A 115,247-nucleotide genomic window follows, 5' to 3' on the forward strand; every position below is an offset into this window, starting at 1 on the left:
AGTTAGGACAATGAAAATTTATATTAATGAATGTATAGAATTTTGATGATTAAATCTAACTTTAGTTTTTGTTCTTGACTAGTGTTTATCCTATTGAGCGTGATTACATGTTGTGAATTGGTCACTCGTAATATAACCCTAAATAATTATACCATAAGCGACCGTACCTCAATTAGTTAATGAATCTATAGAATAAAATAAGATAAAAATTAGGTGGATCATACCAATTCTTCTCTTCGAATCATTATTAAATTAACAAGTTCATAGGTATTTATTATTTTATTAAATTAATATCTTGCACGACCATTGTAGTTGTTAGTTTAGAGGAAATAATATTAATATGTTATGATTATTGGATATTAATAGTATTTATATGAATAATTGGTAAGCACAAGGAAATTAGATTTAGAGTTAATTAAAAAAAGAACATAAATGATTGAATGAATAAACTCATATGCCTTATATTCTACTCCTATAAATTTAACTAAAATGTGTGCTATGTTTGTTTTTGTCTTGAGATTTGGTGATAATTGTTTTAACTTTTAATTATGTTAATTAATTTTGCATCCCTTAAATTCAAACAATTGAAGAAATAAATTCTTAGTAATTGGGAACAATATCTATGGGATGATGATTTCGAGAACTTATTTTAAAACCTTATATTACTTTTTGACATATACACTTGCCCACCAAACAATGGTAATTGTTTCTCCAGATAATGACAATTATAGAAAGACATTATCATGTACTAACTTTCAAGCTTTGCCTAAAACGTGTTGGTGGTCTTTTCTCCAGAGACTTCTCTCAATACTTCATCACCTAGCAATAACAATATTATACTATGTCTTTTTCATTATCATATTATTCTATGAAAATGTAAGCTTGGTTAAGAATTTTGATTCTCTTTCTTACACCAACTCATATTCTTGTTGCGTAAGGAAAGTCAACATCTTCATCTGCCACGGATTAAGATTATTTTTCCCAGTAAATTTCTTAACATCAAATTTTGCAAATGGCATAACTTAAATACCCGTTTGTTGTGACAAATCATATTTGATGTAGAAGTTCATTATGTGAAAACTAAAGAAGAATCTCTTTAATAAGAAAAGAATAAAATTACAAAGAAGAATTATATGTGAATTATCATCTCACAGAGATTATTTCTAATTACTAAGATTATTGTGATTTAATTGTTTGAACTTAAATAGTGTCTAATAAAAAAAAAGAGAAAGTAATCAAAAGGTAAAGAAAACAAAACAACTTCTAACAAGAAATTGTTCTAGAGAAACCTAGGGCTTGTACTTTTAACTTTGCACCTCTTTATATTTATTTTTAGTTTAATTCAAATATTGGTTTCTCCAAAATCACCAACCTATCGTATTAATACAATTAACACTAATGATCATATAATGTTAGCAATATTTTTCCTAAGTTATTACACCAAAAAATATGGACTTATCACAACCTTAACCCAATGTTACTTTTTTTTAAGATAGTTAGTCTGTGATTGCAAAAAAAAATAAAAAATGATGATGATAGTGATGATTTAAAGAGTGATTCTAATTTTCTTATAAATGTACCAATGAAACAAAGGATGAAAGTTTTTTACTATAAGCATGACTCACGAGAACATGGTCAAGATAGAAGAAAGGATGGAGATTATGATGAGATATGATGAAGCGCACAATTAGTAACACTGAAGATGAAAACGTTGAATTAAGATATGAAGTTAGACGTCAAAAAGTATGAAACAAAATATGAGACTTGTTTGAAGAATTTAGTATTCTCTTCTAAAGATGATGAAAAAAAATTACTTGACATTAATATGAAATTATCACTGTAATGATAGGAATGAAATCAAAAATAAATTTTTGTATAAAGATTAATATATATATATATATATATATATATATATATATATAAAGACTAAATTACAAAAAAATCTTGTATAGGGACTAAAAGATAATTTAAACTTGTCATGATAAATAAACATTTGTTACATAGGAGAAAGAGCTAACGTCATTTTAATGTACAATATGACAGGGACAAAATTAAAAAATTTTATACAAGGATTAATATACATATTTTTTTATTTATAAAAAATAAATTAAAAAATCTTATTTAAGGACTAAAAGATCATTTATCTCTTTTAAACTTTTAAACCTAGACCTGCAAGATGACCATAGTTCGAATCCTAACTCTTTGAAAATTCCCACATCCCCTTCCCCTTTCTTCCCATGATAAAAAAAAAATTCATTTCCTTAATTGTAAAATTAATTCTTCTTTTTTTAATTAAAATATTTTAATAGAAATAATTTAGATTAATCTAAGTTATTTCAATAAAGTAACAATTTTTTTAATTAACTTGTAGTCAAGTGTTGGAATAGCCTTTATAATCTTTGTTTAAGAATAAATAAATAATTGTTTATACTAACAAATAATATATTATAGTAATATTTATAATTTTATGGTATATAACAATACTTTTACCAACAAAGTTATTTGTTAGTATAATATATCATATTTTTAAGTATATACTTTCCATGTTTATATCAATAATTTATTTATTTTTACATAAAAATTATATTAACAAACACTATCTTAATGTTGAAAAGAAATTATTTATTAGTAAATGAGATATTTTTAATGATTGTAATACTTCAAAAATATTTTCATCGTCAGAGTGCTGTACATTAACCACGATTGATTAACAGAGTGAAGTAAACATCTCGATATGCTATGTAATATAAGCGATTGTGTTGCAAATGACCTTTTAAAAAATATACACATCGGATTAGATTAGCAATTCTATAATTAGTAAAAAAAAAACCCTCTCAAATCTCACATGAGAGTTTGGGAATATAAATGAATCTTATATATATATATATATATATATATATATATATATATATATATATATATATCCACGTATACACGTACAACTGCAAACATCAAAAGATTCCATGAACACACGAAGAAAAGGAAAGTATTTTGACAGCAGTGGATGGTAAAAATAATGTGAGAAGCGAGGTGATGTGTGGTTCTTAGTGTAGTTGAGTTAGAAAATGTAGGTATGTTTAAAATGAAAAATATTATAATTGTGTATCTGTATCCATCATTTTCCGATTGCCCATCATGTCACTTGTGTAGAAATAGAAGAAACTAGAGACGTAGATGTGATTTGTTTTGTTGCATAGGATAATAGAAATACGAAAATCTATATAGCATAAAAAAGTTGTGGCTGCGGTTTACCTATCAATTCATTGTATCCCCACTCAGTTAGCCAATCCGATTCACTTGTTCTTCCTTCACTCTCTCTCTCTCTCTCTCTCTCTCTCTCTCTCTCTCTCTCTCTCTCTTTCTTTCTCTCTCTATACTTGGACCTTCTCTCAGTGTCCCTTCTCTGTGGTTGCAACTTGGGTGAAAGGACTGAAATACGAATTTTCTGGAAAAAGAAATCCCCCACAAAAGAAATGCTAAAGTGTGGGAGCAAGGAGCATTAAAAAGATAAGTGCCAAACCTCAAAGTTGTCAACTCAAATATCAAATTGTGCTTTTACCTCTTTATGGCTTAAAATTTCCCTCAGAAAACCAAACCAAAAGGAATAAAAAAAGGGAGAGAGAGAAAGGGAAAAAAAACTAGTTAGCATTTTTTGTTGTTCTTCTTCAGCTTCAGTACTGAAAAGAAAGTAAGGAAAGAGATCTGGTATATGGTTAACAGAGAAGTTGTATGTGTGAATATAGTTAAGGTTGTGGTGTTTGTGAACCTTTGTGGCGATGTCAAGTGGTGGATGCAGCATTGTGTGGTTCAGAAGGGATCTGAGGGTGGAGGATAACCCTGCACTGGCTGCAGGAGTTAGAGCAGGAGCTGTGGTTGCTGTTTTCATTTGGGCTCCTGAAGAAGAGGGTCAATACTACCCTGGTAGGGTATCTAGGTGGTGGCTCAAACACAGTTTGGCTCAACTTGATTCCTCTTTGAGAAGCCTTGGCATTCCTCTTATCACCAAACGTTCTACTGACAGTGTTTCTTCTCTATTGGAGGTTGTCAAGTCCACTGGAGCTACCCAACTCTTTTTCAACCATTTATATGGTTAGTTTTTATTCCTTTAGTTTATGTCTGATTCTAGTGCTTGCTGTTCGGTTCAGCTTCTTTCCCTTTTCTTCTATATGGTAAAATACCATGCTACTTTGTTTTGTTTTATGTAATTCTTCTATTGATGTTTGTAGATATTATACCAAGGTTTTGGGTAGGTTTCATTTTTAAGGACTACACGCACAACACCATTGTAGATTGTAGGATCCTTGATTGTAGTAAACTTTTATTTGTTATATTTTAGTAGTTTGATTATGGTTTCTTCTTTTTCTTTAGTTTGTGTCATGGTTGTTTCTGATCACTTCTATGTTTCCTTTCTCATAATTTCTTAAGTGAAGTTTGACTCTTGTTTCTTGGTTGCAAAGTCTTGGAGGAAAAACGGTGTTTTAATGTTTACATGTGATTGTGTGTGACAGATCCATTGTCACTTGTGAGGGATCACAGAGCAAAGGAGGTTCTGGCTGCTCAAGGCATTACCGTACGTTCCTTCAACTCGGATTTATTATATGAACCATGGGATGTGAATGATGCACATGGCCAGCCGTTCACAACTTTTTCTGCTTTTTGGGAAAGATGCCTTAGCATGCCTTATGACCCACAAGCACCTCTTCTCCCACCTAAAAGGATTATTCCAGGTCTACTTTTGTTTATTTATTAATTTATTTTTCCTTGGTCTCACATTCCTTTTAATTTTATTGATGATATTTTAATATTAATTAGTCGCCAGTTGCACGACTCGTTTACCTTTTCTGTTTCTAGTTTGAAGTCGGCACAAAAGATCCAAATTGGGAAAAGAATGCAAAAAGTTGCGAAAGTAAATTGATTATTTAATCAGATGCGGTTGATTTAAAAATTTATAGATCATTTTGCCTCATTATCTAATGAGCATTCAATGTGGTTGACCAACTATTATAAAAAACAAAAAATAAAAGATTCAACAAATGTTCTATGGACTTTTTACAGCTGGCTTCTCGTTCAAATTGGGCAAGTCTACAACTTTTGTAATTCCTTACGTTGATATAGAAGCGTTATTTTTGGTTCCTAATTTATGCGAAGGGTTCCTTCAAATATTTATTTATCCAATAGAAAGAAATGAATGAAACGGTGCTTTAATTCAGGGAATAATGTCAGAATGCTTTGTGAGATTGATAGATTAAATTAATGTAAAAAAAAAATCTATGGTTTGGAAGACTGAGGTTACACTTTACATTATTTAGGAACTGAATCCTCTCCAAAAATCAGTCAAGTACTAAAGAAATGACACATAAGTGTTACTTGTATAAACTCTACAAGTATGTTATGTGGCATTACATTAGTACATGCTTTTGTTCTTTGTGGCATTATTTTTCATTAATCAACACTTGACTTTAACGTAAACATTTCTTACCTTCTTTCAGGTGACGTATCAAGGTGCCCTTGTGATACATTGGTGTTTGAAGATGAATCAGAGAAGGCAAGCAATGCACTTCTTTCTAGAGCATGGTCACCTGGGTGGAGCAATGCTGACAAGGCTTTGACAGCATTTATAAATGGTCCACTGATTGAGTACTCAAAGAATCGCAGAAAGGCTGATAGTGCCACAACCTCTTTTCTCTCACCACATTTGCATTTTGGTGAGGTGAGTGTGAAGAAGACTTTCCACCTTGTCCGAATTAAGCAAGTGTTTTGGGCCAATGAAGGGAACAAGGCTGGTGAAGAAAGTGTGAACTTGTTTCTCAAGTCTATTGGTCTTAGAGAGTATTCAAGGTACATTAGTTTCAACCACCCTTATAGTCATGAAAGGCCTCTTCTAGGCCACCTTAAGTTTTTCCCTTGGGTGGTAAATGAAGGGTATTTTAAGGCTTGGAGACAAGGGAGAACAGGGTACCCTTTGGTGGATGCTGGAATGAGAGAGTTGTGGGCCACTGGTTGGTTGCATGATAGGATACGTGTTGTAGTTTCAAGTTTCTTTGTTAAGGTTCTGCAGCTTCCTTGGAGATGGGGAATGAAGTATTTCTGGGATACCCTTTTGGATGCTGATCTTGAGAGTGATGCTCTTGGTTGGCAGTACATATCTGGTACTCTACCTGATGGTCGTGAATTTGACCGAATAGATAATCCACAGGTGCAGTTGCTTTTGTGTATATAAACTGCATAATCTTGCTTAATGTTGACAATTTTGTGTTTGATCATCTGTTTACATGTTTTTCTTTTCTGTTTCTTTTATTGGAAAGGAAAGCCATGTATGATTGCAACTTGCATAAACCTGTTATGATTACTCGTGTGGTTTGTGTAATTTGTGCAGTCATAGACTCTTCTGTCCACCATTGAGTTTTTCCACAAAATAAAACACAAGTATTCCCATCCTCTTCTCTGAACTGCCTCAAATATTGCTATGTGTATACATAGCATACAAGCCAGTGTTTGTGCTTCTATTCACATTCCTTGTTTCAATACCAATTTAAAAGAAGCTAAAATGGCAGTTCCGGTGTGGCTTTTATGTTTCTGTCCACGTAGGAGCTTCAATAGTCTGGACTGACGACTCTTTTAAAACATTTCACAGTGCTTGAAAGTTAAAATTCTCAGGACATACAAGGGAACATTCTGGCTTTTTATGCTTCATCTGAACTTTACCCTATTGAAAATTTGAGAGCGCCATTCTTATTACCTGTGAATTTGGTCAAATATATTATGATCAATCATAACTATTTTGAGTTGTGTCTTTTACAAATTTGATCTTGTTTAGATTGGTATCTTTGTTCCTCCAAATTAAGGGGTAATTGTTATTGACGTTTTATGCTACTGTCAGCAGTTTGAATGATTAATGATGATAAACATATGTAACAAATGCACTCATTTGACCTCTGTATTGTCTAGTTTGAGGGCTACAAATTTGATCCAAATGGAGAATATGTTCGACGCTGGCTTCCTGAACTTGCCAGATTACCGACAGAATGGATACACCATCCATGGAATGCACCTGAGTCTGTTCTCCAAGCTGCTGGAATTGAACTTGGGTCAAATTACCCTCTTCCCATTGTAGGAATAGATGCAGCAAAAACAAGACTGCAAGAAGCACTTATACAAATGTGGCAACAAGAAGCAGCATCAAGGGCTGCAATGGAAAATGGAACAGAAGAAGGGCTTGGAGACTCATCTGAATCAACCCCTATTGCTTTTCCTCAAGACATACAAATGGAAGAAAGACCTGAACCTGTTAGGAACAACCCGCCTCATGGTACTCGGCGCTACGAGGATCAGATGGTTCCAAGTATCACTTCTTCTCATGTGAGAGTGGAAGAGGAAGAAACATCTTCTGATCTTCGAAACTCGGCAGCAGACAGCAGAGCTGAAGTGCCAATAAATGTAAACACACATCAAAATGCAAGAGAGACAGTTAACCAAGGAGTGTTGCAGATGCAGACTGTAAATAGAAACACGCGAATACAGAGTAATACTACAATGTGGCTGAGAAATGCAGCTGAAGATTCCACAGCAGAATCTTCAAGTAGTACTAGGAGAGAAAGGGATGGTGGTGTAGTTCCTGTATGGTCTCCACCAGCTTCTAACTTCTCGGAGCAATTTGTAGATGATGAAAATGGTATAGGAGCCAGTTCTTCTTTCTTGCAGAGGCAGCATCCTCAGTCTCACCAATTGATGAATTGGACACGGCTACCTCAAACTGGGTGAGATTTCCCAAAGCATTGAAAAATATTAATAACATAAGCGAAATGCTAGTAACATACTCTTTTGACATACTTTTTAACACTCTTTATGATTGATCAATATTCTAAGAAGCAAAAACACTCAGCTTTTAAATGATAACTTTTGAAAAATTATTTTACTTTTAATAAATTGACCAATAACAAGTAGTGTAAGAGTTTTTTTAAAAGCGTGTATTACTAGTGTTCCTCATGATATAAATATACTTTGTGCTTCATGCTCAACAATTTCTTTACACCTTCACAGAATCACAAGTTCATATTCAATTATTTTTGGACTTTGAAACATAGTATGGCTGACCTGCTTCTGTTCATATTCCAGTTTTTTCTTCTGTTTTTTCCTTCCCTTGCTTGCTTTTTGGTGTTTTCACTCCTGATTATCCTCTTCACGATAATTGGATAAACTCTAGCATTTTATAAGATCTACAATTGATTAGTGCTTATTTTAAAAGACCCATCCTCTCCTTTTAAAAATGTGTTTTATGTTAACTTTATATTAATTTTATACTATGCATAATAGCCATGTAACCATGCTGTGTTTTATGATGTCTATGTAAAGAGTGTACTCCAATATTTTCATGTATCTATAATTTATCAGGAAAATCATCTAATGAATAAGAATGTTGTGGATGATATTGTTTCGAATCTGATGTTATATGATCTCCTCTTTGTCTTGTTACCTTATTACAATTAATATTTTAATTGCAGGTAATTCACATTTAGAACATGCTGATTAATAGCAGGGAGATGGAAAATGCACTGTGCCCTCTTCTTTTGAGAAAAATGGGATGGCGAACCTGGCATTGGACATACATGTGTTCATTTTTTACATCCTTAAACCTCTGTCTTGACATATGATTAACGGCTGACATCAAATGTGCATGAACATTTCAGTTCATACGGGTAGTTTCATCTTCTGCAGTGCCTTTTGCTTTCTTGTACAAAATGTGTAGGCCTACTGTATAGTATATTGTGTTGTGAAGGAGAAAGAGCCACTATTGGACCTTTGGTCCTCTATTAAACTCAGGTTTGTGCTTATCATGTAAGGAAGTTATTTACATTTACTATCCTGTGCATTTCTTTTGACTACTGTAAAGTGCACTCATCTCTGTGCTCAAATTTCTTTTGACCCTGGTTGTTTGATTTTAGAAAAGGTTTACTCTTTTCACTTATATGTATAAAATTGTTACTTTATTTTCATTCTATTTCCTGTTTTAAAAAAATTGGGTACAAAAAGAACGAAAATAACTATTTGTTATACAAATCTTTAAATATTTGAAAATAAGAAGCAAGATGAAAATAAAATAATGCTTTTGTAATTAAAAGTGAAAATAAAAAATAAAAACAGAAAAATGTTTTATAAACCTAAACAGTCCCTAAATGATAGTGCCAAAACACGTTTTTCGTGTATTTTTGTAATTTTCATTCCAGAAGATTCCTATGGCTGAGTGAGGAGGTGCAAATAGTTGCATCATGTTAGTAACTTAATCTGAAATTGCTTTGCTTTAGCCATCATAACTGCCATAACAAGTGCATACTTGGACCTGTTACAAGATCAGGTCCAACATTAAATATTCCTATGCTGGACCAGATTTTTGTATTTTTGGATAATTACAGATCCCCAAAGAGATTGATCAAGTTAATGGGAGTTTATGGTTTGAACTTTGAAGAATTAGGAAGGTAAATGATTATGATTGCACAGGTGAAATGGTTCGGGTTTATCTGGTTTGGGTACTTCTAGGAATTTGTCAAGCGTACCCAAATGTTTCTGTAATATACACATACCATAGCAGGGCCTTAACTCCTTTCAGGATTCACGAAAGCTTCGGTAATTGGCCTGCAGAGTCATTTTATTGATTTAGTTTTTAGAACTTCGAAATTGCACATTAATATACTGTCTTCTAGCATGTTTGGATCAACTTTTTCCAAAGGGGATAATAGATTATGTATCTAAAGTTTGATTATATTTTAAAATTTGTCTTATAAAACTGAGAAAAAATGAAGAGCTTGCTATACTTTGCATCAGTTGATGAATAATAAATTGACAGTGTGAAAATCAATATTACATGTCTCTAATTTTTCAAAATAATTACTCTTTTTAAGAGTTTACAATTATTTTAAAATCTCATGTGTCTCAGTAATCCAAGCTACGAAATCTAACCTTCCACCAGAGATTTCATTTCAAACCCCTGTCGTCGTCCTCTCCTATGTAATTTTTTTTTAAATCATTTTTGTAAAAAAAAATAACTCATTCACTAAGACACGTGAGTTATTTGAAGTGTATTTTAAAAAATTTTATGGCAATAAATGATTAGTTAATAATTTATAGTAATTGTCTTGATAATACAAGTTTTATAATAAATAAAAGTATAAAAATTAATAATTAATGCATGCTAAACTATAGTTGAGTGATATTTTTAGCTTAGAGAGGTAATCGAGTCAACTTTGACCCATTTTTAAGAGGTCATTTTGATTAGGAGTTGTCAAATTACGTTATCATTTCTTAAAGAAATTTACTTTAACTAAATTGTTTGAAAAGACAACAATGCATGTGAAGCATGCTTATGACATTAAAATTTGATGTTTTGCTTTATATAATGAGAACCTCTAATCATAAACTTTTTTTTTCATAGATTTATTTTAATTTAATATCTTTTTCTTTAGGCTTCAACCCCATTGTTAACTTTTAAAAAAATGATGTTAACAATCAACATTATATAGCAAAAGGAATGCAAATGTTGAAAGAATATGGATAAAACTAAACCCCCCCAATCCCCATCCAAATTGACAGAAAAGTAAACAAAGTTCCAAACAGAAAATGAAGAATGATATTAAAAAAGAGAAATGAAAAAATGCAGAATGATTGTCTATTTGTGAGCAATGTATGTTTAGCTTTCTTTCTATGAGAAAAATGCAGCATCAAACCTGGCTTTGTCTAGTTATATGCCTCATTAGCCATCTCATTCTATTGCAAAGAAAGAATCTACCCAGGCCTACCCTTTGTCTCACTTGAAGGTCTTGATAAACGTGACTAAATTAAATCCACACCAGTTAAATTAGTTTTTATAATATAAATCATTTTTAAAAAATAAAATAATTAGTCAATAAATAATTATTTGTTATTTTTTGTGCTAAAGTGACAAAATTAACTTTAATGATGATTCTAACTCCTTGAACATAACTCTGTATTAATTATACAAATTTGCTCATCTTTTATAAATGCACTATACATGAACCTATGATATAATTTAAATGATTTAAAACAAGCTTCTTGTGGTATGCAGTGTGGAAGAAACCTTTTTATTTAAGCAAATAAAACAAATAAAAAAAGTCCGGTTATCTCTCAACCATTATCTTTTCTTCTTCCAATAACACTCCTTATTCTTTCTCATATGTTGCCTTCATTTTTGTCTCAATTTTGTACTTCATTTTCTATATTTTAAGTCATTTGTTTAATACATTTAGCAGTTATTTGAGAAGAAAATTTTGGAGAAGAGAAAACAGAAAGATAAATTTTATATTTAAAATAATATTTTTAAATAAAAAATATAAATTAATATATCAACATAAGTTTAATATTTAATAATATATTTGTCATTATAAATATATATATATATAATTTTAATTTAAAATTAAAAAAATATGTTCTCACATCTTGTTACTTTCAAAAACTTCTTCCAAAGCAAAGTTTAAAGAAACTTATGAAACATGTGTGCTCATTTTTTTAAGCTATCAATGTAATTTTGGATAATTATTTTAAGAGTTAAGAATAATACTCTAAAGAATAAGAAGACTTACTCTTTATTTAAAAAATATTATTTAGATTTTTGAGATATACTTGCAACTTAAAAAATAAAATAAAAATTTTTCTTAACATATTTTTATTTGAGAAAAATTTATCTTAGACTTATCAATATAAATCTAAGAATTTCATCTTTAAATATTTTCTAAACTCTTGTTGAAAGTTTGCTATCTCCCTTTAGTTCTATAATAGTTTTAAGAATGATTTAGTTAGTTCTTTATTAGTATAAGTAGATAATAATTATAGTGACAATTTTTTATAATTATTTTTTATATTATTATCGTCTTTGCTGTTTGTTTGGAAAAACGAATCTTTATGTTATTTTATGATAACTTCAAAATTATTGTCATGTAGATTTTTGTTCAATAACGTTGTTATATTCGTGAAATATAAAAGAAACAATTATATTTTTATCATCTTGAATGTTATTCATTTTTAAATGTAAGAAACTCAGACTTTTATCTCCAAAATTGAACATGATACGAGAATGATTATCTCTAAATTATATTTTTGAAAAAACAATCATATTAAAAATTCTATAGTCATTGGTGGGATGACAATTTAGGGGCACCTATCATATCGAATGCACAAAGGATCGTTAATAAGATGAAATTATCCTCAATTTTATGAAATGTTATCATACAACTTGACTTGAGAGATGCTTGTTAGATGGAGCTAGGAGACCAAACACACGAGAAGAGAATTATTAACAAATGCAGCCACATCAAACTTTGATTCCATCATGTCTCATCCACATTTAAAATATTTTGGTAAACTATTATTTCATTTTTATCAATATGTGTTTTATTTTAATAATTGTGAATTTTAAAAAATATTATTTAATTATTTAAATTTCTTAATTTTATAACTATGAACTACTTGTGTATTACCTACTTCTTTTGTAGATTCTGTTATGATTACATGCTTTTATCAAGTTTATGTGAATCGCTCTATATATTTGTTTTAAGACATCAAATAATTGAGTTGCAAATAATTGAGAGGTACGTTCTTTCTTAGGAAAATGTTTCATTAGTAGGCCTTCATTTTCTTAATTGCTTCTTTTTGCTTTATGTTATCCTTCTTCTACAATTTTAAAGAGTTGGTATTGTTATTTTGGAGATATACGGATAATTTAATATTGAAATGATTTAGGATATTCCAATAGGTTAGTATTGAAATAATGTAGAGTTAGAATTGATATTGTGTCTTTGACCGATGATGAATTATAAATAATTTAATAGGTTTTTTTTTTTATTTTAGGATGTTGATATTATAGGAAAATGTTTGGCAAAGTTTTCATTAATTTAAATTATCACTTATTAAAAATTTATTTTATTGAAAATATTTGCATTAATTAAGTCTATCAAATTAATTAATATTTTTTCATCTTAACTTGTACATTGGTTATGGATCCAATTATACATTGTCACAATGTTTTTTATTTCATGAGTTGTAATCTCATCACGGTTTAGAGTATGAGTTCTATTAGTATAGATAAACGATCAAACATTTGTACACACTACACAGTGCGACAAGGATTAAAATTTTCCAAACAAAAGGAAAAAGATAAAATTCTAAGCCTTGGGACTCCAAAAATTGAGTAAAGTTTAAGGAGTTGTTTGAATAGAATAAGATACATTCTCAAATCTGACAAATCACAGGTTCAGACATTTCTGTCTCCTTGAAGTGAGATAATGTAAATTTTGTATAAGCATTCTTTAAATCCTAAGAACTTCCCTATTTTAAAATATGATATCATTCCCTTTCCTAAAATTCTTGTGCCACGAAAAGAATCAATTAAAATAAAATTTTGTTTATGGCACTGACATGCAAAAGGTGATTCTAAAACAATAATAATGATGAAAAAGCAAGTGAATAAGGTTGGCGAATGCAAAGAAACAATATTTTAAACTTAAAACAGGGTGAATGAAAGGAAAGAAGAATCATGTATATTCTTTTTAGTAGGTTTAGATATATTTTGGTTATTATGTTTTTGTGAAATTTTACATTTTGTCCTTCAAAAAATTTTATTTTTTAAACTCAATTTTACAATTCTAGTCATGAGATAAATAATTAAAATATATGTAATGTTCTGTACTGTGTGTGAATCATTTTTGTTGCATCACATCATTACTAACAACTTAAAGTAAATAATTTTAAAATTAAAGTTAAAAGAAATTTTTCAAAAAACTATAATTAAAATCTTTAAAAAAATATAGAAACTGAAAAATGAAATATATTTAAGTCGTCATCCTATTGATAAATGGGGTACGGTATTTTAAGAGTTTTAAATATTTTTTAAAAAAATTAAGAAAGCATCTTAAGAAATATTTTTAATAAAATTAGGTTAGTCGAGGTTTTATATAAATCCTAGAAAATAAAAGAGTATTATATAATAAGTGCAGTTAAAACAGAAGAAAAATTAGAGTAATTTATTAAAAATTAATAAATCTTATATGTTTTCAAATTTGTTCAAAGAAAGCTTATACGATTTAATTATTTATCAAATAAATTTCAATTTATAAACTTAATTGTACAATTTTACTTAACATATTATACATCATTAAAATAAATATGCAACAAGTTATACAATCAATGGGTCAAAAGTTAGGACCAATTCAAATTCTTGGACAATGATCCTATTTTCTATGCATAAAATGAAAAATCAAGTCAATTAGTCCGTGAAGGCACAAACAAAATCAGGTCATTTCCGATTAAACTACTTTTAAATTTGATTATAATTTGTTAGCCAAATCAGCAATATACTATTTAGTACTGTTGGTTTGCAAAGAAAAATAGAAATTATAGTAAAAACAGTTGATATTTATTACTAATTAAATATAAAAATTCTTTTAGTATGAATTTGTATTCGTACACAGAAATCATCGTAACGAAATAGAAGGTCCATGGCGTGCAACCGCAAACTTCATTTGCAACTGAAATTTCAATTACTCAAATGAAATAACTTAGTTACGTAAAATTGGCGTTATAATATTGTATTTGTTATCTTTATAAAATGTGAGACGCGGATATTGACAAAATAATCATAATCATATATCGTCAGAGAGCACTATAACATTTTAAGAATAAACTTGTACTTCCACGTCACGCCAATTAAAGATAAGAAATTAAGATCAATGTATAATAAATGTTCAGTTAATCTTTTCAAATATAAATAAATTTAAACGTAAAAGCTTAATTTCATCATTTAAATTAATTGAAGGAACCTTCAATTTTGATGGATTTAACATTGATCATTTAAGAACAAGTCGTAGTTATTTTACCTATTACTTATCTAAATCTAATTTTCAAAATCCTAATTTAAATGAATACCGATTGTTATTCTTTTGAAAAAATATATCTTGTCTCCATCCACGACTTTCATGCGTATTCTGATTATATTATTTAAAGGAATTATTAACAATTATTTTAAAGCTATTTTTATGAATGAAAAATTATATTTTATTTCTAGTTTTACTTCAACTTTTAATATAATGATGTGTTCTAAATAGTCAATTAATATAATACTAAAAACTAATTCAAGGAGAAATTGGAAAAAAAAATTAATAAATGAGGTAACCAAGTTAAGCTCAAAGTTATATTTTGAAAAGAAAATATCAAAATTATTTAGTATATATTCATAAACTGATGTAATATTATACAAAATTGTAAAAAATAAATTTTTTATTAGATTGAATTAAATTTATATCTTAATATAAAAATATCTAAGTTAATCCAAGTTAAACTTACTTATACACATATATGAAATTAACATATTACCCATACTAATATAATAATAGATTAATGAAATTACATACCTATTTGTTTTATTCAGGATTATATTATAATTTTTTTATTATCTTAATAAATTTATAAGTTTATTAATTTTGGATCAATTTAAATTTTTTCTTGCGTGTCTAATATTTTCTTTAATTACATTTTATTTTGTGCTTTATGTTGAAAGGTAAGTTTTAATAAATATGTGTAAAAAATTAAATATGATTTATTTATTGTTTTTTAAATAAACAAAACAAAAACTCAATTGATTCAATGCACTTTAGATTGAATCAAATTTAAAATATAAATAAAATTAATTGAAGGATAAATCACAAAAACGATGAGATTAAATCGAATAATTTTTTTTTTCTTAAAGTTAATTTTCGAACCACGAAGATCCTTATTGTCTAATGTCTATGAAATTAATCTATATTTCTAAAATTTATTCAGAGGATCAATTTGTCAATTGAATAAGCTTAGTTTTTATTTTTTGGCATTGTTTTTATATATCTTAAATTAATGCAATTTCTTTGATACTCCGTCCATCCAACAACCACTCTAGAAAACTACCTGAAAATTTCTTTCTTTTATATTTACTTCATAAAATTAATTTCCTTAAATATACAATAAATTCTTAAAATATTCTTCAAAGGTATATGATTCAAGTATTTTCAATTTTGGTGCTTTAAAAATTCTTTATTAATTAACTACTTTGTAAAAAAGATTATTTATTTTAATCATTTTCATTCTTTTATAATCATTTCATACTAAAAAACTAAAATAAATTATAAAATCAAGGACTAACAAATAATCTTTCAAATTTTATGAATCAGAATACGTAACTTATATATTTTGAAAACTAAATTAAGAATTTATTTTAAAAAATAACATTTGGTCAAAAAAAATAAAAGAAAAGCAGTAGAAAAGAGACAGTAAAACAGTGTAAAACAAAAGAACCTAGGAACATCAAAGTTAAAGCGCAAAGAAGTCTCTGCCTTGTGTTGTGGCACCCACTTTTACTTTCTTTTTAATTTTTCTATGCACACATATACACTTTTGGTATGTCCCACGTTTGGTATGTCCCACGTTTACCTGAAACGGGTGAACAATGTCAAAACAGAGAAACACAAGTACAAAAACACAAGCATCCTTCGATTCCCTCTTTTCTCAATTTTCATTAATCATCACTTGTTTTTCACACACAACATTTTGTTTTCAAATGTTGCGTGTCACCTTTCCCCTTCCCCTGCTTCTTCATTATAATTTCCTGATATAATAAAGAATGGGAAGAAACAGTAAAGGGGAAGAAAAAGAGCATGAACTATCCAACCCAACAAGATCAAGTTGAATCATTTGTCATTTTTGATTGGACCCGTATCGTGACACTCATTTAATACCAAGTTTGCGTATCCCTTGTTTTTGGCTTTTGCTTTATGGGGTTTTGGGGTTGTTTTTTTTATCACAGAGTTCATGATTCTGGACAAAGCCTGTGATTTTGGGAAGTGGGTTTCTTTCACCTAAGTGGTTTATGCTGAGAATTAGTTGGAAAAGTATTGTCGAACAGGTTGCTCAACCTTGTTTTTATCATGGATAAATTATGCTGCTTTAAGTCTTCTTTCTCTCAGGTAAGGATGTAACATCACCTCTGGTTGTCTTCTTTTCTCATGCTTTTACATGAAGAGTATGTTTCAAAAGCTTAATTAAGGGCTTGTGTCATAATTTTATTCATGAAATTTATTAGAATAAGATAGCTTATTCTGATAAGCAAGACTCAAAAGCTTATTAAAATAAGGTAAAATGAACTTATAGGAGTCATAAGCTAATTTTATAAGTTGTCCATGATATAACCAAAATGTTTTATTTTTCTGTCTATTGAGCTTGAAGGGGGTTCAATTTTATGCGGCGGGGTGTGTTTCTGTTCTATATGATTTTCTTGAATATTCCGTGTGTAGTTTTATCTTGGTCACCATTATCATTATCTAGGGAAGGGGACACGGTTTAATGTACTGCACTTGATTGGTTAGTAATTTTAATTTGTTTGCAGAATGCTAATTTTGTCTTGATCATAGCATTTTCTGGATTTTTCAAATCTTTTGCAAGGCGAATTAGACTGTTTAAATTATGACTAACCATACAATTTACCTATTAGTGTTCTAAGATCTACCATCATGAAGTTCATAAGTTGCCAGTGTGAAACTTCAGCTAAATATGAATCAAATAAAACATTTTGGTCATCTTTGACCATCTAGATGACTCCTTGAACTCTGAAGGTTCTGTTTGTTTGAAAGAGGATTGTTATTGAATGTGGGATTATGACTTTTCTTCGCTTCCATGTGTTACCACAAACTGTTAAATATTTCCTTTTACATTGTTTTGGTTGCTTTATAGCTTGTAGCTGCACGTTCTTCATCCAGCACTGGTAAGGGGAAAAATCATGAAGGGTCAATAAAGTATGGCTTCACCTTAGTGAAAGGAAGAGCTAATCATCCAATGGAGGATTACCATGTTGCCAAGTTTAAGCAGATACAGGAGAAAGAATTGGGTTTATTTGCTATTTATGACGGCCACCTGGGAGATCGTGTGCCTGCGTACTTACAAAAACATTTGATTTCTAACATTCTAAAGGAGGTGTTTACTCTTACAGTTGTAAAAATTATAAACCTTATTGCTAGTTTGATAAGAATTCTGGTTTGAAAGGTTCCATTCTTATACTTTATTATTTTTATGGTAGGAAGAATTTTGGGATAACCCTGCTGCATCTATATCAAAAGCATATCTGAGCACAGATCAGGAAATTCTTTCACATAGTTTTGATTTGGGGCATGGTGGATCAACAGCTGTAACTGCAATATTAATCAACGGGCAAAGATTATGGATAGCTAATGTCGGAGATTCACGGGCAGTTGTTTCAAGAAAAGGTCAAGCAGTGCAAATGACTACAGAACATGAACCCAACAGGGAACGAGGCAGCATTGAGAATAAAGGCGGTTTTGTCTCCTATGTGCCAGGTATATTAAAGCTTCCGTTATTCCAGTTTCTAGTCAGTATACTTTCAGGTTATGTAGTTCTGGCAAAGTAGGCTTACCAACTAGGTCTATTCAATTCTGCCGGATAAAATATAGTGCTTAGGTTTTTAATTTTGAGTCTGAATTAAATTTGCAGGCTAAGCCCTCAAAAGCTAAAAAAAAATAGGGCTTTGTGAGGTGGCTGACCCTGTTCAAGCTCGCTACTTGTTACGACCCAATAAGACAAAGCAAATTAAATGATGCATCTGTTTAACTAAATTGTATGAGCTTGCACAAGCAATATTCTACTTATGGTTGGGATGCTGTACTGAGAAATAGTTTGGTTGTTCCTGTATTTGATATGCTTTTACATAATGAATTAGAAAGTACTTGTATGAATTCATGTGCTTATTTAATAAACCATAACTAAATTCAAATGTAGAAATTTCATGTCATGTTTAATGCATTACTGACTGATTTTGTAGTGTGGTTTTGTCTTTGCTTGGAAAAAAAGTTTTACCTACATCATGAGCCATGATGACACTTAGATTTTGTCTTTTAGCGTGAACATACATGCTATGGTTGTCAGCAGTTCATAAAATTAAGGTCCAGCATCAAACATCTTCTCTCCATTTCACCAAAACCATATGTTTCTACAAATTCATGTGATATTTGTCAGCGGAAAGAAACTGCAGTCATATGCTAATGATTTCAACCATAATTATTTGCTCCAGTTGTAAGTGATGATGAAACAATTTATACATTTTATTGTGTTAGTATGAGTGATATTATTTAATAACACTAAAAATTGAGCACTGTATTTGTATAGATGCTAACAATAGTACTAGTGATATCCAATGCATCTCAGGTGATGTGCCAAGAGTAAATGGGCAACTAGCTGTTTCTCGTGCATTTGGAGACAAGAGCCTCAAGTCACATTTGCGATCAGACCCCGATGTACAAAGTACTGATGTAGATGTTGATATTGATATTCTAATCCTTGCAAGTGATGGACTTTGGAAGGTGAATCTTTATACTCAAACATTTGTTGCCCAAGAAAAATTTTAAACATATATGGTTACAACTTACAATTAGGGAAAACATTTTTTCCCGTGCATTTGCTTAATCAGGTAATGCCTAATCAAGAGGCAGTCGATATTGCTAGAAGGATTAGAGACCCATTGAAAGCAGCTAAGCAATTAACAGCTGAAGCATTAAAAAGAGACAGTAAAGATGATATATCTTGCGTTGTGGTCAGATTTAGGTGTTGATATTTTTTAAACCATGTTCCTTACTGATTGCAGTTGAAAGCAACAATAAGGATATGTCTCAAAATGGCATAGCAATTTGTGGTCTACAACAAACAACTATAGTACATACTTGGATTAGTTCTAACTGAATTCATTTAGGTAATGTGTCAAAGAAATAGAAAAGGATTTGTGTCAACTTTTGAAATTTGTTTGTAGACTAGATTTTGTTTGATTTGTTTCTTTTAAGTGTGACTGTTTGGAATATGTTGTTTGTTGTGTGGTTTTTATTGTGCATAAGACAAAAGGAAACTAAATGTAGATGGAGAATATAAGTAGTGGTTGGAGAATTGTGATTGATCCAATGGTGATTATACCAATCCACGTTTGTATTTAAATTTATCATGCATTTTCCCCTCTGGTTTATTGATGAAATATGAAAGAGTCCCATGAGAGATCTGGGATTGACAGGGATATATCACTTATTGAAACCCGACCAGCAAATCATGAACAGAATATCCAAGTGAGCGCAGGTGTTAACTATATAACTAAATGAGATTGAATTTAGTAGGAGTTAGCTTCTCACAAAATATTAAATTGTGATTCAAATTTTTGTTAAAAAACCTATCTATATTTAATGTCTGATTATGTCTTAAATATTATTATTTTGTTATACAAATATTTATAAGAAAAATAATACTATAAGTCGACTTGTAGCATAATTGAATGGATGAGGCTTCGTGAATATTTTCAGACAATAAGATTTTGCACCCGCTGTATTTATGCTGTAAGTCTGTAACTTATAGCTTTATTCAATTAACTCCTAGTTGTAACTTAAAACATATTTGTTACAAGCATTATTTACAATTTTATGCACCTCATTAAAACAGAAGAGGGGTTTATATGTTAATAGCCTATTAATGGTTGGCTCGCAATTATCAATTTATAGTTTAAAATTTCTTTCATTAAAGGAAATCTTTGCATTATAAATTATAAAGGTAAGTATAATCATAGTGTGTTTCGTCTCGATAAGGGTAAGAGTCGTATGACAGAAAAATGAACTATTTTGAGCAATCTTTCCTCCTACATGAAATTCATTTATTGAGAATATATAAAATAAAGGATTGGCAAGTAATAAGTTTTCAAAATTATTCCTTTTATTTCATTTTTATAAATGTTTTTATTTAAAAGATTTTAAATAGATACACATGCACAAATGAACAAAAACTTCATTTTAACATCCCATCATCTTCTATCATTTCTTTCTCCTTCATAATAACACTTATTTTCAAGTTATTTTTATGCTTGTAGGCACACGGCTTTCGATTATTTTATTTTTGTATTATTCCATTTTTACGAATTATTTAAAGTATTTCAAATTTTGAAGATTTAAACAACTAAACAAAAGAAACAAAGAATTACATTATTATCTTTTTTTTCTTTTTTATCAAATATTAATTCATTAATATCATTGCATAAGAACATATTATTTTATAAAATCAATATTTTTATCTTTAAACTAGTATTTTACCTACGCGATGCACAGAATTTTGATGAGAAAATAATAATTATTGATGGTAAAACAATTTGTTAAAAATAGACATGTGTAATTACATATCATTAATTTATATCAATAAATTAAACATTATAAAATTTTATCTAAAACTTTGCTGTAAACAACATTTGCAGTTATATTTAAAATTACTTTAAAAATATCTTCTTGTGAGGTTGTTAAAGAAAATAAATTAGTTCAAAAAATTATTATTATCCATGCAAAATAATGACTAATTCAATAGTAATATAACTCACATGGATATTGAACAAAATCATCTCAACACAAACAATATTGTGTTTATCATTATATGTAGTTATACTTCACTTGCGAATTACTCTTCTCTTAATTTTTCATGTTGATTTAAGAGGAGTAATATCAGAAACCTTATCCGAATTAGGAGCCATCTTTTCATGATCAACGAAGTACCAAAATTACCTATCAAATTAACTTTAAATTATTAAAATTTTAAAGGACAATGAGAAACGTAACCAATTTTTAGTGTTTAAGAAAAAAAAATTAAGCAAATTGGTACTATAAAATATATGATGAAATAAGAGGATAGAATCATTACCTCCTTTGGATATTATTATGATTCCAAAATAGAATTCGAGCTAATTGGTAAAAATAAGCAAATAGAAACAAAATGAGAGATAGAAAAAGTATAAAATTCTATAAAAATAGTTGAGCAAACCTCTTAGACTCACTGGAAAGCTGTGAGGAAGGTTTGCAGTAATTATCCACCAAATACTTATACTATCCCGTATAAATATTGATCCTTTAATAGCAAATCATGCAAACTAAATTCTTAGTTAGGAATTATTATAGAAAATATTTTTAAAATATAGTAAATATTATTATTCTTGTTTAAGATATTCTTTTTTGATTTAATTTTATTTTTCATTTTATGTCTGATTATGCACTGTTAGAGTAATTATAAAAAAATAATTTAATTCTTTATAAAATTATGAAAGATTACAATATTATAATTAAGTTAAAATATTTAAATATTGTTCTTATATTTTTTTTTATTAATTTTAATCATTATGGGTGTTATTAGTGTGAGTATGACCATCATTTTATAGCAGAATATATGAATATAGTTATTAAAGGAAGTATAGAGTATACTATAATAATAATTTCTTTATTATTCTTGTTTAATAAAAAATATGATTTAATATTTAATTTAAATTATTTATTGTTATGAGAAAGTTTTCAAAAAAAATTATAAGGTATACTATAATAATTAATAAATATTATTATTAGTCTTGTTTAAGGTATTCTGTTACACACTTTTAGAGTAATTATAGAAAAAAAATTCTTATGTTAAGCTTAATCAGGAAGTACTTAATATAAAATATGATTTAAGATTTAGTTAAAATTATTTGTTATTTTTCATTTAAATTATTTTATTGTATTAATATTTTTTTATTATTAGAAAGTTTTTAAAAAGACTTATAAAGTATATTATAATAATTAATAAATATTATTATTCTTATTTAAAATATTTTATTTTATAACAATTTTATTTTTGATTATATACTGTTAGAGTAAACTCTAAATTTTAAACTTTTTCGTGTCAACATGATTAAGAATCATATAATATAAAATATAATTTAATATTTAGTTTAAATTATTTATTTTTAATTTAAATTATTTTATTATATCTCTAATTTAAATTTTTATTATTATTAGAAATTTTTTAAGAAAAAAATATTAAATATTACTATATGAATATAGTTATCAGAGTATACTATAATAATAATTTTATATTATTATTCTTGTTTAATATAAAATATAATTTAATATTTAATTTAAATTATTTATTTTTTATTTTAACTATTTTATTGTATCTCTAATTAAAATTATTTTTATCACTAGAAAGTTTTCATAAAAAAAATTAAATATTATTCCATTATTTCTCTAAACAATTATTTTACATTCTTATAGAGTATACTATAGTAATAATTTTATATTATTATTCTTATTTAATATAAAATATGATTTAAGTTTTAGTTCAAATTATTTATTATTTTTTATTTAAATTATTTATTGCATACTAATTATTACTCTATAATTTTGTTAGATAATTATTTTTTATTTTATTATATTTTTGAATAAAAAAAATTTTATTATTAAAAAGTTTTCAATTAGTAATTAAAAAATTAATATAATTAAACTAATTTACTTATTTACTATTAAAAAATTAAAATTAAAAAATATTAAAAAATTTATTATTTTTTAAATTCTTAAAAAATCTTTCTTATGCCACGTGTATAGAGGTGGGTTAGGTTTGTTATATTATATAGATATAGATGTAACAAAACGTGCTAACTAAGTTCTTAGCTAAAAATGACTATAAAAAATATTTTTAAAATTATGAACAAATATGTTTAAAATATAATAGATATTATTATTCTTGTTTAAGATATTCTATTTTAATTTAATTTAATTTCTAATTTTATGTTTGATTATATATTATTAGACTAATTATAAGAAAATGATTCAATTTTTTTAAAAATTATAAAAAATATTCTTTCGTGTCAAGCCTGATTAAGAAACCTATAATATAAAATATGATTTAATATTTAGTTTAAATTATTTATTTTTTTATTTAAATTATTTTATTTTATCTCTAATTTAATAATAATCTTATAATATTATTTTTATATAATATATTTTATGATTTAATATTTATTTTAAATATTTATTATTATAAAATAAATTTATTTAGTTTCTGATTATGTACTGTTAAAGTAATTATAAAAAAAATTCTCATATCAAATCTGATTAAAAAACATATAATATAAAATATAATTTAATATTTAGTTTATATTATTTTTTTATTTAAATTTATTTATTTTATCTCTAATTTAATAATAATTTTATATTATTATTCTTGTTTAATATGTTATATGATTTAATATTTAGTTTAAATTTTTTATTATTATTAAAAAAATTTAAAAAGAATCATGGATATACTATAATAATTAATAAATATTATTTTTTTAAAAAATATTTTATTTTAATTTAATTTTAGTTGTAATTTTATTTTTTATTATGCACTGTTAGAGTAATTATAGAAAAAAAATTCTCTCATAATAATATAAAATATAATTTAATATTTAATTTAAATTACTTTTTATTTTATTGTATCTCTATATTGAAGATTTTTTTATTATTAGAAAGTTTTGAATTAGTAATTAGAAAAATTAATGTAATGAAACTAATTTATTCATTTATTACTAATACAGTTAAAAATAAAGAATATTATAAAATTTATTATTTTTATTATTTTAAAAATTCTTAAAAAAACCTCTTTCTACGTATAGAAGTGGATTAGGTTTAGTATATTATATAGATTTATTTCACAAAATTATTTATAATATTATAAAAAACTTATATTAAACTCAATTTTTAAGATTTAAAAAATTACTAAAAAAGATAATTTTTTTATTAAACATAAATAATTATTATCTTGAGAATATAAAATTATAATAAATATTATATTTTTAATAAAAAGTATAATATTTGTAAGTGTTTAAACTCAATTCTAAAAAATTTAACAAAAATGTGTCAATAAAATTATATATATATATATATATATATATATATATATATATATTAACTCTAAACGATGAAGTTTAAATTTAAGTATAATATATTTAAACAAATATTTAATAATAAAAGTTTAACTTTGACGAATTATAAGTATATTTTCTACTAAAGTATACACTTTAACATAAAACAATAAATTAGATTCAAAACCAAAAAAAAGAAAAAAAAAACTCAATATAAAATACCAATGAAAATAATTGAACGTATTATATTTATCAATTATATTATTTAAATGTGAAATGGTTTATTTTATATTTTAATTACATTTGATAACACAAGTTTATAGTTTTATTTTTAATAAACCAGTAGAGATGTTCAATAAAAAAATAAAAGAGAGTTTTTAGTAAATGAGAAGCTACTCAAGTATTGAAAATAAAATTTTAATAATTTTTATTTTTATCTTAATATTTTAAATAATTTACACTCATATGAAATAATATTAACTCATTTTTTAAAAATATTAATTGTATTTTAATTAATTATAGGAGTAATTATGTTCAACCATTCTTATTTAATTAAATAGATATTAATATTAAATGGAAGTTTTATACGTCGCTGCTTTATTCGTAAAAGAAAAACATTTTCCTATATTGATTAGAAGAAGCTAGAAGCAACAGATGCGATGCGAATGCAGCCACCGGGTCATGGAGAATGCTAACAAATTCCATTGAAAAAGAGACGACAGTAATTGTCCAAATCACATATGTGATCCTTATTCAATCAACATTTTTCTCATTAAAATCCATTTCTTTCCGCGCCTCCACCGTTTCATGCCCTCTCATGTCGTTTTTCTATTTCCCCGCTCTCCTTCGACAATCACACCCCTCCCCGCGCAGCCGCAAAAACGACAACTCCGTTCGCCTCATAAACGGCACTATTATTTCTCGTAACTAAATTCAAATTGAAATCGTAGTTAAATAGCCGATTCTTCTATCTCCTTTCCATTTTACTCTTATTTTGTTTCTTTGGAGTTTCTAGAAGCTTGTTCGTTTGTTTGTTTGTTGCTCCGTCTGCAACTATCTGTCATGACACAGTGCTTATTCAGCTTAACCGAAACCAGAAACCGGTGCTACCGGTCATTGTTCTCAGGTTCGGGGCTCCGTTCCACAATCGCTGACTTAAAGGACGGGACCGTAATGCATTGCTGGGTGCCGAAGACCCGAACCGAGTCGAAGCCGAACCTTCTTCTGATCCACGGGCTCGGAGCGAATGCGCTGTGGCAATGGGGGGACTTCATACAGCACGTGACGCCGTTGTTTAACGTGTACGTGCCGGACCTGGTTTTCTTCGGAGGATCGTACACTCAGCGAGGGGAACGGAGCGAGAGGTTTCAGGCGGAATGCGTGATGCGGGTGATGGAAGCGAACATGGTGAGGCGAGTGAGTTTAGTGGGGTTGAGCTATGGTGGGTTCGTGGGGTACAGTATGGCGGCTATGTATGGTGATATGGTGGAGAGGGTGGTGGTGTGTGGGTCAGGGGTGTGTATGGAAGAGAAGGATATTAAGGAAGGGCTGTTCCCTGTCACGGATTTGGATGAAGCTGCTAACATTTTGGTGCCCCAAACGCCTCATAGGCTGAAGCAGCTTGTGGGCTACACCTTTTTCAATCCCCCTCCGTTGCGCTGGTTGCCCTCTTGCTTCCTCCTTGATTTCATTGAGGTATTTATTTATTCATTCTTCTATTTATACTGTGCTGTTATATGCTTGGTGTATTTTACAAAAATACTGGAATGCATTTAAGCCTAAAAGGTGACATATTTTTATTATATTTAATTTGTGTTTAGGTTATTTTAGAAAATTAACTAAACTGTAATTTTGGCCAATTTAGTATTTTGGTTATGATCCTTTTAGTGTGATTTTTCGTTACTTTGTTTAGTTCTTAAACTGGATATGGATAACCTATTGTATTAACCTTGGGGTTGTTTGTTTATCTGTAATAAGTTGACTTGATTCTTCTTTCGGAGATTAATTCCTTTTGATACCTAGGTAGTATTTGGTAGAGGCATATAAGATATTTGTTTGGTATGTCTCCAAATGATTATAACAAAATAGAATATAAAGTTAAAAATGTGATATATTTTTAATCATGGGACAAAAAATTACTGGGTTTCTTAGTTATATTTTGGCTGGTTCGTGTGCCATATGCTTCATAAGATGGTTAGACCCACGACTAAACTGAATTTTTCTCTCTCGTCACTTCTTAAAGGAGTTAAGTACTTAGGGGTCTTTAGGTGAGTATTTATAAATTTGATCTGAACGAATTTAATTTTGTAAAATTTTTAGTTAAAAATGAATTTAAAGTGACGTGGTTTATGTTTAAAAAGTTTTATTTTAAAATTATGTTTGTTTATAAATCAATAATAACCAAATATCAAAATTTTTTGGGTTAAATTACATTACAATTAAATAAATGAGTTTAAGTGAGAATTTAATGCTAAACTAAACATATCAATTTGGTTTAAGGGTACTTGACTAATTTAGTTAATTTATTGAAGTCAAAGATCACCTAGTGGGATTGTTGTTGCTACTTCGTTTCTGTTCTTAAACTGGATTTGGATAACCTTGTGGTTATCTAGTTTTTGGCTGTGACAAATGGACGTGATTTTTTTTCCATTGTTACTTGGCCTTCCGTGAAACAATTGGATTGGTCTAACAATGAGACCTCAAGCGTGTTTATAGGAGAAAAAGAAGAGTCTGGTGTGTATGTAGTAATGTGCAATGGTTGAATTAGATGATGTTTCAGCAGCCATTTTAACTAACTAGAATGTTGTATACATGAATATGTAAAGGAGCCAGAGTGGGCTAAAATTGGTGAATTTGGGTAGGCTATGTGCAGGGACTATGAACAAGAAAAGAGAGAATTGATCAAAGCCATTGCAAAGGACCGAAAACTTTCTGACATCCCCAAGATATCTCAGGTTCATTTAAACTTACCTCTTAGTTGGATAATCTATTGCAACTGTGTAATTCTTATATTAAAAGGATTTGTGTCATTTTCCATGCAGCCTACATTAATCATGTGGGGAGAACATGATCAAATATTTCCTTTAGAACTCGGCCACAGATTGAAAAGGTTAGTAACTCTCTTATGATTTTCTCTTTTTGCGCCCCTTTTTGGTTAACTGTATATCATATCTTTTTTAATCTTTTGAAAATAAGATTCTGGAAGGAATTACATCCAAAAATTAAATTTTGGAATCAAGAGGAGGTGTATCTGTTGTCATTTTTGAGTGTTTATTTTTATTCCCATTTAAAATATTTTGTCTAAAATATAACTTTTTTCTCTCTTATAACTATATTAATAATAAAATATTTTACATATTTTTTCAATACATACGAGAGTGACAATAAATACTCTCAAAAAAGGTGGTATCACCGCCTCTTATTGTACTTGTTACCATCATTTTCAACTTCAGAACTCATTGGATTTGTGTCATAGGCATTTAGGGGACAATGCTCAACTAGTGGTCATTAAGAATGCTGGGCATGCTTTCAATGTGGAGAAGACCAAGGAGTTCTGTGCGATCTTGAAGTCCTTTCTTGTGGATTTTCAGCTACCAGCAGAGAGCTCACCTTCTAAGTGGCAAAACCTCAACTGAGTTCAAACACAGAACATGAAAGAAAATCTACTCTGATGTCAGAAGAAACAGGTACCCGGGAAAATGAGTGATTTTGTTTTAACACATTCTTTTTCCATCTGTCTCCAAAGCAGAGGCTTATTCAAATAGTTCAATGCAAAGATGTTCATAAATAAACTTTGATCTCTTATATGTTGAATAAAAGCATCATCATGATTTTTTGTGTGCTTAATAGAGCCAGATATATTGAAAGTGCAATGAAATTAAAGAGATATATTAGGATATAGAGGAAGTTTTCAAGCATCGCTAATTTTTACTCAGGTTTCTATCATTTGTAACTAGATGAATTACATCATGCGAATATCAACGTGTCAATCAGATACGACAACAGATTATCACAATCTAGTTAATGCTAGAACTTCTGAAAAATAATTATGCATCCAGTACATGAACATGACATCTGATTCTCAAAGTGGACCAAGCAGAATTTGTATTCATTCCAATTCCAAGAATAATTTTTGAACTGATGGTCAACGATTGACTTTCAAGTAAACCTATAAGTCAAGAAATTACATATCGACGCTTGAGTTTGCTACATTTAGACCATAAAAAGTTGGATGATGTAATTCGTATTTGAAAATAAAGATGGGATTACTTGATTCAGAAATATAATTGACATTCACTAGGCCTCGCCATGCCTATCAAGCGTGTGAAGATGATCTTTATTCTTGAAATGAAATTAATTATTACCTTTAGTCTTAAATATAATATTTTATTTTTGGAAATTGGTTATGATTCTTTTTATAATTTTTTTATAAATTATTTGCTCACAAAATATCTTTAATGGAGACAAAGTAATTAATTAGATGAAATAGAGTAAATAATGGGTCTCAATAATCAACTGATCTACCCAGTTGTCAAAGAGAAAAATTAATTGAGGTAATCGTAATGTTTAGAACTTCACATGAACAGGTATTACTAGCCATAATCTTCAATATGGCTTGTTGCAATTTCTTATAGTCTGGATTCCATAGAAGCCTTACTTCGAATCGATGGATCATTTTTTTTGGTCTGAGCATGGGTGGATCATTTTTTTAGTATTCCTTTTTTCTATGAAAATCTTTTAGAACAAAGAAAATAAAAAATAAGGTAGTATTTTTTGTAATTTTAAAAATATATTTTCTCAAATCAATGGACTCCTGATTTTTTTTTCTTGTTTGGTGTGATGTGATGAGAAATAACAAGAAAATCTTCGGATAGAATTCACTAAAATTTTCAGTTTCTGAAAAATTCAGTTCCACTTTGCAAAGAAAATGGCGAGAGAGAGAGAGAGAGAGCATTCTTTTAAACTGCCCATCATCTTACTCATTTTTAGTATAGCTTTCTCTTCCCAAATTCAGAAAGAAAGAGCTATATTAGGCATTAGCAGTTACTTCATGGAACTACTTACATAGATTCACTGTTTTAGCGATTTTACTGTTAAACATAGGTGTTCTACTCTTTATTAACTCACATATTGCTGGTTACAATTGCTAATATAGGTTTCTTTGACCACTGAGAAAACCATTTTATGTAATAATGGGGGTTTGATGATAATATCTTCTGGGGATCTTTCTTCTTTACACGACAAAGACTAGGACATTTTAAAGATATCTCTTTTGTCTTGATGATCCTATATCAACATTGATCATAAGTTTAAAGCTTCAATTTTTTTTATAGTAAATGTTAAATGATTTAAGTGAAGAATACTTGGTTGTACAAGAATGATAATTTGAATTAAAACCTCACATGGTCATGTAAAATAAGGTTCAAAATTGAAATAGTCGCCATAATTTAAATTCTCTAAAATACAAAAGTTGAAAGCTTGAAAATTGATGATAGTTATAAAACTTGTTCAAAATGTTCAATATGTATTTGGAGTATAGATCCTTTGCAGTCGGAGGAAAAAAAAAAGATGAATATCTATCAATTTTTTTTAAAATTTAAAACTTAATAAAATATATAAAAAATGAACTATTGGATAATGAATGCAGGAATGAATATGAAAAATTTAATTGCAGAGGATCCAATGGTATTAAAGGAGGCCTCAGAAGGATTTTGTTTTTGTTGAAGGCTAAGATAGATTTAAACCAATCCAAATTGCTTAGGTCATTAAGAAACAAAAAGCTACCTAGCCCATATAGTATTGATTATGTCTTTCAATTTTAGAGCCCATTAACTATGTTTTTATCCATTCACTTTCTGTTTCTGTTGACAAAGAAAAAACAAACGATAACTTTCTCTGTTTCTTATTTATTTATTTTTAAGAAAATGACTTCTTAAAAGTTTTAAATAATATTAATTATTATTATTTAATTATTTCTCTATTTTTACTTAATTTTTAAATACTTTACTTTATATATTTATTATAAATAAAAATATCAATAAATTTCATTAAAAACTAATTTTTTAACATAAAAAATATTAATTATATTTTTAAAATTTAATTAAAATACCGACAATGTAACAAATTTTATATTTCAACTCAGTAATGAATCGACGTATCAACATAAATTATGAATTTTAATAAAAAATAGTATAAAATTATATTTATAGTATATTTTAATTGATTAATTATATAAAAAAAGTTATATTGACGGTATATTAAAATTATATATTTTTTAATTTGTATATATCTTCTTATGTAGACAAATAAAACACCAAAAAAATTAAATACTAGATGAGATACTATAAAAAAAAAAGTATCAGTAAAAGAAATAATTGATATGAACTTAATTTTTTAAATAACAACATTTTAAGATGAATTAAAAAAACGAAAAATAGCATACTAGATTTGCACAACAGTTTTGCTGCTTCTAACTTTATGTAGTTTTCAGCCAATAATTTCGAAAAGCTGACAACGTGGAGTTGGCAAGATTTTTATTATTATTCCGACAGGTTACAATCGTTGGCGATGTCATGTTTCAACCAATTGAATAATTGCACACCTAAATGTAAGCGATTCAATCATTCTAGAAGGAGGATTATTATTTGAAATTTTGTTCTAAAAATATAATAAATATTTTTTAATTAAATATTATTATTATTATTATTATTATTTCAGCTTTTAGAATTAATAATATCTTTTATTATTAGTTTAGTAATCTTTCTAATTTACAATTATTTTATTTTTTAAATATATATAATTTAATAATTAAATAAAATTTTATATTTTTAAATGATTTTATATTGATATGATGAAAATTTTAAATAATTTTAAAAAATATTTTAATTTAATTCTTCAACCACAAAATTATTCTAAAATGATTGAAATTTAATAATTTAAAAATATAATTTATTTTAAAATAATACTTTTATTTTATAGTGTAAAATTTAATTATTAATAATCAATAACATAAAAAAGAAAGTAATGTCAAAGAACAATGAATTCAAACTAATGTTATCTAAATAATTGATTATATGATAACTATATATTATTATAAAATTACATAATTTAATATATTAAAAAAATGTAACATTAAAAAATAATGTATTCAAATTAATACTTTTAAACATTTGATTATATGATAATTATATATTATTGTGAGAACCACATAATTTAAAATCAATAGGAATAATAATTTCATAATGGTGAGATCAAAGCTAGATATTACATAACAGAATAAAATCTAAAAGTTACTATTAGAGTATTGGTTGTAAATTTATGATTATCTGTGAAGGATTGATTTTTTATTAAAGTTTTTTCCATGAACTCTAAGAATTTTAAGGATTAAAGTTAGTTAATAATTAATATTATATGATGTATTATTATTGTTTTAAAACTTTCAACATTTTGACTAGTTTCAAATTTATTGTTGAGGTTCACTTAACTCTTTAAGCTTCTTGATTTACTTCCTTCGTCCTCACTAAAATTTTGCTCATATGACTTTTGATGCTTCTATGCAATTTTACAATTGTCATGATATTTGTATCGTGAAACTCAATTGTTGTAGTCATTACATGATCAAACTTGATTGGCATAGTTCAAAGAATTTTTTTTCACCAACTTACTTTCAGTAATCTCATATCTTTATACCTTCATCTTATTGACAAGATTTGTAACACTATAAAATTATTATTCAACACTTTTTGAGTTAGACATCTCATATTTTTTGTATTCTCTATACAAAGATTATAATTTAAATTTTTGGGCTTTCTCCACTTCAATATATGATAACTTCAAAATGTTTTATTCTTCTTTAGCAATTTTAACATTTGTTAATTTGGCAAAAATTGAGTAATCTATACATTGGTAAATTTAGAAAAACACCAATTAATCTTTCCTTTGAGTTGCATCATCGACTCTTATTATTAACTCAGTTCAATAAAGTTTCAAATATTGTAAACTTTTAAATGAGTAAATATTAAAAGTTTTCAATAATTATAATTAAATTTTTTATCAAATTTAGACCGACCATCCAATATTAAAATTAGTTGACATCTTTCACTCTTAATTTTAAGTTGAATCTAAGATATATTTGTTTTTTAGTCTGATGACACTTTCTCATGTTTACAATATCCAATCAAGATCTAACAAGCTTTGATACTAATTTAATGATATTCAAGCACTATTATGACAAACTCATACACCACAAAAGAGTTTTACTCTAAGACTTTGGCCTTTTACAAGCTTTACAATGAAATATAATAATAATTTTAGAAATAAATTGATAAATAAAATATAAATATTGGATTTCATAACTTGATAGCCACCATTTCTATTTGTGACTTTAACTTAATCTAATATATTAATTACAAAAACTGCAAAAATAGCTGTAAACTTTCTTGATTGTGAATCTTTATTTTTATATTTATAAAATTTATTTTAATATTTTATATAAAATTTTAAATTTCCTACCAATATCTTTGTCTATATAAAATTTATAATATTTAATATATTATTTATGTTATTTTAAAATAAATTAATTTTAAAATTATTATAATTTTATTATTTTGATATATATTATTTGTAGTTATAGAGTTATTTTAAAATAACTTTTTAAAAATTAAATAGTTTAAATAATTATATTCTTCTTATTATTAATATTATTATATGATAAAATAAAATTTTTATGTATTGCATAAATTATAAACTAGTAACTATAAATAATTCTAAATTTATGTAAATCACTGCCCTCTGTACATGTTTCTCCATTGTCATGATAAGATTTCGTAAATTATTTTTTTTATTAAAATAAATAAACTCTAGACATTCTAAGATCCTTTTTATACTTATTCTTATTGAGTAAAAAAATAGATAAACAAACACATTTGATTGCATTAATAATAAAAGTTGACGACAATCGAGGAGTTAAAGATAAAAATGTATTTATTAATTAAATATTCATTTATTAAATTTTAAAATTAATAATTTTATATGTTTGACTTTTAAAATAAATTACAAAATTTTCTTGTCCTACATATCACAACTCGCTGACAAATGATAAGAGGTCACAAAATGAATTACTCAAGGCTGAATTTACTTCCTATATGGGTTTTAAAATATAAACTCAAGTGCAAGGTAAACATATATTTTAAACTTAAATAGAATTAGTCAATAAAAAATTAGTTGAGAAAATATTTAAATAAAATAGGCCAAAAAATTTCAAAGTCAATAAGTTAAACTTAAAGTTTAAAATTTAAATTCTATATTTCAATAAATTAATTGGATTATCACATTTATCGATCAATAAATGATACATGTTGACAAAAAAAATTAATTAGATTAAAATTATTTTATCCATTGATAATTATTTAAAATTTTATATATAAATTTAAAGGCTATTGAATATTTTAAATGTTATGAAAAGTTTAATTTTAATATATCTGTTGATATAAATGTTTCTACACTATCAATAAATTAAAATTTATGATGAATAATTTTTTAAAATTAATAATTATAAAAATTAAAAATTTTCATTAATATAATAATACACCATATAAAAAATATTTATACTATTAATTAGTGCATCTGAAAAACTTTTAGTAAATCCCTTATTATTAATAGATAGCATCCATATGCAATTAATTAATAAAAATAATGTATATGTCACCTTTATTTAATAAATCACGTTTGTTATTCACTAAAACCTATATTAATTTTATTTAGTACTAAAAATTATGCATTACTACCTCCTATTCTTTCTATTATCCAATTAAAATTATAATACACAGGCTAACGAATGTATTCATTATCTTTGTTTTATATCAAAATTATTGTCAACTTTCTAAAATGATATCTACAATTTTTTTTCTTCACAACTGAGTAAAATATTGGAGAATTAAGTAGAAATAAGGAGATACTTTAAACATAAAAAAAAATATTTTTAAACTTATAAATAAACAGTAAAGTAAAAATATTTTTTAAAAAATAGATAAATGAAAAGAAACAAAAAATATGATGATATTTTTCATATGATTATTTAAAAAAATAAAATACAATAAATAATAAAATTATTTATTGTAAATTTATAAACATATATAAAAATATAAATATAGGGCTCAGCTGTCCCCTTTAATTAATGTATTTTGAGACGAGTTGTTGGTCGTTGTTAATTAATTAATAATTAATGATATTTTTGGAGTTACAGCAATAAGTCTTCAATTGAATGAATGGATGGAGGTTAGAGGGTCCTAAGAACATAAATCCCAAATTAATAAATATTTTTAAATAATTACGTTTATACTCTAATACTCTTAATAAGAGTATTTTAATAAAAAAAAATGTTATAATAAAATTCAATAATTTTTAGAAATATGTGTGTTATCTTAAATGATAGATGGTTTGTAGGAAATGACAGATAATTTAAAAGAAAATAGTAATAACATAATTTTTAAAAAATTTTCTTAATTATCTCAATTAAAATGACATAAGAACTTATTCATTTTTCTTCTATTTTTTATACTCAATTTATTTATTTCATATTTTTTTTCCTCGTACAAATATAGTGACTCTAGTGATAAAGATCAGTCTCATACTTAAAATGAGTAATGAGAAAAAAGAAATTTGAGTTTATTTTTTTATTGTGAAATGAAAATTTCTTGTAGAATATAACTGCAAAGATTTTTATAAAAAATATTTATGTACTGTCATTTAGTGTTTTTTATAATTCTAAAATTTCTTATTTAAGTTTATTTCGTTTTACATCAAGAGTGTCCTTCAATTGACAGTTGAAGACTTTTCTTTTGAAGCGAAAAGATTGCTAAAACGGGTATAGACTCTTTCAATAATTTTTTTTTTCATATATTACTGCTAAATTATTTTATCAAATTATCATAAGAAAAAAAAAGTGAGTATTTAATAGACTTTTTTCTATCACACTCGCACATAAATGCATTTCATATTTGTTATATATCTTTTTAGAAATGATCAATTTCTTTTTCAGAACTTTGAAAAACTTGTACAAAAGTATTTTTCTTAACATCTACATAGTTTCAAAATTTTCTTATTATGATTTTCTCCACCTAATAATTTACTTAGCAAGTTAGGAAGAAAAGAAAAAAGAATAAATAAAAATGTATATTTATTGAATTCTCACCGTATATTTTTCTGGTCAATATTCGTTGACTACTTGATTCATTTTCGGTGCAAAGCTAAATCCAATTATAAAATTAAGACTTTTTTTCAAAAAAAATAAATAAATTGAATATGCAAAATTTTTAACCAGAGTTTTCAATGTAATATGAGAGTCTAATATCTAACATCAATTTAATACGTAGTATACAGTATATAATAATAATACTATTGTATGTAGAATTCACCATGTGTCATTTCTACAGATGTTGTTTCCTCTCTTTTATAAAATTATTTTCACATATTTATTAGAATCCTAGTTAATAATCCGTTAAATTCACGGGTATATATATAATTTAATAATTAAAAAATAAACATTTATCTTTTTCAAATAAGTATATATAAAAGCATGTGTAATAAAATTATTTTTAATTATATTTTTTTTAAAAATAATTTAATTTAATTTTATAATACAAATATTATCATCAAAATAATAAATATTTAACAAATTAAATAATTTTAAAATATAATTTATTTAAAATAATATTTTTATCATATAATGTAAATTTTTTAGAAAATATTTATTATTAATATATATTAATAATTATAAATTTAAGAGATAATTCTCTTAAAAGTAAAATATAAATTAAAAAATAGAAAATAAATAAGATCATATGGTAAAACTTATATGTAAATATATTTGTATTTTTAAAATAGCTTCTAAAAAGGATTGAACAATTTATATGTATAATTTTATGTTAAAAATATGTAATCGTAAAAAAGTACACATATTTTATATACTGCAACGGAGAGAAGAGTAAAATAGTTTTACATATTAATATTAAAAATAAATATGTTATAATTAAATTTAAAAAATAGTATTTGATAATAATACAAATTTAGAGAAAAATTGACGAAAGTTATATACTTAGCAATTTCTAGCCGAGAAAGGTTTTTTTTTTTTTTTTTGTATAAAACTAAATGTGCATAAATACTGAGAATATTGATTGAGAATAATGTTGATAAAAAATTGAATATTATAAATTTTATAAATATAAATAGATATTTGCAAGAAATTTAAAATTTTATATGTTAATCATTTTTTATAAATATAAGCATATGTACAAAATCATTTAAAACTTCATATAATATAATATGAAAATTTTTATAAGGATAAAACATAAGTATTCATGAAAAATAAAAAATTATACAAGATAATAAAAAATTTAAGTAAAAATTTTTATTTAAAATTTTAAATAAAATTAATAAAAAACAAGTAATTAAAAAGTAAATAAATAAATAAAGTGTACTTCATTTATTTTTTAGTCAATTTTAAATAAAAAAAATACACATGACTAATTGTCAAAGAAAGCAACCTTCTCGATCGTCTCATTTCTTAGATAGAGTATTCTTTTTTTTAATATAAAAGTTGATTAAATTTATTCCAAATATAAACAAGTAGAAAAAAAATAGAAATGCAACTAAATCAATATTAATTATTCAACTAATATAAAATAAGGTTGGGATTTCATTAGAGTTTTCAATAAAGATTATTAGTAATATTAAAAGTCATATTTTTAATAAAATGTTATATGACTAAATTTTTATTTTGGTTCTCAAAATTGTAAGCATTAAATATTTTAGTCTCTGAAATTTTAAAAATATTACATTATTTTTTACTTTTATTTTTGTCAGACATTTAAGTCCTTCCATCAAAACACTACTAATAAACAGTAATAACGTACTGAAATGTTATATTAAATGACATGTATGTTATATATATATATATATATATATATTAGTCATTAAAATTATCACTCATCAAGTATTTTAGTTTCTAAAATTGTCATTGACAAACATTTTAGTCCTAGTTCTTAAAATATTCCATTTACCCATCCTTCTTTTTCATTCTCCATCACTAAAAACTACCATTGACGAACAACATTTACGTTCTTTGTTGGTGGCAAAGGCATTGTTTAAGGTGCTATTAGGACAAAATTCAACCTTAGTTTTGATTAAGGGGTGGAAAGTGATCTTGAATTTGACTATTCTAAGTTGTACTTCTATTTGTCTCAAATGGTGGCGGTACAAAATCATGATTTTACTTTGTACGTTATCGATTAATCCTCATGCAACCGTCGCTTTCATGAGTACTTTAATTCAAAATATTGAAGATATACATTTTTTTTCATATTTCTTAAACTTTGATGTTGATGTTGTCACGCTGTTGCCTATCATTAGACTCCATGAGCTTGAAAATTACTATCAAACAATAGTTTGGGGAGGGAGGGAGGGGGAGTTGAAGGGATAGAGAGACCAAGTTTTAGAACAAATATAAACTTGGGTTGCCAATAAAAAACGCAGATGGTGACTGACGATAATAGTTTTTGGTGATGGAGAATAAAGATAAAGAAGAAGAAAAATGATGAATAAATGAAATGTTTTAAGAACTAGAGATTAAAATATTTGTCGATGACAATTTTGAAAACTAAAATGTCTGTCAGTGACAATTTCAAGAATTAAACTGAATTAAAAACATGTATCATAACATTTTTACTATATAATTAATCATACTTGTTATTTAATGTGATATGTCAAAATTCTGTTAGTGTTTAAGTTTATAAACTTAAAACTCAACAAATAACATTATATTTTAAAAATGTTAAGAATTAAAAATATATAACACTTACTATTTTAAGGACCACAACAAGGATTTAGTCAATATTTTACGTTAATGATTTAGTCAATATTTTTAAACAACAGTTAATTAAAAAATTATTAATTATATAAATTACTATAAAAATATCTTTCTTTGATAAAATATCCTTATTACAAAAGAGTTAAGATATAATAATTGTGAATCCATTTAAGTGTTTACGTAAGATACCAATAAATGAGGTATTATTAATAATAAAATTAATTAATTTTCTTAGATTTTAAAATCATAAACATTTTAAGACAAACTTAAAAATTTAAAGAAGCCGTATCCAAAAAAGGTATCTATATGTAGAACATACACAAAGAGAGATATAATATGAGATGGAGAAAATATTAATCATCTTAATCTATGCCTATTTTAGCAGAGAGAATAAAAAAAGATGAATAGGGATATGAGAAGCAAAGGGAAACTGATTTATTTGGAAATTAATTTAAGAAACGAATATCATTATTTATCTTACATTTTAAGTTTTAGCATAATTAATTGTATTACTATTACAAAATTCTAAGGTCTTGAAAATTTGAGATTAGATCCTTCCTTTTGTGGCCTGTCAAACCAGCGTTCCATTCAGCATCGTCATTGTCTACCATTTTCTCAACGCATCCGCAGAAATTGAATCATATGCATTGCGTTTCTAAATTTTCCTTTCAAGTAATTCCAGAGAGCACACATTTCTCCTAAATAATCATTCTTTTATTCAGATATCAATGAGTCAGATTTCCCTAATCAGTTATGTTCAAGAATAGAATTTTTTAAAGTACTCTCATATATTCTAGCAATAAAATAAATTTAAAATATTCAATAAAATATGTTTAGTTTTCTTTACAGAATATTCACACATATACTTTAGAAAAATTATAAAAGTAGAATAATACCTGTTAATACCAAAAATTGTGTAAAATTTATATAAATAACACGACATCTTAATTTTTACAACATTAAAATATTAATTTTTACTGATATAATAATTAATAATTAAATAATAATATAATTTTTGTACATTATCAATATATTTTAATTAAATTCTTATAAATTTGATCGGATTTTGAAATTTATCAACAATATTGTTGTTGGCGAATCCTCTTTTCTTATTATTCATGAGAACTCAGAAATAAAAAAAATGCTAGAAAATTTTAGCCTTTTGGAGAAAAATAATTTTATAGAATATGTACTGTTTTATGCATGGTGTACATGTGTGTGGTATATATATAGGTTGGCTAAATTATTGGAATAGCACACGTAGTTCCGTGACCTAACAGGTGGAAAGACACTGTGTTGGTTGTGCTTGTCTTCTCTTTCTCTTCTCTTTCTGATTCCTAACAATAACTACCTCTTATTCACTTTTGTTTTTCTTTCCATTCTCATTCATTTCATATACGACATCACATGCCAACACACAATACAACCACAACCTTAACCTCCCCAATTTCACTTATTTCTCTTACGCTCTATACTTTAGTTCTTTTTCATCTCAAAGCATAGATACTGTCCCATAGAGTTATTATTTGTTTACGGAGATGACACGGTTCTTTTTTTAAAAAGGTTCGACTTTTTCTGCATCAATGCTCGCAATTCCCGCCGCAATTTACGTGGGGCAGTGTCTGTTTGAGTTTTGCTTTAGAATTACGAGGCATTTGTGTCACCCTTTTGGCTCATTTAACAATCATTGATGTCTTCTGTTTGTTTTGTCATTTTTGTTTAAGATCATTGAATGCATAGTACATTTCTCAAGAGTGTGTTGTGTCCATGTTGAATTCTAGAGATGGTTTTTTGTGAAGTAATTTGATTGTGATATTTTAATTTGGAATTTGTTGGTGGGGTGTTAATGGGGGTTGGTCCTTGAATTTTCTTGATGAATATTCGGGATATTTGCTTATTTGATCATTGATCTTCAACTGGGTAGGTATATTTCAAGAGAAAAAAGAAGAAAATACAATTGGGGGAGATTTGAGGAGGATCATTACAACTCTGGCCAACTCTTTAGAGATATATTCACAAACCGGAAGAGACTTTGGTCTTTTGATTTCCGGTTTACATTTTTGTTCAGAGAGGGTCTTATCTCTTGTCGTGCTCCTTCCCATTGATTATGGCTAACATCTGATCCAAAGTGATAATTGCTGAGTTAGTAGAGATGTGAGTGGCAATAGGATTGCTTACAAAGTGCAAAGGATTCAAAAGGGGCAAAGAAGGTTGGACTGAAAGGATTTGGAACAAGCTTCATCTTCTGTGATGGCTATGGTTAGGTGCTTCTCTCTTTTACATGTAAGGAAGGAGAAAAACAAGGTAAATGTCAATTGGGTATTGCGTATGTCTTATTTTGTTTTGTGGGGTTTCTGGAAACCATGTCATTAACTTGTTTTAGTCTCAATGTTGCATGTTTCTTCAGGGGAATGAGAAGTCTTCAAAAAAGGACTTCAACATTCTACTTGCCAAACTACAAGCTTCAAGATTATCATCAGCGACACGTGATTTAGATTCAAGCACTTTTGATGTTGCAGTAGGCAATGGTATCCAGGAAAATCAAAGGCTCAATGCAAAGGTTGTGAGTCTTGAGAGTCCTGTGAAGACTGAAGTAGAGGAAGCTTATAAAGGGAAAGATGAGAAAGACGATTTGCCTTTGATCAAGAGGGAACTCTCTGATTTTGATCTCCAATGCCATGAAGCTGTTGCAAGCAAAGAAAGATATGATGCAACAGATAAAAAGGTAAAGTATCCCAATTTGTGTGGAACCCAAGCCAACAATGAATTGGAAGACAAAAGTGATAGATACAGCCAAAAGAGTGTTGAGACAACCCAGAGTGGACATGTCAGTGATCCTGGGATTGGCAAGGCTGATTTCTGGGCCTCTCCAAAGCTCAAGAGATACTGCTCTGATCTAGCAAAAATGAATTTGCCTAAACAGATAACTTATCACTTTCTTCCTTCAAAGTCACAGTCTTTTGAGGATTTTAAGGGTTTTTCAGCAATGGATAATCTTGAAAGCTCCATGTCTGTAATGAGTCACTACAGTGCTGATAAAGTGGTTTTGAGAAGGCATTCTTTAAGTCGATTACTCCCTTCAGGAAGTAAAAATTTGTGGTGGAAGATGATCCTTTGGAGTCACAGGAATATACATAGAACACTCTCTAGCAAATCAACACTAGTTCCTGCTGCTAGTCCTGCCTTAATTAGTCAATGTGGGTACTCTTCAGACACTCTTGAACCAAAACAAGGCAAGGAATTGAGATATGTGAAATCTTCTGAATCAATTACAATAGAATCCTTTAACAAAAGCAGCGTTAGCAAAAATATTGATACGCAAAGGGGGAGCGAGGTTCAAAATGAAAATTCTGGTTTCTGTCCCCAAAACCAATTGATTGCTTTCTCAACAGACTCATCCTCTTTTGCCAGAGTGGATGCATGGGTGAAAAATCTTGAAATTCAGCAACCACTTCCTGAAGATGATTTTGATGATGGCAATGCCAGAAGCATTGTCTTTCCACCTTCTCCTGATGCCCGTAGATCAATGACAAGAACCAGATCTCAGTTGACTAATCAAGATGCCAATCTTTCAAAGGATATTTTGAATGCAAATAGTGTAGTCCAGGCTCTGAATCCAGCTTCAACTATTGCTCACATATCAAGTATTGGTATAAAAACCATCCCTGCAATTTCACACTTATCCAATCTACGCTCTGTCAACTTGTCAAACAATGTCATAGGTATAACTTGGAAAGTATAATATAGCTCTGAATGCAACACCAAATAATCACTAATTTTATTGATTGATTCACTTCCCCATTCATCTGCAGTTCACATATCCACAGGATTTCTTCCAAAGGGTATCCAAACACTTAATGTGTCAAGAAACAAGATCAGCACCCTTGAGGGTCTCAGAGAATTGACCCGGCTGCGAGTACTAGACCTAAGTTACAATCGCATCTCAAGAATTGGACAAGGTTAGTATCTATTTCAAATATGTTTGCCTTCCTTAAAGTGTTTTCTACATGACACTTATTCACTATGTGATTCGTCAGGGTTGTCAAGTTGTACACTCATCAAAGAGCTATATCTTGTGGGGAACAAAATAAGTGATGTTGAGGGGCTACACAGGCTATTGAAGCTAACAGTTCTAGACCTGAGCTTCAACAAGATCACAACAACAAAAGCATTAGGCCAGCTTGTGGCTAATTATAACTCACTTCAGGCCCTTAATCTACTTGGAAATCCCATTCAAAGCAACATCAGTGATGACCAGCTAAGCAAAGCAGTTTGTGGCCTTCTTCCAAAACTGGTGTACCTGAATAAGCAACCTCTTAAGGCTCAGAGGGTGCGTGAAATATTCAGCGATAGTGTTGCCCGAGCCGCCCTTGGCAACGGCAAGTGGAGCTCGGAGAGAAGGTCATTAAGAAGAGTTGGCCATGGAGGATCAAGTTTGTCCAGAGGGTCTAAAAGAAGTGCAAGTGTTTCCCAGAAAATTGTGAACCGGACAAGGAAGTGAAATCCAAGTCATATAGTTGCCTGTAAAATGATAACTCATTTGAGAACAATTTCAGCTGGCTCTTCACAATATTTCATTTATGAATACCAGAGGAAACTGTGCTCTAGGGAGTTGTCTCTTGATTTGTTTGTTTGATATATAAAATCATTCGTGTGCATTCATTTCATAGCTTAAACATTTGAATAGTTGGTTCATGATATAGTATCAAAGCCTCTCTATAACCATGTGGTTGCTTCAAGCCAAAGGGCTCTAGCATGAGGTCGTGTTTTAGATATAAAAACCAATTATTTGCTTTGGAATGTTTGATTCGTGACATTGTTAAGTGTTGAAGTAATGGGTCTTTCTTCAACTTAGTGTATGGACTTCAAATGATCATGAGTTTCATATATTCTATGACATTATTCAAATTGGTTTTGCCTTTGCTGTGCAAGACAATAATTGGCCGACCCAATTGCTGCTTTAATCACAATAACAGTTATCATTCTTAAATTATCTGAATAACAAGTCATCTGATCAATTCAAAGGTGACGCGATGAAGTTCGGCTCAGATGCTATAAAGTAAAATGAAAAATCCCATCCGAAGTCCAATATCACTGGTAATATTTAGATGAATTTATCAGCAAACAGATACATAATAGGTGTTTACTGCTTAGAATAAGAATATGGTAAATATATAATTTGATCCCTAAACATAGCATTTTGTTAATCTTTAATCACTAAAAGTTTTGCTATGTACAATTTAATCTTTAAATGTGTTAACTAAAACACACTTTAGTAATTTTCTCACAAAAAAATTAAGTAATATAGGAGTAAAATATAAATATAAGCAAAGTTAATTCATTCAAGGACCAAATTATACATAGCAATACATTCAGGAACCAATTGGTTTCTTAAAAGATTAAAAAATGAGTAAATTAATACATTCAAGAACTAAATAAAAGGCAAAATGAAACTTTTAAGAATTAAAAGTAAATAAAGTATCAATTTCAAAAATATTTGCCACTCTTCGAAAGGATCTTCTTTCAATTGCACTATAAAATATTTGAATTAGATTTGGAATTTTCACGGCTGTTGGTAAATGGAATACTTCTCTAGTGCCCGAGATTTTCAAAATTCAACTCTTACAAAATTCTGTGTGTGTGTTTAACTGAATGAAAGGAAACAGAGTTTAATGAAATTTGTTAAAATAGAATGAATTGATTGAAACACAATAGAATAAAAAAATTATTCCACTACTTTATATATATTATCATCGTTTTAGGATCATTAATATTCCTTAACCCTTATTTTAATACCCATTTTACAGTGAATTGAATCACTCATCTTTCCCTTTTGTAGCTCAAAACATGCGTCAAGAACCTTGAAATATCATGACCAAAAAAGAGAAAAAAAACCATTGAAATACATTTATAGTGCACAGCTAGTGCGAATTGGAAGCAGAAAACAAAATCTGATAGATCCCATATTAGTTTCTTTTTACTTTCAATTATGATGTTTTATAATTATAATTTCATTTCACACAAATGATAGTGTTGAAGAAAAAAAAGCAGGCAGAAGGTGTATGCCATGTTATTTGTAGTTGTTTGCTGATTTATCTGGTAATTAATGTACACATGCAAACTTAAGCCATTTCTTGCAGATTTTCCAAGTTAACCATTCCTTGAAAACTTATATATAAAAGGTTTAATTACATTACTAGTTTGTAAAGTTTGAATTGTGTATGATTTTAATTTTTAAAGTTTTTTAATTAATTAGATCTTTCTATTTTTAAAAATTATGTAATTTTTGTTCCAATTTGTATATTTAAAATCCTCAAAATTTTAGAAAATTTGTAATAAAATTGAAACATAACATTTTTTTAAAAGTATAGAAACAAGAATTTTAGTAAAATCTTGAAAAAATCAGAAAAAAATATCACTCATTAATATAGAAGTATAGTAAATATTTAAAAAAAATAAATTTCAGATACTTAAAATCAACCTTACAACTTATGTTAACAAAATCATTAAAAATATTGATGCTTAAGGCATAATTAATTGTACTTTAAATCACACTTTCGTGCTGCATATAACTTAAATATACTCTATGCATTAAAATTATACTCATATTAAGATAACCTATATATACTCAATGTGTACCAATACCTTACATATACTAAATACAGTTACATTTAACATAATAAAATGTTCATGAACATTTCGCCGATTAAACCCAACTTAAGGTTGCTGAAGCCAAGACTTATATGGAAGTCTAAACTTACATAAACAGTAAGGTTTCATTCGACAGAATAGTTCAAATATTTTATTTTATTTTTATTTACTTCAAATTTTAAGGGAAGATTGACAAAGTGTAAAATAAAAGTAGGTTTTAGCAAAAAGTAAGGTTAGAAAAAGCTTTCCGACCTGCCGGATTCGAACCAGCGACCTAAGGATATCTGTTCGAATTTTATCCAACTACAGTCCTCCGCTCTACCAACTGAGCTAAGGTCGGTTACATAATGGTGCAGAGCTAAAACATATTTAACATTGTGTTCAACATCTTACTTTTCTGTTTAATAAGATCATAATTCATATGTAGTGGGTAATTCTTCTCATTAAGATGAACTTATTTATTATAAAAAATATATATAAGGGTGCTAGTTAAGTAATTAAAAAAAGTGTTAAAAAAATATAAGGGTGCTAGTTAACTAATTAAAAAAAGTGTTAAAAAAAAATAAAAATACATTACTTTTATGATTTTTAATATATCTTATCACATTTTTAATAAAACTATGTTTATTAGTTTCTTTTAAAGTAAGACTCTTATTATAATAGAGAGTACGCAACTGTCCATAAAAAAAAAAAAAATCATTTTAGTAACAAAAAAAAATCATAGATATATCAAATCTTAAAATTATAAATATGTATTTTAGTTATTAAAAATCACAAATGTAACTTATGTTACTTTTTTAAGAATTAATGTGTGGTGTTGAAAAGAACCAATAGGGCTTGTAATTGTGATTTTTAGAGATTAATGTAAGATATTTATACTATCACAAGTTAATGTATTTTACGTCAAATTTATTAGGATGAATTTATACATGTATTTTTTATTATAAATATAAATGTATTCTTTTTTAAGTTAATAATTAAAATAGAAATAAAAATACTAAAAAATAATAATAAAATTAACAGCATTAGATATTTACTTAATTATTTTATAACTTTCTCATACTATGGTAAAATAATGGGGAAAGGGGGATGCGCTATGCTTTTCATTTTCTAAACTTCTATTTTTTTTCAATTATTTAAATTTATTCTATAATTATAGTTTGTGAAGCTAATAAAATGGATAAACTCAAATCTTCTTGATAAAATGTAGAAAAAACTTTAAATTTTAAATTTGAATTAAATTTAAAATTTTAAGTCTCTAGTTATGTAAGCTAAACCTGTGAAAAAAATATGAAACCTCTGGAGTTACGGCATATTTTTATCAGCCTTTTTGGACTTTTTTTTTATCCAGTCTATTAAAGTTTGTTGCTCATAATGGATCGACCAGAATGACCCAATAGCCCATTTTATCAGTGCTAATAGTTTGTATAATTTTTTTAATAAATCATTAAATATTTCAATATATTAAGAGTTAAAGTTTTATGGGAATAATAATGGTTGATATTGTTGCATTTGTTAAGTGTTTTAAAAAAACGATTTTTTGGTGAAGAAATATATATGTATTCCAACATCATTTAGTGTGTGTTTGAATTATTTTTTTTAATAAAATATTTTGATATAAAATTAATTTTATGTTTAGATGTATCAAATGAAAAATAATTTTAAGATAATTTATTTTGTTTAAATTTTATTAATTAATTATTTTATAGTAAAATTATAAAAAATAAATATAAAAAATATTTATTGTAATTAATTTTATATTTAAAATAGTTTATTGTTAAGGATAAAATAAAAATCAATAATTAACTAATTTTTTTTATTATCTTTAAATTATAATCTCTAAAATCTTACTTATTAAAAAATATATTTTTTCTTTGTCATAAAATTCATCTAAAGTTATAAACTAAGGTTTAAATAGTATTTATTATTTTTATATTTATTTATAAGTTAGTTCCTGAATATATAAAAATTATAAATAAATTTTTATACATATATTTATTTTTTATTTAGTCTTTGTCGTTATGTTTAAATTAAATAATCTTATAAATAAGAGGCTAATTAAGAATAAATGTACATATAAATATTAATTTACAAATTTTTTATACGTATTGACTTACAAATACAAAGGTTAAGTATAAAAATAAAAATACTATTTAAATTTTTTAAAAATTATTATGAAACATTGATAGAAAATGTTGATTTACATCTATGGCCAAAGTAATGTTAGGTTTTACCTTACTTTCTTAACTTTTCTCTACTGGATAAAATCTCTTTCTCTCTTGCTAATTATACCATGAAATTCATAGTTGTTGCTTACTTAGATATTTATATCATCTTATGTTATCTTATTCAAAAGCACCCTCTATAGCATTGACATATTCTTCTTTTCTTAAGTAGATCTCATTCTTTCAATTATGTTCAACACAAAAAATTAACAAATACAAATTCATACGAGAACTAAGATTTTGATAAATTATAATTAAATTATGATAATTTGCGTCATGCTTGTCGTTTCATTGTGCAGTGTACGTGTACTCTATGAATTACAAAGATTGTAGTTTAAAATGACAAATTACAAGAAATTATGCCATGAGATTTAAGAGAGAGTACTTCAAATTATGAAAATGGAAGTTGCTCAGCAAATAGAGCTGTCCCTTTGCAAGACAATTCATGATTTCTAGCTCGATTTCATTGATGGCATCAAAGACATCCTTAATAATGGAAAGTTAATATATTTTTTGGACTATGAGTAAATTGAAAATAAATTTATATGTAAAGACTGATGTAAAAAAATTTTATATGCAAAGATCAACTTATAAATATAAGTCAAGTATATAGAAACGAAAATATTATTTAAATTAAATTTATTTAACTTGGTTTAGTTTAAACATAATAGTAGGAAGTAAATAACAAAAAAAATAAAAAATAAAATATATATATATATATATATATATATATATATATATAAAGATTAATTTACAAATTTTTTATGTACAAGAATTAACTTATAAATGTGAATAAATTATAAAGACAAAAATACTATTTAAACTGTAAACTAATTTTTGCCAATATTACCAAACAAGAGAGAACAAGGTTACAGACAATTATTTTATAAAAATGGATTAGCTTTTATTCTACAAATTTTTATTCTACATATTTAGCACAATATCTCTATTTGTCATGAAACTACTTTACCATATTATAATTTAAAATTACGTCAAATAAAGACCGAAATTATAACATAATTCATCCCATGTAATTCTGAACTTTGTTTAAGGAAGACGGAAGATATATTTTGTTTATAGATAGAAGATGATATATTACTTCGAAAATTATGGAAGAAAAATTGTTTCAAGACCCTTATTTATCTTTGACTAAATTCCAAAGACAAACAGAAAAACAGTCGCAGCAAATGCCACTAGCTACTATTTATTCCAAATTATCAATGACTGCATCCATCCAGAAGTCTTGTACATTCAGCAATGAACGGATGAAGAATATGATTTTGATTTCATATTATAAACACCGACAAACTTTGAAGTACAGTTTTGCCAAGCTTATACAAGAGACATCCAAGAACCTATAAAATGACAGGAGAAAAATTTATTCTATAATATAAGGGGGAATCAACCACTGGGCATTTTATACACCATAATAGTGAATTATTCTATCACCATCTTCCCAATTCTAATATTGTTTTTGAATAAACTCTAATGAGACGTCACATGGAAAAGTAAACCTACCAGTATACTTTCTCATCTGCTCTGTGGCTTGTTTGGTAATTACATGGCCCTATGTACACCTTACGGCTACATAGATGAAGTGGTGGTATCATTCACAACAAGGATACACTGTTTCCTCTATATTGTTTTTCATTGGCTTCCTTTTTGTCCAAAATTTTCAGTCTCCACTTTGTATGGTGGAGCTTTATGCTAATAAATGAACATATGGAATTGAATATATGTATATTATAGTCTAATTTCTTCAGGCTTTCAATTAATTAGCTTGCTTGTCTCTTAAAGAAAGGTTTCTGGCAGATCAGAAGTCTCTGATCGCTGTCACTTTCGATTTCTATAACTCGTGCATCCCATTTCAGCTGTGTTGTTAGAGCTCTAGCTGATTCTATTAAAGGTACGGCATCGCGAATTATAACCCAACCCTGCACACATGACCAATGTCACCATGTCAGCATATCATAAGTCCTTGCATGTAACTCAAAAGGGCATTAAACACTCAGGATTTTTAACCTTTTCCTTTTATCAAAGTATATAAAATTAGCTAGCAAGGCAATACAAATCAAACTTTCACACAATAGAAGGGCTCCCCAATTCATACACATTTTACAGATCAACCCACATAACACATTATTGAGCAAACCTTTAGCTATTTAGGTTCAATAGAAATTAAATGTCCACTTTCACAAAGATGTAGAAGGTTAATGGGAAAAAGTTTGACCCAATTTGCCAGCATTAAACAGGTCACAAAATTGTCATTGAACGAGTAAAAAATGGACATAGATAACTTTTTATGCAATGCACAAATATATGCATATTCAGGGACATTGTCTACTGCTGAGAGTGAAAAGGCTGCAACTTTACTATCCTATCTCGTTGATAGACTCAAATCCAGTTATGCTCAACCTGTTTTGTTGCTTCATGCTAGTATATCGTTATGCCATCATAACAACACACCCTCAATCACAAAAAGTCACTTATCTAAGGAAACAAGGTGAAATATAAATAAAGGGAAAGGACCACGAATAAAGCCCACAATATTAAGTTCACATACCTCTGGCCGAAGTATCCTGTCAATTTCAATGAACAGATCAAGCGTGGTGCATCTGTGTTGCTCAGTTTCAAGGGATAAAAGTCCTGCTGCATGCACCAAGTCATAGGTTCTAGGGTATGTAGGAAAGGCCTCGCACCTAGAAGCCACCAAAAATCATAATTGTAAGAAAACTATAAAATGTGTAGGACCTAGCAACTATTCTTTACAAATTATTATTCTTAAGCCAGAGGAAATTGGAAAAGTAAAGGTTAAATCATAGTGTTTTAATTATTTGTCAGCTATGATAAACAGTGCTCTTTCTTACGGCAAATAATTTCATGTTTTCAAATTTCAATAGTTCTAGAGTTACTTAACAAAACAACTGCAACCCTTCATATGGTAACTGATAATTGGGGAATCTGTAATTATGTTGTAAAACTTCAGCATACGTATAAGCTTCTGCCTTTATCAGTTTACAATTTTATTACAATGAAGTTTTTATTTATTTATTTATTTATTTCAGATGTTTGATTCTTTCTACATCTACCAGAACTCGAAAACCGAGTGTGTTCACAAAGTGTTAATGTTAAAATGTGGAAGAAAAAAAGAAGAATCTAGCTTGTTCCAGAGAATTCTTATCAAGCTAAGCAAACAAATTGATGGAAGCAGATAAGTATGACACGTTGAACTAAGAACAAGAGAAAGGAGAGAAAAATACCAATCATGCAAAATGCCAACAAAACCTCGGTCCTGGATCAAGGGAAGGTAGTTAGGTCCACTTATTGGGACAACATTCATGACCCAAACAGACTTTCTAGCTTGTAACAACGCAGAATTAAAGCCACCAAAATGGGCATTCATGTCTAGCACATTTCTGAACATGTTGTAAGGTGGTGAAGGGTCCTCATCACCAGGCCTTTTTGGATGATCAGAAAATATTAAAGGTGACAGAAGCGACCAATAATTTTGAACCACTGTTTTCCAGCTGTCAGAGTCCTCAGCAAATTCATCAGACTGTAAGCCTAGCACATTTAAATATGGAGAGACTAAGTAAACCAACTAAATAGGATATTTGATTCAATAAGACAGTACAATTACAATGCAATCACTTCCATGAAGAGCTTTATCAGTCAGTTTTCAAGAACATAACAATTACCATAGATTGCTAACTCATTCTTGTTCAAGTTAGCCCGAGAAGGCCATCTTTCCCTTTTTTCAATCGGAACCCAACGGCTGCTCTGTATTCCTCCTATGCAGTTTTGCAGTTCTCGATAATGTGGAGACTCCAAATCAAGACCTCTACCACATAAAGAAGGAGAACCTGGCTTTCTGCAGTAAAAATAGCAATGTTAAGAATGAGGCCACATTAATTTTAGAGTGGTGAACAGATACATAAACATGGTATAGAATCTATGAACTACAAATCTGTTTCCCAGGTTATACAAAAGTGAAACAATTTCTCACAAGTAAATATATGGCAGAGTTACCTTGTAGTATAGCAACTTTTTTTACTAGTTTTCTTCCATACAACAGTTTCATCTTGCTGTGACAACATTTCCCAGCAAAGATTTTCTGTGAAATCCTGTACAAACTTCCACCTTTTCTGATTCTCTTTGTTACGAGCATTTGTAAGCGGTGATGTCCAGACAAAGTATCCGCCCGGTTTTAGAAGTCTATCAGCTTCAATCAAGAGAATACCATCTATATGATGTAATATAAACATTAATAAGAACACAATATGCTAAAATATTTCAGGTTATAGCTCTACATAAATATAAACATTAATAAAAAAATACAAATAAATTAAAATTATGGTTCTACAACCAGATCAAAATTTTCAGCTTTTAGTTCCGACATGAAAAAGAAGGGGAATTAACAAAAAGAATAAAGGCATTTGAAGGATTAGCTTCAATGCCTTCGTGCAGAATTTCAAAAATAGACCCCCGTTTGTTGGATATTTCAGCAAGTATGGCAATTAACAATAAAGGGTGTCTACTTATTTTTCTTTTAATATTTGAACATTAACAACTAGAACAATGAGCAATTTTCTCTATGAACATGGCTCCCTCTATACCATAAGAAAAAGAGATAATAATTACAACCTAGACTTAGGCAGTTAAGGGATTAATTAGTCATTTAAAGTTGGAAGGCTGCCGAAAGCAAAATATTAACTCATGTAACTATGGGAAAATCCCCGCAACAAAGAGATAAATATGAATATTTTTCCCAAAGAGATGTTTAGCCCTCATGTTTTAACGTTGACAGAATACCAATGGTGTATAATGGATTCTTTTCCTATAAAGCATACATCAAAGAACCAAGGAATGGATTCTTTTCATACTTGATGCAACTAATTTATTCTTCCAATGGTGTATAATGTACGACGAATCATCTAAATAATCCAGGAAATAAATGTTTTTGTCGAATAAGTACAAAATATGACAGAATCATAGAACCGTGTTGACCCAACGGAAAGTTAAAAAATACCTTTCTGGTCCCATTCGATGCCACATCTTGCGCAATGTAACATATCAAAGGATAGAGATGGATATGGCAACTGTTTTGAAGTGAAAGAAGCAATCATAGCTGGAAGACCCCTCTCGAGAGAGAGCTGAACTTGACTGCCAGAAGGCTCGTAGTTTGCAATGCACATAGTTAAAAGCTGACTGTGGAAGAGGTGTGCTCCAAAGCTACCATAGCCACAACCTATGTCTAGTATGGTTCGAACCTGCAAATTTTAGTATGCCAACATTCTCAATCAAATAAGATTTCAGACAAGGAATGTCAAAGTCAGATTTTAAGAACTCAGTTCAGATCCAATGCGACCAAAACAAACAATTCTAGAAGGTACAAGCTTAGAACAGTTATGACATATAGAAGGATACTGTTTTATACACACTGAATAGTTGAATACTCATTCGATCATTTCATCAAGATAGTTTATATTTAAATATTATAATATTGGTATTAGAGTCAACTTAAAGTCAAAGGAGATACCAACTCCTTTATAATAAAATAGATGCCATTAAGTATGCCGAATTCTACAGTGATCATGTACCAAATCAGTGAATGTAAGTATAATGGACAAGGGCCACCAAAAAAAAAATCAAGCAAAAAACACTCCATGTGCCAATTTCAAGAGAGATCACAAATGTATATTTACCCCAGCTTGTATGAAGTAAGACTCATTTCTAAGCCCAATCATTTCTGCAATTTGATGTGAGTAGTCTTCAACACCATCAAACATAAGAGAGGCTGAACGAAATGAAATTTGCTCTTCATCCAGCATCATCATCCTGTAATTAATAACAAATAAAAACATTAGGAAGAAAAAGATAAAACTGAAAGTGTTGCAGAAAGTATGTCACATACCTCTTGGTTAAGCTACCAGAAGAAAGAACCTCCTGTGCAGTGATTTTCACATTAGCAACCCAAATAACATCTTTTCCAGTAGGCCACCTGAGAGGAATTTTGTAATTCACAGGTGGGAGAACTATACAATTTTGCCTTGGTTCATGGCCGCATTGTCGGTCAAATTCATTGCCATCAGAATATCCCAAAGCTACATTCTCAGAAACATTAAAGCAAGGAACAAAGTTTTCCAACTCCGGAGAACAGAATTCCAACTCTTTAGCCCTCAAGGGACCGCGAGAAATCTCACCAATATCCAACAAATCTGACACAAGCTTCTCTTGGAGTCTTCTATAACCATGGTAAATGTGACCTCTTGATGAGGATGAAATTGACAAGGTCCACCAAAAGGATCCAGTAAGAGCAAGAACAACTATAAACACTAAACTAAACTTCAAAGAAAGCAACATCAACTTAAGCCGGCTCCGCGGGGTGCCAGCAATGAAGGGATCAGAAGCAAAACCATTCTCAGTTATGCCATTGCCAAATTTAGAATCAGAATTATTTGCAAAAAGCAACCTCAAAGGAAACCTCAAAGCAAAAGGGCTATGATCTGAAGAACCCCTCTTATCCAAATCTTCCTTTTCTGTTTTATCTTTAGATTGGGAGTCCCACAAGTCATAGCTACTGTCAGGGACCCTAACCCCAGACACACCTCTTTGCAGAGGCCTAGACATTCTCTGACCAACCACAACAGTTGAAGTTGCTCAAACAAGTTCAACTATAAATAAATGTTAACACTTAAATAATATATGAACCGACCCAGAAACCAATACAGGGAGTGTTATTTATTCCAGCACCATTAGGATTTTTGGGCAGAAAATCATCAACAGAATCTGGCTCCAGTTAAGCAAATTCACACCTACAATCCCACAAAAAAAAAAAAAAAGGAGATACCGTGTCAATTGTCAAACTTGATGGCGTGCATTAGAACACTTGAGTTAGGAAACCGTTTTAATATTATTATATAATAAATAAAAAATGAAAAAGAAAAATGCAAACTTTCTGTCTTTGGGGAATCAAAAACAGGGGAATAACGACAAGGCAGAGCAGTAATTAATTCACCGCATCAGATCCATCACGGACCCAGTATTGAAAATGGGTATGTACCACCATTCATAAAAGAAAAAACAGAACTTGAGAAGCAATTGGAGGTGTAAAGTAAATGGGTTGGTGGGTAACTAACAGTAACAGAGCAGTGAAACTACTAGTTACTACTAGTGAGTCACTAGCTACTAACTATAGCACAAGCTCATTCTCTTTGAAAATAGTAGTAGAAGACCGTGTTCAAATAGCAGTAGAAACACAGGAAGAGCAAAGGGAAACAAACTCATTTGATCAAACGAGGGGGGAAAATGGTACTGGTACCTGATAGTTTTGTTTGTTTTAGGGAGGGTGTGATGAAGAAAGAAGTGTAATGAAGGAAAAAAGGTGTGTGGAATTGATTTATGGGATTGTGGTTGTGGTTGGTTGCTTGGAACACAAATCACAAGAAGAACGCAAGTTGTCTGTCCTTGGCTTTGGATTTCTGGTTTCTCTGTGTGGATCAGAGATTCTTCTCTCTCACTCACTCGCTTCGTCGAATGATTACCGTGCTTTGGAAATTAGAGAGAGAGAAACACTGAGACTGTGTATGAGGAAGCAGAATTTGTACTGTCCGATCGTGACACAGACACTGTTTACGGGACAATATAATACTGCTACTTCGATAATTTAGGACTTGGGAGGAAAACAAATTAGGACAAATTGAAGCTAATAATAATTTTTAAAGAAAATTAATTGATATCAATAATGTAAATTTTTAATCATATATTACTATGTTAATATAAATAATCAATTTATATAGTAATTAATTTAAAAATTATATTATTATATATTTTAATTAATTATGTAATTTATTTTATATCAATAATATATCAAAGCTAAACTATTTAAAAATTTTGTCGTTCATGACTTTTTTTTTAAAAAAAAATAACATTGTCTCTTAAAAACATACTTATAGTTTAAATTGAAAAAAGTTAAACCTTATTTAAAAATATGTGGGAATGAAAGAATACTTTTTAAAAAGTGAAATTTTTTAGAGAAAATATTATATATATCAGTTAATGTGTTTCTTTTTAACACATTTTTATTACATTAAACAAGATATATTAATAGTTTATTAAATAATGCGAATCTTATTCTTTTTTGTAATGAATTTCATGTATAGTTTTATAAATTTTAATAATTATAATAAAATTTAATAAATAATAAAAGTGTATAGAAAATCGGTATTATTTATTCATCTTTGTTATAAACTTATAAATAAGAAGAAAACATGTACGCAATATTACAGTTTAAAAATTGTTTATAGATTGAAGAAAACAAAAACATATGTTGTTTATAAGAGGCAATTTTACTTAACAAATGATTAGATGTTAAATGTGAAACATAAAAGAAAAACAAAATATACCTATTTAACATAAATTTTACACACACACACACACAAGAAAAGAAAAAAACACAAGTGTTTTAAAAGTGTTATTTAATAAATCAATAGACAATTAACATTATATATAGAGAGATGTTTTGACAAATTTCTTTTATGTTTTTTGAGTTTTTCTTTTCCTCATCTAACATCTCTTTTTTATCCCTTAAACTAAAACTATTCATGTGCTTCGATATTCAAATAATAAATAAAAGCAAAACTTATAATTTTGCTAATAAATACTTTTAGGACATTAGTTAAAAAATTAATAATATTTTTTTTATTAAAAGTTCATTTAAAAACAGAATCAAGTTTATCAATAATATTTTTAATATATAAATTTTATATTTGGTTCTTTAATTAATGTAATTGGGACTGTTAAACATATATTTTACTGGTGTTATATTTAAAGTTCATTATACGAATCTTAATTAACGTTTTTATTTAATTTTTTATTAAGTATTAGGAAGAACATTTAAATTTTTAAGAGTTGAAAAACTTTAAAGTAACATTTGGCATGTATCGTATAACATGAAAATATATATATATATATATATATATATATATATATATATATATATAATATAATATAATATGACTTTCAATTTATCTTTGATTTATTACGAAAAGAAAATAATACACCTTCATTCTATTAAACAAGATAGAATTAAAGAAAATAAAATAAAAGGTTTTCATTCTTTTGGGATTGAGTGAACATTACTTAATCATTTTAATTAGTATGGTAAGGATAGTAATTATGAACTTAAAAATAAAATAAAAAAATCTAAATCAAAACTTATTTTCTTTTAATAGATTATACTAGTAAATGATAATAAACTTTTTTTAACGAATTAACAGTATAGTTAAATTAAATTTCTTAAATGAAATTGCACACTAATGATGTTAAAATTAAAGTACATGTAAGTAAGCACCATAAATAGTAGCAATAATTTGTACTCATAAGGAAATGGTAGTAATAATTGATAAGTGTCGTATGAGTAAATAAACTGCCGCTATTAGAATTCATAAATGAACGCGCTTTATAACTCCGCTGGCAGTTCCAGTGGAACGCGCTTTATTTTTATTTACTCATGTATATTAAGTTTTTGCAGACTGAGAATGAATGATGATTCATGGACAGAACATATCATTAGTCTAAAAAGGTATACAAGAAGCCACCCAATTGATCTCACGCAAGAAAAAAAGTTGCCAACTAATGTGTCCAATGGAATGGAACGTACAGTGATCAAAGATTCAAAATGCCACATGACCCTTTTCTTATTTGGGTCTGATTTTACTTTTAAAATAAGGTACAAAAAATAAAAGCCAGCTTGTCGAGCTAACAAGGCATGAAGAAAAGGAAAGTGGGGATTTCTCTGTTTCTCTTTTTAAGAAAGAGATGCAAAGTGGTAATATCTAGCACAAACCAAAGGGAGCTTGAGACAGTGCAAAGCCATAGGATTCTTTCTTCGTTGCTTCGTTAATGGTAATGGAACATGCCATTAATTTGACTTGAGTTGAGCCTGAAACGACGGATAATGACCCACCTTACTATGCTGTAGTTACTATAATTTAATAACTAAAACAATGGGTGCTCATTCAGGTCCAAATTCACATTCACGATTGCATGGGTCACGTCGGCTTCGCTCATTAATTCATATGTGCCTACATTTGTGGCGCTTTGGCACAAACCCACGTTGTTCTGCGTTACGAACATTACACGATTCCATTTGGTGTCCTATTTTTTAGGTGAAATCTCATTAAGCTATGGGGATTGGAAAAAATTAAAGTTTTTCCGTTTCTTCTCGTTATAATTATGTTCATGTATCCATGAAGTGATTTACATTAGTCAAATGTTTTGAAATTTGACTAGTGCATTAGATTGAATCAATTTTAAAACGGGTATGTAGTTCATTAGATCTAATCTAGCTGACAAGGCTTTTGTTGATATTCTTCGTTTGATTTAGTTTTGAATATAAATATAATTTAATTTAAGTAGTTTGTCTTTTGGGTTTAAAAATATAATTTTTTAATATATAAAATCATCAAAATATGAAAAAATTTATTCAGTGATAAAAGCCTCAACTAAATCGAAACATTATATTTAGATGAATTTGTGAAAATATAAACACATTCCCTATGTATTTCCAAGTTCCCAACAAGATTAAGTTTGACATAATTATAATAACAAAGTTTCTAAATATGTGAGTAAATTTACTCATATTTAGAAAATTTATTATTAAAAATTGAAATTATATACAATTTTAGTTTAATTAGATTGGACTGATTTTTAAATTTAAACTTGACAATTCATTCGAATCTATCTTTGTTTTTTTTTTTTTTCAGTTCATTTTGGTTATTTGTACTGTTTGAATTATCCTCGAAATTTCTCGGATCATAAAAATCAGTAGTTGTGCTTTCACTTAAAATATTATCTTATACAACAATAGATTAATCATATTTAACAACAAAGTTAACTAGCTGAATGTAAGAGCGTAAAAGTCTTATCAATTTTATCTTTAATTTCGATTCCAAAACATTATTTGGATCCGATAGTGCAACATATTATTATTATTATTATTATTATTATTATTATTATTATTATTATTATTGTGATTTTTTATATGAAAAAAATTTAAATTACTAAAATATAAATTTTAAAAAAATATATAAAAAAATGGAAGGTAGTTTTTATCATTGAAATTTTTTAGTAATTTAAAATTTTTATCATATTTTTAAAGATTGTTATTGACGAGTTTTATTTTTTTAACTATATTTAATATTCTTTTAAAAAAATCATTACTATTTTTGATAGTTTTATAATTTTTAATTGTTCCATATATGAATTTCTATTTCTATATATATATATATATAATTAAGTCTATATTTCTATAATTTTTTCTAAAGGACAGTATTTTGATATATATTAATTTAAAATATATTATTATTAGTAGTAGTATAGGTTTCTAAAACCAAATGGATGAGCCATCAAAAGTTAGAACACCATTCCTAATCATTCCCATCCCTTATATGCACGATGCATGTACTGACAACCAGCATGGTAATTTGCTGAGCCTTATGCTAACAATCAGAGGCATTTAGGATGAAAGCGACACTTCTTCAAAATTTGCAAAGGTAACTTTCTTCTTCCCATTGTTTGTGTTCTATGCGTTGAGTTGTCTCATTTTTATCCTTCTATAGAGATAATGAAATGGAATGACGGATGTGCGTGTTGATTCAACTCAGCGCAATAAACAAGATCTTGTGGCTACAATTACATAAATATTTCAACGTCAATCTAATTTGCATTAACAAATTTTTAGTGCGAAATGATTGATCCCTTTAAATAATTTTCTTTCGTTTTGATTGTTTTGGGTGAAGCTCATTCATATATGCTCACCCAGTGGGTCATACAGTCTCCATCCATACCTATCATCTTTTCATAATGGGATATACAACACAAGTTCATTAGACGTCCAAATTAAACGAAAACGGAAATAGATAGCTAACTAATCATCTTGACTAGTTACTAATTTGTATGATGTACCAACTTTTATTTTAAATTTTATAATATAATATTACTGTATATCTTATAAGTTTATATTTTAATAAGTTGTCTTTCTTGTCTACTAAAAATTATTAAACACTTGATTTTATTTTATCTTGTAAGTTATCATTGTATTATATAAATATTCTAATATTTAGATAAAATTTTAAAATGTCAATGTAAAGAGATAAGAAAATATTACCACTATTAAACAATAGTAAAATTACATATAAAAAATAAGTATAAAATGAAATATCTTTATTACTAATGAAAAAGTTTATATTTTATTAAACAAAACAAAAAAAATTTTAAAATTTATAAACATGTTATCAAAATTTATTATAACATAATAGTACAATTTGTTTTTACATTCTAAATAATTGTCCATTTTATCTTAAACCTATAACTTATAGTTTTGAGAGGAGAGAACTAAAATGTATGTTTGAAATCATTTTAAATTATAGAATGACAATTGAGAATTTGGCTTGTTTGTGTGCTAAGAAAAATGACATTTTGACGTTTATTCCATTTCGATAAAATACTCATAACTTCCATATTTTCAGTCTGTTAGCTTGATAATGATTTTCTTACGTTTAGAGGAAAAGGCCCTTCCCCTTTTGATCATTTGTGAAAAAGAAAATTAATTTATGAATATTCAACTGAGATTTAACAAGAACTTATATGTAAAACAAAGTAACAAACAGTAGACGAGTAGAAAAGGAAAAACCTTATGGGCGAAGTGCACATATAAATTTGACTTGAAGAGGTAATACAAATTTAAGAGGAAAAAAAAAATCTCTCTCTTTTGTGAGCGACAGTTAAGTAAGCGTCTCACTCTTTAAAGTTATGAGTCTAATTTATATAACTAATAATTTTTGTGTGTGTACTATACAGATATTATTAAATTAAATAAAATTTGAAAAATATGTTAGATAATTATTTTTATAATTTAATTTTTTAAAAAAATATTTGAATTATTAAAAGTATTTTATGGTAGTATATAAGAATACATTTTAAAAATACAATTTTTATAATTAGTACATACATTATTATGATAATTTTAAAATATAAAATTTAAATTAAGATAAAACTAAAAGAAATATATGCATAAATACGAAAAGCTACATACTAGAGTAAGAAAAAAATAATATTTAAAAATATATTTATTTAATATTATTAATAAAAAATTTGTTTAAAAATTAAAATTCATAAATTATATATACATAAAGACGATGGAATGTGAATATGTGATTTACTTGGTTAAACAGTAAATTAGGACGACTTTTGTTTGAATGCGTATGGAATAAAATAATTTGACAGGAGTATCAAATTTGGTAATCAATAATTGAAAAATGACTAATACTGCATGTATGTAAGAAAAGTCACAACATGTAAAACGAATTTTTGTCGCATAATGCCTGATTGCTTGTAATTCAGGTCAGAATACTGTAACACACGTGGTAACTAGCAAGGGCAAAATGACAACAATTTGAGTCCGCAAGTAAATCATATATTAAGGAAGAAAAAGTGTAGATTGTTTGATGAATTACAGAGAAGATAACAAAGCATATAAAATAAAATATCAGTTGTGTAAAATATATATAAGTATAAAGGAACGTAGCACGAGTAGGTAAAATCGATGGATGAATGGAGATAAGATTTCAGAGTTAAAATTGATGTAAGGGGAAAAAAGGGCGGAAGGAGTGGATATGAGGTGAAAGGTGGGCCCAGAGTTGTGGAACGTTAACTGTGTCGGTGGACAAAAACAGGGACGCGTCGACGAGGCATAGAGTGGTGGAATGTAACGTGTCACATCTCTTGGGTAGTGGTTTTCTGACTCTGATTGAGGGTTTTGTTTGTGAATTACAGAATGAAGGGGTAGGTGAGTGAGAGTGAGAGTGGTGAGAACGCGGATTTGAAATTTTGGGCTGCCTAGGAGAGTCACGGGAGGTAAATTTGCTACTAGGTGCCAAGCTCATTTTATCCCTATTCATTTATTTTTATAATTAATATAAAAATATTTATGATATATTTTATTTGATTAACAATATAAAAAATCTTACCAATAAAAAATCATTACACAAGTCACAACCTACCTTTAGTAATTTTTCCCCCTCTTAAAGTTGTTCGATCGTGCTCTGTGGTGGTATCTTCATGAATTTGCATGCAGCTGGACTAATCCACTAATTTCCTTATGGTCAAAGACCAATACTAGTTGGGAACAGATAATTTATACAATGACATATCTTTCTGAACGAATTAATATAAATTAGTAAAAAAAAATAAAATAAAACTTATTCTGATATACCTAATCACCCATTAGATTGTTTTGACAACAATATAATTCGTCAATAAATGTTGTGTCCCCTATTAGATTATTAACTCTTGAAATATGAGATCTTGATATTGATTTATTTGGGTTTATTTTATTGTTCAGTGTGAATTTTAAGCAAAACCCCACCAATCCATGCATGATAGGCGGATCAAGATCGAAAGCTGACTAATATTTTTTATCCCAAACCTTGTCTGACACGACCCCACCTTGAAACTTGCGATCAATCTTCTTGCCTGCGTCGCCGTTGTTTTCATCTTCTATGCGTATTCTTTATTTGTTGTTACTAGATATAAAATTATTCATATATTTTATTTAATAATTTCACTTCTTAAAATTGCATAAGATGATAACATCATCATTTCTACGACCCCCATGGTTTCGAATTAATCTTTGTCATTTCATTAATTCATTCTTTTAAATAAAAGCCCTTTTTTTCTCCCTGCAGAATGTGGATACAGCACTGCATCAAAATCAAATTCTGTACTGAAGCAGTGCGAGACTACCCTACCCTACAATCTGAAGTTCTATACCAACCATACCTTCATTCATTGTAATGATTTTTGCATCATACGTTGTGTCGAAAGTTCACTTTAAAATGCTGCCGTTGTGGGGTACTTATTTGCTGACATTACAATATCATTCTCCTTAATTTCTCTTTCGATTTTTCTTTGTGTGTTTATTCTCTAATCCTTTTTAACAGTATTAAGAATTTTTTTTTTACAAAATTATCCTTAATTTCTTGCAGTTAATTATTCACTTTCTGCCATGTCTCCTATTAATACGCAGGTAATCGAGACTTGACAGATTAAAAGTTAATAAAAAATATAAATTAAATAAATTTAAACTATTGAACTACGACTACGTACAAACCCTGCAATTGCTTATTCGATTATATGGAATCTGGGTCCATTAATAATTGTATCAGTAAAAAATGAGAAAAATAAAAGTTAGCCATTTTGCATTGTTCGAGCGGTTAATATTTGGCAAAGCCAAGGAGGATCTTCTGGTCCATATTCTGACTCCAATGTACCTTCTAAATTTATCATTTCACTGATATCAATGATCATAGTGGCAAGAGAATTTAATCCCTGAAGAATAACAATTTTAAGTTATCCTATCTTTTAATTTTATAATTTTTTAATTATTAAATAAAAATATTAAACATATTTTATATTCTTAAGATAATAAATATAAATATAAATTTATTTATTTAATATTTTTTATAAAATAATAAAAATTTATTAAATAAATAAATATGACAAAATTCTTAAAAAAGGGACCTTCTCCACGTCACATGAGAAAAAAGGTCAAATATGAGGTTGGCTTTCCACTCTTCTTTCTTGTTTTTCGTCAATGGTTTGACTTGTGTTTGTAGCCTTGTGAAGTGATAGTAGATCTACCTCATCCACTAGAAGTAGACCCACTTTTTCATGCGAAAAACGATAGAAAAATATTGGGTATTATTAAAAGTTAATTTTTTATTTTTTTATAAAAATTATATATATACAAAGATAAATATGTATAATAATATATAAAATTGTATATAATATTAAATTTTAATTAATTAAATAATCAAACAGATTCACATGTTGTTTATGATAAATATTTCTGGTTTATTTGACCTATTAAATAGTTATGTCTTGTCTACCACATGAATATTAACATTAAATGTTGGTGTTGAATTCTTATTTAACTCTTCCATAATTTCGACCCTACCTATTGACATTCGGCTCGATATCTTTTTCAATTGGGCTAGATGCTCTCTCTCTCTCTCTCTCTTCACATTGCTCCGCATAAATCTGTTTGTTAATTTATAATATATCAATTGCATTAAAACAAATAAATAAACTGCTTGCAGTTAATTATCAAGGGAGGAATTCCCTTGAGTAATTTTATTTTATATTTAAAATTTAATCTCAATGTAAAAAGAGATCAAATAACAATTTTTGAGTAAAACAAAATAATTATTTATTATTGTTTTAAGTAGTTAAAAATATTGACTAATAATATTTCATGTTCCTAAATCATTCACTTTAGAACCCTCGTGAATAAGACTTTATTGTCGTGTTATATACACTATAATTGACAATTTTATAATTAAAAATCTGGATAAAATTTAAATATAAACTGTTAAGTATTTTTTATGTTGTTTTTTTAATAAAAATTAATGTTTTATCTGGGTAATTTATGATATTTTTAATTATTAACTTTTAGTTAAAAATAATATAAAAAATTTAAAGAAACTGCCGCTTAATTTATTATTATTTTTTGCCATAAAATATAGAACAATACTACTAGCAAGTATATTAAATCAATCAATAATATTTTGAGTTGACATAATCAATTATTCGAGTTCCGAGAATGCAGCACTAATGGAGAATTTAATAAAAATAATTTTTCAATCTCTGTTACCTAAACCAAACTTATATAAGATATGTTAACCCAAAAACCAAAGTGTGGGTCTTGGCCCATCTTTAGATTTTTTTTTTTATATATATATATAATCTTCTGATTTATGTATACAATTATATATGCCAAATTTATAAGTAAACATTAATTTTATCCTTGAAGTTTGTATTACTAATTAGTTTGCTCCATTATATTATAAAATAAAATAATCGTCCTTAGCTTTAATAATAGTAGGTCAAATGGATTCTTAAAATTAACACTATATATTAATTTTATCTCAATATTTATGAATAAAAATTACTTTTATTTTTAGTTTATTTGGTCCTTATATAGGTGGATTCTAATGTTAGAGATTAAACGAGAGTTATTAAAATTGAAAGTTATATTTATATTTTTAATATAAAAAATATAAAATAATTAAAAAAAGATTTATTTTCGAGACTAAATTGATATAATTTTGAATTATTTTCTGGATCCAACCCCAAAAAATTGTAGCACAGTACTGGTGCAGATGTGGATGAATTCCATTGACACAAACACAAGGCGTACCTTGGCCTTATGGGTCATTCACTTGCACACCACAAGCCACAAATAAACTCAGCAGCAATTGGTTCAAGCTTCAACTACTTCCATTACTCAACTCAGTGATGCATTTGCAAACGTCGCTATAAGAGTTGCGTATGTCGTTGTTCAACAAATTAATCATTGCACGAGAAACAAACATGGCATGTCAGCTTAATTTGGTCACCAAAGAGCACCATGTCCTAGCATTGCATGTGACATGCTTAATTGTAATTCATTTTGAAGGTTTAGTAATGCCTTTAACAAATTAGATTAGACTACTTCCATTATATGTTTGTAATTTTAGATAATTTTACTCACTTTAAATTAGATTAGCTACATATTTCAATATCATATTCGTTTATTCAAAAAATTATTCACCCAAGATTTGATTTTGGAAGCAAAATATTGTGTTAACGGATTTTAGTTTCCGCGGCTGGGATTCCTCTTTATCACTCTATCCAAACAGAGTACTAGTTTTGGGCAAATTTTGTTTTGAGTGTTTGTACCATTAACAGAGATTTTCTTAAGAGTGTGACCGACAGAGAGAGAACTAGTGATGGCCGTGTTATCCATATTTGGATCAAACCACATGATTCATATGTTGTCGAATGTCATAATCACATGACTTAATGTTATATTAATAAATAATTTTTTTAATAGTTTTATATAAAAAATCTAACATTAATATTATCAATATATTATATGTTGTGATGTTTTATAATTTTTATAAAAAAATTTATAAATTTTTATTATAGGCCAACGACACATTAAAAAATCAATTAATAAATCATGCATCCAGAAACTTTATACGAAATGGGGACTAGTATCACTCATGCTAAGTTTTCGTAAGGAAGTATGGGTCCATAAATGCTGGCACATCAAGAAGCATGGGGAGCCATATAATTATAAAAAGAACGCAAGTGATATATTTTTTGAACATGTCATTTATTATATGATTTTTTAAAGAAAAATTTAATTAGTGTTCTAATTAAAAATGAATTTTTATTAAAAAAAATACAATAATGCATTTAATCTCAGAATTTTTGATACATTTTGATGTAATCGTTATTAAAAATAAATATTAATCACTGTTCTTAGATATTAAATAAAAAATAATTTTTTTTATCAAAAAATAATATCAATGTACTTGCATCATAATTTCTAATACATCTTCAGCGTTGATTAAAATAAAAACGCTTTGTTTAATGATGTTTTTCAAAACATTAATGAGCAAGGTCCTTAAAAAAGTTATATCTCCATCTTAGGATATTTAAGATAATACATGATTTCAAAGAAAATTATTAATTACATAAATTATTATGATTAATATTTTGTTACTAGCATAGAATATCTTTATTTAAAGAGATAAAATGTAGTTATAAATCTATTAAATTTTCATGGAGATACTAATTAATATAGAAATTACTAAGAAATAAAATTGTCTTAATCTTTTAAAATGAAGAATATGTTGTGACAAATTAAAACAATTGAAGAGACTTATGAGAAGGAAGGCGTAGAATTTTGAGTCCGAATACGGTGTACTCTTCTACACGTTCAATACTTCAATTTCAGTTCATCCTCCTTGGAATTTCAAGGACCCAACCCTGTGGGCAAGCACATAAAACAAAAAGCTCACTCTGACAGTCGTATGGTATCTTTTCCCAAAATAATTATAAGCATTAATTGATTTTTCAAAAGTTAGAGATATCACTACCATTTTAAAGATTTTCCCAGTTAAATATTTCTGATGCAATTTTTATCATATGTTTGGTTTTTCTTTTTGGGCCATCTCTGCAATTACCCATCACCCAATTCCTCATACAACTTCCTCTCTAATTTTTCACTTGAATTCAAGATAAAGAATCACTAGAAAATTTCTCAGTTTTATTTGCAAATATAATTATTGATATGCTTGAAATTGTGTTAAATTCATTCAAGGATAAATCTATTGTAACACTACAAGCTATATCTTTCACATTCAAATTTAATTTTATTAGCTTTTCAGACACAGTCAGCAAAACCAATGTATTTAGTTGTTAGTAGTTCTAATGGCTCATTTATGGCACACATTTACTGTGAATGGGCATTCTTGCTGATGCTTACGGCGTACACTGCCCCAATAAACTCAACAATTTTAAGGGAGTCAACCTATGGATTTGGTATAAAAATCCAAAGAAGATTAAATTTAATGGGGTAGGTAACATTCCATCCGAGACAGTCATTTCCATTATGATCATGTGAAGAATTAAACCTGCCAATCTCTGAAATTAGGTACAGATTCTTTGGTGACTGTAAATTTAAAATGTTCTCAACTTGGTAGTTGATATTGTGTGCATAGTGGTAGGATTATAAAATGTGCCAAGAACCCACATTTCAGGAATATCAACCGAAATCATATTATTAAGATAACCCTTGACTTAGGGAATGGACATACAATGGAAAAGTAGAGTTTAGTGTTAACGCTTTTGTCTTGTCTATTTTTTTTTAAAAATAATTTATCAATAGAGCTTTCTTTTTCATCTGAATGAATTATTAAAGAAAAATCAATGTCACATGAGTATTATCAAAGGTAAGTCATAAGCCACTAGGATTTAGCTTGTAGTGATAATCAAGTTGTATAATGTCATGTGGTTTAGTTTATAGTTTATCGTCATTATTATATAAAAAAATTCTAATAATCTGTAATTAAAAAATAAAAATAAAAATATAGAGAGATATCGCCCTTAAATTAGTTTTAATATATAGTGATTTAATCCTTTAAAGAAAAACAGATTTGATTCCATTCTATGGTCAGAAAGTGCGAACCCTACGAATACAAATGTTTTGACAGGTTGGATTTTGACTGTTTCCCATTTTTCGATTCAGCAATCGAAGATGAACTTTAGAATCTCAATTTGGATTATCATGAAGACCAAATTCTCCGAGGGGATGGTTTCAACTTCACCGATCTGACGTAAAAGTAAAAAAAAGAAAAGAAAAGAAAAGAAAAAAAGTCTTAAAATTCAGTAAAACTGAAGGATTTTTTAAACTTCACCCTTAGAGCTGAACTCAATTCTTTATAAATAAAAAGTTTTAATAAAAAAATTACATATTTATAATATTAAAATTATAAAAATATAATAAATATTTTTTTAAAAATAAAATTTTACTATTATTAATTATTTATTTTTATCAAAAAATCAACATTAATATTTTTTAACTTTTAAAATGGAGTCATTGTGACTGTGGAATCAATCCATCTGCCTATAGTAAAGATATAGACGAAATTCAGAAAACTAAAACATCAGACTGGGGTGAGAGAGGCTCGAACTGTCGACCTCAGGATAACTCAGAAGCTATGAGACCTACGCGCTAGCCAACTGCGCCACCACCCAATGTTATTGTGTGGTCATATATTGTATGTTTTGTCAGTGGCTAAATTGGACAGCAAATGGGACCCTTGTTTAAGCCCAAGCACAATGTGAAGCAGGCCCTGCAATCTTTTGTTTTCATTGAGGGGAAGGGGCATCAGAAAAACACCTGTTCGGTCGCTGTATGGGCCATCTTCTGATTCTTCTCTTCTAACTTCATAAATCATATATCAAATTGGCTTATTTTTGGGGACCAAAAATAATATGGGTTACTTTGTATTGGACTTGTAAATTTGAAGTTACTTCTAAATTCTAAGTTCCGTTTAACTTCACAAAAATACTTAATTGAGTTTGTTTTGGCATAGCCACTAACAAGAGCACTTGACCATGTTATGCATTTTTTAAATTTTGGTCCTAGTCATAATATAACAATCTTACTCTAACCCAAAAACAGTAACTGAAAAAGAGCAACCGCAGTACAAAAAAGAAAATATTTTACTTGGGACTGTTTAATCTGAAAAAAAATATTGTTTTTAATTATTTTTTACTGATAATTTCAAAATACCATCTTACTTTCATTTTATTTTCTACTTTTAAAAATTTGTGTAGAAAACATTATGAAAATACTAACATGTTATTTTCATCATTTACAGAACTGATTCTTAAAAGCAGAAAATTTTAAAAAATTATGATTAATATATATTTTCCCGAATTAATCATTCACTCAAAAGTTAATACGGGTATGGGACACTAAAATCTGACTTCAGAGTCAAATGATCATCCCGTTCTTTCGTATTTCTTTTGCATTCTCAAATAATGTGTAACAACATAACTATAAATCACATCTTTATTAGAGTTCAATGCAAAACCCGTGAAACCAAGAACTAACAAATTTATTTATTTATTATTTTGATCACCTATCTAGTGACGCGTTGGGCAAGCTTCAACCTCCATTCTACCAATTTTCAAAGCTCCAAAACGGAATATTTTCAAAGAAAGTAAAAGTTCAATTTTTTGTCAATTTGATAGCTTCTCTGAGAATGATAATTCATTTATGATTACATCAGCTCATACTCTGCGAGGAACAACTGTATATCAGTATATTTGGAAGTTAATGACATTTTCTTTTCTTCCTTTTCCTTTTATGGCTAGAAAGGTAGTACATGACCCCTTGGTGACTAGGACTCCTATCCGGTCTCACATTAGAGGGCCATTGAGATATCTGTGAGGTGGTAACGTGGATGATGTTTCAATAATTCATGCTTTCATTTATTTCCTTTTACTTTTGGTCTGCCAAAAGAACTAGGAAATTGTTTAGAATCGTTTTATAATGGCCAAGAATAATAAGTTCCACTTCTTCATTTTGGATAATTGACCCTATATAGCTCCTGTAAATTTTATTGTTCATAGGTATATGCCGTTGAGGCACCATCATATATATAGATTTTATGCTCCTACTATTCATTTAAGTGACATTGAGATGTTAATGCTGAAGCACTGTAGAAGTCACTTTATATTATAATTGAGTTATGCATCAAATGACAAATTTGTAGTAGTTATGTTATTTGAATAACTAAAAAATGATACTATATATAAAATTACAAATAGTTTTTTACTCAAAGTTGTTCAAAGAAATATTATTGATGAATTCAATATGACTCCCCAATACATAATCCTCTATATTTGTTGTCTACAGTTTCAATGATGGAAAAGACAACCCCAGTTGCTAGGGGCACTAACTTCTCACCCTCAAACGCTTACTGATCAAAACAGATTCACCTGTCTCCTCTATCTAGCTGAATCTCATGGCAAAATTTGTCAATAGGTATAATCAATTTTTAGACATTATTACGGAAGATTCTTTCTTTAGCTGATTAGATTGCGAAAGGTCTTTATCTTAGTTTGTGACAAAAAGGTAACGATGTTGTTTGAATCCCATTAGCCAAAACGACAGTGAAAAGGGAGAGAAGAATTGAAAAAAATAAGGCCAGTTGACAATTGTAGTCATTTGTATTATAAAGAGATAAGATACTGTTCATATGAAATGGAAAGGGTTTCACTTTCTGCACCTTTTATTTATGAGATGGATGGAGTCAATGGCCAAAAGAAGAAACCATAATGTGGAACTAAGGAAATGAAACATGACACCCCAAATAGGAAGTCTATAAGGAAGAATTGAAGAATATATGAAGGGGGTGATTTATATGGTGAAAGCTTAAACAAGTGTTTGCATTGCAAGGCTTAAATGAACATTGATTGGTGAGTATTGGTTGATGAAGGGCAGGTTGGGGGGGTCATATATGTATATAAATAATGTGAATGTTCGTCCCAAAATCCCTTGAGTAGATGGAAATCCAGCTCATAGTATTTCAACATTGATAGGACCCCACGTGGAGAGGACTGCCAGTTCACGGACTCGTTTGTTTTGCAGAGTTATTTTAACATAAAAACCACAAGGTCCTTATAGCTGTCTCCTCGTCCCTAACGCTGGCAACAAGTTACATAATGACTTCTCTCTTGCTTGTGGGGGTGTGTGCGTGTTCTCTTGCTTCGCTCACTAGCAAAATGTCATTTACGAAAAACTATATATGATCATTAAGGCCTTCCTCTACTACAATAAGGGAGTGCCAAGCATGTATCATCCAACTAATACTTTAGGCAGAATAATTAAATAAATTTCTCCTTAGATAATAGTCTTATTCATTTGGTGGCTGGAGAGGTGACTTTGTGCTTCTCATTCTTGGTGCCTTGTGGACAAGATAATGGTCTACCATTAGTAATAAAATAAGTGGGATATTAGCTTCATATTGCTAATGATGCGATTCGAGGGAATGATACGATGGAGATGGATATATATATATATATATATATATATATATATATATATATTCTAGAACAGTCTTTATTTTTGTTTTCATCGTAGCCGCATAATGGCTTCCTTGAACATGACTCCCTATGCTGCACTAAAATAAACTCAAGTTTCAACCAAAAATTAAATATTTTTTAAAGTATATACTTTTTTTTTCAAACCTAACTGTAACTAACCCATTCTTTTTGGTTGATTTGCTTTGTAATAGCTTATGATTAGCGGATTCGGGGTCATGTGGGATATACTTTGGTCCCAACATAAAGAAAAAAAGGTGCAACCATGATTGGTCCAGTTAATTACCCCAGCACATGATCTATGATCAAATATAATTAACCAACAAAAGGCAAGGTAGAGGAGTTGAAATTGAAAATTAAATTATATTGTTTTTACTTTGTACATTAATAATAACATATACGCATAACTTTCGCTGCAACAAACACCTTGGAAAAAGGAAGCGGACTGAATAAAAATTTCATCTGGTTCATTCCCTACCTGTAAACCAAAGCTGCCAACGACAGCACGCACCCCTCATATCAATTATACAATTTCTTCTTTTCATGTAAAAAGAACCATCTGATGATCATCGAGGTCCATATCTTTCCTTGTTCGTAAACCAAACATTTTTACAAATACCCTTCTGCAATTAACAAGGATAAACATTTTTTCTTCAAAAATAATTGAAAAATCCTAATTTAAAAATTAGCATGTCCTAGCCTACTATATATAATGTATATGCAAGTGCCAGTGGCTATGTAATGTAACCGAAGAAGAACACAAGGTCAATGAAATACTAGTTTAAGTCAAAACTTAGAATTGATTGGATGGTGCGATAGTATATTAATGCAGAGACAGAGAGGAAACAACTTCAAGTGAGATAGTAACGCAGCTGTCACTTGTGATATACTACTACAAAGCACACACCCACTCTTCCTTCTCTCTTTGGCCAGCAAATTAGAGTTTGCAGCTGTCAGATTTCTTTCTCTCTCCTCCACCACCCTTTTTCTCCCTCTCTTTTTCTTTTTAATTACATTTTTTATAAGATAACTTTTTTTTTTCTTTTCATATATTTTTTGTTGTAATTAACCAACTCCTCTGTCACAAACAACCATCAAATAATAACGATACCACATCATCATAAACCATACCCACCACCCCTTTTCCCCTGAGACTCTCTTCAAATTCAATGATTCTTCTGTGGTGAGAACAAGAAGGGGCGTTGTTGAATGGTGGGGGAGGAAAGGCACGCACGCACGCACACACACAGAGAGAACATAAACGAGAAGAAGAAGAAAAGAAAGGAACTTTGATGGGAGAGAAGATAACAAGAAATGAGAAAAAGCAAAGAGCTTAATTATTAGCTTTCATGCATAAACAAGAACACCCTTTTCTTCCTTTGATGCCATGGCTTACCCACATTACCGATCACAGTTCGGAGACACAACGTTCACGAAGGTGTTTGTTGGAGGACTAGCTTGGGAGACTCCAACTGAAGAAATGCGCAAATATTTTGAACAGTTTGGTGACATTCTTGAAGCTGTCATTATCACTGATAAGAACACAGGAAAATCTAAAGGCTACGGATTCGTATGTTTCTCTCTCTCTCTCTCTCTCTCTCTCACTATGCCTTAAAGTCCAAGCTTGATTCTATTTCACTGCAAAGTGTGTTGTTTGATTTGATTCTTATTATATACAAATTACGTGTCCTATGTCCTATATATATGTGTGTGTACACAATGAGCAGGTAACATTCCGTGATCCAGAATCAGCTAGAAGAGCATGTGCTGATCCAAACCCAGTGATTGATGGAAGAAGAGCAAATTGTAACATTGCTTCTCTTGGAAGGCCTAGACCATCACCACCCAGAGGTTAATTTTACATGTTTTTTATTTATTTTATTTTATTTCATTTACTATATCTTACAATGTTATAAACTCAATCATTATTATCATTATGTTATATATAGGACACAATGTAGTTTTTTATTAATCCCTTGATCAAATTTACAACTTTTGTCATGAAAAATGATGGGCTACTATTATGGGGTGGTGATGCAGGAAGGGGTACATTCCAAAGTGGGGTGGGGACAGGAGCACCAGGAACGGCGTCGTACAGTGGCGTGCCGGCGGGAGGAGCGCCGCCGTTGCCACCGCCACCGCCGGTATTGTACCCTCCATATGGGTGAGTTAGCTTTGTTCATTTACTGTGGCCATTTATTACCCATGTCTGTGACTCACAGTCAAAGGAACTGGTCCATGCTATTAATTGAGAACTGCAATAGACGCACACATTGCTGTCTACATATGTCGCTTGACTGCTTCCCTCCAATTACAGTAGGTCTTGGTGTCAGCGTGAAAATCCTCACATATCATATCAATATTTAAATCTACTACATTTTCCCTTCTCTTCAACAACCATCATGTGCATTTCCACCCTCTACTTTCCTTCTCCTTAATTCTTAAATCTTAATCACCCTCATTAACCTTAATGTCATAATGTGTTACATTTGTTATTGAATCTTGAAACTTTAAAGAACAAAATCATGTAGTACTTTTAAATTATAAACCTAAATTTTATGTAGAGTTTATATGCCACATTTATCCAGTAGAGATGGGGTGGTAAGTTAAGGTGTATGAATGACATTGTTGAATTATAAATGTAATAAATTAAAGGTGGTCTAAGAAGATAGGGTACATATAGATTTAACCTTTCGATGAGAAACATTACTTTTGTAACTTATGTTATTGATATATACATCTATGGTAATAGTAGAAACGCTGGTGATAACAGGTACAGATCAATAGATATGTAATCCGTGGCAATGCATCTACATATTTATGTGTCATAGTGGTCCTGGGTCAATAAATTTGATTTATAATCTTGTACATAATAAAATCCCTCAGCTCGGTACTTTTGCATGTCCTGTACCATCAAGTCATTTTCTCACCAGCAATGTTATTGTTGTCTTATGAGAAGAACTCTGTATATTAGTTGGTAATTTAAAAACTACCCTTTAAAAGAAAATGATGAACAAAAACAAAAGGTATACAAAATTAGTATATAAAATTCCTGAGGGATGTAGAAGCATAGTATATAAAATTCAGTTTTGTGTACTAAACTGCAGAAAGCTAACACAAAAAGTGTAGAAAATAACGCCGTTACAGCTCGTGTCCTTTATTCTTTTTCTCAGGTGTATCAACCTCATCCTTTTCTATTTTCAAACAAAATAACATATTTTTTTATAGTTCGTTACGGTTATTACAATGAAAAGTATTAACATTATCCATATCATTTCTCTGATATGATTAAAATATTAAAATTTACTTTATTTACTTTTTCTCTTCTTTATCTTAAAGCAAAGGAAATTATTGCAAAGTCATTGAACTTCTTGAGTCGCCTAGAAACTTCTACAAAGCAAAATTCTTTTTACGTTCTATCAGAATTTTCCTTCCTTAAACTCTACTCTGTCAGTTCCACGAGATAGCATAGTTTATATTTATATGTGCATGCAAAATTTTCCATATCATTGGATACCACCTTGACCATTCTTTACAGTGCTTTATTCCTTCCTTTTTCTGCTTGATGGGGCAGCATGATGTTCATAATGCCTCAACTACAAAAAAGGATGCTATCACTGAAGTGAGTCATAACTAATTCAATCTTAGGGACAATGCACACCATACCATACCATTACACAAAGCAAGCACACGCAATAGCACTAACTCTCATCATACATTGATCAATTTGAGGGTCCCACATGACAACCAATGCCATTGATATTAATGGCTTTTTTTCTCACCGGATTTACCGGGAAAACCTTACAAATTAAGTTCAGTACCAGTCCACAACAATAGAAGTGTTCCATTTTGAGTCATTGCTTCTCAAAGAAACAAACGCACCATTGCATTTAACGTATTTCCTTCCACATTTGCTTAGTGATTAAATTCCATTCAACTCTCTTTGCAGCTACCCTACCTACACCCCTGATTATGGGTACCACCAAGTAAGCATCTCTATCCCTCCAATCAATTAACATGTAATATATATTTTTTTAATGATGTCAGGTTAGTTACTAATAATGGATAACAGTTGGCTAATATTACCTTAATGATTGTGTGTGTATTTGAATGAGCACAGGCCACATTGTATAACCCACAAATTCATCAACCTCAATACTACCAACAACTTTATGGACCATCATCTTCCACCATGGGTTCCCCATATTACTATGGTTATTCTATGCAAGCACCAAGAGGCACATTTTCTACACCCCAAGCACATCGCATACCAGCTGGACCCTCCTATTTATACTACCCTACACCCATGGAAAGCTCCTTCTCTGCATATCGTCCACCTCAATTGCAACAACTAGCAATAAGGCAACCCCCTCCTTCCCCTAGTGGTACATTTTTCTTTCCCCTTCTTTAAATAAATTTAATTTAATTCAATTTTTATGATGTATACAAGGACACGTGTTAAGAAATAACAAAATTTTATTGAAAGCTATAACATTCAATGTCATTAATATTGTGATATCTTATAATTCTAAATAAAAATTTACTACATATGATCTTTTCTTCAATATTCTTACTCTCTAACGTGTGTATATTATATATCTAATTTCACTCAAGTATATGCACAAACACATGCCCACACAGTAGGGAGAGTGTGGTGAAAGAGAGAGGTGCACAGAGATTTATGAATTATGATGCACTTACTGACACACAATATATATTATGATTTGGCTGTAACATGTGGCCATGGGGGTCCACATGGGCAACCCCAACCCCATGTGAATGAGCTGTCTCGGTTGTGCCATGAACCGTATAATGTATGGGTCAATGCGGAAGAAAGTCATGACAGAGGGAGAGAGGGTCATCATGTAAAGTAACAGTGAATGCATGTGGTTTCAGTAGGAAAAAATATATGTTGTGGTGGTTAAATTCTTTAAAGAAGCAGTCAAATGCTCTTCCATTCATGCATTGGCCCACATTGCACGTTAGATATACTATCACAGCTGTAAGTTTCTGATTTCAAACGAAATATAGTAACCAAAACAAATTAACTTTTTCCTTTCCTTTTGTTAGTACCAACTTCAGTTAGATCAACCTCTAATTTCTTTTCAATTAGTTTCTTCCCCTCTTTCAATACAATTTCTATAAATTTTCTGCATTCATTCGAGAAAGAAAAAAAATTTGGACGAGTTCAAATAAATTTTATTCTATAAATTCTGTTGCTATTGCATTATGAAAAGTGAGTTAAAGTAAAATTTGTTTTTTTAATCAAACAATTAGCGAAAATAAGAACTGTATTTTTCATTTAGTTACCAATTTTTGGAATTTTCATTTATTAGTTTCTCCAACAAACACACACTAATGTACATGGAAGGTCCTATCAAAATAATTTTCTTAAAAGTCAAACTACTATATTCATATATAGAGTAGGATCAATGGATATATAGCCTAATGCATGAGATTAGTCAATTAATATTTATATAATTCTTTATAACTCAATGTTTAACACTATGTGACTATTGTTTATCATGGTTGGTTGTGATCAGATTCACAGACTCAACAGCGTACCTCCTCCGAGACAGCAGCTGGAGTAGTTATAACTTCAGAAAGTTCAAATAGCCAAGGGAAGAACTAATAATATATATACCTGCTAAGTTTCAACTGTATAATCTTCAAATTAAATTCCATCACATTAATTCTTGATCTTTTTCCACATCATATCTTCATTTTTTTTGGTCCACACATGCTGTAGCTTTTAGGCAATAAGGCTCTCATCAGATTACTTGTGTTCTCCACAGCTACGGCATTCAAAAGTTGGACTAATCAACTTCATGGAGATTATCTTCATTCTCTTTTCCCTGTCTTCAAGGATTATCACTTTAATCGCTTTTAGTAGTTAATTCTATTATCTTTTAAGTTATATTTCCCTCCATTTCTAAGAGTTTAACCTATATGTCACATGATCAAATAGAGAAATCAAAGTCCCTAAATAAGAAATTTTGCATTTTATTGATATAGCAATCAGACCCTATGTTTATACCAGAGTTTGACCAATGTTTATTTTAGTCTAAAACTAATTTTAAGATGAAATAATTTTTAAATTAATAAAAATGATTTATGTAAATTTTTAATTTATTTTAAAATTTTCTTTCGATATAGGCTAAGGGAAATTTTCAGAGACGTGAGATGTTGCCGGCAATTTTTGATTTGTGCAATCTATTACTTCTTTCAATCCTAAATAGAATTGCAAAGCTTTTTTTCAAAAGTGGAATTTAAACGAAAAAAACAATAATTACATTTGCCTTATTTATAAGAAATTAAGAAATAATTTAAGACAAACAAAAAACAATTATAAATAATAAATTTATATTATATTTAAAAAATACTTATAAAATTAAATTGTCAAACTGATAAGTTATATATATTACAATGAGTAAGTACTCCATTAAAATAAATTTTTATAATAAATAAAAGTATAAAAAACTTAATAATTAATGAATCTTTATTTGTGATAATTAAGACTTAAAAATACTTATAGTTATTTTTTTATTAATGGGATACAAGTAATATGCCATAATAGAAGGACAAAAGAAAGCCCAAAAAAAAAAGTGAAGAAAACGACATTAATCAATAATTAATATTCAATTTGTAATTAAGGGATTTTTTTAAGAAATAAATATCTAACTATTGTTGATAAATTATTATTATTTATCAGGTCATATTAAATTTTTAATAAGTAAAATATTTTTTAAGAACTTAAGGTATGAGTTTTACTAACCTAGACTTGGTAAACCCTGTTTTATTCTCTCTTTTTTCCTGTTTTATTCTTTTCTTTTTTCTAATCAACATATATGATTATAAAAAAAAATGAAATTTATGAATCTAGTTAATCATAATATTATTTCACATTAAATACTTAGAAGAAGAGATTTGTTATCTATAATGATAGTTCAAATAAGGTTACCTTCTTTAGATCTTTATTTTTTTTTGTTTTTTTAAGATAATAATTGTCTTATAATTAAAAGAAAAAATTTAATTCTTTCTTGAAATTATAAAATAAAAATTATATTGAAAAAATAAAATTAAGTAAAAAAATTATTTTTTTAAAAAATAATAAAAAAATAAAATATTAAATTACATCGGTATAAGAAAAATGCTAACAATATATTTTTTAACACACTTTTTGTTAAGATGTTCCATATTGATTAGGAATAGAGATAAAATACTCCTTATAAGAGTTAAGGTAGTCTTCTTTAATTATTTGTTAAAATTTATTAAAAATTACAAAAAATATATATGTCAACTATTTTTTTATTATTAAATTAATATTTTTCTTTTATACTTTTTAATTTTTAATAAATTTTAATCTTTTAAAAATATATTATTAGCATTCTTCAACTGAAAAATAATTTTATTAAACTATTACGTTGTAAAGCAAGAGATTAATTAGAAATTGATCTAGCGCAACCAGACAAGCACAAGAAATTGTTATCATTAACGATGATGGAAGTTCCCGTAGCAACCCAGGGAATGCAGGCTTTGGCACCTTGCTCTAAAATTCTTCAGGTTCTTGGATTTGTGGCCTTTTGGGGGGCATTGGAATGTGCAACAATATATATGATGTTGAACTTTGTGCTGTTCTTCATGATCATGCTGTGACTTGGAATGAAGAATACAGGCACGTGATTTGATTAATTACAGGTACATCTCCTTAATCACGTCCATTTGTAGTTTGGTAGAAAAAGATTGATAAGGTATTGCTATCAGCTAAGAAAGATGCTCAGCATATTCAAAGCTTCTGGTTAATTACGAGGAACCCTTCTCTTGAATTATCTCTTAACCTCTTTGGATATAGCTTTTCTTGTTTGTAATTAGTTGTTTTCGTCTTCAATTCCTTGCAACCAAATAAAATCTAATATTTTAAAAATAAGTTATTGTGATATTTTTATTTATATCAATATTTTTTTTTCATAAGCATTGATATTTTATTAAAAATAAAATCAAAGTATATGTTTTAACTCATTATATTTCTGTAAAAAATTAATAATAGCTATTAAGAGATTATTCCGTTTCACTAATATTTAACACATTACTATTAAAAAAGATATTATTTTATTAAAACTAAATTCTACATATTACTATAAATTATATCATTGCAACTTCTTTTCATTTCTTGACATTACACAAATATCGTTACTTTTCTCAATATACAAACTTTTGCGTGATATTTGTACTAGACACAATTCTGAATTGCTATGTACAGTGAAGAAATTATAAATATAGTGATAAACAGATTGAATACTATTTGTAGTCTTTATTATTATCATACTTTCATATTAACATGTCATTAACATTTTCTTTCAATCTCTTACCTTCTATAATCTCCCACAACAGTTGTTATAAATCTTACTCTCATGAAAATAATTGTCTTTTTCAAACAATTTTTTATACTCATTGACTCATCTCGAATCGTTCATTATTCACCATCCATGTCTCTTTATTGGTCGTTGCTGAAAATAGTTGAATATGAATTCGTCAACGCAATATTTTCTATCCATTTATTTTTTCAAAAACCAAAGAAACAATCTTCGCCAATAACTTGTGTGACATTAAAATCTATCCGTTCATTAGCTTGCTTACAAACTTATAGCATGTCCTTCCACCAATCTAAAGCATTATGAGTTATTTTCAAAGAAACTAACATATCAATACATGATCCATACTGCGCTCTTAGCATATTAAAATATGAGTTTGGAAACTTCAATATTCTTAAACTCATTTATCCAATAAGTTCCAATTAACTTATGCATACTCTTTTTTATTTAACCCAAACTATTTTTTATGATTCTTTTGTGTCACTCCAAAAAACCAATGTTAAATCTTTACTACTTCCTAATACAAAAGCGTAAAAATAAAAATATCTTAAAATATATTTAAAAGTTTTCAAATTTTCTATAAATTATCTAACATACATATTTTACGTGGGTATGATTATTATTTTTGAAGTATTTGTGTTTTTCCCAACATATTTACTTCAAGAATGTATTAGTAGGGCTCTTCAAAGAAAGGAAATGAGAAAATAACAATGATATTTTAATTAAATATATTTAATTTATTTTTTAAAATAGAAATAATAAATAATATATTAATATAAATTTATGTATTAATTAATTATTTATTATTATAAAAATATATAATTCATTTAATTTAAAAATTAAAAATTAAAAATTATTTTTTTCAAAAATTTTCTTTCAAATAACTCTTTAAGATATGTTCTAGTTTTATTATGGTTTAAAAATAAATTATAAAATAATAAATTAGAATAATTTTTTTATAAATATTATATAACTCTTTATATTTGGAAAAAAAAATTTAATTTTCTCCTTCTTCCTTTTTTTTTTTTTTTTTCAAAATTCAACTCCAAATATATCCTTAAAGAATAGGAGATGGGAGGAGACAATGGTGTTTATGGCCTAGTTTAGAATTTTTTTATTTCAATTTATTAAAACTTTTTACCTATAAAATCATATTGTTAAATTTTTTTAAGGTAAACATGTTGAATTTTATTATGTATAGATAAGTGTTTATGAAAAAAGAATTAAATAATATTAAAATAATAAGTGTAACTGCAAAAATTTCATATATATCAAATAAGAATGAGTAAATTGAGTAATATGTACACGGGAAAAAAAATTCATCACCTAATATCTTATGAACTTGGACTAGTGTAATGTCCAATCGCCTTATGTAGTTTATTTGTGGATAATGAAACTTTTAAAATGATTATATTACATAGAATAATTTTTATAATATTTATTAAAAATTTATTCAAACTGATTATCAAATGTAATTGAAATACTGGTGATCAGTACTGGCGTAAATGGGTAGTTTACTTTAATTACATAAAGAAAATATAATAGTTTAATATTAATTGCAACTATTTTAGGAAAATTATTTCCTTTATCAACTTGTAAACCCATTATGATTTTACTTATATATATATATATATATATATATATATATATATATATATATATATATATCGGGTGTTTGTTACTGTTTGAGTAAAATTATTCATGTTAATATAAGGAAAAGCAAATGCATATCTCTACACGTCATAGGTCAAATCATTCTCTATTTATAGCCAATGTTCTAAATCTAACGTAACATTTATAATCGCAAGGCATGAACCGATAAGAACAAGAGCTTTTTTTAGTGGATCCATCAGATTTATAGATTATGATCCTGGACACATCAGTTCGTAAGAATTTATCTCCTCTAAATTGACGAGATATATATGTAAAATAATAATTTATCTGATCAAAGCTGTTTTACTCCATATTTTTATGAGTTTTATTTTTAATTTTCAACAAATTTTAACTAATAGAATATAACATGTGTAAAGCATAATTAATAATAAAATAATTATTTGACATATCTTAAGAGATGTACTTGTTCGGAAAAGAATAATAAATAAGGAAGAAAGATAAATAATAAAAGGGATGTGGTCAAAATAAGTGTGAAATATAAAATTGAAGCTTCAGAAGAATATTGGTTGGGTTTGACTTGATTCGACTTATTTATTTACCCACTCACATTTGACGTTTATTCGGTGGTCAATTCCACCCATTAAACATCCCTCGAAATCCTATTTTTGAATTGGAAAATGGGATTGGGATTTGGGAGGTTATACACTTTTTATGTTTTCTCTATTTATAAACAAATTCCCTAAATGTTCTTTTAAATTATCAATTCAATGATAACCTTTTATACCCCTCATCAATTTTATTTAATTCCTTTAAATTAATTTTTCATTGATCGACTTAGAAAATTATTTCTTCGTTAATAAAAGTTTACATATTTGAAGTATGTGACCGTTGTGTTTTGGGTCAAATAAAATCAACATCAAATTTTTTCAGTATAAAAAACTATATAAATTACCAAATTTGTGCGATAAAGGAGAAAAATTTAAATAGTATTTTAATTTTTATATTTAACTTAGATTTATAAGTTAATCTTTATATTTAAGAATTTTATAAATTAGTTGTTATACATAAATTTAGTTTTGATTCAATTTTTATTGTTAAATATTAAGTAAACAACGTTAATAAGTAAGAAATTAAATTAAAATAAATGTATATAATAAAATTGATTTATAAATTTTTTATATACATAGATTAATTTATAAATTAAGTCAAATACAAAGAAAATAAACAAAATAATGGACATTGTCATTTTTTTTTACTAGCTTTTATACTTTTTTACCTTTCAATCTTACTCTCATTAGTCTCTAACGGAGATTAGAGTTTTTTCTTCTCATGACCTCTCATTCACAAAATTCAACCATCTTCAATGATTTTTTTTTTAATTACTTCACCACTTCCACCCTCACTCACACGCATTCATTCTAAATTTTAATCTCTCATCAAAATTCTTTTTATCTTTAAATTTGTTCTCATCAACATTGCCAACAATAAAAATGGTTCTCTATTTTTTTGATATTATCAAAATCAAGATGTAAACTAAATGTATCTCGTAAGTTCAAAAAAATATCATTGACTCAAATTTATAAGTTTAGGATTGAGAATTTATAAATTAATCTTTATATATAAAAAATTTGTAAATCAATCTTTGTATGTATATTTATTCTCAATTTAATCTCTCACTTATTTTATGTTATTTATTTTAAACCTAACATTAGGAATTAAATTAAGAATATATATATATATATATATATATATATAAATTTTTTATATATAAAGACTAATTTATAAATTTAAATTTAAATATAGAGACTAAAATAATATTTAAATTAAAATAAAATAAGAGAGAGAAAAATACGTTGACTCCAGTGGTAATACCTTGGAGTACGTTCCTTTGTATATTGTTTGTGTTCTTGTAATTCAACCGCCTAGCAAAACTAAACTTATGATAACAAATGCAAGACTTATGAACTTGTATATTGCTTAGATTTAATTTTTATACAAATAAAACAAAAGATTTAATTTAACGAATGGTTATGAACAGAGTTAGAGAGGACCTAACTAAATACATATTCAGTAAATTAAAATAACCTCTGACATTTAGATATTTTATAACGGCATTATAACATCGTCTTTTCCTTACTAATGACTGCTGACATTAATCCGTATATGTGCTATAACATTTTAATTTAATTCTTATGTGTTACGTAATTGAAATCTGATCTTGACATATACAATTGTTTTTAATTTGTTCCTTAATCTTTATCAAAGTATATTAGGTCTTTACAGACTAAATTAAAACTTAATTTTCAAATAAAGACCAGATTGAAAATGCATGACACATATTGAGATTAATACATATTTTGTCAAGAAAACAAAAAAGGTATAACCACCACGTTAATTAGGGAAGGACGACAATAAAACAAATCCTGATGTGGGAGACTGTTTTAAATTTATTTATTTTTGCATGAATAAGAACAAATCAAAATCGTATGACAAATAAAATCCAAATTCATATTTTAAAAAATTATTTATTTGAATGAAATAGTAATTTTCTTTATAATTAAGCAAATATTTCTTTAAATCAATCTTTTTACTTCATGGGTTAAGTTAAAGCGAGTGGAACCAACAGATTTTCAAGATTTAATAGTAATACTATATGTGGTTTATATTATTGGTCTACTAATTTTGTTGATTTTCCTTTAATGTACAGTCGTTCAGAAACTCACGCAAATATTCATAGAACTTGATCATAAAATGTAATATTTTAAGGCCCGTCGTTGTACTTTTAACAGTTTTTCGTATGTCAAATTATTTTTGCCTCTAAAAACCCACATTCTTGTGCAGTCACGGGTTGTGAATCCTGGGCAGTGTAGGATATCGTTATATTTGAATTCTAGATGTAATCGATAAGCTCTATAATTATTTAAGAATCACCTCATTAGTTATAATTTTACAGTTATGCAGACGAAAATTACCTTAAGATAAAATTGTGTAGAGTTAGATGTTGAGTGTTAACCAAGAGCTAATTTCCAGAAGGATTTTAATTTTGGTTTGTGTCTGACAGTGCAAAATGCGTTGCCCTCTAATTTAAATCCACTGCCATGCAATTCTTTCTACGTTTGGGGGGCATGGGCCACAGAATTTAAGGTATATCCTAATCAATCCTAAAATGGACAAAGTGGACATGCAGGAGAAATTTATGACCCCCTCAACAAAGGCTCTTTTCATTCAACTGTAATATTCTCCGGCTACCTATCACACCATTTCTTTCACTCTTCCTCTTTTCCAAGTTTTGTTACATGCCAATTTATCTAGTGTGGCTCCAGTCCTTATTATACTTCCAAAATCTGAAAAAATCTAACTTGACTCTCCCAATTTTTTATTTTTATTTTTTAAAAATGTACAATACAATGGACCCCTTTGATATATATATTATATATATTATGTAGCTATTATACCCTGCCTCATTCACATGCAAATCATATCAATATTTCATTCTTTACCTTGACACATGAATCAAAATCAGCTTCAACCTCTTCCTCTACTAAGCAGCTTCCTTGGTTCACCTACACAAGAAGCTTCATTCCTAAGCCACAATTCTAAAGCATGCTATAGTCAAGGTGAGGATGTCACAGTGGCCTTGCACATAGGCCTCCCTGACAATTCAAGTGGCTCCACTAATAACAATGGATTAATGAATGCGGCAACTCAAGTTCCTAACAATTACTGGATACCAACTCAAGAGCAGATCCTCATTGGATTCAGTCATTTCTCTTGTCCCGTTTGCCTCAAAACCTTCAATCGTTACAATAACCTTCAGGTGCTGTTCTTTCATATTTTATTTAGTTCATTAGAATATGTACTGGCACTTAGCTAGAAATCTCTAAACTGAATATTTCCACGTTCAATTATATACATCTTCAAGTGCAGCCATTAACAATTTTAACATGGTAAAAATGTTATTGGAGATGTAACATAAAACTATTCATGTATCCTTCTGAATCACTTTAAGCTTTTAAGAAAATTCGTTCCCAACAAAATCTTAGATCGTATATATACGAGCAAGTCATTTAGAGTTTGATCTAACTTTACTATCCCATTTCAAATAAAAAGTTGAATTTCTAAAAAAGATATATATGACTGCCGATTCTACACTTCAAGCCCAGTACATGTTCTTACATGAGAAGACATGTTGAAGATGTGATATAAAATTATTTACAAAATTTCCCCTAATAGATTAAGTGCATGTTTAATTGAATTTATTTTTTAAAAAATAATTATTTATTTTTATCATATTTAAAAAAAAAGAAAAATATTGAAAATTGAGTATTATATACGTACGAGATGTAGACAGATTAAAAAAATAAAAGATATAATAAATAATATAATGTGAAAAAAAAAAGAATAAAAATAATAATATAAAAGAACGAGAAAAATACTATATAAGTATATAAAATAAATATTGTGGAAAAGTAAGTAATGCTGGGTCTTCAAACAAGCACAAAACTTGATGAGAGAAATACTGTATTGGAACCATACATTTATCTAACAAATAGTTTCCTAGCATACGTAAAATGTTGCTATGCTGAGGACGGGGTTAACTTGGTGGCAGATGCATATGTGGGGACATGGATCACAGTATCGTAGAGGACCAGACTCGTTGAAACGAACTCATCCACGACCCTTGTTAGACATTCCATGCTATTGTTGCTCAAGAGGATGCAAAAACAACATTGAGCACCCAAGAGCTAAGCCTCTCAAGGATTTCCGAACGCTTCAAACACACTACAAGAGAAAGCATGGAGCCAAACCCTTTACATGTCGCAAGTGTGGCAAGCCTTTGGCCGTTAAGGGTGACTGGCGAACCCATGAGAAAAACTGTGGCAAGCGTTGGCTTTGTATTTGTGGTTCGGATTTCAAACATAAGAGATCCCTTAAAGACCATATCAAAGCTTTTGGATTTGGTCATAGCCCTTTTTCTTCTTCATCTCAAGGCATGTAATAAAGCAAATCATTACAATGACATCCCTTTTCTATGTTTCTAGTACTTGGAAAAATAAAAAATAAAAACTAAAAGACAATTAAGGGTGATGTTGTTATCAATTAATAGAGAGATTTTTTTTAATTTTCCCTTAATTTATCAGCATTTAAATAGGGGAACAAGAATAATGGGGGCAGGGAAAAGAATTGAGCAATTGTTTCCGATTGATTCATTCCCTGCTGGTGCCTTATTCCAATATGTAATTTGTTTGTTCTGTGTGCTTTAAGACGTTGCGTTCGAAACATAAAATCAGAATACATAAACATATTTGGTAAATCTCAGTTGATTTCTTCTTCTTCTTGTAAGGAATGGAAATATGGATTTTCCAATTTTGGCATGTTTCTTATTAACATTATCTAACAAGAAGTCATTATTGATAGGTGAGTATACTATATCTTCGTTAGACTCATCAAGGATGTGTTTGTTTCGACGGAATGAGTGGAGAGAAATAGGGTATTTGTGTGTGTGTAGAAAAGTTAAAAATTTAAAAATAAAATAAAATAGGATTCAGTTGGAAGAATTCTCTCCTTCAAAGGCAAGACTTCGATGACTGCTTCAAGATACAATTTTTTTCTTCTTCTTCTTCCCACATCTGATAAAATTAATAACCCAAATTTGCCCTCGCTTTCCCTTTTATCTATTTTTCACCATCCTCTCTTCTTCTTCTTCTTTTTGATCCAAATTAAACCTTGCTCCATTCTTGTGCATCACTCTCTCTCATCCCGCTCTCCATCTTCCAAATATTAAAAATGAGAACAAATGCAGAATATACTTCACATTTTACTGTGTATGATAACAATTTTTTGTATATATAATTTTAATTGTAATTAATACAATAAATTTAAATTTGAAAATTAAAATTAATTATTATTAAATATCAATGAAATAAATATATTTGCTAAATAAATGGAAGATAATAATGTGCTATGTTAGTGTTCTAACACCCCTAGCAAGATGGTGGTGGGAGAACCGACACATATCTTAAACATGTGAAAAGAGTAATGTGATCCTCGTAAGGGTTTGGTGGAATTTGGTGAGAGTTTGTGAGAGGAGGGGAACCAGTGAAACCTATAAATCATGACTTGTAATAAGCTCATGAACAAAGTGATAGTCAATTACGTGTTTTATTCTAGATTAAAATACTAGATTTGCACTAAGACGAGTTGCACCAATATTATTTGAAAAAAATTGTAGGAGAGTCAGGGAGAGATAAATCAAGTTCTCCAATAATTAACGCAGCTAAAGCAATTCTGCACTGCGCTGGAAGCAATGTGTTATACTCCGCCTTAGAAGAAGAACAAGCCACAGTGGATTGCTTCTCGCAAGACCATGATAGAGCATTGGAGTTATGGTACACAATGTAGGCTAGAGTAGATTTGCGACCTTTAGTGTCTCTTGCGCAGTTGAGTCACAAAAAGCACCAAGTGTAGGTTTAGATTTTCGAGTATGATGGAGGCCATGACTCACTATGCCCTTAAGGTAATGCAAAACTCGTTTAAGATGAAGACCATTGTATTCAAGACTGCAGGTGAAAAAATGGAAGAAACATAAGGCTTTGTTTGAAAGTTTAAGAAAGAAGAGAGAAGAAGAGTTTGAAGAGAGAAGGAGTAGGGAAAGAAAGTAAAAGAAGATTAAACCTCTCTTTTATTTAGATATTTAATATTAAGTAAAGAGAGTAATAGAAGATTTAATAATATAAATGATATTATATTTTATATTTTATATTTTTATAAAAAAATAAAAAATAAATATTTTTCTTTTTCTAAAGTTAATATTTTTAAAATTACTATTTTTATTTTTTATAAATATTTTTAAAAAATAATCACTTAAAAAATTAATATTTTTTTAAAAAGTTAGAATCTTATTTATGGAAGAGTATTAGAGAGTAGGAGAGAGAAAACTCAAAATAGAAGAACTTAAAAGAATAAGGGTTAGGAGAATTTTGAAAAATTCTTTAAAACCTTTCCCTCTTAATTAAGTAACTCTTAAACAATGATTAATCTCTCCTAACCCTTCCCTTCCCTCTCCTCTCTTCTTAAACACAACTCTCAAACATAGTTTAAATTTTAATTTTGTTAGATATAACCATACATATTTAAAAAAATGATAAATAAACAGTATGTGATAAGAAAATTTAGTTGTTGATTGATTAGAGGCAAAGCCTCAAACATTAAAGAATACAAATTCCAGTGGACGAGTATTGACTATATTGGACTTGGAAAAGGGGTAACTTTTCATTTTTATTGGTAAGATAATTCGAACAAATAAAAGGTATGAAAGGATTGTCGTTAGAGTTAAGAGCATTAGTTTTTGATGGAGAGTGAGCAAAAGTTTGTGGAGAGGTAACAAATGGAAGCTTGTACACATTATTTTCATTCGAGTGCAGGCGCAACAAGACCATCCCCGTTCTCAAGGAAAAAAATTAAACTTCAAAATTATCAGTCTAGCAAAATTGAGAGACAACTAAGATTTTGTGTAATGGTAGAAACGTGTAAAACAAAGGAAAGATGAAGTGAGTGAGTGGGCGTGGGGATAGTGGTGAAACCAACATGTGTAATAAGACTCTTACCTTTGATAACTACGAGTTAATCTGATCTCAACCAATATAGCCATTCTTGACAGACAAGGTAGACAAACCACCAATAATGTGATGTGATGCTCTCTACTCTTACCTTCAATTATCGTCGTACTATTGAATATGGTGGTTGAGATAAATATCTTCGTTATGGACGGTGGTTCTAATACCGGGAACACTCATTTTTCTTGAAGAAAAAATGATAAAAAAAATATTACTAAAAATATTACTTGAAAAGGTAATAGCACGTTTAAGAAAAAAATAACATTATTCTATTATTTTCTTTAAAAAATTGATCATTTGATTAATTAGGACCAATGAAAAAAATTAGCAAGCATCAAACTGAGTAACATCATCAAAACCAATTTATTTTAAAAGATGTCTTTATAACTTTTTAAAATTCATTGCTAAGTTGTTTTTAATAGAAATTGCCTAAACGCTTAGATGTATAACAAGTACGTGACCAATGTCCTTTTCCACCACCCTAGTAACATGTATTTTCAATTTGCTTATTGTTTTGCATATCTTTATTCTTTTAATTATCTTTATTGTTTTCCCTTTTTAAATAAGAAAAATTGTTGTTTCATACCTTAACAACAAATATTATAATATGTGTATTACATTCGTTTCAAGAAATAGAGCAATTCCGGTTGGTTAAGACCGTAATTTTTCATGAGAATCTCATTGTTGTTTAGTCACAAGAAGATCAGAGAATAACTCGGTGTTTGTTTAAAGTCCCTTTTGCAAAATTGTTGTTGTAGGATCATAGAAGATGCATAAGAATTGGAGAATATATTTTTTTAAAGATATTTCACAACGAAATAACTTATCATTTATTAACAAATAAAAATTATGAAGAAAAAAAGATAACAACTTTTGTTAATTTAGTCGTTGTCTAATAAAAAATGAATTGTTAATATAAGGTTATACTAATATATAATGTATTGATGATTTATATTAATATTTTTACTTAGAAATTATTTGTTGATATAACATCATATTATTAATATAAATTTTTAAAATTTTCACTAACAAATTGTTAAATAAAGATTGTACCAATAAAATTATCTTAACATTTGACAATTTTTGTTTGTGAGCAATTGACAAGTTTTTATAGTGTTTCTATCAGAAAATTTTTCTCTAAATAATTTTTAATTGATAAATAATTATAAATAGAGAATAGTTATAATTCCTTACATATTGAAAATCCTATAAGTGTAAATACAATAATCATAACAAAATAATATTTATCCAAGTAGTCAAGCCTTTTTTATAAATTTTTTCAAAGAATAAGTCTTTTAATGTAAATTATTCAACTTTTAACGTTTTATGAAAGAGATAACGGAGGAAAATCATAACCTTAACTTTTACTTTTAACTTGATTAGATACAAAATTTTCTTCTTTGTTGACTTCTCCAAAGTTATTTGTATCTAAATGCACTTAAGCATCTAGTACTTAAAATAGATAATTCCTTCCTATAATATTAAGAATGACCAAAGTCAAACTTTATTGTTAAGTTTGATGTATTTATGATCATGTGAAATTATAAAAAATCAAACAAATACATGTGAATCAAAAGAATGAAATCAACTATCATGAAAATCACAAAAAAATAAAGAAATAACGCCATACCATGTCATATAAATTAATGGTATAAAATTTCTTTTATGAATTAGATTACTAATTTGAGACTCTTTTGGAATTAATATTTTAGAGTTATAGCACTAATTAATGTTCTTCAGAAACTATGTACTATGTTTATTTGTGTTGTGTTTCTTCATAACTTATTATATTATTCTTACACTTATTAGAAACAGAAACCTTTCACAAGATAAAATTTGTATTGTATTGAAGAGAAGTATAGGATAAACTTAATTATAGAATAGACTTATTATATCTTATTAGTTCAAAAAATATTAAAAATATGATAAAATAGAAAAAGATTATCCTTATTTCCTATTTTATTCACCAAAACACCCTTAATGTTTAAATAGTTTTGGGTAACATTTCGGATTTCTTAAATGGTTGGTTAAAAGATATATATCATCTTTACCCAAAAGTTAAAAGATATTATTGTTATATATTCTTACATCCATGTGTCTTGATTTCATTTATCTTGGTTTAAAAAAAAAAATACTGAATTAGTTATTAAAATTTAAAAAATAAATCATTTTATTAAATGAAAAAAGTTGAAACTAAAAAATGGAGGGACATCTACGGAATGATTGAGTTTTGAGGTGAGCAAGTTCTTAGGAAAGGCTTAAGGCCTTTGAGAGCATTTGGGCCTCTTTCTTTGAAAAATTTGCTATTTGAGCACTGGGTTTATGTGAGGCTTTTTGTTTGAGCCCAAAGAACCCATTTTGTCAACTCCTTTCACTTCAACCCAAACATATCATATCAGGTGCTTCCTGCAGCCCACTTCATTTCTAACTCCCACATTATCTAGGGGAGACAGGGAAGTGGCGATTATTATTTGTGTTTTTCAATTATTATTAATTTTAATCTTTGGTCCCTTCGACTCCATATATATCTGTTTTTATTGTAATAATTCAAAACAAAAACCTAATATTATATACACCTAAAATTAGAAAGTGAAAATAGAGAAACAATGCGGCGTGATAATAAGAAAAAATTAAAACTATTATATGAATATTGAAACTGTTCGAGTGTTTAATAAAGATAATATTTATTATATTAAAATATAAAAAATAATTAATACATTTTTTTAATAATGTTTTACATACTTAAAATCAATCCTTATTATTTCATGTCATCGGATTGACCTAAACCCACTTATATTTCTAAACTTATTCTTAGTATGAGCAGGAAAAAACTTATCTTATAATTAATTGGTATTGTTGTTTAATAATTTTTATATTTTTACCTGTTTTTTGTTTTTTTATTCTTTACATATTTTTCTCTTCTATTCTCTTACATTTAGGGTGTGAAGTAATTTTTGACAATTAATTATAATCATCAAGATAAAATATTAATTTTAATTATTTAATAATTTTTATATTGATAAACTATAATATTTTTAATATTATCATTTATCAAGATAATAATAAAGGTTATAATGATAAATTTAGATTTTTAGATGACACTAGTTATATTTAAATAATTAGAGCTACGAAAACAAGTTAACCAAACTTATTTGGAGTGGTTGATAACAAGTTAAGTTTAATAAAATAATTATTAATCTAACTCAACTCACTAATCTATGAGTTACCTCTTGACACACTAAATATATAAATTATGTAAATATATAAAAAAATCTTAAAATATTATTAAAAAAAAGAAAACACAAACATTAAAGTATAAATTAAAAAATAAAATATAATCATGGATTAATTTTAAATTTTTTAATATTTAAAGTTATAGGGTTGACAAGATTAATAAAATAAATAGTATTAACAATAAATTAATAATTTAAATTGAAATTAAGGCGTTAACATGACTCGTCACAGAATAATCTGAATAATTTGAGAATTAATGAATTGAGTAAAATAAATTAAATACTTTATAATTAAATTTATTTTTTATAAGTCAACTCATCCATAATTATTGAAAATCAAAGATTCATTTTGATAGCTATACAAATAAGAATATAAAATTATCAAACTCAAAACCGTAAAATAATTTAAATATGAAAAATAGAAAAATTAATTGCAAAAATATGATGATTTTTATAAATTTACTTGAATATGAACATTGTAAACTTGTTATTAACGAATTTTTTTTTATGAACATAAAAAAAGTGGAGTTTCAAGCTTCCATTGACGTTGGTGCAAGTATGAAAAGTTGATTGACTAAAAAGAAACGTAGTGAGTTGAAATTTATATGTTGGTGTATTCTATTTTTTTAATATATATCTTTTAGTTGTTATTTTTTTAGTTTTAGTTTTTTTTTTATTAGGGATTTTTTTTTGGTTATTAAGAGTTTTTGAATCATGGCTATAGTTCATTCTATTTTGTGTGTATTTTTCAGTTGTGTATTTGCCTATATAAGTGTTTTAGTTATTCTAAATAAACAAACTCATCTTGTATCTTTTTGGTTTACTGCTATTCTTTCAGTAGTATTAGAGCTTTTAAGAGTAACAGTAAAAGACAACAGTTTAAGTTCTACCACCGGCTTCTGACAAATTTGTATAGCCAACCATTCCACGATTTGTTGGTCATTATGACCTTTGGAGCATGCTGATGGAAAATATCTTGAGGTCCAAGGAGTACTTGCAGGTTGTTGAAGATAGTGTACTCACACTAAAAGATAATGTTTTTCTTACTAATGCACAACAAAAAGAGATTGATGAGTCAAAATTGAAAGACTTGATAGCCAAGAATTATTTATTTCAAGTTATTGACCAATCTATCCTGGAAACTATTATTTACAAAGATACTTCTAGGGAGATTTGGGATTCAATGAAAATGAAATATCAAGGCTCTGCAAAAGTAAAATGTGCTTAGCTTCAAGCTTTGAGAAGAGATGTTGAAAAAATATGCGATTTCATGGTAAGAAAATGAGAGATACATCCATTGTTGAAAAAATTCTGCACTCACTTACACCAAAATTTGATTATGTGGTGTGCTCAATTGAGGAATCTAATGACATTGACAAACTCTCCCTTGATGAGCTTCAAAGCTCTTTATTGGTTTATGAACAAAAGATGAATAAAATTTCAACAATGGAGGATCAAGCATTGAAGGCTTTTACCAATACTCATTCCAATAACTACAGAAGAAGGGGTTAAGGTAGAGGTCGAGGAAATAGAGATTCTAGCAAGAATTCTACAACTAATAGCGACCAAAATCACCAATCACAAGACAAAGGTAGAGGAAAGAATCATGATAAGTTCAAGGTAGAGTGCTTTAGATGTCATAAACTAGGCCATTATACCTCTGAATGTTACTTGAGACCAGCTGTTGATATAGAAAAAAGGGAAGAGTTCAAATTTTGTTAAGAATGAAGTGGAAACCTTATTGATGGTTGTAGAAGATGAACAGAATAGTGAGTAAGGAATATAGTATTTAGATACAGGCTGTAGCAACCACATGAGTGGAAGTAAGTCCTCTTGCTCATAGTTAGATGAAGATTTTGTTCTATTATGAGCTTTGGTGATAGCTCTACTGTAAAAGTAATGGGAAAAGATGATATAAAGATAAAAACAAAGAATGGTTTTGTTGAAACAATTTCCAATGTAATGTATGTTCCTAATCTAAAAAGCAACTTGTTAAGTGTTAGGCAATTACAGGACAAAGGCTATGTGATTACTATCAGCAAAGGATCTTGTGAAATTTAGGATCCTATTAGAGGTTCCATTGTAGTTGTACAAATGAATTCAAATAGACTATTTTTGTTAAAGATTGAAAGCATTCAATATAGTTTGATGGTTGAAGTTACAAATTCTACTTGGCTGTTGCATTATCGTTATGGCCACTTGTGTTTTGGTGGATTGAAGACTCTTCAACAAAAAGATATAGTGATATGTCTTCCATAACTTATGACTCCCTCTAAAGTCTATGAAGAATATGTTATTAGCAAACAACATCGTTCTCAGTTTCCTAATGGCAAGAAGAGAAAAGGGTATTTTGGAGCTGGTCTATTTAGATATTTATGGTCTCATAAAACCACCTTCTAATGGAGGTAAAAGATACTTAATTACCTTCATTGATGATTTTTCTAGGAAACCTGGGTCTATTCTTTGCAAGAAAATTCAGAGGCTTTCTCTGCATTTAAAAGCTTGAAAGCTTGAGTAGAAAATGAATTGAGAAAAGACAATAAGTCCTTTTGAACAGACCGTGGTGGAAAGTACTGTTCAAATGAGTTTTATGCATTTTATGAAGAACATGGGATTCGAAAAGAGCTCATAATAGCATATACACCACAGTAAAATGGCGTATTATAGAGGAAAAATAGAACCATTCTCAACAAGGTGTGAAGTCTCTTGATTAAGATTAATATTTCAAAAAGTTTTTGGCGAAGCAGTTAATTGATGTGTGAACATTCTAAATAGGAGTCCAACATTTACTGTTTAGAATTTGACACTAGAGAAGGCATGGAGTGAAAAAAATCAGATGTGGACCATTTCAAAATTTTTGGGTGTGTTGCCTACACCCATATATCAAACCAGATACGATTAAAATTAGACAATAAGGGAGGAAAAATGCATCTTTCTTGGTGTTAGTGAGTAATCAAAGCCTATAAGCTTTATAATCCTAACACTAAGAAAATTATTATTTATCGTGATGTTATTTTTTATGAACAAAGTTCTTGGAAGACAACAATAATACAACATAATAAATTCATAACAATGATGCAGCAGATTAGATTTCCACAAATTTTGATGAAGAAAATGACGATGCAGAACAATAGTCAAAGAAGTATGAACAACAAGTTATTTCAGCACACACAAGTAACGAGGAGAGACCTTAATGTGTTAAAAGAAGGCCTATATGGATGACTAATTATGAAGTAACAGGATATTTACTTTGCTTTGTTTACAGAATGTGATCCTACAACTTTTGAAAGTGCTGTCAAAGAAGAAAAATAGAGAAAAAAAATTGGATGATGAAATTAATAGGGAATGATACTTGGAAGTTGTGTGATCTTCTGAATGGGCACAAAACCATTGGAGTAAAATGGCTTTTCAAAACAAAACTGAATGAAAATGAAGATGTGGATAAATACAAGGCACGTTTAGTAACTAAAGGCTATAAACAGCAGTACATAGTTAATTATACATAATTATTCTCACCAATTGCAAGACATGACATAATTAGGTTGGTAGATGCCTTGACAGCACAAAATTCTTGGCCTATTTTTCAACTACAGATTAAACCAACCTTCTTACATGACTACTTGAAGGAACATGTATTTAGTGATCGACCCCCTGGCTATGTAAAAATAGAAAATGAACACAAAGTTTACAAATTTAAAAAGGCCATTTATAAGCTAAAAGAAACCCCTCGGACTTGGTATAGTCGTTGATAAGTCTGTAATTAGACCATATTTTACAGCCCATATATTCATATTTGACATTTATTTTATTTGGTATTTACACTAATTTATATATTAATTATGCAGTTTGGTATAAAGATGCCGCAAGTATACTTTGGGTGTATTTTGGACCCAAATTGATAGAATATTAGAGCTTTGCAGTAGTCAGCACGCGTAGACCCTTTTAACAAGCACGAGAGTGCTTCAAGCCCATGCACGGTCATGCTTCTGGCCTTGCACAGCCGTGCTCATATGTGAGAAGCTCAATTATCAAGAATCTTTAGGGTTTTCAAACCCTATTAAAAGGAGATCTCAAGTATCGTAAATGATACGTTTTTACATCTAGTCTTTGGTTTTTGGATACACCTCTCATCTTGTCTCTTTTCTCTTGCACTGGATCCTTGGCACATGCTTGGCGAGACTTGGAGCTTCGAGTGATCGTACTTGAAGACCGAGAACTCATCTCATTTTAGTTTGCTTTTCTTTATGGCTTTGTTTATGATTGTTTTAGTTCTTTTCTTTAGCATGAGTAACTAAGTCCATAGTTAGGGCTATAGGAACTATTGTTCATAAATTTATGGGATTTTGATGTTTGAATCTAAATTTGATTTCTGTTTTGTGATTAGATTTTATCTTATTGTACTTCTCTCTTAATCCTAATTAATTATATCGTCAGGCGACCGTACCTCTGTTAATTAACAGATCTATAGGGTAAAACAAGACAAAGGATTAGGTGGACTAAACCAATCTTTCTCTTCTAATCGTTATTAAATTAATAAGTTTATAAGTTCCTTAAGATTTCTTAAATTAATGTCTTGCATGACTATTGGAGATGTTAATTTAGAGAAAAGAATATTAATATTGCATGACCATTGAGTATTAATAGTATTCGTATGAATGATTGGTAATCACAAGGAAATTGAATTTAGAGTTAAACAGAAAAATAACATAAAGAATTGAATGAGAAAACCCATATGCTCTAGGTTCTTCTCCGATAAGTTTAACCAAGATGTGCATTGTATTCGTTGCTCTTAGTTTTATAATTAATTTTATAAATTCTTGTTTTAATTAATCTCATATCTTTGAAGTTTAAACAATTGAATTAGAAAATTCTTAGTAATTGGAAAACAATCCTTGTGGGATGATATTTCAGGAACTTAATTTAAGAACCCTTTATTACTTCTCGATGGATACACTTGCCCTCTGAACAGTCGTATTGAATCTTATTTCTTGAAGGCTGGTTTTTCAAAGTGTCCTTATGAGCACACATTGTTTATTAAATTTGGAGAAAAGGGAGAATTGCTCATAATCTGTTTGTATGTTGATGATCTTATATTTACTAAAATTTGTGCTACCATGTTTGATGAGTTTAAGAAGTATATGATAGATGAATTTGAAATGATTGATCTTGGCATGATGCATTACTTCCTTGGTATAGAAATGGTGCAATTAGGTGATGGGATTTTTCTTTCTCAAAGAAGTATGTGGGAGAAGTTTTAGACAAATTTTAGATGAAGGATTGCAGTCCTATAAACATTTGAGTTGAATGAGGTTTGAAATTACACAAATATCTAATTGTTATAAGGCTTAAGATAATGTATTATGTAAGTCTAATCAGCATGTACATGGAGCATTCCACAAAAATGCGTCTATTTGTTGCCAAAAGGATCATTTGTTATTTGTAAGGAACCAAAGATTTTGGATTCTTTTACAAGAAAGTAAAAAGTCAAATCTGTTAGAGTTTACTAGCAACTATTATGCAGGAGATCAAGATGATAGGAGAAGCACTTCGGAGTGTGTTTTAATGCTTGGCTTAGGTGTTATTTCTTAGTTCTCTAAAAAACAACCAATTGTTACTTTATCAAGCACATAGGCAAAATTTGTTGCAACAACTACTTATGCCTATCAAGCCAAATGGCTAAGAAAATTTCTTAAAGAATTGAAATTTAAGTAAATTGGGGCTACTCAAATTTTTTTGTAATAACAACTTAGCAATCAAACTATCAAAGAATCCAGTGCTACACAGAAGAAGCAAGCTCATTGATTTGAAAGTTTACTTCTTAAGATAATTAAGTAATAATAAAGTAATTAATCTGATCTACTGTAAGATTGAAGATCAAGTTGCTAATATCTTCACCAAGACACTCAAAAGAGAGTTATTCATGAAGCACAAAAGGTCACTTGGAGTTTGCATACTGAAGTCAGTCAAATTTTTAAACTAAATTGTAGCAAACATCAGTTTAAGGGATGATATGTTGGTGTATTTTTTTTTTAATATATGTCTTTCTATTGTTATTTTACTGGGTCTTAGTGGTTCTTTTTCTTAGGGATATTTTTCTAGTTATTGGGAGTTTTTGAATCATGATTATAGTGGTCCTATTTTGTTGGTATTTTTCAGTTATGTCCTTGCTTGTATAAGTGCTTTAGTTATTCTGAATAAACAAACTCATATTGTATCTTTCTACTTTACTGTTATTCTTTCATAATTAATGGAACTTATAACTTTGAAAAGTCATTATGGTAAGCTTTAATCGGGAAAAGCTCGTTCAAACTCTAATGCTTCATTGTAGCAGGTTACATAGAAATCTTAATGCTTTAAAATATTAATAGTGGCGTGATTAAAAATCTCTATCAGTTTCACCGTAGCAGACACATAGGCGAGTTGTGCTAAAAGAAAACTATCATGAGTGACTTTTCAGACTATAAATAAGACTTTCAAGTGCAGCAGGAAGCCTTATGCTTTGAAGAAAGCTAAGATAGAGAAAACTAAGGTGAGATTGAAGAAGGGTGAATTTTTTTTTAAAAAAATAAGCAAAAAAGCTTATAAATTTTTAATTAAAAAAATAAAATTAGATAAAAAAAGAAAATGGTTAAAGATTCAACTATAATTTTATTTGTCACAAAAGGAATGTGAGGGCCAATTGCGACAAGAAGAATTTGTCTAAGTTACACTTCTTGGGCTAATATTGGTATATTAAAAAAAAACATGATTGATTTAATCATACCCAAATGTCCTCTACCCTTAATGTTAACAATTTCAAAACAAATTATGTTGGATATTCATAAAAATATAAAAATCACATGAAACTTTGAATAAGGAAGAATGACCATACGGAGATTGGGCTCTATGATCATGCTTTTATGATTTTATAAATATATGAAAATGCAATGAGAGATTTGTCACTTTCTTATTCTTGTAAAAATATTCTCACATCCTAACTCATCAAGAAAGACTACTTTGATTGAAACGATAAAAGTGAAATATACGTGTTTATTACCAAATAAACCACGAAATAACTAAGAATAATAATATTAATGCTTAAACGTAACAAAAGATGAATCTTGAACATTTCTTTTATAAATGAGGAGAAATTAATAGTTATCTCTCTTTTTACATTCCCCAATATTAATGAAGAATCTTTCTCCCATTTCTTGATGAAATGAGAAACAATGTTTTCAGAACCGCAAGACAGCTTCCCTCCACTGGTGTAGGTTCTTGAGAGAATCCACCTGTTTTTCCAAAATATGAGTGTTTATATCTTAAACAGTGGAAGAACTCTTCCTCTAAAATGTTGTTCCTTTTTCTGTTTGTGGGTGTTCATGGGAAAAAAATAGCAAGAAAGAAAATTTGTTCCAGCAAAAGTAAAGTGGTGCTCCCCGAGAAAGATCTTGGGAGAGAAGGAAATTGAAAATAAACTTGGTTCTCAGACTGTGTCCAAAGTCCAGAGAATCAAAGTTAAAAAAATCCATTTCCTCTCTTTGTCGCAAGTCCCCTTTAAAAACAACTTAGAGAGAGAGAGATGACGAACATTCCAAGCTAGATCCTCCAAATTCTCCTTTCCTTTTTTTGAATCCTATTTAAAAATATCATTCTTATTTTGAACTAACACACACATTTAAAAGAAATTATATTTAAACAATTAAATTAATCAAACGGACAAAAATATGTGTTCTCAGTTTATTCCTCTTTACTTGTTTGCTTATGTGATAAATATAATGAACTTATAATATTTATATATATCACAATAAGAAAATAGTAAAGAAATGAACCAATTTTGTCAGTATTGTATTGCCTTCTATAGGCAGTAAAAAAAGACCTTATTATGTAGGCAGTAAGAACAATAAAAATGTCTTCCAATTTAGGCGGTAAATGCTAAAGAAAATTCAAACACCTCTCCCTATAGGCAATAAGTGAAAAATAAACGTGCCTGCCTTTATAGGTGCTAAGACAATAAAGGCAAAGTGTCTCCTTTATAGGTTGTAAACTACAGAAAATAAAAGCACCTCTACTCATAAGCAATAAGTGATAGAAAAATAAAAGTGTCTTCCTCTTTAGACTGTAAATAAAAAAATGAAAGTGCCTTCCTTTATAGACGGTAGAAAATGTCAAAAAAATAGAAGTGCCTCCCTTTATCGGTGATAAATGATAGAAAAATAAAAGTGTTTATATCCATGAGCAGAAAATGGCAGAAAAATAAAAGTGTTTTCCTCTGTAGGCAATAAATGAAAAATAAAAGTGTCTTCCTCTATAGGTGGTAAGAGAAAAATAAAAGTGCATTCCTCTGTGGGCAATAATAGGTAAAAGTACAATAAAGAGTATGAATTTTGAGATTGAATAATCTTCTTGTTAATTTGTCCTATTTTTTTTGTGGAGTATCCTTGGCACCCTCACTTTACAACTTCGCCTTCCTCCAGATTCATGAACAAATGAAACTATGTTTTGTCATTTTGCCCGTGACTTTTAGCATTTCCATTTAAAAAGTGTATTAGAAATTAAATGAATGAAAGAAAATATGATGAAATATGTATATGCAAAAGGCGAGATTTGTTATTAATTCTGATTGATGCTTTTCGAACTCTAATGCTAATACCATATGCTAATAAATGTCAATGAAGAAATTTACCCCAGTTTAAGATCTTATTTCATGCTTAGTATTTCTTGACCGTATCAGAATTTACGGGATTAGGAAGGTCTTCACCATTTATGTCACTAAGTATCAAGGCAGATTCACAATAAACCATCTTTACAATATAAGGTCCATGATAATTCAAGGCTCACTTTTTGTGGATACCCTTCTCAATTGACAACATTTTCTTAAGCACCAAATTGCCTTCTTAGACTCTAATGGATGCACTTTCTTGTTCTTATCCTTTTTTGATATAGTTAACCATGGCAAATGGCATTTAGCCTTCTTTTCTTTTATAAGATTTAGTTGGTCGAACCAAGCTTGAACCCATTCCACTTCGTCTAACTTCTTCTCTATTTGTACCCTTAGAGATGGAATTTCCACTTCTAGAGGTAGCACTGCTTCTATTCCATATATCAAGGAAAATGGAGTTACCTCAGTTGAGGTACGAACTGAAGTGCGGTAGACATGTAAAACAAATGGCAACATTTTATGTCAATCTCGATATGTTACTACCATCGTTTGGATGATTCTTTTGAGATTTTTATTTGCTGCTTCAACTACTTCATTCATCTTCAGCCGATATGGGGATGAATTGTGATGTTGGATTTTGAAAATATCACAAGTGTTTCATCATATTATTATCCAAGTTTGTTCCATTATCAGTTATGAGTTTATTAGGCAGACCATAGCGACAAACTAACTCTATTTTGACGAATCTTTTTACTACATTCTTGGTTATACTAGAATATGAGGCAACTTCAACCCATTTTGTGAAGTGGTCAATATCCACGAGGATAAAGCGATGACCATTCGATACTTTGAGTTTGATTGGCCCAATAACATCCATTCCCCCACATTGAGATTGAGAAGGGCCACGGTGATGACAAGACCTCTAGCAATGTTGATGGAACATTAATGTTATCAGCATAGGTTTGACACTTGTGCAAGTTTTCACATGATTAAAACAATAAGCTTCTATAGTCAACCAATAATATCCTGCTTTTAGGATTTTTCTTGCCATAGAATGTCTATTAGTATAAGTCCCAAAGAGTCTACCATGTATCTCCTTGATGATTCTTTAAGCTTTAGAAGTATCAATGCATCTAAGCAATACCATGTCATGATTTCTCTTATAGATTATTTTTCATTAAGAAAGAAATCCATGGCCAATCTTCTTAGGGTTCTCTTATCATTCTCTGAGGCACCAAGTGAGTATTCTCCATTTTTTATATAACACTTAATGTCATGATACCAAGGCTTTCCATCTAATTCTTCTTTAAGAGCATGGAAAATATGCTAGTTGATTGTGATATCAGATACGTATAAGAGGAATGTCTTTATTATGATTTATTTTGAACATGGAGGACAAGTTGGCTGACGCATCTACCAGCTAGTTATCCTCCCTAGGGATATGATGAAAAGTGATATAATTGAAGTTAACCACCAATTCTTTAATATAAGCTTGGTAAGGGATTAACTTTGTGTCTCTGGTCTCTCATTCACCTCTTAATTGATGAATTACTAATATAGAGTCACCGTATATTTTGAGGACCTTGATTTTATATTCCTTGCCACTTGAATTCTCAAGGTACAAGCTTCATATTTTGCAAAATTATTTATGCAATCAAATGATAACTTATCTGTAATAGGAATGTATTACTTCCTGGGTGAGATTAAAATAGCTCAAATTCCATGTCTCATCATATTGGATGCACTATCCATTTTTCTCCTTTAACAAAGTCTCTTTCTGAGACAGAGTTAAAATATCTTTATCAGGGAAGTCATATTGTATGGGCTAATAATCATCCATGTGTTGATGAGCTAGATACACTGCTAATATGCTTCTCTTGATTGCCTTTTGGGTAATATGCACAATGTTATTTTCAGACAACAACATTTGCCTAGGAGCAATTCGCCTAGTGAGTGCAGGTTTCTCAAATATGTACTTGATCAGATCCATCTTTGATACTAACCAAGTAGTGTGGCTTAACATATAGTGTCTTAGACGATGGGCAGCCCAAGTTAAAGCACAACAAGTTCGTTCAAGCATGGAATAATTAGTTTCATAATTGGTGAATTTTTTACTCAAGTAATAAATTGTGTTCTCCTCCCTCCCTAAATCATTATTTTGTCTTAATACACAGCCCATGGATTGGTCCAAGATGGTAAGATACATAATAAAGGGTCTACCTAGGACGAGAGGTATCAAAATTGGTGAATTTTATAGATATCGTTTGATCTTTTTGAATGCTGCTTGACAGTTATAATTCTCGACTGTTGGTTGATTCTTACATAATAACTTGAATATCAGCTTGCACTTAGTAGTTAAATGAGAAATAAAATGGGCAATGTAGTCTAAATGCCCTAAAAAACCCTTACCTTGTTCTCTATGTACGGAACTGACATTTCTTGAATTGCACGAACTTTAGAAGGATCCACTTCAATCCCCTTTTGGCTATCAATAAAACCAAACAATTTTTCTAACTTTATGCCAAAAGTGCACTTAGCTTAGTTAAGTCTTAGCTTGAATTTTCTCATTTTGTTGAACAATTTTTGTAAGTGAATAATGTGTTCCTTCTTAGACTTTGACTTTGCTATTATGTCATCCACATAAACTTCAATTTCCCGATGCATCATATCATGGAACAAAGTTACCATGACTCTCTGATAGGTTGCCTTAGCATTTTTTAGGCCAAATGGCATCACTTTATAACAAAAAGTTTTCCAATGTGTAGTAAATGTAGTTTTCTCCATGTCTTCTTCAGTCATTTTGATTTGATTATACCCTGAGAAATCATCCATAAATGAGAAAAAATCGTGTTTGACTTTGTTGTCAATCAGTATATCAATGTGGGGTAACGAAAAATTTTCTTTAGGACCGATTCGATTTAAATCACAATAATCAACATACATTCAAACTTTTCCATCCTTCTTGGGAACTAGTACTATATTAGCAACCCAATCAAGATATTTTGCAACAGCTAAAAAGTCAGCATCATCTTCTTGACTTCTTCTCTTATCTTTAAGGATACTTCTGACTTCATCCTCCTTAGCTTTTGCTTGATTAGATGATACTCAAGTTTCAACGGTATCGTGTGTTCTACTATGACCAGGCAAAAATATGACCAGGCAAAAATATTAATGTATTCTCTCAGGATTTTTACCATTCAATTGCGTTGTTTGTATTTCATAGAGGTGTCGATCTTGATTTCTCTCTTATTGTTCTCAATTCTTAAATTAATAATTTTCACCAACTCTTCATGAGGCAGAATTTGTCTTTCCTCCTACATTACCTCCTTTAGCAATTCTGGGCAAGATTCAAAACTTTCCTCAACTTCATCATTAGCTTGATTGATGGGATTTTCAAAATTAACCATCATAGTGTTAGCATCATGGTTTTCAAGCATGTCAATTTTGGATCTGTGTTGTTGAGTGATAAGGTAACAAAAGAATATAGAAAATGTGAGAAGATGATGATTTACTAAAGAAACTTCAATTTATTATATAAAAATATAAAAGTTCTTTTTATCAAATGAAGAAAATTATTATAAATTTATTTTTTATTCACATTAAAAGCTACAAGAAGTTCGATAGCCTCCCAATTAGTAAGCTCATTCGTAGGTGAGCTAGCACAGACTAACTCCACATAACATTTTCCTTTGGCTTCATCATCAATTGTAGTTATTAGATCCTCAAACTTGAATGCAACACTGAAAAAAAATTTTGGGACACATCCAAAGGGAATCTCTTCAAAATTGAAGTTCTTGTTCTTGAGTCTAGCTAACCTTTTTTTTTTTTTTTTCTCAATCATCAATCTCCTTTTGTCTACTTTTGAAGGAGTGTATCCTAGACCAAAGCAATCTCTGTTATCCTTTAGGTTCAAAGGTTTTCTTAAGCCAACAATTGTTTCTCAATCCATAACCATGTTGGTACCCATTCTCTAACATGACCTTTGCCACCATTGTTGAGGCACTCAAAAGTTATGAGTAGCCAGTAAATGAACGATCCCCCACACTTGAAGTATTAGTAATCTCTAGAGTCTGGAATAACATCTCAAAAGCTTCATTCACTACCTTGATGTAAAGGGATCAGAGGGTTTGCTCACTAATAAATCTCTTTTGCAGAGACAATAATAAACTTATGACCTAGTATGAATTTCACCTCTTGGTGAAGTGTTGAAGGTATAGCCCTAGCACAATGGATCCACGGTCTCCCAAGCAAACAACTATATGCTAACATGATGTCCATGACTTGAAAGGTTATTTCAAAGACAATATGGCCAATTTGGACAGGTAAGGTTATGTCATCGATCACCTTCTTGCGAGATCCATCAAAAGTCCTTATGATCATTGAACTCAGTTGTAGATGAAACTCATTAGCAAGCAATTTAATCAAAGTTGATTTTGGCCTCACATTTAAAGATGAACCATTATCAATCAACACTCTAGACAAGATGTGATCTAGACATTTCACGCTTTATTATATCCAGTCCCTTCCCCAGGGATTTTCTCTTTTGTGAAAGTAAAGAAATTGTTGGCAGTAATATTGTTTAACCATCCCTTCAAATCTGTCCACAGAAATGTCATGAACAACATGAGCATCATTTAGAATCTGCAACAAGGTTTTTTTGTGAGGTTCAGAATTTATTAGGAGAGATAAAAAGTAAAATCTTAGTAGGGACTCTATTTAATAAGTTTCAAGAATTCACAAGTTTCTTCATCACTAATGGGCTTCCTAACTCTTTCATTTTTTGCTTCACTAGTACTTACTTCTAAATCAATCAAAGTCCCCTTCTCTTTTTCATTTCTGCCATCACTACGAGTTATCTCTTTCCCAATATCTCTTTTGAGCATTTCAAGGGTGTAAATATGACAATTCCTAGTTAGCCCACCAATTCCTACAATATTAGTGATATTGGGACCCATGTTCTATCATTCATGCAAATTTCTACATCATATTTCCACGGGACTGCCTTATTAGTTTGATATAGAAAAAGAGTTGGCACCTGAATAGTAACAGGCTTGGGTTTCTCAATCATTAGGGTGCTAAGAACTTTAGTGTAATAGATCACCAACGGCTTAGGGAAGTTTGGCCCCTATTAGTACATTGTGCAACATTCAGACAACACAAAGCATAATGATGTTTTCGGTCCTCTCACTTTTTCTTTTAAAGGTTCATGGCTTTCCCCCTCAATAGCATTAACCAAGGGCTCTTCATGTTCTGGTAATGGATTATTCCCAATTGAGGAACGTTAAAGTTTAATCATTTTGCATTAATAAGCTTTTGAACCTGAATTTCAGTGCTTGACAATTCGTAGTTGAATGACTTACAACTCCTGCATGGTAATCACATTTAGTGTTTAGGTCATATCCTTTTGGGTAAGGCTGTTCCACAGGCTTAATTGGGTAGGGTACAAGTAAAGATTTTCTGGTATAGCTGTGATAGCAACTTTGTGTAGGTTATCGAGATTGAGTCAAATGTAGCAAGCTTTCTTTGGTTATTTGATTTTTTCTAGTTGATGTTTGGGTTTTGGCTAATTGAATTCGGGCAAGATTGGGTAATAATAGGTAATTGCAATTATATTAAAGGAAAATGCTTTGAAAGTATTGGTAATTGAAATTATGGAGGGAAAAGATTTTGTAAGGTTGCAACAATATATGGGTATACTAGGTAAGAATTGTGAGGTGGTTGTTGGAAATGAGCTAGTCAATGGTAAGGAGTTATAGTACTAATATTTGACATATCTAAAGTCACATTATGAGATTCTCCTTTTTTTCTTTTCCCAATTCATGGTGGATGTTTCTTTGTATTATTTATTGTCATAGCAGTACTATGATTAAGTTTTTCACTTCTTATGTCACCCTTAGTAGTCAAGAAACTCTACTAAGTCAATGGTTATCCGACATTCCATTAATATATGTTTATATTTCTTAATGCATAATATTTTTTCAGCTATTAAATCGTTTTCTCTTCTATTCTATATTGAGTAATATTATAATACGCTTTTTCATAATACTTTTTTTTATTAAAATTTATTAAAAATTACAAAAAATTATGAGTTATTTTTATTTTTAAATTAATATTTTTATTTATTTTATTTTATTTTTAACAAATTTTAACTAATAATAAAAAGTATTGTTAACATTTCTTATTTTATAATTATTTGTTTCATTCAAGAGTAAGTAAATATTAAAGTGGAACTATAAAATTGTATATGTATATATGAAAGAGACTTGAATTTTATTCTATGGTGAAAGTCAAGAGAATTAACAAAATAAGTATTCAATTAACTTAATTTAAATTTATTTAATAAAATATAAGATTTGAATTTATATTTTAAATTTATATTTAATCTGATCTAATCAAATTAATGTAAGTTAAACTTTTAAAATTTTAAAAATAAAGATATTTATTTTGTATATTATTTTTGTAAGTTTTAATTAAATAGAGAATTAAAAAAAATTAAATAAAAAATTTCGATCTAACTTATTACAATCCATCATCAACTATAGACCAACGCTCAAAATGAATTAAATAATCATAGAAATTTTATCAAATAATTATTAAAAAATCAATTCAATTCAAACGTGTTCACTGATTTCAAGTCGATTTATGTTAGTTTTACCGACTCAGGACTAGTTTTGTTTTTTTATTTTGGCCAAGAGTAGCACTTCATTAATATCTTCTTTCTTTCAACTTACCACCAGTTCATACTTTATAGACACAAAAGGGCAAGAGCATGCACCGAATCAGTTGTGGGCCCAGTTTCAGTTTCATTTACATACGTCCAACTGGTTGGTTTAATAATAATAATAATAATTTTAAGGTAGAATTTAAGTATTTTTTAAAAAAATTATTAAAAGGTATCTGTTATGTTTATATATTTCTAATCTAATAAATATTTTATTTTATAAATAAAATTTAATTATTTTTAATATAGGTTAACAAAATTATAATAAAAATTATACAATTTTAATTGATTTTATATTATATGGAGATTAAAATAACATTATAATATTTTATATATTTCTAATTTAAAATTTCACACAAAATATTATATTTATGTTAGATGATGATATTTTATTTATTCCTAATTTAAACCTTCACACAAAATAAATTTTATAATAAAATAAACTTACAGAAAAATAAATTTATCATATATATTTTTTCAATAAATACCAAAAATAATACAAAATAAAAAATAATATGTTTAATTTTTTATTATGTCTACTAAATAAATCCTTAACATGTTATGATCTCATTGATTATTTAGTTGTCAATAGGATGCTTTATTTGTAAAAAAATAAAAATAAAAAAATCGTCATTTGATTTTTAAAATAAAATTATCAAGGAATAGACCTACATTCTTCTACATCGATAATATGGATGTTAGCTTTCACATCTCACAAAAGAATAATTTTGAATTTCTTATTTTAATGTTGATAAATTCTTTTAATTATGAAATGAAAATATAAAATAAATTATATTTTTAATTTAAAACATATTTTATAAAATAATAAAAAATTTATTAAAAAAATTGTGTTGTTCGCAAAATGGCATCAATATATATATATATATATATATATATATATATATATATATATATTTGATGAAGTTTATTTTATAAATAATACTCATCTACTGCTCAATAATTGAACAGCAGTGGATAGGTGATTTATTTATGAAGTTTATTAATGAATGTTTTAAATAATATTATTTATTAAAAATTATGGTGAGAAATATTAACAATATTTTTTTATAGAATATTCTATTTTAAATTTTAAAAATACTTGTTAACAATTTTTATTTTATTATTTTACGATTAATTATAAGAACATAAAAACTTAACTAAATTTTCTCTGTTATTGATGCTATTTATTAATCAAAATTTAAATTTTATGTCTATAATTTGATTTTTAATCATATTGATTATTAGATATTTTTAGGTGAGGTGACAGACTGATCTTATATTTCTTGTTTTCCGTCAATGTCAATATTTATGAGACTTCAATGTCAATTAAACCGCAGATATTGTTGGGCATGCGTCTCCAGTGCCCCTCTCCTTCTGCTTCTCTCACGATTAGAATGTAGATGGGACTTAATTATGTATCATTGCTATTTTTATTATTTAATTCAGAAAAAATTATTTATTCATATAAAAATTTAAAACAATACATTAATTGTTCTTTTTTACTAATATTTATAATTTTTATATTATTTGAATAGTTTTAGACTTTAAAAAATATTAATAAAAAATAAGTTTTGAAGATTTGTTTCTAAAGGATGGTTTAAACAGATGAAACATGGAAATTTTTATTTTAAATAAATATAATTTTAAATTTTTAAAATAAAATATATAAAATGATAGATTAATATAAATTTAATACATTAATCATGCAATTATTATAATAAATTTTATTTTTTCCCCAAAAATTTTATACCAAAACGATTTTTTAGAAAATTAAATTTTAGTCTAAATTTTTTATATAGATAGATAAATAATAAAAAAAAATATTTTTACATGTTTTTACTACTTTTCTTTTTCTTAATTATTGAATACGGGTGGACGTGATATTTTTTATTATTTCACGTTATTTTATAAAACTTTTTTATTTAATGTTTTAATATTAAATAAATTTTAGTTTTCTACGTGATTCAAGCATAACATATTTACATATTAGTGTGTATGTAAAACAATAAAATCTACCACAATACAGTCGATGTCGTTATATATATATATATATATATATCAATCGTTTTAATTGGTGACTCCATTGTACGTTTCACCTTTCACACACACACGTGCTTTTGATTTTATTCACAATATCATTTTCGCTTATCGGCCTCGATCGATGAGGTAGTAATTGATCTCTCTCTTTCCCTTAGATTTTAATTTGCTAACGTTCGTTCCAAAAATATTATCAAATTAAAAATCTATGATAAATGCTGGGACGATGGAGGATGATCGTTCTGTAAACTCAACAAGCTGCATCATTGAAAGCTTTAAGATGTAGTTATTGGTGCTCCTAATTTATTTGTGATTGCTAGTGCTTGGACATGGATGCAGCCAAGACACGAGCTGGTTTATAGACGGTCATCGCTAATGGTGTGTACCACAGTAACATTATTTACATATAAATTAATATTCATTCACACACATGACATTTATCTAAGGAATTTGTTTGAGGTCTATATACTTAGAATTATATAGGAATAGAAAAGAGAAAAATAATAAATATAATAAATCATATAATTTAACAAAAAAAAGAGCGAGAGAGATAAAAATGATGTGTGTGTTAAATAAATGTTCACCTTGATTATAAAACGATGTAATTAAGATCGAGATTTATTATAAATTAATAAACAAATAACTAGTTATGGCATGTTAGAAAACCCTTAAAACTCTATTTCATTCGCCACGAATATTAGAGCTCATTAATTTGTCCACGAGACTAAACAGATTTTCATAACAAAATGTTGATGGATTGGGCACGAATTTTGTAATAAATCATGCGATAGTGAAAATATTTTTATTTTTTCATAATCAATTAAAATTTTACAAACAGGCCAACGTGCATAGAAATCACGTAACAATAACCTCAACCGTCTGATAGTTTTTTTTAAAATTGTGCTAGTGAGCCAATGGCTCGTTCGTAGATTAACGTTCATACAACAAAGGAGTAGTTAAACAATTTTTCCCAGGAAAACATCCCGAATCATGTTCTCGAAATTAACAAACGAAGATCCATTTGGAGCAGCAGCAGCATCTGCGGCCAACTTCTTCCATTCCAACGCCTTCTCTTTCATCTTCTTACCGTTTTCACCATCCATCAACTCCCTCACAAGCCTCTCAACACTGTCCCTCTTGACATCTTCAATCTCCAACCCAATTCCCCATTCCTTACAACAGAAACGGCAATTAGTTTGTTGCTCCGCAAAGAAAGGCCAGCATATCATTGGAACACCTCCACACACACTTTCCAACGTTGAATTCCAACCACTATGAGTCAAAAACCCTCCAATTGAAGGATGTGTTAACACCTCCTCTTGCGGACACCAAGTTGACAAAAGTCCTCTGTTTTTTGTCTCTGTCACAAACTCTGGAGGCAAAACTGCGTTTTCCCCAGCCACAAGATCCGGTCTTATAACCCACAGAAAGATTTTGTTGCTGTTTGCTAGACCCCAAGCAAACTCAATCAACTGTTCACTTGTCATAACAGTGATGCTCCCAAAATTCACATAAACCACAGTGTTGGGTTCTTTGGTGTCTAGCCATTCCAAACACTCTGGCTCCTCCTTCCAAAGGTTGGACTCGATTGCTTTCAAGCCCTCATCAGTGACGTCATTCAATAGCAAATTCAAGGGACCAATCGAATAAACAGGAGGCAAAAGGGAAGAGAACGCTTCCAACACGTCATGCTCTAAGGCATCAAACGTGTTCAAAACGATTGCAGAAGCATTCTGAGCCCTCTTGCACTCCAACGTCAAGAAATCAAGCATAAGATCGTCTGAATCCGTGGTTCTGATGAAGCTCGGAATATCCCTTAATCGAATTTCTTTGATCCCTGGCACCCAATCGATGGTAGTCTCCAAATACCCATTCGTGATATAACTTGAGTCTACATATTATCAAACACATGCCACAAAAATTAATTAATTAATTTAACTCATAGAAACCGTGTATAACCTATACTAAAAAAATGACATGAACTATATTTTACATGTTAGGAGATACTAATGTAACATATGAAATAAATTTTCATGTACGGAATTTCGTTCCAACAGAAATGGAATAAATAATTTAGTTACCTTTGAGGGGGGTTAAGCCTTTTTCAATGAGTTGTCTATATTGTACGTAACCCATGAAGCCACATGCACTAGTGGTCCAAAACAAAACCTCAGGGATGCCCAATTCTTGAGCAGCATCAAGGGTGAAGCTCATGACACCGTCAGAAACTATGCAAGTCACAGGAGGAACACCTGGGTCATTACCGAGTTTAGAAAGAAGGTTCCTGAAGTGAGGTAAACATGTTCGTCTCGTGGACTCACACAAGGAGGGAATATCCTGTGTGGCATCCACATCAACTTCAGGTAGACCGTCAGGGATGGTTTCAAAACGAAAAGAGGGAAGGCCGTTAAGGGAATCAGGACCTCTTGCTTTGAGAAGGCGTTTGTGGTTATAAACCGTGTTAACAAAAGTGATGTGAAAGCCTTTGAAATGAAGAAGCTTTGCTAATTTCAGCATTGGGTTTATGTGGCCTTGTGCTGGGTATGGAATGCACACGGCATGGGGTTTCATCGTTGTGCCTAAAGAACCCATTTTGTAAAGTTGGTTTCGATTACACTTTTCAAAGGGATTATGAAAGAATAAGCAAATGCTTCTTGCACAGCTCTTGCCTTTCAAACGCTAGATTTTATAGAGGAGACCAAAGATGTCCTTATTTTCAAGTTAATATATTATTATTTTGTATGTTTGACTTTTAGATAAGCACGGTTTATGTAATTGTGCTCTTAAAAAAATTAACAATGATAAGATATATATTTAAATAATTCCAATAAATTTGGGGCGGCTTCTCAATTCAATGCTTCTGTCCTGTGACCTGCGAATTACGACGACCTTCAGATCTTTTGTGATTTCTAATATTTTTTAATAAAAATAGTAAATTAATATTTTATTTTAAATTTTCAAAATATTATATTGATTTTTCAACGACAATATCCTTCGTTGAAAATATTTAATAAACCTATTTTTACTGAATATGTCAAATAATATATTCAATCTTTTGAAAATAGTCACTTTACCTGCATCTTACTCAATCCATGATCGCTGACACGGCATGTGCACTTAATAAATAATAAAAATAAATGAACTTTGCAGTTTTGACTTAAATAGAAATTTGGCACAATAGTAAAGCAATGTGATACAATAAAATAAAGAGATAAAAATATTAAAAAAATAATATATGAATATTTTAAAAATTCTATTAATCAGTATATTAGTTAAAAAATAAAAAAATATATTAAAATCATAAAAAGTATATTATAATACTTTCGTATAATTATTGGTAAATCAAATCAAATCCTATTTAGTGGTAAGAGATGACGACCTATTTTTTTTATCTTGCAGCCGTGACGATCTGATACCGAACAAATGACGCACTAAAGTTAATTAACATTCAGTCAACCATAGTCATGAAACGAGATCTGTATTCTATATATATATGTGTGTAGTAATCAATAAAATTTCTATAAATTAATTGCATAAGATAAATTATTCTAAATAGATATTTGCACATAGTACCATCTCAGTGACAGCTGATCATTAGACTTCCATAATCGAAATTGATTTCGTATCTTCAACAAGTCCCCATAATTAACACCACTCGGTGTATTCTGAAATAAAAATAAAAATATTTTTTATAAAAGCATTCAAAATACTCTTAAAGTATATATTAAATATTTTTTTAGAATTAGTCCTACTATTATGCTCTTTAAGAAATATGCATTTGCATTATTAAATAATTATAAATTAACCACAAATTTATTAAACATGTATTTCATTAATACATTCATTTATAATAAACACAACTAAATAATTATTTTAATTCAATTAATCATCCTTTATATTTTACCATTGAAATTCAGGGTAATTTATTGTTCTCCTTTTGAATTATGAATTATTAATATGGTAGTAATTTTTTGTACTATTTATTAATATTATTAATTTTTAAAATTTTAAAAATATTTATAACCATTTTTAAGTTTAAATTTTTTTATAAATTCTTTAAAAATTACATTATAATAATAAATATTTTGATATTAAACAGAAATAAAATAATTTTATGCTTAAATTTAAATTTATGTAACATAGGAAAAAATAATATTTAAAAATATATTCTTTTAATATAATTATTAAATATATTTTATTTTACAAATCATAGATTATATAAAAATAAAATATACATTTTATTAATATTGGAAGTGTTTAATTTTACAATACAGTAGTATTTTAAAATACACATAAAAGAAATTTATGTGTTTAATAATATCCTCGAAGGTTGCTAGGCAAAAACGTTCACCAATAATTGCCATTTTTTTTTTTCACAAAGCATTTCACCGCAGCAATTTTAGGGATCGTCCGTACATATTTTATAGATTTGAAGTTGAATTATTGGTAAGGAAAATGATCACGAGCACAAGCGTTGAGATCTTATAATAAAAAAATAAACTCGTGTATATTTTCAAATGTTAAAAATATATTACTATGTCATTTTTTATTGCACATATTAAAAAATGGATGATAAATAAGAAGAAAAATGTAGACCGTAATTGAGTCGACATGGCGAAAGGGAAATAGAAAATGTGTCAATATTGGTTCATATAACATTTCACTGTCGGCAGAAGTAAGGAATGGCTGTTTCTTGAATTCTTAGTGTGCAAGTGACCCTCATTGGCCAAGTTGTTCGGAGTTTGGACCCGCGAATCATTAGTTTAGCCTTAATTGTTCCATGCAAATAATTAAAATCCTTCTATTGTTCTGCACCTATTCTTAGACACACCGAGAAGTATCTAATGTTAACGATCTAACGATACAAATTTTACGGAAAATTCTTTTTATATACTTTCACTCTAATTTTTAGTATATTTTACATAAAATATTTTATTTATCAATATCTTAAGAATATTAGTTGACAATACTCAACTTAATCATGACTTTCATATTATATGCCGTAGAGAATATTAACAAATATTTTTAAGATATTAATTATGAATTAAAAAACTATAAAAATATTACCAGAACATTTTTTTCTTAATTTTCAATATAATCTTACTGTAATTTATGATAAAAATTGATTATTTAAATTTTAATAAACATTCATAAAAAGAATCTAGTTAATAAGACATATATCATTTTAAGTATTTTAATTTGTCCATTAAAAAAATTCATAAAATACTAAATATTTATTTGTTGAACTATTTATTTATTTTTAACTATTTTATAGTTTTGTATTTTAACTATCTTAACTATTTTAACAATTCCTCGTAGAGTGAAATCAACCACAAAATTAAACCAAAGTAAAATGAACTTCATGAATATTTTGGGTGTGATATGCAATACACATAATAGCATTACTTTAAAAAATATTATCACACAACTATAAAATCTACTATATTGTTATTTACCATAAATTTTGTCACAGGAAACAAAAAAATTTAAGAGTGTTCTAGGATTAAATTTTATATTCTCTTTAAATCTTTTAAGTGTATTTTTAATATAATTATGTAACACAATGTTTTAGAAAGGATGAAATTAAAAATATAAAAGAACAGAAAAATACAAATGAATAATAAAGATAAACATTAATCGCATTAAAGTTAACAACGTGATTGAATGCAAATTATAAAAATATAAACATACAACTTCATCAACCAACACCAAAAACTGTTGATCTCATTTTTATTTAAGTGTAGAAGTTTAGCATTAGAAATTTTTAATACAAGTGTTTTTATGTAAAAGTTATAACTCTTAAAACATAAAATGAAATCTTATTTATAAATATTTTTTCTAACTCCCACCTACATGTGAGCTTAAAATTGCAACCGTTAAGAATATATTTTTTGTAACCGTTATTATTTCTCATTCACGTCTTTATTAAGTGTCTTGATCTTTCGTCGATAGTAATTGCTCTAAATATTTTTAAATTTTTTGACATAAATTTATCATCTTCTGAATTACCT

At 28.4% G+C, this 115,247-nt stretch overlaps 7 protein-coding genes, 1 non-coding gene and 1 pseudogene across 15 annotated transcripts; 6 read left to right on the forward strand and 3 right to left on the reverse strand.

Annotated features, from left to right (window-relative positions):
• Positions 1–3,232: 3,232 nt before the first annotated feature.
• Positions 3,233–9,753, forward strand: LOC113848225 (cryptochrome-1-like). Of its 3 annotated transcripts, XR_003501804.1 has the most exons (6): positions 3,296–4,089; positions 4,509–4,727; positions 5,490–6,196; positions 6,949–7,757; positions 8,502–8,820; positions 9,411–9,753. XR_003501804.1 is itself a non-coding variant. In XM_027477637.1 (5 exons), exons 1-5 carry the CDS (start codon positions 3,777–3,779, stop codon positions 8,503–8,505), a joined length of 2,052 nt encoding a protein of 683 aa, XP_027333438.1. In that variant the 5' UTR covers positions 3,233–3,776; the 3' UTR covers positions 8,506–9,707. The 3 variants fall into 3 exon arrangements, 2 of the variants coding, with proteins under 2 accessions (XP_027333438.1, XP_027333439.1); XM_027477637.1 differs by having other exon boundaries at positions 3,233–4,089; positions 8,502–9,707; XM_027477638.1 differs by lacking the exon at positions 9,411–9,753 and having other exon boundaries at positions 3,251–4,089; positions 6,949–8,991.
• Positions 9,754–16,630: 6,877 nt separating this feature from the next.
• On the forward strand, positions 16,631–19,979 carry LOC113847090 (probable protein phosphatase 2C 10). 2 transcript variants are annotated; one of them, XM_027475956.1, is made up of 5 exons: positions 16,631–16,997; positions 17,761–18,000; positions 18,104–18,380; positions 19,246–19,400; positions 19,508–19,979. In XM_027475956.1, exons 1-5 carry the CDS (start codon positions 16,959–16,961, stop codon positions 19,646–19,648), a joined length of 852 nt encoding a protein of 283 aa, XP_027331757.1. In that variant the 5' UTR covers positions 16,631–16,958; the 3' UTR covers positions 19,649–19,979. The 2 variants fall into 2 exon arrangements, with proteins under 2 accessions (XP_027331757.1, XP_027331758.1); XM_027475957.1 differs by having other exon boundaries at positions 17,761–18,018; positions 19,508–19,712.
• Positions 19,980–25,753: 5,774 nt separating this feature from the next.
• On the forward strand, positions 25,754–28,534 carry LOC113847397 (pimeloyl-[acyl-carrier protein] methyl ester esterase-like). The gene is made up of 4 exons (XM_027476486.1): positions 25,754–26,452; positions 27,619–27,711; positions 27,799–27,866; positions 28,233–28,534. The coding sequence occupies exons 1-4, from the start codon at positions 25,820–25,822 to the stop codon at positions 28,390–28,392; spliced, it is 954 nt and encodes a 317-aa protein (XP_027332287.1). The 5' UTR covers positions 25,754–25,819; the 3' UTR covers positions 28,393–28,534.
• An 11,470-nt stretch (positions 28,535–40,004) lies between these two features.
• Positions 40,005–43,455, forward strand: LOC113847396. Of its 2 annotated transcripts, XM_027476485.1 has the most exons (5): positions 40,134–40,184; positions 40,546–40,925; positions 41,029–42,343; positions 42,434–42,580; positions 42,659–43,455. In XM_027476485.1, the coding sequence occupies exons 2-5, from the start codon at positions 40,872–40,874 to the stop codon at positions 43,120–43,122; spliced, it is 1,980 nt and encodes a 659-aa protein (XP_027332286.1). In that variant the 5' UTR covers positions 40,134–40,184; positions 40,546–40,871; the 3' UTR covers positions 43,123–43,455. The 2 variants fall into 2 exon arrangements, with proteins under 2 accessions (XP_027332284.1, XP_027332286.1); XM_027476483.1 differs by having other exon boundaries at positions 40,005–40,925; positions 41,005–42,343.
• A 2,063-nt stretch (positions 43,456–45,518) lies between these two features.
• On the reverse strand, positions 45,519–45,612 carry TRNAY-GUA. The gene is made up of 2 exons: positions 45,576–45,612; positions 45,519–45,554 (listed from the first exon to the last, which is right to left on the reverse strand). It is a non-coding gene; the product is annotated as a tRNA-Tyr (tRNA).
• Positions 45,613–48,663: 3,051 nt separating this feature from the next.
• Positions 48,664–55,110, reverse strand: LOC113845931 (probable pectin methyltransferase QUA2). 4 transcript variants are annotated; one of them, XM_027473654.1, is made up of 9 exons: positions 54,819–55,110; positions 53,412–54,312; positions 53,203–53,335; positions 52,527–52,767; positions 51,527–51,740; positions 51,196–51,368; positions 50,758–51,061; positions 50,061–50,196; positions 48,665–49,431 (listed from the first exon to the last, which is right to left on the reverse strand). In XM_027473654.1, exons 2-9 carry the CDS (start codon positions 54,125–54,127, stop codon positions 49,273–49,275), a joined length of 2,076 nt encoding a protein of 691 aa, XP_027329455.1. In that variant the 5' UTR covers positions 54,128–54,312; positions 54,819–55,110; the 3' UTR covers positions 48,665–49,272. The 4 variants fall into 4 exon arrangements, with proteins under 4 accessions (XP_027329456.1, XP_027329455.1, XP_027329457.1 ...); XM_027473656.1 differs by having other exon boundaries at positions 48,758–49,431; positions 54,781–55,110; XM_027473657.1 differs by lacking the exon at positions 54,819–55,110 and adding an exon at positions 54,453–54,766 and having other exon boundaries at positions 48,758–49,431.
• Positions 55,111–72,359: 17,249 nt separating this feature from the next.
• Positions 72,360–76,637, forward strand: LOC113848197 (RNA-binding protein 38-like). The gene is made up of 6 exons (XM_027477600.1): positions 72,360–72,575; positions 72,733–72,856; positions 73,046–73,169; positions 74,955–74,991; positions 75,126–75,390; positions 76,549–76,637. The coding sequence occupies exons 1-6, from the start codon at positions 72,393–72,395 to the stop codon at positions 76,635–76,637; spliced, it is 822 nt and encodes a 273-aa protein (XP_027333401.1). The 5' UTR covers positions 72,360–72,392.
• A 7,823-nt stretch (positions 76,638–84,460) lies between these two features.
• On the forward strand, positions 84,461–85,990 carry LOC113848422 (annotated as a pseudogene).
• Positions 85,991–110,099: 24,109 nt separating this feature from the next.
• On the reverse strand, positions 110,100–111,889 carry LOC113847320 (7-deoxyloganetin glucosyltransferase-like). Its single transcript, XM_027476336.1, has 2 exons — positions 111,318–111,889; positions 110,100–111,127 (listed from the first exon to the last, which is right to left on the reverse strand). The coding sequence occupies exons 1-2, from the start codon at positions 111,826–111,828 to the stop codon at positions 110,193–110,195; spliced, it is 1,446 nt and encodes a 481-aa protein (XP_027332137.1). The 5' UTR covers positions 111,829–111,889; the 3' UTR covers positions 110,100–110,192.
• Between the last annotated feature and the right edge of the window lie 3,358 nt (positions 111,890–115,247).

This window comes from Abrus precatorius, unplaced genomic scaffold, assembly GCF_003935025.1.
Source record: "Abrus precatorius isolate BTA unplaced genomic scaffold, Abrus_2018 Scaffold8, whole genome shotgun sequence".
Taxonomy (NCBI): Eukaryota; Viridiplantae; Streptophyta; class Magnoliopsida; order Fabales; family Fabaceae; genus Abrus; species Abrus precatorius.

Coding starts and splice junctions, on each gene's coding strand:
- LOC113848225 (XM_027477637.1), top strand. CDS start 3,777: ATGTCAAGTGGTGGATGCAGCATTGTGTGGTTCAGAAGGGATCTGAGG. Junction 4,728..5,489: donor ACCTAAAAGGATTATTCCAG/GTCTACTTTTGT, acceptor ACCTTCTTTCAG/GTGACGTATCAAGGTGCCCT. Junction 6,197..6,948: donor ACCGAATAGATAATCCACAG/GTGCAGTTGCTT, acceptor TGTATTGTCTAG/TTTGAGGGCTACAAATTTGA.
- LOC113847090 (XM_027475957.1), top strand. CDS start 16,959: ATGGATAAATTATGCTGCTTTAAGTCTTCTTTCTCTCAG. Junction 18,019..18,103: donor AGGTGTTTACTCTTACAGTT/GTAAAAATTATA, acceptor TTTTTATGGTAG/GAAGAATTTTGGGATAACCC. Junction 18,381..19,245: donor TTTTGTCTCCTATGTGCCAG/GTATATTAAAGC, acceptor AATGCATCTCAG/GTGATGTGCCAAGAGTAAAT.
- LOC113847397 (XM_027476486.1), top strand. CDS start 25,820: ATGACACAGTGCTTATTCAGCTTAACCGAAACCAGAAACCGGTGCTAC. Junction 26,453..27,618: donor TCCTCCTTGATTTCATTGAG/GTATTTATTTAT, acceptor GAATTTGGGTAG/GCTATGTGCAGGGACTATGA. Junction 27,867..28,232: donor CTCGGCCACAGATTGAAAAG/GTTAGTAACTCT, acceptor TTTGTGTCATAG/GCATTTAGGGGACAATGCTC.
- LOC113847396 (XM_027476483.1), top strand. CDS start 40,872: ATGGCTATGGTTAGGTGCTTCTCTCTTTTACATGTAAGGAAGGAGAAA. Junction 42,344..42,433: donor CTTGTCAAACAATGTCATAG/GTATAACTTGGA, acceptor ATTCATCTGCAG/TTCACATATCCACAGGATTT. Junction 42,581..42,658: donor CATCTCAAGAATTGGACAAG/GTTAGTATCTAT, acceptor GTGATTCGTCAG/GGTTGTCAAGTTGTACACTC.
- LOC113845931 (XM_027473655.1), bottom strand. CDS start 54,127: ATGTCTAGGCCTCTGCAAAGAGGTGTGTCTGGGGTTAGGGTCCCTGAC. Junction 51,741..52,526: donor CATCGAATGGGACCAGAAAG/GTATTTTTTAAC, acceptor TACATCATATAG/ATGGTATTCTCTTGATTGAA. Junction 51,062..51,195: donor GAATGAGTTAGCAATCTATG/GTAATTGTTATG, acceptor TAAATGTGCTAG/GCTTACAGTCTGATGAATTT.
- LOC113848197 (XM_027477600.1), top strand. CDS start 72,393: ATGGCTTACCCACATTACCGATCACAGTTCGGAGACACAACGTTCACG. Junction 73,170..74,954: donor GTATTGTACCCTCCATATGG/GTGAGTTAGCTT, acceptor CTCTCTTTGCAG/CTACCCTACCTACACCCCTG. Junction 75,391..76,548: donor ACCCCCTCCTTCCCCTAGTG/GTACATTTTTCT, acceptor GGTTGTGATCAG/ATTCACAGACTCAACAGCGT.
- LOC113847320 (XM_027476336.1), bottom strand. CDS start 111,828: ATGGGTTCTTTAGGCACAACGATGAAACCCCATGCCGTGTGCATTCCA. Junction 111,128..111,317: donor AGGCTTAACCCCCCTCAAAG/GTAACTAAATTA, acceptor GATAATATGTAG/ACTCAAGTTATATCACGAAT.